The following is a 144,179-nucleotide window of genomic DNA, read 5'->3' as shown; positions in this document are numbered from 1 at the left end:
GTTTTCCTTTTAAAAATATTATATTCAGATTTTTCTATTGAGGTAATTCTGGGCTTTTTCCAGATCCTATACTGTTCCTTACTAAGAGATTGAATCTGGAGGAATACATTTGAAACTATTTTGGTTTTGTTATTATAGGCCAGTTCTTAATTATTAATGGGGATGAAAATTTTCTGCCTCTGGAACATAGGATTTATGTAGCCTGAAATTTTTAATGTGAAGGTCCAAGACATTTCACAGTGGCACATAGTTGTCTGAAAGTTAGGTTCCTCTGATTATTTGGAAGATTGACAGATTAATTAGGCTTACAGTAGTTCAAAAAGTGGAAACATCCTACAAAGAGCTGTTACTCAGATGGTACTGTTCTAAAAAAAATAATCTTTGATTTGAATATGAAGATTAATTGTAAAGTTTATTCTTATTATATATTCTGACAAGACCAAATTGTCTATTTTGAAATTTGTTAAAAGGAAGCTGAGCTGGAGAGAAATTAAATGTTTTGGAAGAAGTTCTTACCTGTCTATAAATCTTTGCAACTACTTACAACTTTGAAGTATGGTTAAAAAATTATTTGTTTGTTTTCCTGTTGCTTGCAGGCATCATGAATTAAACTGAGAGACCAAGAGGTCTCTTCTCTATGTAATTCCAGAAAAATGAGGGAGCTTTGATTTGCCCTGAAAATGGTAACATAAATGCTGATTTAGAAAGATAATGTTATATAGTTAAAATGTATCAGTGAACTGTATCAGAGAATTGATTGACTATACTTCAGTTAATTATATTCAAGAATAATACTAGTCACTTACCAATATTGAAAACCAATGTGTAATTCCAAATATATGGCAAGTTCTAGCTGTTTGTATGCATAATTTATTCAAATTTATAAGAGAGCGTGTCTTTCTTACCATTTAGGAAGAAAAATTTTAAGCTAAAGACAGGAAATGGTAAAAAAAAATAAAGCTTTCTCAAATAAGCATGGTAAAAATATTCCTCATGAATAATAAAATTTTAAAACATTATCAAATCAGATTAACATTTCCAACAAAGAAGAAAAGTTTTAAATACATACTTTACATCAATTACAAATAAGTATTCTTCTTAACTACTTTCCTTTCAGTTTTCACTTTCAGAGATGATCAGAAAATTTCTTCATAAATTTTTTTCTCAATTTTACATTATTTTTCAAATATTGGTGTGCTAGGCATGAATAAAATTATTACTAAAATTTTTCTTAACCTGAAAAACAATTCCTGTCAATATTTATATGAAATTATTTTTACCTTACTTCAGTTTTTAACATTTTCTTTGGCATCATTTATGTGAATGTATCTAACACTTTCCTTCTATAAAATGATCTATGAAGGAAGAAAAAGTAAAGAGCACCACTCAGGACAAAAATATGAAATTCAAATGCTCATTATTTACATCATATAATCATTAAACCTTGGGGATTCAGCTTTAAATCAGGGAATAAAGTACATAAATTCTCAGTCAGCTCAGCACTATATACTCTACAGGCTACAAAATTGTTGATAGATAACTAAACGTCTGGCTGACTTCTTTACTATAGTAATTAAAAATTCTAACTCTATTTTGCGTATCTGGCAAGTTGTATATTATGGTTGTTAATCATTTTTCAAGGACTGATAAACATCTCTTCAGTTTAAATCTCACAAATCTTACCTGGACTTACTTGTAAGAAAGTATTCTGAATTATTCATCTAAGTGTATGATAAAATCAGGCAATGAAGAAGCATTGGTTAAAATAAAATCATACCAAATATTAAAAAAAAAATATTTTAGACTGATTGCATTAATAACTTCAAATAATCACCTCTGTCAGTATTCATACACTTTGTTGTAGGACTTTGAAATTCCTCACATTGAAGTGTTGGTGCCTTGTTCCCTATGTCTTGAACTTGTGTTGACCCTGTGATTTGCTTCAGCCCATAGATTTATTTTATTTTATTATTATTTTTTTTTTGCGGTACGCGGACCTCTCAGTGTTGTGGCCTCTCCTGTTGTGGAGCACAGGCTCCAGACGCGCAGGCTCAGTGGCCATGGCTCACGGGCCCAGCCGCTCCGTGGCATGTGGGATCTTCCCTGACCGGGGCACGAACCCGTGTCCCCTGCATCGGCAGGCGGACTCTCAACAACTGCGCCACCAGGGAAGCCCACTTCATCCCATAGATTGTGGCAGAAATTATGTCATGCCAGTTCTGAGCCTATAGCTGAAGAAGTTTTGCCTATTTTCTCTTTTGTTCCTAAGCCTCTGCTAGTCCCATGTGTGGTGATTAATTTTATGTGCCAACATGTCTGTGACATCAGGCACCCAGACATTTTGTCAAATATTACTTTGTGTCTTTCTGTGAGGGTGTATTTGGATGGGATTAACATTTAAATTGGTGGACTTTTGAGTAAAGCAGATTTCCCTCCATAATGTGAGTAGGCTTCATCCAATCAGTTAAAAGCCTAATAGAACAAAAAGACCAGCCTCCTCAAATAAGAGAGAATTTTCCAGCAGACTGCCTTTAAACTTCACCTGCAGCATTGACTCTTCTTTCTTCTACAGTCAACTGTCTTTAGACTTGAATTGGAACATAGGTTCTCCTGTATACACACACACACACACACACACACACACACGCACACACACACACACAAATCCTATAGGTTCTGTTTCTCTGGAGAACGTTGATTAAGACAGCATGAGAACCTATTGAAAGATGAAACACAAATTGAGGGGAAAGAAAATATAGGTCAGCTAAAGAAAATATAGGTCAATCCCTAGCCAGTCAATCCAAAAAAGGCAGTCAGTATCTCCTAACTAACCCCAGCTGATTTCAGATGCATAAATGATAAACATTTACTTAAGCCACTGGGATTTTTCATTGTTATGTAGTAACACCATAACAATGAATTATTTACATAGGAACTATAGTTTATCAATGCCTTAGATACTTTGCAATTAGTAAGCACTTTTTGAAACTTAAAAAAATTTTGAATTTAAACCGGGCATTGCTTACCAAGTGAGTATACAGAACAGTATTTTGTTCAAATTTTTAACAAAAGAATATTCCTGATGTTTTCCAACTCATTATTCATCAAAACCCCTAAATCTTTAAAATTATAATATTTTATAATGTAAATATGATTACTACTATGTGGAAACATTATAGAAGTAAAATTGCTTATATTTAGTTATATCCATTTGAAAACTACACAAATAATTTGGAGGGGAATTCAAACACTTTTGACTACAGGTCTCAATAGGGACGGTTACATAATTTTTTCTTTTTATTTAGTTATTCATTTTTAAATTTAGATATAGCTGATGTACAATATTATATGCTACAGATGTACAACTTATGATTCATAATTTTTGAAGGTTATACTCCATTTACAGTTATTATAAAACTTTGGCTGTATTCTTTATGTTATGTTGTACAATTTACCCTTGTAGCTTATTTATTTTATAGGGTTGGGAAAGAATTTTTGATAAACAGAGTTGATGCTCTGAACACTTGTTTTATTTGTTGCCATGCTTTTATTAGTACACCTAGTACTAAATTTTCAAGAAAGTAGAAGGGCATTTAGATACTCCAAGTTTTTATAATAAAATTCAAATTGTAAATCTGATTCTTCTGTTTAATATAATAAATCACTTTCTCCCTTCCTAACGTGTAGAGAGTAAATTAGAGCATAACCAAAAATATATATGAAGAATATTTCCAATTAAACCTAAAAGGTCCCTGAATATCAGAGGCCAACATTACAAAAGCAAATTTATTTAAGATAAAAATCAATTTAAAGTTTGTCTTCAGCTGCTATATATGTATATATCTACACAAAATCTGATATATATGTCCCAAATTATTATATATGACATATAAATTATAATAGCACACATAAATATAAATTGTTTATAATAAATATACACATTATATATGTACATATACATATTATTTGTCACTTACTCTAGTATTTAGTATTTCAGGAGGCTAAGTCTTTATCTAACTCCTAACTCTTCAAGTCTTCATTCTTACCTTTGGACCTCAATGGCATTTTGAGTCTCTCAGAGTCAATGTAAGCTCAGCGTTGGTAACTAATAATCCTAAAGGTATAGCTATTTATCTTTCCCATGTTTACACTCACCTGGAAAACAAGCAAAACTTAAGGAAGATTCATGGAATACACATGTGACTATGAAACAGTATCTTTCCTCAAAATGATACTTTCTCCACCTCAGTCAAAGGATTCCAGGTCTGAGAACTAACTTAGTTCTAGAAACTGAAAAAAAAGAGCATGAATTCCCATCACTGTGAATTGAATTATAATGTTTAAATTTTTTCTCCAACATATATTAAGCAGCAACTTAATAGTGTGCCTATTTCATTTCTAGAGACTTTGTGATTAATTAACCATCACTAGAGGTTGCTTAAACAATACTTTGTGTTACTATTCCTATGCCTTGGTTTATTGTGGCAACTGTGCTCATCTACTCTCAGATAGTTAACAAAACTTGGCCTCTGTTCCTCCAGGATCACATTATTTCTATTGTAAGAATGACATTCACATATTATCTCTAACCTACAAAAGTGAGCCCTCACAAACATCTTCAAAGATGCTAGATTCCCCTTAGCCTGAAGAATTTATCTAGTTTTTCCTAGTTGTCCAATTTGTTGGCATACAATTGTTCATAGTAGTCTCTTATGAGCCTTTGTATTTCTACTGTATCAATTGTAATGTTTTGTTTTGTTTATGATTTTATTTACTTGAGCTCTCTTTTTTTTTCTTGATTAGTCCAGCTAAAGTTTTGTCATTTTTGTTTATCTTTTCAAAAACTACTCTAGTTTCATCGATCTTTTCTGTTGTTTTCCTAGTATTTATTTTATTTATTTCACTTTAATCTTTATTTTTTCCTTCCTTCTGCCAAATTTGGATTAATTTGTTTCTCTTTTTCTAGTTCCTTGAGGTGTAATGTTAGGTTGTTTATTTGAGATCATACTTTTTTTTTCTTAATGTGGGCATTTATAGCTATAAACTTTCCTCTTAACTGCTTTTGCTACATCCCATGCATTTTGGTATATTGTATTTCCATTTTTGTATTTCCATTTTCGTTTGTTTCAAGATATTTTTGATTTCCTTTTTGATTTCTTTGTTGGTTCATTAGCTGTTCCGGACTATGTTGTTTAATTTCCAAAATTTTCCAAGTTTTTTCCTTTTATTAATTTCTAATTCATACCATTATGGTCAAAAATGTACTTGATATAATTTCAAAATTCTTGAATTTGTTAAGACTGTTGTGTTGCCTAACATATGGTCTATCTTGAACAATGTTTCTTGCATGCTTGAGAGAATGTGTTTGGTGTTATTAGATGGAATGTTATATATATATATAATCAGTTAAGTCCATTAGTTCAATAGTGTTTTTGAAATCTACTCTTTCATAATAGATTTTCTGCCTGGATGATTTATCCATTGTTGAGATTCAGGTATTAAATAATTACCATCATTGAAATGCTGTTTATTTCCCTTTTCAGTTTGTTAGTATTTGTTTACTTGGAATATCTTTTCCATCCTTTAATTTTCACTCTTCTGTGTCCTTAAAGCAAAAGTTTTCCTATAACAATTTTAGCTCAATAGCATGCAGAAATTTTATACCTCTTCCCCTCTCACATTTTAGATTATTGATGTTACAGTTTACATTTTTATTGCATTGGAATACAGTTACAAATTATTGTAGTTATAGTTATTTTTAATATATTCATTTTTTAACTTTTAAACTGGAGTTGAAAGTTATTGAGGCACAACTATTACAATATTAGGGACTCATTTTATATATTTACATATAGCATTGAGTTTTACATATTCATATATATATATGTATATATATATATATATATATACATATATATATATGGTTATTTAGTGTCCTTTCATGTCAATTTGAAAAACTCTCATTAGAATTTCTTGTAAGACAGGTTAATGGTGATAAACTCCCTAAGCTTTTTTGTCTGAGAAAGGATTTATTACTTCTTTATTTATGTAAGAAATCTCTGCCAGGCTAGCATTCTTCATTGACAGATTTTTTTCCCAATATTCTGAATATATCATTCCACTCTTTCCTGGACTTCCAAGTTTCTGCTGAGAAATCTACTATCTTATGTGATTTCACTTGTATGAGGCAAGTCTCTTTTCTCTTGTTGCTTTGTTTTTGACTTTTGAAAATTCTCTTTGTCTTTGATTTTTGAAAATTTAGCTCTATGTACCCCATTCTATCCCTTTGGGGATTCAATATATTTGGGGTCCTTGCAGTCTCATGAATCTGGTTGTCTGTTTTTCTCCCCATGTTTAGAAGTTTTCAGACATTATTTCTTGAAATAGACTTCCTGTCCCTTTCTCTCTTTCTTCTCTTTATGGGATTCCTAATTCATATAAGTCATATGTTGTTTTACTTCATGTTTTCCTATAAGTCCCATTAGCTTTTTTCCCTCTTTTTCATTCTTCTTCTTTTTTTTCTCACTGCCCTGACTGGACAATTTCAAATTACTTGTCTGCAATTTCACGGATTCTTTCTTCTGCATGGATGAGTCTGTTGAAGCTCTCTATTGAATTCTTTAGTTCAATCATTCTTCAGCTCTAGGATTTCTGGGGCTTTTTTGGTTTTTATCTCTTTGCCATACTTTTTATTTTGTTCATGCATTTTTCCCCCTAATTTTCTTTAGGTGTCTCTGCATTTTCTTGTGGCTTATTGAACTTAAGAGGATTATTCTGAATTCTTTGTCAGTTCATAGATCTCCATTTCTTTAGGGTCAGGTTTATTAGTTGTAGCTTTATTAGTTTCCTTTGGAAATGTCATGTTTACTTGATTCTTCGTGGACTTTGTATACTTGCTTTGTTATCCACACATTTGAGGAAGCAACCTCCTCTTTTAGTATTTACAGGTTTGTTTCAGCAAAGAAAGACTTTCATCCATTAACATAGCTTGGGATTCTGGATGGGTCAACTGATAGCATCTGCAGCAAGTCATGTTCTGTTGTGATCTCTTGTTCAGTGTGATCTGATTGGGGACTGCTGGCTGGGTTCCATATTTGAGTTGGCTTGCTGGCTATGGTCCTTATCCAATTTGGCCTGCTAGCTGTACTTCATGATTAGATGGGGCTTTTGGTTGAGGTCCACAGTCTTGTGGCATCACTTGCCAGGCTTCATAATCACCTCTGGTATGCAGTATCACAGTCTGTGTTCCTAGGCAAGGCAGTGTCTGTAGTTGGACTCTGCAATTGGGCAGGGCTACAGACTGGGCTCTGCAATCACCCTTACTTTGGTGGCTCCCAAGCTTTTGACCCTATCTTGATGGTAGTGATGGATGGAATCTGCATTCATGCAGCATGAAGGCAAGACTTTGTGACTGGATGGATTATCAGGCTATGCTCTGTGATCAGGTAGGAACAGGGGTTGTGCCTTGAAGTTGGCCAAGACCATGGGATGGGCTCAAATAGTGGATAGATCACTGGCCAGACAGCCTGTTCAGGAACAGCCAACAGCTTTTTCTGCTATTTGGTTGGGGCTGAAGGCTATGCTCTCCTCTTGCTATTTGGGCTCCTTCGTTTGGGGGACTGCAGGCTACTATCTGTGATTGAGTAGAGTCTCTGACAGGGATCCCTGCCTAGGCAAGGTCATAGACTGTGTTCAGCAATTAAGCAGGACCAGCAACCATGCTCTGTACCTGGAAAGTACAGTATGCTGTGCTCTGAGACTGTCCAGCTTCACTGGAGGTCACTGTTTAGGATCCCTGGTAAGGTGGGGACAGAAGTTATGCTACAAATTTGGGTGGGGCTGCTGGCTTGGCTCTCTGCCTGTACAGGTTTATAGAATGGACTCTGGGATTGTGCCATGGTCACTGATGGGATCCCTGCTCACGACGGGCTAGAGGCTATGCTCAGCAATTTGTACATGGCTGTTGACTTGCTTCCCTGTCTAGCAGGCAGTAGGATTTGTTCCACAGTTGGAAGATCTCAATGACTAGGGTCCAAAATTAGGTAGAGCTGTCAACCATACTACTTGGCCACATGGGGCCACTGGCTCAGCTCTTAAGATCAGTAGAGTCATTGGCTAGGCTTTCTACTTGGGAACTGCTGTAAGCAGAAATGTAGTCCAGTGAGATATGCATGCTGGTTGCTGTGAGCTGCCCCTCTTCATCAGTAGCTGATCCCTAGTGATCTAGCTCCACTGATTTCCCCAGTGATCCCTGTTAGGCAAGACGTAAGTGAACCTCACAGGAAGTATTTGGTAATGATAGGGAGCTGGAAGTCCACTTTTTTCTCTATTTTCCCCCTGGAAAAACTATAGGCACAGGGGATCCTTTCAGTGTAGCAGTGTGTCAGCCTTGGGGAGGGGAAATTTGATCAAAGTGAAACTGCTCCTCTTAGCCCTCTAATGTGGTTTTCTCATTTTTGTGGTCCAAGGGTGTACTTAAGCTTCACTCTTGGTTTCTGGGATTTTCACATAGGCATCCTGTCTATGGATAGTTGCTAGTTGGTCTGACTGTGACCCCTCAGACTATAGTTGAAAACTGCTTATTCTGTCATCTTGCTGACATCACTCTCATCAGGAACTTTAGTTGCTGAATTTGTCTAGTTCTCAAAATTTTTGGTCTCAGAGTCACATTACACTCTAAAAAATTATTGAGGACCCCAAAGAACTTTTCTTTATATGTGTAAAATCTATAGGTATATATTGCATTAGATATTAAAACCAAGAAATTTGTTGAATGTGCATTTATCAATTCATTTAAATTCAAGTAATAAAACATTGAAGGAAAGGATAAGTTGTCACTTATCATACATAATTTTATGAAAAATTTTCCCCACAGTATTTTCAAAAATATAGTGAGAAGAGTGGCTTTGTTTTAGAATACTGTAAACCACTTTAATATGTGGATTAGTAGAACAAAGTTGAATTCTCATAATCAATTTTTGTATGCAATTTCCTTTAAAATATGTGAAGAATACACAGTCTTACAAAGACATGTAGCTAGAAAAAAAGAGGCATATTTTAATAGCATTCCAGACAATTATGATACTCCAACAAAACTTGAAAAATGTTTTTTTCAATGAAATCTGCAGCATCTAATAAACTTTTTAAAATTGAAATATAGTTGACTTACAAGTTTACATTACTCTCAGATGTGCAATATATTAATTTGATATTTTTATAGACTATACTTCATAAAAAGTTATTATAAAATGCTGACTATTTTCCCTGTGCTGTACATTACATCTTGTAACACTTATTCTATACCTAGTAGTTTGTACTTCTTAATCTCCTTCATCTATTTTGCCCCTTCCCCCACCGCTCTTCCTTCTGGCAACCACTAGTTTATTCTCTATATCTGTGAGTCTGTTTAAATTTTGTTATATTTGTTTGTCTTATTTTTTAGATTCAACATATAGGTAATAACATACAGCATTTGTCTTTCTCTTTCTTATTTCTCTAAGCATAATACCCTCGAGGTCAATCCATGTTGTTGCAAATGGCAGAATTTCATTCTTTCCATTCGAAAGCTAGAATTTTGTCACTGGCAAAAAGTGCTCTCAAATTTTTCAACTCACTTTATGTATTTTCAAAGAAATATCAGACAAATGCCTAAGCCTTTATTACTATAATTTTTCTACCAACCATTCTTTTAAATGAAAACCTTGTCTAAAATAAGAAACTTGTTCAACATGTAACTGAAACAAGTGCATAAGTGCTTTTACTTTAGACAATCATGCAACATTGACTTGAAACAGAAGTACTTTTGCAGACTTATCATTTTGCCAAATGTAGTCAAATGTAAATAAGGTGAATAATTTTTACAGCTTCATTAGGTTATTCTTAAGTCAAATTGTCCTCTGTTTGTGGATGTGAGGGTGTTGCAAATGCATAGCAGAAAAGAATACAGTGAATATTAGTACCATCCTTGGCACTGTCTTAAAATGTGCTTAAGTGCTAGCATATTACATGTGTATATATATATATATATATATATATATATATATATATATATATATATATCCCTTTCCCCATATATTCTGTCCTCAGAAATAATCTTGAGTACCTTTGGCAAATGGTAGAAGGGAAACTTACAGTGTATCCTTGTAACACTGTCATTAAAACTTTTTTGAGAATCCTAGGTCTCTTCTTCTAGATCAAGTGAACTATCTAGCTATTTGTGGGAGAAATTTTTATTCCCTCTATTATATAGCTTATATATAGACTTATGCACTAATTTAGAGTTATTATATATCTATATATCTATATCTATATCTATATCTATCTATCTATCTATCTATCTATCTATATATATATCTCAAATAGGATTTGGGGATGTTGGCTGTGTTTTGCTTTCTGGAATCCCATGACTAATTCAATAGAAATCTTGTATAAAACCATTCTGGTAACTATTCAGCACTGCTGATTATTACAGTAAAGTGTCTGGTAATTATATGCTGTCTTCTAGCTTCTACTGCTTCAGGAGCCCATCTGACCTCTAGCATCTTTCACAGACTGCAAGTATAGGTAATGCAAAACTTTTTAAAAAAGCTTTTATTTTATATTGGAGTATAGTTGATTAACATTGTTGTGCTAGTTTCAGATGTACAGCAAAATGTATATGTATAGTTATACATATACATGTATCTATTGTTTTTCAACTTCTTTTCCCATTCAGGTTGTTACATAATATTGGGGAGAGTTCCCTGGGCTATACAGTAGGTCCTTGTTGGTTACACATTTTAAATATAGCAGTGTGTACATGTCAGTCCCAAACTCCCAAAATATCCCCCTCATCATATGTTTGTTCTCTAAGTTGTGAGTCTGTTTCTGTTTTGTAAGTAAGTTCATTTGCATTATTTCATTTTAGATTTCTTATATAAGCAATATCATACAATATTTCTCTTTCTCTGACACTTCACTCAGTATGAAAATCTCTAGGTCCATCCATGTTGCTGCAAATGGCATTATTTCATTCTTTTTAATGGCTAAGTAATGTTCCATTGTATATATGTACCACATCTTCTTTATCCATTGCTCTGTTGCTTCCATGTCTTGGCTATTGTAAACAGCACTGCAATGAATGTTGGGTGCCTGTATTCTTTTGGACCATATTTTTCTCTGGATATATGCCCAGGAGTGGGATTGCAGGATCATATGGTAAGTCTATTTTTAGTTTTAAAGGAACCTCCATACTGTTCTCCATAGTGTATGTGCTAGTTTACATTCCCATCGACTCTGTATGAGGGCTCCCTTCTCTTCACACCCTCTCCAGCATTTATTGTTTGTGAGTTTATTTTTATGATAGGCATTCTGACCAGTGTGAGGTGGTACTTCATTGTACTTTTGATTTACACTTCTCTAATAATTAGTGATGTTGAACATCTTTTCTTGTGCCTCTTGGCCAACTGTATGTCTTCTTTGGAGAAATATCTATTTAGGTCTTCTGCCCAGTTTTTGATTATGTTGTTTGTTTTGACAGTATTAAGATGCAGGAGCTGTTTGTAAATTTTGGAGACTAATCCCTTGCAGGTCACATAATTTGCAAATATTTTCTCCCAATATGTGGGTTGTCTTTTCATTGTGTTTATGGTCTCCTTTGCTGTGCAAAAGGTTTTGAGCTTCATTAGTTATCATTTGTTTATTATTGTTTTTATTTCCATTAATCTGGGAGATGGATTGGAAAAGGTATTGCTGAGATTTATGTCAGAGAGTGTTCTGCCTATGTTTTCCTCTAAGAGTTTTATAGTGTCTGGTATCACATTTAGGCCTTTAATAAATTTTGAGCTTATTTTTGTGTATGGTGTTAAAGAAGTTTCTATTTTCACTTTTTTAAATGTAGCTGTCCAGTTTTCCCAGCACCATTTATTGAAGAGATTGTCTTCCGCCATTGTATAGTCTTGCCTCCTTCATCATAGATTAATTGACCATAGGATTGTGGGTTTCTTTCTGGGCTTTCTATACTGTTTCATTGATCTATATTTCTATTTTTGTGCCAGTACCATACTACTTTGATGACTGTAGCTTTGTAATATAGTCTGAAGTCAGGGATCCTGATTCCCCCAGCTCTGTTTTTTTTTCCTCAAGATTGCTTTGGCTATTCGGGATCTTTTGTGTCTCCATACAAATTTTAAGATTTATTTTTGGTTCTAATGCTGTGAAAAATGCCATTGGTAATTTGATAAGGATTGCATTGAATCTGTAGATTGCCTTGGGTAGTATACTTATTTTGACTATATTGATTCTTCCAGTCCCAGAACATGGTATATCTTTCCATCTGTTTTTGTCATCTTTGATTTCTTTCTTCAGCATCTTATAGTTACTGGAGTACAGGTGTTTGTCTTGTTAGGTAGGTTTATTCTTAGGTATCATATTCTTTTTGAGGTGATGATAAATAGGATAGTTTCTTGAATTTCTGTTTCCAACCTTTCATTGTTAGTGTATAGGAATGCAAGATATTTCTGTGCATTACTTTTGTAACCTGCAACATTATCAAATTCATTGATGAGCTCTAATAGTTTTCTGGTAGTGTCTTTAGGATTTTCTATGTATAATGTCATAGTAAATGTCAACAGTGATAGATTTACTTCATTTTTTCCAATTTGGATTCTTTAATTTCTTTTTCTTCTCTGATTGCCATAACTAGGACTTCCAACACTATGTTGAATAAAAGTGCTGAGAGTGAACATCCTTGTCTTGTTCCTGATCATACAGGAAATGCTTTCAGCTTTTCACCATTGAGTATGATGTCACCTGTAGGTTTGTCATATATGACCTGTATTATGTTGAGGTATGTTCCTTCTATGTCCACTATATGGAGAGTTTCTATTGTAAATCCATGCTGAATTTTGTCAAAAACTTTTTCTGCATCTATTGAGATGATCATATGTTTTTTTATTATTCAGTTTATTGATGTGGATTTTCACACTGATTGATTTGCAGATATTGAAAAATCCTTGCATCCCTGGGATAAATCCCACTTGATCATGGTGTATGATCCTTTTAATGTATTGTTGGATTCGGATTGCTAGTGTTTTGTTGAGGATTTTTGCATCTATGTTCATCAGTGATATTGGCCTGCATTTTCTTTTTTGTGGTATCTTTGCCTGGTTCTTTATCAGGGTGATGATTGCCTCATAGAGTGAGTTTAGGAGTTTTCCTTCTTCTGCCTTTTGTTGAAACAGTTTCAGACTGTTAGGTGTTAGCTCTTCTCTAAATGTTTGATAGAATTTGCCTGTGAAGCCATCAGGTCCTGGACGTTTGTTTGTTGGGAGTTTTTTAATCACAGTTTTAATTTCAGTACTTGTAATTCATTTGTTCATATTTTCTATTTCTCCCTGGTTCAGTCTTTGGAGATTGTCCCTTTCTAAGAATTTGTCCATTTCTTCCAGGTTGTTCATTTTATTGACATATAGTTCCTTGTAGTAGTCACTTATAATCCTTTATATTTCTGTGGTGTCAGTTGTAAGTTTTCCTTTTTCATTTCTAATTTTGATTTGAGTCTTCCCTTTTTTTTTTTTCTTGATGAGTCTGGCTAAAGGTTTATCAATTTTATCTTTTCAAAGAACCAGCTTTTAATTTCATTGATCTTTGCTATTGTTTTCTTTGTCTCTATTTCATTTATTGCTGCTCTGATCTTTATGATTTCTTTTCTTCTATTAACTTTGGATTTTCTTTGTTCTTCTTTCTCTAATTGCTTTAAGTGTAAGGTTAGGTTTTTTATTTGAGATTTTTCTTATTTCCTGAGGTAAGATTGTATTGTTATAAAATTCACTCTTAGTACTGCTTTTGCTGAATCCCATAAGTTTTGAATCATTGTACTTTAATTTTCATTTGTCTCTAGTTATTTTTTGATTCCCTCTTTGATTTCTTCAGTGATCCATTGGTTATTTAGTAGCATATTGTTTAGCCTCATGTTTTTACAGTTTTTTTTCCTGTAGTTTATTTCTAATCTCATAGTGTTGTGGCAGAAAAGATGCTTGATATGATTTCAATTTTCGTAAATTTACTGAGGCTTGCTTTGTGTCCCAGAATGTGATCTATCCTGGAGAATGTTTGCTTTGTGGCCCAGCATCTGATCTATCCTGGAGAATGTCCTGTGTGCATTTGAGAAGAAAGTGTATTCTGCTGTTTTGGGATGGAATGCTCTATACGCATCAGCTAAGTCCATCTGGTCTAATGTGTCACTTAAGGACTGTGTTTCCTTATAGATTTTCTTTCTGTATGATATGTCCATTGATGAAAGTGGGATGTTAAAGTCTCCCACTATTACTGTGTTACTATTGATTTCTCCTGTTATGGCTGTTAGTGTTTGCCTTATATATTGGGTGCTCCTACGTTGGGTGCCTATATATTTACAAATGTTGTATCTTCTTCTTGTATTGATCCCTTGATTATTATGTAGTGTCCTTCCTTGTCTACTGTAATAGTCTTTATTTTAAAATTTATTTTGTCTGATATGAGTACTGCTACTCCAGCTTTCTTTTGATTTCCATTTGCATGCAGTACCTACTTCTATCCCCTCTCTTTCAGTCTGTACGTGTCCCTAGGTCTGAAGTCTGTCTTTTGTAGACAGCATATATTTGGGTATTGTTTTTGTATCCATTCAGCCAGTCTGCCTCTTTTGGTTGGAGCATTTCATCAAGTTACATTTAAGGTATTTTTTGATATGTATGTTCCTATTACCATTTTCTTAATTGTTTTCGTTTTGTTTTAGTAGGTCTTTTTTCTTCCCTTCCTCTTTTGTTCTCTTCTCTTGTGGTTTGATGCCCATCTCTAGTGTGTTTGGGTTGCTTTTTCTTTTTTGTATTTTTATCTATTTTGGGTTTTGGGTTTGCTGTTCCCATGAGGTTTTGATATTACAGTCTACTTATGTACAAGGTTGTTTTAAGTTGTTGTTCTTTTTCCTGCCTAGAGAAGTTCCTTCAGCATTTGTTGCAAAGCTGGTCTGCTGCTGCTGAATTATCTTAGCTTTTGCTTGTTTGTAAAGCTTTTGATTTCTCTGTCAAATCTGAATGAAAAGCCTTGATGTGTAGAGTATTCTTGGTTGTAGGTTTTTCTTCGTTGTAGGCTTTTCCCTTTAATCACTTTTTATCATGTCACTCCCTTCTGGCCTGCAGAGTTTCTGCTGAAAACTCAGCTGATAACCTTATGGGAGTTCCTGTGTATGTTATTTTTCCCTTGTTGCTTTTTGTATTTTTTCTTTGTCTTTAATTTTTGTCAGTTTGATTACTATGTGTCTTGGCATGCTCCTCCTTGGGTTTATCCTGCCTGGGACTCCCTGAACTTCCTGGACTTGGGTGACTGTTTCCTCTCCCATGTTAGGGAAGTTTTCAGCTGTTATCTCTTCAAATGTTTTCTCAAGTCCTCTCTCTCTTCTCCTTCTGGGACCCCTATATTGTGAATGTTGGTGCATTTAATCTTCTCCCAGAGGTCTCTTTGACTATCTTCATTTTTTTAAATTATTTTTTCTTTATTCTGTTCCACAGAAATGATTTCTACCATTCTGTCTTCCAGGTCACTTACCTGTTCTTCTGCCTCAGTTATTCTCCTATTCATTCGTTCTAGTGTATTTTTTCATTTCAGTTATTGTATTCATCTCCATTTGTTTGTTCTTTAGTTCTTCATGGTCTTTGTTAAACATTTCTTGTATCTTCTTCTTCTTTGCCTCCATTCTATTTGAGATCCTGGATCATCTTCACTATTATTATACTGAATTCTTTTTATGGTAGGTTGCCTGTCTCCACTTCACTTTGTTGTTTTTTGAAGTTTTGTCTTTCTCCTTCATCTGGAACATTATCCTCTGTCATTTCATTTTGCATAACTGTGACCGTGAATTTTGTTCTGCAGGCTGCAGGACTGTAGTTCTTCTTGCTTCTGCTGTCTGCCCTCTGGTGGATGAGGCTATGTAAGAGGCTTGGGCAAGCTTTCTGATGGGAGTGACTGGTGGTGGGTAGATCTGGTCTTGGCCCTCTAGTGGGCAGGGCCATGCTCTGTAAAACTTTAATCTGCTTGTCTGTTGATGGGTGGGGTTTTGTTCCTGCCCTATTGGTTTTTGGCCTGAGGCAACCCAGCACTGGAGCCTACAGGCTGTTTGGTGGGACTAATGGTGTCCTCTGGGAGGGCTCACACCAATGAGTACTTCCCAGAACTGCTGCTGTCAGTGTCTGTCTCTGCAGTGAGCCACACCAGCCCCCCACCTCTGCAGGACCTGTTCCATTATTAGCAGGTAGGTCTGTCCCAGTCTCTTATGAGGGTCATTGCTTTCTTCCCCTGGGTCCTAGTGCACACAAGATATTGTGTGTGCCCTCCAACAGTGGACTTTTTGTTTTCCTCAGTCCTATGGAAGTCCTGCAATCAAATCTCCCTGGCCTTCAAAGCCAGATTCTCTGGGGATTCCTCCTCCCAGTGCTGGACCCCCAGACTGGGAAGTGTGACCTGTGGCTCAGATCTTTCACTCCTGTGGGAGAACTCCTAGGATATAATTGTGTTCCAGTCTGTGGGTCACCCACCTGGTGGGTATTGGATTTGATTTTATCAATCCAATTGATTCCAAAAGCCACAATACATTTGTGGCTTTTCCTTTGTCTTTGGATGTAGGCTATCTTTTTTTGGTAAGTTCCAGAGTTTTTTGGTCAATCGTTGTTCAGCATTTAGTTGTGATTCTAGTGTGTTCATAAGAAGGAGTGAGTGCATGTCCTTTACTCCACCATCTTGAACTAATCTGTCTAGCATTACTCTTATAGTGTGCTTTTTGGCTATGTCTTCTTTGTTAGACATCTAGTTAGTGGCTAATGGTATGGAATCTACATGGTCTGATTCTCATGTCTGCAATATGGTAAGCTTCAGTAGGTTCACCTGAGACTGGTTTCACTGGGTATTCTGAGGCTCTGAGGGTCATGTCCTCCAAGGACCATGTAACCTAAACAGTAAGATGTTTGCCTGAGTTGTTTTTCAGAGACTTGGAGTCAGCAGCATCCAGTTCCAGCTCCAGCCAGCTAAGACTGGCTATGACCACTGACCTTCCAACTGGGCATTGCAAAGCTTTTTAAGGATGCTGGTCTTTTCCTCTTCAATTTATTTTTCATCACCTGACTGAATTAAATGTTTAGGATTTCTTGTGAGATATATTTAGGACGAAGGGGATCAGGTCTTATATGATAATCTACTTGAATATTTCTATTTTGTTCATCATCTGTACTCCTCTTATTATAAGATAGAAGGGGTATCTGATATTCCAACCCCAGTGAGTCCAGATTTCAGTCAACCACCTGAACAAACTTCAAAACCACTTGCAGATGCTCAAGTTAGTCTTTTGAGTCCACAATATCTGTTCAGTATACCCTTTAGATATTTTTGACCTTATTTAAATATGTATTTCTTCTTTTTACTTCTAACAAACAGATAATAAATTTCCACAAATATCACCCAGATTTCTACTGGTATTTTAGAATAATGCTACAATATTTTTGTCATGTAAGCCTTCTCATTTCAGGTTGAAATTTGCACTTATCTTCCTGATTGTATGTTAGGCCCAATTATGGATGTGACAGTGATTGAATTAGCTGAGATGCCACATAAGGTCCTTTGTCATACTCTTGCAAGGGAACTCTCTTAGGATCAGTCACTACAGTATTCCTAAATAAGCCAAGTCTAGACCATCAGATAAGCCCATCATATAGTTATATTCACAATTATTCAAATTCATCCATAAATTATTATTTCAATCCTCACCATACAACTTTATGCCATATATTTCCTAATTTTAAATAATACATATGGCAAGAATGTGAAGAAAGAAATTTACATGGTAATCCAGCAACTCACATTATCAGACCCTGAATTGATATTATGTGAAAACAGCCTTGTAATTACAAGAAATAATATATATTTTTGGATATTTGAATTGCTCCAGTTCTCTTTTTGTGTTTTGAGCCACTAATTTAAAATCCTGCACTTGTTATTTTCTTTCTTTAGTCTTTCTAGTAAAGAAAGAAGGAGACAGTCCATGCATGATTTTTATTACTGTCAAAGTTTTATTGCAGTAGACATTTGAGATGTGTTCTTTCAAAGAGTTACCTTAATTGAGTCTTCATTTCAGATGATCATCTGAGTAAAATTTAAGTAACTATTTTGGCATCATTTGCTATAATCTACTAGTGTCTCACTTTTTAATAACCAGATAGTGACTGCCTTCAATGATAACTCATTCAAATAATCAAGTTGATTCCTTTCCTTAACTGCCTGGAATCATTTCTGTCTTCAATACTGTGTCATTCAAAATTGAGATTGAAAAAGAAAAAATAATCTCAGTATTTTAGGAAAACATATTAATACAAGGATATAGTTGCTTATAGATTCTTTGAGGCTCTGGGGTATGGAATGTAATAAGCTACTCTTATAACTAATAATTTCAAGGACCCTCCTCCCCCCAACACACACACACAAACAAAAAAAACCCTGCCATTACTACAATTCAAGAAATGAAAAATGAAATAGGCAGTGCCTCTCTTTCTCTTGATGTCCAGGAATAGAAAAACTAGATATGAAATACTGAGAATAGTCTTCACCACCAATGTTGCCACAAGAAATTCACACATCTACATTTTTTTTTGCTCACTAGCAGAAAATTTTATTTTTTTAATCTTTAAATTTTTAGCCAAAAATTTTAAAACAACAAAAAGAAATCTGTCTTTCCCCAAATATTTAATGAACACATTAAATTAACAGGGTCTAATTTACATCAAGAATCCTCACTAAAGACTGTATATGAAATACAGTTTATATTTTCTAATTTCCATATTAAAAAAAGCACAGAAATTGGGAATGAATAGTGAGTGTCAACCTTCTATATTTAACCTGCATATTATATCTCTATATTGCTTGTAACTTTCAGCAGCTTCCTATAGTCTTCAATTCAATTTCTAAAATATTTATTGAGCATAAATGATGTTCTAGACACTGTGATAGTTATAAAGAAACTGTAGGAAGTATGCTCACAACACACACACACAGGGCCCTTTGGCAAATATCAGGAGATTTATTGGTTCCAGACACTTAAGAAGATCTCTGTCCAATTATTAGATGACCACTAAGCTAACTAAGTAGAAACTGCAATGACTACACATAACAAAGAAAACAGACTTTACAGAATTAGATGAGAAAAGTTTCTAAACAAAAAAAACAAAAATTATTACAAGTAGAAAAAGAAAACCTTCAAGAGGGTAGAGATCTGATTTCCAAAATTACCACATTATATGATTTTAAATGGCCAGTTTTTAACCAAAAAAATTACAAAACTACAAACAAATAAGAAAGTAGGGCCCAGTTGCAGGAAAAAAAAAATAACAGAAACTGTTCTTGAGGAAATGCAGCCTAGACAAAGATTTTAAATAAGTTCTTTTAAATATGTTCAAAGAACCAAAGGAAACCATGTCCAAAGAGCTAAAAGAAAGCATGAGCATCATGTCTTACCAAGTAGAGAAAATCAATAAAGAGATAGAAAGTATAAAAGGGAATCAAGTAGATATTATGGAGTTGAAAATTATAACTGAAATGGGAGATTCACTAGAGGAGCTCAACAACAGTTTTCAACAAGTAAAATAAAGAATCAGAAAACATTAAGACTGGGCAATTTATATTATCTAATATGAGAAATAGGAAAAAATGAAGAAAAATGAACAGAGGCTCAGAGACCTATGGGACACCATCAAGTCTACCAACAAAAGAATAATGGAACAGAAGGACAGAGGAAAGGGGTAGAAATAATATTTAAAGAAGTAATGGCCAAAAGTTTTCCATATTTGATCCAAAACTTTAATCTGTATATCCAAGAAGCTCAATGAACTCCACATAGGATGAATTCAATGAGATCCACACCCAGACATATCATAATACAACAGTCAAAAGACAAAAGATAATCTTGAAATCCTCAAGAGAATACTGACTCATCATGTACAAGGGATCTTCAGTAAGATTAACAGCTGATTTCTTATCAGAAAGCAGGAAGATCAGGATACAATGGAAAAACATATCCAAAGAGCTAAAGGTGGGAAAAGATCTCTCAACCAAGAATTCCATATCTGGCAAAACTATTCTTCAAAAATGAAAAATAAAATAATCATTCCCAGAAAAACAAAAACTGAGAAAATTTTTACTGGCAGACCTCCTCTAGAGGAAATAAGAAAGAGAAAAATAAAATGTCACTAAACTGTAATTCAAATGCACACAAGAAATACAGAGCACTGATAAAGGTAACTACAGGTGTAAATATAAAAGACAGTATAAATTTATTTTTGTAAGTCCTTTTTTCTCATATATGATTTAAAAGACAACTGAAAAAAATAAATTATAAATGTTTCTATAAATTATGAAAGTATATTAAAAGTTTATCTAAAATGATTATAAATGTACTATGTTGATGAACACAGAGGGCATACTGTTTCCAATGGCAAGACTGTTCCTATCCTATAGAGACTGCTATAAAAATATTGAAAGATCCCTCTTCTGGTGTAGGAGAATTCTTTCTTTACTTTCTCTGTTGGTGAATTGTTAAGAGCTATAGCAAATCAACACTGGCCTGCTTCAGAAGACAGGATGCTCATAACTGTGACATCACCCAGGGGCCTTGGGATTTATCCACATGGCAATGCAAGGTCAAGGTCAACTGTGCTATAGAGAACTGTGGGATACCAGTTCTCACCTGACTACAAATGTCAGGAACCATTACCTGTTGGACCTCTGAATGGGTTACTTATTTTCTGAGTTTGGGATGATAATGCAATGAAATGAAATGATGTAGGTAAAACAGACTCATGCCTAGCATAGAGAAGGTGCTGAGGAAAATAAATACGTATTGATTAGTAAATTAAAAAAATAATAATAATAAATGTCAATGAGAAAAAAAGTTGAAGGCATCATACTTCCAGATTTTAAAATATATTTATTTTATAAATCTGCAATATTTAAAGCAGTATGGTACTGGTATTCAGAAAATCATATAGATCAGAAGGCAGCCATTTCCACTGATATGAAAATAACTATATGTCTTCAAGCAGATGTATTTTTTCCCAACACATTACCTTACCCAAAGCTTCTTTTTGGGGAAGAAGGAAACAATTGCAACATTATTTTAAAAATAAACCTAATATGCATGGACAAGAGCAGAAACATTTTAGAGACTGTATCACCTAACCAATTCCTTCCCATCAGACTCAAAACAGCTGAGAGGAGAAAATATTACGAATTTTATTCTATCATTTATTTTTCTATGTAAATTATCCTATGACAGATACCATTTCTAGTGGCCCAAATATCTAATTCTGCTCAGATAATCAGCTTCTTGCTTGATACTGAGTGACTGCCCAGAGGAAGTTGTTACACTGCTGTGTAAAGCTTCACTGTATCAACAACCTGATTTTCTCTCTTCCTGTTTTTATCCCTTACAAAACACTTATAAACACGTAAATGAATTCTAATAATAAATGTTGTATTTCACACTACTTTATTTAGGTCATTTTAAACAAGGTTTTGGAATTTATTCAGAAATAACCAGTCTGGAAGTCCATCTAAATGGCAAGACACAAACCAGTGCCTAAGGTTTCTTCCTCTTTGACATGACCAAGAGTGTTATTGCCACACCTACCTTAAGATTTCTAAATCTCCAGTTACAGTTTTGGGAAAAGAATGTCACCTGCCATTTCAGTTGTTACCATCAATCCTTGAGCCACTGCAGCCCCTGCCAAGAGTGCACCCTGAGGGGAATTCAGGATGAAGAAAAACAGGGTACTGGCCCTAGATAGTTAAGATTCATATCAAAGGAATAACTTCAAGGATCCCAGACTCTTGAATCTCCCCATACATAGAAAAGCACTAAAATCATTAACTTGAGATGTCTGTTTCTGTGATTAGCAGTAATCTTTTGATGTTTCACTATATACATTGTTAGCAAAAATTCTTATATATCCTGCCTCCTCCCTTACCTCTTTGGAACAGTTTCTCAGAACCATCCTAGAGGCTGTCACCCAGGCTATAACCCTCAGTAAATTTTCCTAATAAAACATAATTCACAACTTTTAGATTGTATATTTTTATTCAGTCAATAGTTTTGGTGACCAACTAAAATCAGACTTCTCTTCTTCACCTGAATTCCACAAGAACTCAGAGCTTTGGTAGCAGCAGAAGCCTCTCGGGTCCATCTGCCTCCTTGGTGAGTCCAGATGAATTTGAGTGAATCTCTCCTGGGTCTTGGATCTTCCCTATGGTGTTAAACTCTTCTCTGGAGGAGTAGGTTTCCTTGAACTTAGGTTCAAGAAGAGGTACCTGGTTTGTCTTCCATTGAAAAACACTGGGGAGATTTTCTCAGTTGAAAGTCACTGAGTATGGTTGAATTGGGTAATTAAGTAGGAGACTGATCTGCCATTTTTCCTTGAATTGACAACTTTAAAAGAGTTTGTCAGGATAAAAGGGAAGATATCTCATGAGAGCTTTCAGCTCGGAAGAAAGAACATCTCTCAGCCAGCATTCACTTTCTCAGGCCACTGAGAAACTTTTGGGAGTGGAGGAGGCAAGTCCTCATACTGTGTATCAGTCTCATATAGAAACCCACTCATCTAACTAAAAATTTGCTTGTCCAGGGACAATATACAAGAGCTGGCTACTCAGTGATCCAAGCACCCAGGGTGGTTTTAGACTGCTGAGGTAGAAACTGAGACACATGAGAGCTGAAATGACTCTTGGGTGACACCTAGAGGAGTTAAGTTCCCAAATAGCACGTTGGCACACCACACAATCATCACTAGTGTTTTTATCTTGACAAACCAACCCTGGAAAGGAGAACAAAGATTACAAAGCAAAAGAAAAGAGAACTACAGATTGCCAGTCTCCAACTAACACCTCAGCCAGATTTATGCACCATACATATGGAATTCATACTTACAAATACTTCATTGGAGAAACTATACTAAAGGAGATCTCAACCTAAAATGGCCAAATTGGAATTATTTGGACATCCCCAAATTTTTGTGCATCCTGGCCATAAGATCAAAGAGACTGAATGGAATGCTTATTTCAACTGGTATTTAGAATGTTCCAGAAAGGTAATGATAAAGAAACTTTGTTTCAGGAACCAAAAAAAAAAATATTGCTTGAAAAAATATCACAACAGAAAAAAGTCACTAACGTTAACTTTGTCTCTACCTTTGCTCCTCCTTCATATCCTTTTTTTTTTCTGAACCACCTAACCTAGACAATATCTTCCTCTTTTCCATCACCCACCTCCTGCTGCTTCCTCTCCCCAGGTAAAGGGTGACATAAAATCAGAAAAATATATAGCTTCCTTTTAGGAGAAACTTATTACAGGAAGTGGAAGACAGTCATTTGTGCTTACATACAAACTCTGGACCTGAGCAGAACTTAGACCTTTCCTGATTCTATTTGGGGTTTCCTACAGAATTTGAGTTAACTGTTCAAACCTATGACCCCAGGTTTTCAGATCTATATCAATTAATAGAGCCATTGGTTTCAGAAAGTCAGACAAATGAATAGATAGAGAAAACAAGATGAAAACACCCATTAAGAGAGACCTTCAAGATGGCAGAGGAGTAAGATGTGGAGATCAACTTCCTCCTTACAAATACGTCAGAAATACATCTACATGAGGAACAACTCCTACAGAACACCTACTGAATGCTGACAGAAGACCTCAGACTTCCCAAAAGGAAAGAAAGTCCACATACCTGGGCAGGACAAAAGAAAAAACAGAGGCAAAAGGATTAATTTCCAAAATTTACAAGCAGCTCATGCAGCTCAATAACAAAAAACAAAAAACCCAATCCAAAAATGGGCAGAAGACCTAAATAGACATTTCTCCAAACAAGATATACAGATTGCCAACAAACACATGAAAGAATGCTCAACATCATTAATCATTAGAGAAATGCAAATCAAAACTACAATGAGATATCGTCTCACACCAGTCAGAATGGCCATCATCAAAAAATCTAGAAACAATAAATGCTGGAGAGGGTGTGGAGAAAAGGGAACCCTCTTGCACTGTTGGTGGGAATGTAAATTGATACAGCCACTATGGAGAACAGTATGGAGTTGCCTTAAAAATCTACAAACAGAACTACCATACGACCCAGCAATCCCTCTACTGTGCATATACCCTGAGAAAACCATAATTCAAAAATAGTCATGTACCAAAATATTCATTGCAGCTCTATTTACAATTGCCAGGACATGGAAGCAACCTAAGTGTCCATCATTGGATGAATGGATAAAGAAGATGTGGTACATATATACAATGGAATATCGCTCAGCCATAAAAAGAAATGAAACTGAGTTATTTGTAGTGAGGTGGATGGACATAGAGTCTGTCATACAGAGTGAAGTAAGTCAGAAAGAGAAAAACAAATACCATATGCTAACACATATATAAGAAAGAAAAAAAAAGGTCATGAAGAAGCTAGGGGTAAGACTGGAATAAAGACACAGACCTACTAGAGAATGGACTTGAGGATATGGGGAGGGGGAAGGATAAGCTGTGACAAAGTGAGAGAGTGGCATGGACATATATACACTACCAAACGTAAAATAGATAACTAGTGAGAAGCAGCCACATAGCAGAGGGAGATCAGCTCGGTGCTTTGTGACCACCTAGAGGGATTGGATAGGGAGGGTGGGAGGGAGGGAGATGCAAGAGGGAAGAGATATGGGAACATATGTATATGTATAACTGATTCACTTTGTTATAAAGCAGAAACTAACACACCATTGTAAAGTAATTATACTCCAATAAAGATATTAAAAAATAAAGAAAGAAAGAATGGGGATGAGACCTTCACCTCAGGGAGGGAGGTGTGAAGGAGGAAAAATTTTCCACACACTAGGAAACCCCTTCACTGGTGGAGGCGGTGTGTGGCAGGGGAGAAGCTTCAGAGCCACAGAGGAGACTGCAGTAATAGGGGTGCAGAGGGCAAAGCAGCGAGATTCCTACACAGAAGATCAGTGCTGACCAGCACTCACCAGTCTCAGAGACTTGTCGGCTCACTCGCTGGGGCGTGTGGGGGCTGGGAGCTGAGGCTCGGGCTTCAGAGGTCAGATCTCAGAGAGAGGATTGGGGTTGGCTGCGTGAACACAAACTGAAGGGAGCTGGTGTGTCACACCTAGATAGGAGGGAGTCTGGGAAAAAGTCTGGAACTGCCTAAGAGGAAAGAGACGATAGTTTCAGGGTGTGCGAGGAGAGGGGAACAGAGAACTGACTAAATGAGCTCCAGAGATGTGCCTGAGCCCGTGGCTATCAGCGTGGACACCAGAGACAGGCATGAAATGCTAAGGCTGCTGCTGCAGCAACCTAGAAGCCTGTGTGCAAGCACAGGTCACTATCCAGACCACCCCTCCCGGGAGTCTGCAGCACGCCACTTCCAGGGTCCCGTGATCAGGGACAACTTCCCCGGAAGAACACATAGCATGCCTCAGGCTGTTGCAACGTCACGCCAGCCTAATCAGCTGCCAATTTAACCCCGTCCTGTCTGTCCAAAGAACAGACACCCTCAGGTGACCTACATGCAGAGGCAGGGCCAAATCCAAAGCTGAAAGCCAGGAGCTGTGTGAAAAAAGAAGAGAAAGGGAAAATTCTCCCAGAAGCCTCAGGAGAAGTGGATTAAATCTCCACAATCAACTTGATGTACCCTGCATCACTGGAGTACCTGAATAGACAATGAATCATCCCAAAATTTAGGTGGTGGACTCTGGGAGCAACTGTATACTTGGGGTTTGCTTTCTGAATCTAATTTGTTTCTAGTTTTAGGTTTACAATTGTTTAGTATTTAGACTTTATTATCATTGGTAGGTTTGTTTATTGATTTGGTTGATCTCTTCCTTTTTTTCTTTTATATATACATATATTTTTTTTCCTTTTTCTCTTTTTATGATTGTCTATGTGTAGACTTCTTTGTGTGATTTTGTCTGTATAGATTTGCATTTACCATTTGTCCCAGTGTTCTGTCTGTTCCTTTTTATTTTATTTATTTCTTTTTTCTTTTTTTCTTTTGTATAGTTTTTAGCACTTGTTATAATTGGTGGATTTGTTTTTTTGGTTTGGTTGATCTTTTTCTTTTAATTACATTTTAATGTTTTTTATTTTTAATAATTTTTATTATTTTTAATTTTAATAGCTTTATTTCATTTTACTTTTTTTTCTTTATTTATTTCTCTTTTTGTACCTTCTCTTCTGATCCGTGTGGTTTACAGAATCTTGGTGCTCTGGCCAGATGTCAGGCCTGTGCCCCTAAGGTGGGAGAGCTGAATTCAGGACATTGGCCCACCAGAGACCTCCCAGCGCCATGTAATATCAAATGATGAAAGATCTCCCAGAGATATCCGTCTCAACACTAAGACCCATTTCCACTCAACGGCGAGCAAGCTACTAGATATCCTATGCCAAACAGCTAGCAAGACAGCAACACAAACCCACCCATTAGCAGAGAGGCTGCCTAAAATCATAAAAAAGTCACAGACACCCCAAAACACACCACTGGACGTGGTCCTGCCTATCAAAAGACAAGATCCAGCCTCATCCACCAGAACACTGACACCACTCCCCTCCACCAGGAAGCCTGCACAAGGAACTGAACAAACATTAGCCACTGGGGGCAAACACCAAAAACAACAGAACTACGAATGTGCAGCCTGCAAAAAGGAGACCCAAAACACAGTAAGTTAAGTAAAATGAAAGACAGAGAAACACACAGCAGATGAAAGAGCAAGGTAAAAACCCAGGAGACCAAACAAATGAAGAGGAAATAGACAGTCTACTGAAAGAGAATTCAGAGTAATGATAGTAAAGATGATCCAAAATCTTGGAACTAGAATGGAGAAAATACAAGAACCATTTAACAAGGACCTAGAAGAACTAAAGAGCAAACAATGATGAACAACACAATAAATGAAATTAAAAATTCTCTAGAGGAATGAATAGCAGAATTACTGAGGCAGAAGAATGGATAAGTGACCTGGAAGATAAAATAGTGGAAATAACTACCTCAGAGCAGAATAAAGGAAAAAGATTGAAAAGAATTGAGGACAGTGTCAGAGACCTCTGGGACAACACTAAACACCCCAACATTTGAATTATATGAGTCCCAGAAGAAGAAGACAAAAATAAAGGAACTGAAAAAATATTTGAAGAGATTACAGTTGAAAACTTCCCTAATATGGAAAAGGAAATAGTTAATCAAGTCCAGGAAGCACAGAGAGTCCAATACAGGATAATCCCAAAGAGAAACACACTAAAACACATATTAATCAAAGTATCAAAAATTAAATACAAAAAAAAAAATTCTAAAAGGAGCAAGGGAAAAACAACAAATAACACACAAGGGAATCCCCATAAGGTTAACAGCTGAGCTTTCAGCAGAATCTCTGCACACCAGAAGGGACTGGCAGGACATATTTAAAGTGATGAAGGAGATAAACCTACAACTAAGATTACTCTACCCAGCAAGGATCTCATTCAGACTTGATAGAGAAATTTAAAAACTTTAAGACAAGCAAAAGCTAAGAGAATTCAGCACCACCAAACCAGCTTTACAACAAATGCTAAAGGAACTTCTCTAGGCAGGAAACACAAGAGAAGGAAAGGACCTACAATAAAAAAGCAAAAACAATTAAGAAAATGGTCATAGGAACATAAATATCAATAATGGCCTTAAATGTAAAAGGATTAAATGCTCCAAACAAAAGACATAAGCTGGCTGAATGGATACAAAAGCAAAACCCATATATTGCTGTCTACATGAGGCCCACTTAGGACTTAGGGACACCTACAGACTGAAAGTGAGGGGATAGAAAAAGATATTCCATGCAAATGGAAATCAAAAGAAAGCTGGAATAGCAATTATCATATCAGACAAAATAGACTTTAAAATAAAGACTATTACAAGAGACAAAGAAGGACCGTATATAATGATCAACAGATCAATCCAAGAAGAAGATATAACAATTGTAAATATTTATGCATGCTGCATAGGAGCACCTCAATACATAAAGCAAATGCTAACAGCCATAAAAAGGGAAATTGACAGTAACACAATCATAGTAGGGGACTTTGACACCCCACTTTCACCAAAGGACAGATCATCCAAAATAAAAATAAATAATGAAACACGAGCTTTAAATGATACATTAAACAAGATGGACTTAATTGAAATTTATAGGACAATGCATACAAAAACAACAGAATACTTTTTTCTCAAGTGCTCATGGAACATTATCCAATATAGATCCTATTGGGGTCACAAATCAAGTCTTGTTAAATTTAAGAAAATTGAAATTGTATCAAGTATCTTTTCTGACCACAACATGATGAGACTAGCTATCAATTACACAAAAAAACAGTAAAAAATACAAACACTGGAAACTAAACAATACACTACTAAATAACCAAGACATCACTGAAGAAATCAGAGAGGAAATCAGAAAATACCTAGAAACAAATGACAATGAAGACAAGGTGACTAAAACCTATGGGATGCAGCAAAAACAGTTCTAAGGGGGAAGTTTACAGCAATACAATCCTACCTTAAGAAACAGGAAACATCTCGAATAAACAACCTAACCTGGCACCTAAAACAATTAGAGAAAAAAGAACAAAAAACCTCCAAATTTAGCAGAAGGAAAGAAATCACAAAGATCAAATCAGAAATAAATGAAAAAGAAATGAAGGAAACAATAGCAAAGATCAATAAAACTAAAACCTGGTTCTTTGAGAAGATAAACAAAATTGGTAAACCATTAGCCAGACTCATCAAGAAAATAAGGGAGAAGACTCAAATCAATAGAATCAGAAATGAAAAAGGAGAAGTAACAACTGACACTACAGAAATACAAAAGATCATGAGAGATTACTACAAGCAACTCTATGCCAATAAAATGGACAATCTGGAAGAAATGGACAAATATTTAGAAAAGCACAACGTTCTGAGACTGAACCAGGTGAAATAGAAAATTTAAACAGACCAATCACAAGCACTGAAATTGAGACTGTGATTAAAAATCTGTCAACAAACAAAAGCCCAGGACCCGATGGTTTCACAGGTGAATTCTATCAAACATTTAGAGAAGGGCTAACACCTATCCTTCTCAAACTCTTCCAAAACATAGCGGAGGGAGGAATACTCCCAAACTCCTTCTATGAGGTCACCATCACCCTGATACCAAATCCAGAGAAAGATGTCACAAAGAAAGAAAATGACAGACCAGTATCATTGATGAGTATAGATACAAAAATCCCCAACAAAATACTAGCAAACAGTATTCAACAACACATTAAAAGGATCACACAACATGATCAAGTAGGATCTAACCCAGGAATGCAAGTATTCTACAATATAAGCCAATCAATCAATGTGATAAACCATATTAACAAATTGAAGGAGGAAAACCACATGATCAACTCAATAGATGTAGAGAAACCTTTCAAGAAATTTCAAAACCCAGTTATGATAAAAACTCTCCAGAAAGTAGGCATACAGGGAACCTACCTCAAAATAATAAAGGCCATTTATGACAAATCCACAGCCAGAAAAATAAAAACCATTTCCTCTAAGATCAGGAGCAAGACAAGGTTGTGCACTCTCACCACTATTATTCAACATACTTTTCGAAGTTTTAGCCACAGCAATCAGAGAAGAAAAAGAAATAAAAGGAATCCAAATCAGAAAACAAGAAGTAAAGCTGTCACTGTTTGAAAATGACATGATACCATACATAGAGAATCCTAAAGATGCTACCCGAAAACTACAAGAGCTAATCAATGAAATTGATAAAGTAGCAGGATACAAAATTAATGCACAGAAATCTGTTGTGTTCCTATACAGTAATGATGAAAAATGTGAAAGAGAAATTATGGAAATGCTCATATTTACCATCGCAACAAAAAGAATAAAATACCTAGGAATAAACCTACTTAAGGAGACAAAAGACCTGTAGGCACAAAATTATAACACACTGATGAAAGTAATTAAACATGATACAAACATATATAGAGAGAAAGCATGATCTTGGATTGGAAGAATCAACATTGTGGAAATGACTATACAATCCAAAGCAATCTACAGATTCAATGCAATCCTTATCAAACTATCAATGGCATTTTTCACAGAACTAGAACAAAAAATTTCACAATTTGTATGGAAACACAAAATACCCCGAATAGCCAAAGCAATCTTGAGAAAGAAAAATGGAGCTGGATGAAACAGGCTTCTTGACTTCAGAGTATACTGTAAAGCTACAGTAATCAAGACAGTGTGGTACTAGCACAAAAACAGAAATATAGATTAATGGAGCAGGATACAAAGCCCATAAATAAACCCACACACCTATGGTCACTGTATTTTTGATAAAGGAGGCAACAATATACAATGGAGAAAAGACAGCCTCTTCAATAAGGGGTGCCAGGAAAACTGGACAGCTACATGTAAAAGAATGAAATTAGAACACTCCCCAATCCATACACAAAAATAAACTCAAAATGGATTAAAGACCTAAATGTAAGGTCAGACACTATAAAACTCTTAGAGGAAAACATAGGCCGAACATTCTATGACATAAATCACAGCAAGATCCTTTTTGACCCACATCTGAGAGAAATGGAAATAAAAACAAATATAAACAAATGGGACCTAATGAAATGTAAAAGCTTTTGCACAGCAAAGGAAACCATAAACAAGACCGGAAGACAACCCTCAGAATTGGAGAAAATATTTTGAAATGAAGCAACTGACAAAGGATTAATCTCCAAAATTTACAAGCAGCTCATGCAGCTCAGTTTCAAAAAAACAAACACCCCAATCCAGAAATGGGCAGAAGACCTAAACAGACATTTCCCCAAAAAAGATATACAGATTGCCAACAAACACATGAAAGGATGTTCCATATCCATAATCATTAGAGAAATGCAAATCAAAACTGCAGTGAGGTATCACCTCACACTAGTCAGAATGGCCATCGTCAAAAAATTACACACAATAAATAATGGAGAGGGTGTGTGGAAAAGGGAATACTTCACATGCTTCATGGGAATGTAAATTGATACAGCCACTATGGAGAACCATAGGGAGGTTCCTTAAAAAACTGAAAATAGAACTACCATACGACCCAGCAATCCCACTACTGGGCATATACCCTGAGAAAACCATAATTCAAAAAGAGTCATGTACCATAATGTTCATTGCAGCTCTATTTACAAGAGCCAGGGCATGGAAGCAACATGTGTCCATCGACAGATGAATGGATAAAGAAGATGTGGCTCATATATGAAATGGAATATTACTCAGCCATAAAAAGAAATGAAATTGAGTTATTTGTAGTGAGGTGGATCTTCCTAGAGTCAGTCATACAGAGTGAAGTACGTCAGAAAGAGTAAAACAAATACTGTATTCTAACACATATATATGGAATCCAAAAAAAAAAAAAATGGTTCTAACAAACCAGGGGCAGGACAGCAATAATGATGCAGACATAGAGAATGGACTTGAGGACACAGGGAGGGGGAAGGCTAAACCTGGACGAAGTGAGAGAGTAACATGGTCATATATACACTACCAAATGTAAAATAGATAACTAGTGGGAAGCAGCTGCATAGCACAGCGAGATCAGCTTGGTGCTTTGTGACCACCTAGAGAGGTGGGTTAGGGAGGGTGGGAGGGAGATGCAAGTGAGAGGAGATATGGGGATTTATGTATATGTATAGCTGTTCATTTTGTTGTAAAACAGAAACTAACACACAATTGTAAAGCAATTATACTCCAATAAAGATGTTAAAAAAAAAAAAGAAAAGAAAACACCCATTAAGAGATTTTGATTTGCCTAGTCCACAGGCTTAAGTTGAATGCAAAGTATTAGCTCATAAATTAATAAACTTTATCTCAGAGCTTTTTCTGAAAATTGTAGACTGGACAAAGATTGAGCAGTGTAAAAGCTTTAGCAGATGATTCAATTCCACATTATTATGAGAAGCTTGAGAAAACTTTTAAACAATATTCTGACATGACATCTGAATCATTCACTAAGCACCAAAATGATCCTTTGCTTAACTCAACGTTTTTAGAAGGCATGGAAGAGGCATTGCCTAGTCTAACTAAAATACACAAATTAAGTTGATTTGTATTACATACAATCACCCTTGTTACTGGTCAACCAAGTTTCCAAAACCATCAAAGAGAAGGAGAGAAATACATCTATTGACAGTATGAATTTTCAGTTGTACGAGTTAAGTAATCAAGTTCGGTCTATCTTTAACAAATCCTGTTCAGTCTACATCTGACATGAACCTAGTATTTTTCTTTACTGTAAAAAGTCAGGTCATTGGAGAAGGGACTGTAGAAAAATAAAGATTCAAGGGAAAACTGGATTTCAGACTAGAATACCAAGCTAAACAAGAATAAGACTGCTCAGAGGGAACTTGGAGAGTCTTTCCTCTTCTCTAATGCCCAGGGAAAATTATCCATGATAATAAAATGAGAAACAATTAAAGCCCTAATATATATGGGGTCACCTTTTCAGTCTTAAACTCTACCAAAATCAAAGGCTCCCTCTCTTTGAACAATACTTCAGTGCAGATGGTAGTGGGTTCTAATGTGTCTATGAAGTCTCTTAAGTCATTACCTTTAAAATTTTACTTAGGAGAACTTAAAGGAAAGCACTCCTTTTTCCTAGTAGAAAGTGCCCCTATTCACCTGAAACATGGAGATTTATTAGAAACTTATGAAGTTCATATTTCTTTTACTCCTAAGAGAGAAATGTTTCTAGACCTGAAGGCTCAATCAGATTTCTTTCATCATGTACTCTTTGTGAGCCATAATGAGGGTGATACAGAGTAAGAAAAATTGCTAAGCTTAGTCCTTGAAGAATTATGGGCACTTGATCCTACTGACATAGGGAAAATCCATTTGGCATCACCCATTAAAATTACCATAAACTAAATTAAACCCCTGCCAAATATTGATCAATAATCACTGACACAGGAAGCCATAGAAGGAATAAAACTTTTGATATCAGCTTACATTGAGAAAAGACTTATTGTGCCTTGCACCAACCCTTGAAATTCGCCCATTGTGCCAGAAAAAAAAAAAAAAAAAAAAACTAATGTCAAGGGTTGGAAAAGTGTATAAGATTTGAGATCTATCAATGTTATTATTATTCCTCACCCTTCTGTAGTGCCGAATCCCCGTAACTTAGTGTACCATATTCCTAAATATAGTGACCTCTCTTTTCTGGGATAAATCTCTGCAGAGCATTCTTTAATATTTCTGTACATCCTGATGACCAATATCTTTTTGCTTTCACTTGGAATAAACAGCAATATATGTGGACTGTCATGCCACAGGGCTATACTGGAAGCTCCACATACTCTACCCAGATATTAAGAGCAGACTTAGATTATCTAGATTTTCCTCATAAGTCAGCTTTGATACAGTGTGTAGATGATTTGCTGTTTTGTTTATCAAAATTCTTTGATAAATATTCATCAAGACACTGTACTTACTTTAAAGGGACATAAAGTGTCCAAAAATAAAAGATCAGAATTCTGTAAGGCTAATGTGAAATATTTAAGATATATTGTATCTAAAGACGGGCTTTTAATTGATCTAGGTAGAGTGAAAGGCATTTTGGTTTTCCCTACCTAAAAGACAAAAGAAAATTAAGAGGATTTTTAGGCCTTGCAAGCTACTGCAGGAATTAGATTCCATTTTTTTTTCTTTAGTGGCTCAACCATTTTATCATTTGCTTAAACAAGACCAACCTTGGGAATTCCCTGGTGGTCCAGTGGTTAGGACTCAGTGTTTTCACTGCAGAGCCCCATGTTCAATCCCTGGTCAGGGAACTAAGATTCCACAGGTAGAGCAGTGTGGCCAAAAAAAAACCAAAAACAAAAACAAAAGACCAACCTTAAACTCTTTGCTAGGAAACAGACATTATGAAACCATGGATTCCCTAAAAAATAGTCCTGTCAACGGCCTCAGTCTTGGGGCATCCAAATTATGATTTACCTTTTTTTCTCTTTGTACATGAAAACAAGGGTGTCTCATCAGGAGTATTAACCCAGAAACATGGTGGTTATTACTGACCAATAGGATATTGGTCAACAGCTAACAGCTAGATTCAATACATAAGGGCCTTCCCTCTTGTCTTTAAGCTGTCACAGCAACAGCTGTGCTGTGTCAGACCACAAGAAAGAGAGTCATGAGTCATCCTCTCACTTTTTTTGTGCCCCATTCTGTATGTCTCCTCACACACAACATTATTCAGCAAGCTGATTAACTTCTCATAAAACTGACTTGCTCTCACCAAACATAACTCCCCACAGACGTAACAAACTTAATCTGGCCACCTTTCTCCCAGAAGGTAGAGACATCATTAATGGAAAATATGATGGTATTGTTTTAACTAACAATCTTTTATCTCCTAGAATTGACCTTCAGAATAGGTCTACAGATAATCCTGATTTTATATTATTCACTGATGGCTTATATCTGTGAGGACCTCATGAAACCAGGCTGGCTTTGCCATTGCTTCTCCAGTGTTCATTTTTGAAAATGCTACCTTGCCTAATGTCTTTTCCATCCAACAGTCTGAATTAATAGCACTAATAAAACCTACCATTTGGAAAAGGAAAATTTGCTAATACTTACACAGATAACTGCTACACTTTTGGAGTGGCACATGATTTTGGTATGCTTTGGAAACAAAGAAGATTTTTAACATCCTCAGGATAGCCTATTGAAAATGGGAAACCAGTAGCAAAATTATTAGATGCAATTGTGCTGCTGAGTGGGCTTGATATTATTAAGGTATCAGTTCTTTCAAAGTCTGATGCTGCAAAAGCAATAGGAAATTATGGCTGATCACTTTGACAAAACAGTGACTTTACAAGCCAACAACCAACTAACCATTGCTTTCTTTTTTAGTCTCCCAGTAACCTTACTGACATATTGTTAAAGTTTCAGGGAATAGAGCCAGAAAAAGAAAATGATATCTGGACCCAAAAGGGAGGAATATTCAGATCTAGCAACTATGAATAGGCTCAAATTGGAAGCTTCTCCTTCCATTTGGAGCTCAATATCTTATTTTACAATATATTCATGAGTTAACTCATTGTTAAATGTGTAAGATTTGGCCAATTATGCAACATTTCCATTGTGCTTATCACCCTCAGTCTTCTGGGTTAGTAGGAAGAACAATAGAACAATTAAAACTTAATTGCCTAAGATTATGATTGCTTATTTCTTTCCCTGGTCTAAAGCCCTTCCATTGGTCCTCCTCAAACTCACAGTCCACCTCTTTTGGCTAACATCATTTTTTTTCCTTTTGAGATTATCACAGGGAGACCAATCATATTGAATAAAGGATTAAATGAACCTATATTACTGAAAGGGGATATAGTACATTATTGCAAGTCTTTAATTGAATTTTCAACAGGACATTCTAAACTTGTTTCTGAAGGTTAACACAATAATCTATCCTCAAATGAAGATCAGATGCCCCATGACCTACAACCAGGAAATTATGTATACTGAAAAATGTATCTTTCAAAGATATCTCTCCAACCTAGATGGAAGGGCCATTATCAGGTTCTTTTAATTAGCTTACACACAGCAAAACTGAAGGTAATTCATTCTGGGATTTATATTTCCCACCTAAAAAGGGCCCCTGAACTAGACTCGTCTATAGAGAAAACTGCTGATCTCAAACTCACCTTAAAATAACTAACAGAAAGAAAAACCCATGCCAGAACAAGAAGAAAATGACATCAGAAGAAGACAGGTATCTCAAAATGCCAAACCTGACCTGTTTGATTATTTATGTTATCTTAACTTCTTGGACCTTTGCACATGAGTCAAATGTTTTTCTATCATGGGCACAATCCTATGAAAATTTAAAAAAATAGTTGTTGAGTTTGTGGTCACTTACCTATGTCCAATATATCTGGTTTACCTTGGTGGGTTTCTCCTCAACAAGGCTCTGATTGGATGGCCCCTAGAAAATTTATTTTAGAAGAAATAAATTGTAGTTCTGTTTGAGCCCCTGTTGATATTACTAGATGGAACAGCCTCACTTGGCCAATCAAGGACACTTGATCTGACCCTGGCCATAGGTATGAGGTTTCCTTTAAAGTTACTCAAGCTCAAACAGAAAAAATGAACTAACTTCAGTCAAAAGTATAAATTCCCAATTATTAGGAGGAGCCATCCCTCAGTTATGGGATAAATTTATACTGCTAACACCAGGTTATGGACATTTAAGTGTAAGGGCCACCCATGTTAAGAACAATTAAGTCATCTTAAAGATAATCAGCCTAGTAACACTAGAAAATTAGGTTGGGCACATTAGCAAATATGCCAATATATCATTTCCCTTAAAGATAGCAATTGGTATGGAACAGATTGAGTCAGGCAACAAGAAATATACTGGGTCTCATCTAATGAAACTCAATGGATTTCTGGCACTAATCTATGGCCCTGGCTTTCACCAGGATGGATAGGAAGATGTACTTTAGGATTTCCTTGAACTCAAGGCCACTAGCATGCCAATTTAGATATGACTCCTGCAAATTTGCCATTAATAGGAGCCTAATGGACCAAGAGATCTGTATTCCACCAGTATGATTATTTAGCAGTTATTTTTGTGCCTTCAATAGAATTGAGAGATGTAATCATCCACATTGAAGGCTTAACAGGCTGTACCCAAAGGCCTTAACTGATAGTAACCAGGATATTATGGCTATTAGCCTACTGAATTCTGAGATCTCTGTGATGAGGAAACCTGTGTTACAAAATCACACGGCCCTTGACATCATAGCAACATTTCAAGGAGGCACCTGGACTATAATTCAAACTGAACTTTGTATTTTCAAATCAGATGTATTCTCTAATATAACGCATTTAATAACCCACATGAAAAATCAGATTTCTGCTTTATCTGATCCACTTCCTACTCATGGTGATCTTTTAGGGAGCTGGTTTTGTTCCAGAAACTCATGGCTTACTTAAGTCCTTATTTATGACTTTATTAATGTTACTAGCTGTATTACTTATATCATGTCTGTTTCATAAGATTGTTATCTCTTGCATTATCCAATGTGTAGCCATTCTTTGACAAAATTAATGATGGCTAGGTGGCTTGAGACAATGAATCATGTGTGTGTGTGTGTGTGTGTGTGTGTAACTCCACATAGAATAATTGTAGTAGTGCAACTCTAGACTTGGGAAGAAACAACAAGAGAAAACACTTCCTGGATCATAATAGAGGAGTAAGACAGGTGATCCAGAGAATTTAAGGTTATCAACAATGGCTAATCCAAAAATTAACTCATTGAGTGGCTTATCACTAGAATTCTCGCCTGATCTAGGAATGAGCTCTCCTACCACTGTGGGAAAAATTGGTCATGAAATTCCTCCCAAACCTTGGTCAAATTATGACAAAGAGGAGGTACTGTGAACACAGAATGTTGCCTACCATTTTAGTTGCCACTATCAAGCAATCAGCCACTGCATCCACCCCCCAACAGTACACCCTGAAGGGAATTCAGGATGAAGAAAAACAGGATACTGGCCCTAGGTAGTTAAGATGCATATCAAAGGAATAATTTCAATGAACCCAGATTCTTGCATCTTCCCATACGTAGAAAAACATTAAAATCATTAACTTGAGATGTCTGTTTTTTGTGATTATCATCTTTTGGTGATAGACTACATATTTTTTTTACAAAATGCATATCTTATAAAATCATATATTATTTAACCAATTAAATGTTGCTTTTGAACTTTATCAGTTCAAGGGTCTAGACTGAGAGCTGTCTTTTAGCCCCAATGAATTGTTTAATCTTTTTCTCTTTTATTCCACAAAAGATCTTAGATTTTTTTAAGTAACTGAATACATATGACTTCATGTCACAAGCCCTGTCAAATATTTATGAATTTATGATACATTCAATATAGTTACACTCACTTGGATGACATATTACACCCATTTATCACATGAGGAAACCAAGAATACAAATTGCATAATAAGACTAAATCTGGATATTCTAATTTCTACCCAACATTTTTCAATCACTTATGCTACCTTTTGGTAATATCCAGATAAATGGATGGCAGAAGGCATTTAAAATGCCTTCTAATCAATCAGAGAATTCTAGAGAAATAGTTTTCCTCTAATATTTCCAGGTAACTTATTTGATTCTGTAAACAGAAATAGTTGAGAACTATTGATTTGTAGGCTAGAGATCACTAAACCATTCCTAAATGCAATTAAAATTCAAACAGAATTGAAAAAAAGAAGAAAAAAAAAGGTAGAGGAAATTTTGAATCCTCCCATGCTTCACACTTGGATATTTTCTTTTCACATCACAAAAGTCATGAACACACAGGAGATTTTTATGTTGTTCTGATATTTTATCATCCAAACTAATTGCTTTAGATTACCAAACAATTGCTCACATACTTCTTGTATGTAACAGTACATGTACCTGTAACAATAACATGTATCATTTAGCTAATGTGTTATACTCAATTTAAAATGCTGAATTTATTGCTGATGATGTAAGTCAAAAAATATCAAGAGAAAATTATCCTGAAGAGATAAAGACTTCTGGTCATCTCTGTTACATGTACAGCTATAGAAATGTAAGATACTAGAACTTGACATATTCTAAGGAAATTATAATATGGAGGCTTATAAATTTTTCTTTATTCTGCCAGAATTACCTGTATTCTATAGTGTAATGGAATCTGTGTGGACAATAAAATTTTGAAAGACTGTGTATTAGTTATGGTACTTTGGACACAAGTAACAGAATCTGATTCTGACCACTTATATTAAAGGGTAAAATTAAATATGTGGAATAGTCTAGAAAACTAAGCTTTAAAATAATCATAATAGGAAAAAACTGTGGTGCTGTTATAAAGGAGATTTGATGCCAGTTGGCTAAAAGTTCATCACGCACTGTAAGGCAAAATGATCTATCTCATAATTTACCTTAATTTGAAATTCTAATAGGTTGCACTCACACATATATATACCCTAGTGGGTATTTTACTTTTAAAGATTTTGAAAATTGAATGATTTAGAGAAAAGTAGATTACGGTTTAGTTTGTATATTATTAATTTTTTGTCTGAAGAATTCATGAACAATTTAATATATCACTAGATACTTAGAACAGTAGTTGTGGCAATAAGTTAGTCTTTCTCCTCAGAAAAGGGCAAATGCCCTGACCAGGCTTGGTTTTAATATCTGAAAAATAATTTATTCTTAACAAAGCATAAATAATGATAAGAAATTTCATTATACACATATTTGACTGATTTAGAGAGGCTTGATTAGAATATCTTTTTCACTATCTGATGTTTTGAATGCTTATTCATTATGGATTTATTACCATTTCCATGAGACATTTGCCCTCTAAAGAGGTCAACTGTATGTAATTGCTATCCTAGGTTAATATTCAGTTAATATGATATGAAAACTGTGCATAAGAAATGTGTGGTTCCAAAACTCTTACCACTCTGCAAAATCTAGACTATGTCTGATAGATATAATCTCTCTTTTCAAGCAAAACAAACTGCAAATGATTGATTGTTATTATTATTTAATCAAAGAACTATATCCCAGGAGTAGATGAATGTATTTTTATGAAAAATCAGTTACTGATTGAGAAATGTCATACTGGTTATTTATTCCAGAAAAAATGAGTATCAGTTTAGGCTCTGAGGTCCTTACCCAGAGTTCCCCAAGATCTACAGGGTTCCATTGTAAACCCAAGTAATGGTGCCTTTTTCACAGCCCTTCCTTAAGGGACAAACATATAAATACTTCTGTGCTATGGGTTAACTACTTCCCTTTAAGTGAAGTAACTTCTGTTTTGTTGTTGTTGTTTTTGTTGTTATTGTTCCCAGGTAATGTTGCTACTAATTCCCAGGAGAGGATGAATAATAATAGATGTTTCAAGCCATGTGGGAGGAAAACTTAGAAGTTGTAGTAATACTAAATTTTTAATAAATTGTATATATTGAATACTTACTGAAAGTAAGACACTATTTTTATACTTCACATATATAACCTTATTTTATACTTACAACTATATTAACTCTACTATACCTATTTGACAGATAAGGGAACTGTACCACAGAGATGCAAAGTCAACCTCCAATGTTAGACAGCTAATAAAAGATTTTAAGTCAGATATTCTAAGTCTATCACTTTCACTCTTAAACATGCAACATTATATAGGAAGAAGTTAGTCAATAAACATCTGGTTTGGAAAATACCACTTAATATTGTCGATAAAACATTAATCAGTTGATTTAAGAAAGAAATGTAAAATTTTATTTGAGCCAAATTTGAGGATTATAACCTGGGAAGAGCATCTCAGAAAGGTCTGAGAACTGTTCCAACTGTTAGAAGTCAAGGCACAGTTATATAAGTTTTTTGAGACAGAGGGCTGCATGTTAAATGGTGTGTTATTGACAGTTTACACAATCCAGATGTAAGCAACATGGTTGTCCCTTACAAGATCAAGAAGAAACGTTGTCTTTTAAGGAGTTGTCTTGTTGATGATAGGAGAATGTTGCTCTTTAGTGATAAGCAGATATTTCTGCCAATGGGGGAGCTTTGGTTGATGCCTAATTCAAATACACAGTGCACAGTAGGGGGGGGGAGAGAGGAGAACAAAGGCAGAGAAAAATTTTTATCTTTAAATTTTTCTTGTCTTGCCATAAAATATGAATTTTATTTCACAGTATAAATGCGAATCCTTGGGGAGCCAACTAACTCCTTCTGCTTCTCTCTCAGAACCCTTGAAGTGGCCCAAATTCAGGCCACAAGTGTGTGATTGTGGGAGATATAAATGTAAGTAAAACTTGCCTACTGATCAGTTACACAACCAATTCATTCCCTGGAGAATAAATCTCCACTGTTTTTGACAACTTTTCTGCCAATTTATGGTAAATGGAAAATCAGTGAATCTGGGTTTATGAAATTCTTAAAGACTTATTTTTCAGTAACCACTATTCTTGCTTAGATTGAGTTGTCAAAATATCCTCTGCAGTAAGTTGTCTTGTGTGCTACAAACACTAAGCACTAAATTGTTTTACAGACTTTGTCTTTAAGAAGACTGTAGCTTCTGATATTAGGAAATTCAGACACTTCTACTAGTTTTCAGATATGTAAAGAAAAAAAACCCTCCTTAATGAAATGTTGCATTTTAATAGTAATTTGTCAGCCAATGTTTATTAAATAATATCATACTCTATATCATCATGGAATGAGTGTAACAACTCAATTCTTTGGATCAATCTTTTAAATTCTGTAGTCAATTAAAAAAATTAGCTTTTGCTGAGATTTTGAACAGAAATCTTACATATTTTCTCTAATGAAGTATGCTGCTCTTAGTTGTAGGTGTATTGGGGTAGAGAGTGTGAAACATTTGCCATGATGAAAAGGTAAAGATAATATTTTGACAAAATAAGAATAGCATAGTTTAAAAAAGCCTCTACTATACACAGAATAATTAAGCTGAATTATTCTGGGTAATTATTCATGGGTAAAATTTTTATAAAAATTTAATTTCTGTCAAATGCATTAGATGATGAAGACAAACCATTATTATCAGTAAGTGTTAAGCCTTCTCTTTTTCTTATACCTGCCATCTCTCCCCATATTGGGCATCTAATTCATCTTTGAACTGGTCTTCCCTAGAGTTGATAACTTAGTAAGTGCTTTTCTGTAGAATCCCTCTTTAATGATCAATATGTCTCTGTATATTTTAAAATCTTTCTAATAATGTAGTAAACCTTTTGTTTTTGTAGATTAGTAAAAATACATTCCTACTACAATGAGGTATCACCTCACACTGGGTAGAATGGGCATCATCAGAAAATCTACAAGCAACAAATGCTGAAGTTGGTGGGGAGAAAAGACAACCCTCTTGCACTGTTGGTGGGAATGTAAATTGATACAGCCACTATGGAGAATGGTATGGAAGTTCCTTAAAAAACTAAAAATATAATTACCATATGACCCAGCAATCCCACTACTGGGCATATACCCAGAGAAAATCATAATTCAAAAAGACACATGCATGCCAATGTTCATTGCAGCACTATTTACAATAGCCAGGTCATGGAAGCAACCTAAATACCCATTGACAGATGAATGGATAAAGAAGATGTGGCACATATATACCATGGAATATTACTCAGCCATAAAAAAGAACAAAATTACATCATCTGTAGAGACATGGATGGACCTAGAGACTGTCATACAGAGTGAACTAAGTCAGAAAGAGAAAAACAAATATCATATATTAACGCATATATGTGGAATCTAGAAAAATGGTACAGATGAACCAGTTTAAAAGGCAGAAATAAAGACACAGATATAGAGAACAAACATATGGATACCAAGGGAAGAAAGCAGGGTGGTGGTGGTGGGATGAATTGGGAGATTGGGATTGACATATATACACTAATATGTATAAAATAGATAACTAATAAGAACCTGCTGTATAATTTTTTTTAAATACATTCCTATTTTCATGTTAGTTTATTCAAAGTTAATATGCATTTCCTTAGTTTTCTAGTAAGTAGGTATAAAAATCATACATTGCAGAATTACAGTTTGTAAAATATTTTATTCTTAAGATGTAAATCTTCTTAACATCACTGTTTTGCCAGATTACCAACACTGTAACTTGACTATTACTGACTCTACTCTTTACCTCACCTACATGAACAGAAACTTCTACAGCTGCTTTGACTAAAAATGTTACTTTGATTCTGTGAAGCGCTGAAAATTCAATGTTAATGCTAGGAAAGTTGAGTACAACTTATACGCTGGAAGAATACAATATTTGACCTTTCAACAATTTTCAATAAAATTTTCTAAATTGATAGTTGCAGAATTGTGGAGTGTGTTTTCCTATGCAATTAACAATATGTTCTCCATTGTATGACAATAGATCTTTATCAATTATATTAACTCTTTTTATAAATTTGATAACTTAGATAAAATGGACCAATTTCTTGAATGGCACAAACAACCAAAACCCACAAAGGGAAAACACATAATCTGAATAGCTTATATCTATTAAGGAAATTGAATCAACAATTAATAATCTTCCCCAAAAGAAGCATCAGGCCAAGACAGTATCACTGGTGAATTTTGCTAAACATTTAAGGAGGAAATGATATCAATTTGCAGTAAAGTATTCCATAAAATAGAAGCAGAGAGAACATATCTTAACTCTTTCTATGTGGCTAGCATTACTGTAGTATTAAAACCAGTTAAAGACATTAAAGGAAAGGAAAACTATAAACCAATATCTCTCATGAACAAAAATACAAGGATTTTCACAAAATGTTAGCAAGTTGAATCCAATAGTGTGTAAAAAAATATGCACTGTGACCATGGATTAACTCATATGTAGCTTAATATGGATGTAAATGCTTATGTATGAAATAATTAAAGATATTTAGGTTACGGCACACAAATATGTATCCTTAATTTGTCAGCTAAGAGGAACAATAAACAATGAAAACATTAGCAATGAACATATCTAGTGCCTAGGTCTTAGTTTCTAATACTTTTTTCAGTATAAAGAACTAGGGCTCCTTGGAAAATGGCTGATCCTACGATGTAGGCAGGAAATATACAAGATGAGTCTGGAGCATCTTAAAGTACAGGAAAGTAAAGAAATTGATCAATAACAAACAACAACAATAACAAATAGCAACAAGAACAACAAAACCATATTGATGAGGGTATGTCAAAGAGATACAGGAGCTGACTGAAAGAATTCTTGATGGCCAAAGTTGGAACAATTTAAGCAGTCAAAAAAATTAAATTACCATTGAATTATAACTCAAAGTATAAAATAAATATCCCTTAGTCCACACTGATATAAACTATTGATTGAATAAATGGAGAAAAGTGTTAAATCCCCATATAGAAAAATTCCAAATCATTTATGTGTACATTCTTTTTTAAAGGAAGGAGAGCATAAGTCCTCATTTCCTAAATATGGGCACATGTATTGACCCCTCCCAAAATTAAACTATTGAAAGGTGGAGATAATCTTACAGTGGTAAAACCTGATAAATACTACTATCTCAAGCAGGTCATCAAGATCAACATGAACAGTGACAAATTATGTAGGTAGTACATATCCTTGATATGATGTGACAAAAATGGTATTTTAGCTCTCTAATTTTTCACCAAAAAACACGTAACAGTAGTCTAATCGTGAGAAAATTATCAGCAGACTCCAATAGAGGGGCATCCTACATAAATACCTCATCAGTGCTCCTCAAAATTTTTCAAGGTTAACAAAAATAAGAAAAATTTGAAAAACTCTTTCAGCCAAGAGGATGCTAAGGAGACATAATAATCAAATGAAAATGCTATCCTGGATAGGGTTCTGTAACTTAAAAAATGACATTAGGGAAAAGTGGATGAAAAGAGATAAGAAAGGAAAGGCTAGATTCTCTCCAGATAAAAAGAGAATTCAGGACTTCCCTGGTGGTGCAGTGGCTAAGAATTGCCTGCCAAAGCACCGGACATGGGTTCGAGCCCTGGTCCAGGAGGTTCCCACATGCCACGGAGCAACTAAGCTTGTGTGCCACAACTACTGAGCCTATGTGCCACACTTACTGAACCTTGTGGTCCTAGAGCCTGTAGTCTGCAATAAGAGAGGCCACTGCAATGAGAAGCCTAACACCACAACAAAGAGCAGCCCCTGCTTGCCACAACTGGAGAAAGCCCGCATGCAGCAACAAAGACCCAACACAGCTAGGAATAAAGAAAGAAAGAAAGAAAGAAAGAATAAAGGGGGGGAATTCATTCTTGGGCAGCAACCCCTGTGTGTATCAATAAGGATCTCAGATAATATAGAGTCAGCTGAGGGGAGGTATTTCTTGAAAGTGCTCATAAAAAAATGACATTATATTCAGCATCATACCAGCATTTTCTTCTTTTAAAAATAAATAGTATATGTCATTACATTTTCTTGGATTTGGAAAAAAGAATATGCCACTGACGTGTGTTATAATCATCAATAGTTCATTAAATAGAAAGAATACAAACTACTGATATTTTTCTTCTCCTACCACGAATTGTAAGAACGACCCAGGATTAAAAACAAAACACAATAAAAATTAAAATTCATTAATAAATAATTTTTTAAAGATTGGTAAATAAATCATTTAAAGAGGATTCTCACTTCCAACTTAATGCCCAATTAATGACTCGAAGGAAGGAAAGTAATCATAATTTTTTAGAATACTAGGGACCAAAAGCTTAATTCTACATTCTTTAATCTCAAAATGTTCCTGCTAATCAGTACAAAATCATCATTTTGTTAATTATGCTTCTATTTTTCTTCCAAGTTATATGTCTGTTTAAGACACATAAATTACATGATCTCAGGTGCTCACATATGAATGTATGAATGAGCACCTGAGTTATTCTTAAAATTTTATTGTGAAGATAGGCAATTTCAGACTCCTAATAATGTGGGGAAGCATCAAGATATGAGTTGACATAAACATTCCATTCAGTTCTGGAAAATTTTGAGCTACTGTAATCTAATTCAACTATAAAAAAATAAGTTTGGGGGATTTCAAAATTTCCCCTTAATGGCCATTTATATTCTAAATTGCCTTTGGGTATTACTGAGTGTCCTAATTTCTCATAAATCCTGAAGGCTGATCTGGATGACATAAAGTTCCCTAGAGATTCTACTTTGTTGCAATGTTGGATGATTTGCTTCTTTGCTTTCCTTCTCAAGCCTCTTCACAAGAAGACTGCATCCACTTGCTAAAATATTTAGGCTAAAAGGGAATAAGGTCATGAAAGAAAACTGCAGTTTTCTCAAACTTAGTTTCAATATGAAACTGAGCAGAATTCTACAAACCCCCCCCCACCAGATACAAAGGCCCTTCCATGTCCCCTTCCTGTTCTTTGTAGAAAAGTTGAGGTTTCCCATGCCTCCATGAGTCACAAAAGAACAGGCTCAAGCAGTTGATGATTAAGACAATAGAGTCCCAGAATCTGTCAGTGTCTGATGCACACTTCTGAGTTGTTTTACAGATACTATAATATAAATGCCACCAGAGGAAAAAAGCTAGCTGCATGATGACCAGACTGCAGTCATGACATAACCTGCCCCATCTTGAGCAATCACAATTCCAAGAACTGGTCTTAAGAGGATGGGTTTAAATTGTTCATAATAATCTGTATCTTTGTGGGCGTCAAAATAACTGTGGCTTGTTCTGCCTGTATATGTAAGCAGGCAACTAAAAGTGTCAGCAAAGAGATGCTACAGACCCATGTCGACATCTTCCATTCTAAGAAAGCACCCTATGTCAGCTTGAAGAAGTTACAGAAGACGCACCATCACCCATAATCCCATAGAAATGGAGCGATGTCTGACAATGGGGATTTGTAAGCAGCATTTGACAGGCAGCTCATTGCAGGAAACAGCTCTCTGCAGGAGACCCCTTTTGTCTTGTCACTTTAGCAAAGCTATATTGTAACTAACCTTTAAACTAGGCACCCCTATGCTGTACTCATCTCCAGCCCAAGCTCACATTTCAAATCTTTTGATTATACAATACCTCACCTAACTTGTTGGTTCTCTCCTTAGATCAAAGAAATAGAAATGAAGAATAAGAAATTAATGGGTAACTAGATCTTTTCCCCAGCTTCCCATTTAGTAATATCATGAGCAAACTGTGTGACTGTGATAGCATCTAAAGAAAAATCACAAGGGGTCAACAAGTCTGCAAGCAATGGGAGATGGGTGAAAAATCTGACCTCCTGTTTCAATGGTTAATTTAGATTACTTCCCCTTCTTCCCTTTAAAAACTTTCATGACCAAGCATAATCTTTGGAGTTGGTTCTGGGACACAAGTCCACTTTCTCCCCAGGTTTCCAGCTTCCTGAATAAAATAACCTTTCCATTCTTACCAGCCCTTGTCTCTCGAGTATTGATTTTTGAGCTGCAAGCAGTGGAACCTAAGTTAGGTAACAAATATTTAGGGTATCTTACATCAGAAAAAGAGCTACACTAAGATCCAGATAGATTTCATGTTGTCCTAAATTTACCAAAACCCAAAATTAAGTGCCCCCAGTGGGGGAGGGCCTTCAAAATATTTAGACAACAGGAATCACATTTCTCAAAATTTTTCCTCTAACATAATAGACATGATAGAACAACTTTCATACAGTTCAACAGCTTAAGGCTCAAACAGCTCAACTCAAACAGCCTGAAAGCTAATAACAGCCTGTTCTAAGGAAACAGTTTGGTCACAGAGGAGCCAGGAAAAAGGCTTTTCAGTCAGTTTCAAGTACACAGCCCCTATTTCAATGAATGGGTTGATGGCTGAACTGGCACAGTTTCAGTGAAACAGAACCTGTTCCTGAAGGAATGGGCTGATGCTTCTCATCCAGCTTCAGGTGAAAAAGACTGATTTCAAAATCACACCAAAGTGCCAAATGAATACTCACAAACAGAACAAGGCCTTAATCAGAAAGAATGAAACCTTAAAATAGATCCTAAATAAAACCTGGAGAGTTTCAAACACAAAGAGGGAGTGAACTCTGATCTAGGAAGAAGATGTACATTCAAACACAAGAGTTGGCAAGAAGAGCAGTAAGCACAAAGGGTTCGACTGTGGGTACTGCACCAGTTTACTCACCAGCCCAGGCCCTTCATGGGTCTTCTCTGGTCCTTGTACTTGACACCAAAATACTAACCTAAAACAAATAGACTTCCAGATATTTCTCCAACAAAGATAGGTTTATTCAGGATTAGCAGAAAATTGAAATTTGAAGTCTGTAACCATGGCAAGCCACATGCAATTCCCCACAAGACCAGGGAAAGAGAAGCCTTTTATAGAGGGAAGAAGGAAGTTGGGAGAGGTAAACAAAAAGTAAAAACACACAAACAGTCTCTGGCTTTTCATTGGCTAAGTCCTTGCCATGAAAGTAGAAGAGTTTTTTTTTTTTTTCTTCTTCTTCTTTCTATTGTCCTCTACTATCATCACAGGGTGTGAGAACTCATTTCTGTTCTCTGACTCTATTTAACTGAGATTTCTGTTTATTAATTTTTATAGTGGAGGTAATAGGTGAGCTAGAGGGCATGCAGAATCCAGGAATCTAGATTATTAAGTAAAATTTTGGCTCATGTTTTGGTTTGTTTGTTCATTTGGTAACGTTTTACTAGACAAATACATCTCTCCTTAGGCTAAATACATTGTCACCATTTTGAAACTTGTAAAGATTTTCAAATTATACAATAATTTAACCCCTTGCTACTCCTTGAGTCTTTACAAGAACAGGGATTGATAAAGATACATTGATAAAATTGATAAGATAATAATAAAACCTTATTCTTTTGTCATATAAAAGTTTTAAAGACAAATTTTATATATTTACTTTGATAACCTTATTCATTGTCTTTATTTTTAAAAGGGAATATATCCTTGGGTATATTTTGTCCCAAATGTATTTCTATAAATATAAGATAAAACAATCCAATTAAGTCTCATATAACTGAGAATTTGATGATTCTTAATGTAAATGTATTACATTTTCTAATTAGTAAAATTATACCAAATGCACAAGTATTATTTGACAGTCCACAGGCTCATAGACAATTATTACTCTTCTGATATTTTTCATAAGGAATAGAATATAATAGCTTCTTAGAATTCCTACATTCAGCAAATCAAAGAGCATCTGTGTCCCTAAGTTGAGTTGCACCTCCTAAGGTTAATCTAAAAGATTTTCTTTCTCCATAACAAAGAGATGATTGATTCAGCTTCAGTTTGAGAAATGATTAAGAGTTCACAGCACCAATATATGGCTTGATTGTTAAATAATTTTTCTTGCTTGCTTGCTTTCTTGCTTTCTCACTTTCTCTTTCTTGTAATGAAAAAGAAAAAGGAAAGTTAAAATATTATTTAGCTGCTCAAGGATTTCACATTTCAAAAGTAATTTGTTCTTTCAGGGTTATCAGCAATATGGCTTTTTCATATCTAGCTTTACCTTTGACTCAGCAGTCTTGTTTTATAACATGTTCACACAAATTCTACCTGGGAGGACAAAGTGTTTCTAGATTTCTAGTAGGAAGTCATTCATTTTCTTAGTTGTTGAGTATTATCCTGAATCATTTCCCAAACACCATTTACAGAGACTATACTGATGTTTTTGTTCATTTTATTTAAATTTTTATACCTTTCTAATAACATCTTACATTTTTCAAAATGGTAGAATTTTTTTAATGCTGCAGTTTATAAATGGCCTCCGTTTTTTAAAAAAAAGTCTGATTTGTGACTCTACTTTTTGTAAATAATAAAAGATTGCAGATATTAAATTATGAGCCCATACAATTTAGAATTTATTAAGCATTCTTTTAAAAATACACCCTCTTATTATAGTGTAAATTTAATCATTATATTTACTTAGTCCTTTTTCTTAACCATCTAGAAAGCCATGAAGAAACAATCACTTCTCCAATGTTTTCTTTTCTGTTTGGATATTTTCCTATTTCTTGACAGTCCATAATTCATTATGAACTGTGGAATTTTTAAATATTTTATTCCCTAGTAAGTTGTTTTCTCACCCTATATTTGTGCATGTTTTTATTCTTTTTGTCAGTTATAATGCTGTTCTTGAGTATTGTGTCACTTCTTCTGGGTGCTATTCAACATTTATCATCCCCTCTGTTAGCCTCAAGGTAGTATTCCTTGGAGACATGTAAAATAACAAAAAGCTACTGGTTTGCATCGATATTTGACAAAGAAAGCCTTATTTTGCCAAGCATTTTTGCCCAGAGACAGATAAAATGGATTTGTTGAATATTTATTTTAAGTCTATGGGGACTGAAAATAAAATGTAAATTCATTGTAAAGTAGGCAAAATAGAACTGCATTTCCAGTGTGCTTCGATTTAACAAATAGTATATCAAGTACAGTGGAATTGACATTTTTACGTGTGAAAATATAGTGCTTAAAATTGTTTTTGAAAATTTAGCATTGTTATTACAAATGCAAAAAATAGAACCAAGCAGTGTACTACTAACAGTGGATTTCAAAATTATCTAGAATCAGATTTCTCATGTAAAAATGACATAAATCTCAATTCATAAATATATAATGTTCATTTAAATTATGCCTCAGGCAACCCTAATATTATTTAAAGATTCAACAGTTTAGTTTTAAATCACTATAATTAAAAAGAGTCATTTTAACTGAAATTAACTTTTCTTCTCTTACTATATACTAAATAGTTATACTGTTTCAGCTTTTTACAACCACCAGGTAGTATTAGCAATTCTGCTCATGTGGATAAAGCAATTTTATGCTGGTTTATGAACATCGACTTTTTAATAGTTAAATCCCTACTTTTAACTAAAAATATGTCCTTGCTTATCATCAGATATATAAACTCAAAGTATGTGTGTGTGTGCATGTGTGTTGCTCTAAAAATAAGACATCTGAATGTAGGTTTCTGGTAAGTTGTATAATCAAAGTTTGCTGGACACTTCTACCAAGATAGTAAAGCGGAATGTTAAACTCTTTTTGCTTGAAACAGTGTGTCTCTTCTTATATATCAACAAGGCTCCCACCATTCTAGTTTTACTCTTAGAGCACAATATAATTATCTACATATATTTAAGCCAAACTCATAAGTAGTCAAAACACCTCCTTCTTATTTATTCTTACTTCTTACCTATTCACCTTCACTCATTCATCATCACCAGGCTACATCAACTAGCTTAACCATCAATATTCTACCACTTGAAATGTACAAAATTGTTTTAGTCTCCACTCAATTGGTTTATTTGTTGTTTCATCAGTCTCTTTAATATTTGCTATCAGTTTAGAGTCTTGGTTGAAACTCCTATTTTAGCATCACCTTATACATATTACATGGATGTGTATGTGCATTCATGAATGTGTGAAATGCACAAATATTAATATTACAATTTTGATTAATAGATGAACTTTTTTCCACACCCCATAAAGTTTTCAATCCAGGAAATTCCATCATGTAATTTCCTTCATCCTTTCAGAGGCTATGGTTAAATATATGTGTGTAACAGGTATATATGTATATATGTATGTATGATCTATCTATCACTTATGTATCTACTTATCTTTTGCCTGCTCTAGAAATTTATATACATAGAATCATATAATATATCTTCAATGTCTGGCTTCTTTTTTTTTTTGTTTGTTTTGTTTTGCGGTACGCGGGCCTCTTACTGTTGTGGCCTCTCCCATTGCGGAGCACAGGCTCCGGACGTGCAGGCTCAGCGGCCATAGCTCACAGGCCCAGCCGCTCCGCGGCATGTGGGATCTTCCCGGACCGGGGTACGAACCCGTGTCCCCTGCATCAGCAGGCGGACTCTCAACCACTGCGCCACCAAGGAAGCCCCAATGTCTGGCTTCTTTAGTTCAGTATATTTGTAAAATTTCCCACGTTTTTTCACGTAGCAGTCTTTTAATTTTTTTTCATGTAGCAGTCTTTTTTGTTTGTTTTCATCCCTGAGTGTGTATCATTGTGTGAATATGGCAGAGTCTATTTTCTTATAGATGGACTTTTTGGTTGTTTCTAGTATTAGCCATTATAAGTAAAGTGGTTATTTTCATTTCTCTCAGGTACATACCAACACATGGTGTCATTGATTAAAGTATAGGGATGTATTTCAGTTTCTCAGGGACTGACAAAATATGTTCCTAAGAATTTGTAAAATTTTACATTCTCACTAGCAATATATAAGAGTTCTGGTTACTCTACACATTCACTAGCATTTAGTGTTATGTGTATTTTTAATTTTTGTATTTCTAAAGGATGTATAATAATATAATATTGCTTGAATTTTTATTTCCCTAATGACTAATGATTTTAGCATTTTTATATATCTTTACTTGCCATTGATATATCTTTTTAAAGTGCTTATTAAGGTCTTTGGGTCACCACACTGAAGCCAAACAGAACCCTGCAGCCCACTACCCCCCAAAACACACCTAAGTATAAAGGCCCCTCCATGTCTCCTGCCTCTTGTTTGTAGAAAAGCTGAAGTCTCCCAAGCCTCTCAGAGTCACAAAAGAGCAGGCTCAAGCAGTTAATGATTAACACAACATAGTCACAGAATCTTTCAGTATCTGATGCACGTTCCTGAGTCATTTTACAGATACTATAATATAAATGCCACCAGAGGCAAAAAGCTAACTGCATGATGACCAGACTGCAGCCATGACATAACCTGCTCCATCTTGAGCAGTACTGAATCTATGGCTAGCACATTTCTTAGAACTGGCCTTAAGAAAATGGGATTAACACTATTGTTCATGAAAATCTATATCTTTGTGGGAATGAAAATAATCATAGCTTGTTCTGCCTGTACGTAAATGAAAAATTAAAATTGTCAGCAAAGAGATGCTACAGACCCATGTCGACATCTTCCACTCTGAGAATATGGCACTGTAGGTCAGCATGAAGAAGTTACAGAAAATGGACATTTGCCCATAATCCCATAGAAACGGAATGATGTTCTCTTAAGTAGGGATTTGTAAGCAGCTTTTGGCAAGAAAGAGCTCCCTGCAGGAGACCCCAGTTATCTTCTTACTTTAGCAAAGCTATACTGTAACTAACTTTAAACCAGCCACCCCCATGCTCTACTCATCTCTTGCCCAAGCACAATTTTCAAATTTTTTGATCACAAAATACCTTGCCTAATCTGTTGGTTCTTTCCTTAGATCAAAGAAATAGAAATGAAGAATAAATAATTAACAGATAACCAGATCTATTCCCTAGCTTCCCCTTCAGTAATCTTGTGAACAAACTGTGTGAACAAGATAGCATCTACAGAAGGATCACAATGAGTCTACAAGCCTGCATGCAGTGGGATATGGCGATGAATCTGACTCCGTATCTCAATAATTAATTGAGATTACTTCCCCCTTTTCTCTTTAAAAACATTCATGGCCAAGCAGAATCTTCAGAGTTGGTTTTAGGACACGAGTCTGCCTTGTCCCCAGATTGCTGGCTTTCTGATTAAAGCAAACTTTTCTGTTTCTACCAATAGTTGTCTCATATTGACATTTGAGCTCTGTGCAGTGGGACCTGAGTTTGGTAACAATACTTCTAAAAATCTTTTGTCTTTTTGTTAACAGCTCATAGACTCTGATACAAGACGTTGCCAGACATAAGTTTTACAAGTATGTTCCTTCAGCCTGAGGCATGCCTCTTAATTTTCTTAAGTGTATTTTGATGAGCACAATCTTTCAGTCTCTCTCTCTCTCTCTCTCTCTCTCTCTTAGTCTTCTAAAGACATTATCAAATTTAATAATATTTTCAAAAAATATAATTATATTCTATTTCATTTATTTTTCTCTCTTCCATATTATTTATTTCATTGTAAAAACTTGGGATTTTATTTGAACGTCCTTCCAGAATTTTAAAACATAAACTTAAATAATTTATATTAAGCCTTTACTTAAGGATGCAATTTTTGTTTAATTAGAACATCAGTTTCATCCCACAAATTTAAAAGTATATTTTCTTTATAATTTAGTTTACCTTTTGATTTCTTCTTTAATATAAGGGTTATTTAGAAGTGTATACATATATATATATGCACATATATATTTATACACACACTTTTCGAGTCAATTAAAAAAAGAAAATTTTAAAAATATAGTCAAAGACTTGAATAGGCAAAAATATATAAAAGTTCTAAAATCATTAATCATTAATTTTAAACAATCCAAACACCAATGTTACACTACTATGCATCCTTTATAACTGCAAAAATTAAACATAACACCAATGTTAACAAATATGTAAAGCAACAATAACTACCATATATTGCTAGTAAAAATGTAAATATATATATAATTGTCTAAATATTTAAAAATTTCCAGAGTTCCATTTTTAGTTTTCACTAAGTACAATATAGTCAAGGGACATAATTTATATTATTTGAGAGTTTTAAATGTATTCAGATATTAGGACCATAATACAGTTTACTTGGTGTATGTTCATATAAAAATTCTATTCTCCTCTTATTGCATTTAATGTTCTATAGAGAGAAGTTAATTAGGTCAGCTGGTTGATCAAGTTTTCTATGATCTTACTGGTTTTCTACTTTTTCTAACAGTTGTTGGGAGAAGAATTTTGAAATTTCTAGCTATAATTATGGATTTCTCAATTTCTTCTTGTAGTTTAATTTATTTAATGTATTTTGAAGTTCTGTAATTAGTCCTCAAAATATTTTGAATTGTTATGACCTGTTGATGAATTGATCCCTTTATCATTATGAAATGATACTCTTTATTGCAGGAAATAATTTTTGCTATGAAATAAACTATTATTAATACACATTCCAACTTTCCTTCAATTAGTATTATCATGCTATATCATTTTTTTAATCCTTTTACTTCTAGATATTTGGATCTTTTATTTAAAGTGTTTTATTTTGTGTTTTATTTAAAGTGTTTATTTTGTATTTATAAACCAAATTTATAAATTTGGTTCTTTGTTTTCAACTAATTTTAAACTATTTGCCTTTTAATAGGGAGTTTTTTCCATTTTAAAGTTAATAAAATTTTTTTTTACGTCTTTATTGGAGTATAATTGCTTTACAATGGTGTGCTAGTTTCTGCTTTATAACAAAGTGAATCAGTTATACATATACATATGTTCCCATATCTCTTCCCTCTTGCATCTCCCTCCCTCCCACCCTCCCAATCACACCCCTCTAGGTGGTCACAAAGGACTGAGTTGATCTCCCTGTGCTATGCGGCTGCTTCCCACTAGCTATCTACTTTACGTTTGGTAGTGGATATATGTCCTTGCCACTCTCTCACTTTGTCACAGCTTCCCCTTCCCCTTCCACATATCCTCAAGTCCATTCTCTAGTAGGTCTGTGCCTTTATTCCTGTCTTACCCCTAGGCTCTTCATGACATTTTTTTTCTTAAATTCCATATATATGTGTTAGCATATGGTATTTGTCTTGCTCTTTCTGACTTACGTCACTCTGTATAACATAATCTAGGTCCATGCACCTCAATAAAAATATCTCAATTTGGTTTCTTTTATGGCTGAGTATTATTCCATTGTATATATGTGCCACATCTTCTTTATCCATTCACCTGATGATGGACACTTCGGTTGTTTCCATCTCCAGGCTATTGTAAATAGAGCTGCAATGAACATTTTGGTACATGACTCTTTTTGAATTATGGTTTTCTCAGGGTATATGCCCAGTAGTGGGATAGCTGTGTCATATGGTAGTTATATTTGTAGATTTTTAAGGAACCTCCATACTGTTTTCCATAGTGGCTGTACCAATTCACATTCTCACCAGCAGTGCAAGAGTGTTCCCTTTCTTCCACACCCTCTCCAGCATTTATTGTTTCTAGATTTTTTGATGATGGCTATTCCGACTGGTGTGAGATGATATATCATTGTAGTTTTGATTTACATTTCTCTAATGATTAATGATGTTGAGCAATCCTTCAGGTGTTTGTTGACAATCTGTTTATCTTCTTTGGAGAAATGTCTATTTAGATCTTCTGCCCATTTTTGGATTGGGCTGTTTGTTTTTTTGTTATTGAGCTGCATGAGCTGCTTGTAAATTTTGGAGATTATTCCTTTGTCAGTTGCTTCTTTTGAAAATATTTTCTCCCATTCTGAGGGTTGTCTTTTGGTCTGGTTTATGGTTTCCTTTGCTGTGCAAAAGCTTTGAAGTTTCATTAGGTCCCGCTTGTTTATTTTTGTTTTTATTTCCATTTCTCTAGGAGGTGGGTCAAAAAGGATCTTGCTGTGATTTATGTCATAGAGTGTTCTGCCTATGTTTTCCTCTAAGAGTTTGATAGTTTCTGCCCTTACGTTTAGGTCTTTAATCCATTTTGAGCTTATTTTTGTGTATGATGTTAGGGAGTGATCTAATCTCATACTTTTACATGTACCTGTCCAGTTTCCCAGCACTACTTAGTGAAGAGGCTGTCTTTTCTCCACTGTACATTCCTGCCTCCTTTACCAAAGATAAGGTGACCATGTGTATGTGTGTTTACCTCTGGGCTTTCTATCCTGTTCCACTGATCTATCTTTCTGTTTTTGTGCCAGTACCATACTGTCTTGATAACTGTAGCTTTGTAGTATAGTCTGAAGTCAGGGAGCCTGATTCCTCCAGCTCCGTTTTCTGTTCTCAAGGTTGCTTTGGCTATTTGGGCTCTTTTGTGTTTCCATACAAATTGTGAAAGTTTTTGTTCTAGTTCTGTGAAAACTGACAGTGCCAGTTTGATAGGGATTTCATTGAATCAGTAGATTGCTTTTGGTAGTAGAGTTATTTTCACAATGTTGATTCTTCCAATCCAAGGACATGATATATTTCTCCATTTATTTGTATCATCTTTAATTTCTTTCATCAGTGTCATAATTTTCTGCATACAGGTCTTTTTTCTCCTTAGGTAGGTTTATTCCTAGATATTTTATTCTTTTTTGTTGCAGTGGTAAATGGGAGTGTTTCCTTGATTTCACTTTCAGATTTTTCATCATTAGTGTATAGGGATGCCAGAGATTTCTGTGTATTAATTTTGTATCCTGCTACTTTACCAAATTCATTGATTAGCTCTAGTAGTTTTCTGGTAGCATCTTTAGGATTCTCTATGCATAGTATCATGTCATCTGCAAACAGTGACAGCTTTACTTCTTCTTTTCCAATTTGGATCCCTTTTATTTCCTTTCCTTCTCTGATTGCTGTGGCTAAAACTTCCAAAACTATGTTGAATAAGAGTGGTGAGAGTGGGCAACCTTGTCTTGTTCCTGATCTTAGTGGAAATGCTTTCAGTTTTTCACCATTGAGGATGATGTTGGCTGTGGGTTTGTCATGTATGGCCTTTATTATGTTGAGGAAAGTTCCCTCTGTGCCTACTTTCTGCAGGGTTTTTATCATAAATGGGTGTTGAATTTTGTCCAAAACTTTCTCTGCATGTATTGAGATGATCATATGTTTTTTCTCCTTCAGTTTGGTAATATGGTTTATCACATAGATTGATTTGCATATATTGAAGAATACTTGCATTCCTGGAATGAACCCCACTTGATTATGGTGTATGATCCTTTTAATGTGCTGTTGGATTCTGTTTGCTAATATTTTGTTGAGAATTTTTGCATCTATGTTCATCAGTGATATTGACCTCTAGTTTTCTTTCTTTGTGACATCCTTGTCTGGTTTTGGTATCAGGGTGATGGTGGCCTCATAGAAGGAATTTGGGAGTGTTCCTCCCTCTGCTATATTTTGGAAAAGTTTAAGAAGGATACGTGTTAGCTCTTCTCTAAATGTTTCATAGAATTTGCTTGTGAAGCCATCTGGTCCTGGGCTTTGTTTCTTGGAAGATTTTTAAACACAGTTTCCATTTCAGTGCTTGTGATTGGTCTGTTCATATTTTCTATTTCTTCCTGGTTCCATCTTGGCAGTTGTGCATTTCTAAGAATTTGTCCATTTCTTCCAGGTTGTCCATTTTATTGTCATAGTGTTGCTTGTAGTAATCTCTCCTGATCTTTTGTATTTCTACAGTGTCATTTGTTACTTCTTTTTCATTTCTAATTCTATTGATTTGAGTCTTCTCCCTTTTTTTCTTGATGAGTCTGGCTAATTGTTTATCAATTTTGTTTAACTTCTCAAAGAAACAGCTTTTAGTTTTATTGCTCTTTGCTATCATTTCCTTCATTTCTTTTTCATTTATTTCTGATCTGATCTTTGTGATTTCATTCCTTCTGCGAAATGTGGGGGTTTTTTTCTTCTTCTTTCTCAAATTGCCTTAGGTGCAAGTTTACTTTGTTTATTCGAGATGTTTCCTGTTCCTTAAGGTAGGATTGTATTGCTATAAACTTTCCTCTTAGAACTGCTTTTTCTGCATCCCATAGGTTTTGGGTCATTGTGTTTCCCTTGTCATTTGTTTCTAGGTATTTTTTGATTTCCACTTTGATTTCTTCATTGATGACTTCGTTGTTAAGTAGTGTATTGTTTAGTCCCCATGTGTTTGTATTTTTTACAGATCTTTTCCTGTAATTGATATATAGTTTCATAGCATTGTGGTTGGAAAAGATACTTGATACAATTTAAATTTTCTTATATTTAACAAGGCTTGATTTGTGACCCAAGGTATAATCTATCCTAGGGAATGTTCCATGAGCACTTGAGAAAAATATGTATTCTGTTGTTTTTGGATGGAATGTCCTATAAATATCAATTAAGTCCATCTTGTTTAATGTATCATTTACAGCTTGTGTTTCCTTATTGATTTTCATTTTGGATGATCTGTCCATTGGTGAAAGTGGGGTGTTAAAGTCCCCTACTATGACTGTGTTATTGTTGATTTCCCCTTTTATGGCTGTTAGTATTTGCCTTATGTAATGAGGTGCTCCTATGTTGGGTGCAGAAATATTTATAATTGTTATATCTTCTTATATCGATCCCTTGATCATTATGTAGTGTCCTTCTTTGTCTCTTCTAATAGTCTTTATTTTAAAGTCTATTTTGTCTCATATGAGAATTGCTACTCCAACTTTCTTTTGGTTTCCATTTGCATGAAATATCTTTTCCCATCCCCTCACTTTCAGTCTGTATGTGTCTCTAGGTCTGAAGTGGGTCTTTTGTAGACAGCGTATATATGGGTCTTGTTTTTGTATCTATTCAGCCAGTCTGTGTCTTTTGGTGGGAGCATTTAATCCATTTACATTTAAGGTAATTATCGATATGTATGTTCGTATTCCCATTTTCTTAATTGTTTTGAGTTTGTTATTGTAGATCTTTTCCTTCTCTTGTGTTTCTTGCCTAGAGAATTTCCTTTAGCATTTGTCATAAAACTGGTTTTGTGGTGCTGAACTCTCTCAGCTTTTGCTTGTCTGTAAAGGTTTTAATTTCTCTATCAAATCTGAATGAGATCCTTGCTGGGTAGAGTAATCTTGGTTGTAGGTTTTTCTCCTTCATCACTTTAAATATGTCCTGCCTGACCCTTCTGGCTTGCAGAGTTTCTGCTGAAAAATCAGCTATTAATCTTTTGGGTATTCCCTTGTGTGTTATTTGTTGTTTTTCCCTTGCTGCTTTTAATATTTTTTCTTTGTATTTAACTTTTGATGGTTTGTTTAATATGTGTCTTGGTGTGTTTCTCCTTGGATTTATCCTGTATGGGACTCTCTGTGCTTCCTGGACTTGATTAACTATTTCCTTTCCCATATTAGGGAAGTTTTCAACTATAATCTCTGCAAATATTTTCTCAGTCCCTTTCTTTTTCTCTTCTTCTTCTGGAACCCCTGTAATTCGAATGTTGGTGCATTTAATGTTGTCCCAGAGGTCTCTGAGACTGTCCTCAGTTCTTTTCATTCTTTTTTCTTTATTCTCCTCTGCAGTAGTTATTTCCACTATTTTATCTTCCAGATCCCTTATCTGTTCTTCTGCCTCTGTTATTCTGCTATTGATCCATCTAGCAAATTTTTAGTTTCATTTATTGTGTTGTTCATCTTTGCTTGTTTGCTCTTTAGTTCTTCTAGGTCCTTGTTAAATGTTTCTTGCATTTTCTCTATTCTATTTTCAATATTTTGGAACATCTTTACTATCATTATTCTGAATTCTTTTTCAGGTAGACTGCGTATTTCCTCTTCATTTGTTAGGTCTGGTGGGTTTTTACCTTGTCCATTCATCTGCTGTGTGTTTTTCTGTCTTCTCATTTTGCTTATCTTACTGTGTTTGGGGTCTCCTTTTTGCAGGCTGCAGGTTCGTAGTCCCCATTGTTTTTGGTGTCTGTTCCCCATGGCTAAAGTTGGTTCAGTGGGTTGTATAGGCTTCCTGATGGAGGGAACTAGTGCCTGTGTTCTGGTGGATGAGGCCGGATCTTGTCTTTCTGGTGGACAGGTCCACGTCTGGTGGTGTGTTTTGGGGTGTCTGTAAACTTGTTATGATTTTATGCAGCCTCTGTTCTAATGGGTGGGATTGTGTTCTTGTCTTGCTAGTTGTTTGGCATAGGGTGTCCAGCACTGTAGCTTGCTGGTCGTTTAGTGAAGCTGGGTGCTGGTGTTGAGATGTAGATCTCTGGGAGATTTTCACCATTTGATATTATGTGGAGCTGGGAGATCTCTTGTGGACCAGTGTCCTGAAGTTGGCTCTCCCATCTCAGAGGCACAGCACTGACTCCTGGCTGCAACACTAAGAGCCTTTCATCCACTTGGCTCAGAATAAAAGAGAGAAAAAGTAGATAGAAAGAAAGAAAGAAGGAAAGAAAGAGAGAGGGAGAAACAAAGAAAGAAAGGAAGAGAGATAGAGAGAGAGAGAGGGTGAAAGAAAGAAAGAAAGAAAGAAAGAAAGAAAGAAAGAAAGAAAGAAAGAAAGAAAGAAAGAAAGAAACAGGATAAAATAAAGTAAGATAAAATAAAATGAAGTTATTAAAATAAAAAATTATTATTAAGAAAAAATTTTTTATTAATGAATAAAAGAAAATGATGGATAGAACCCTAAGACAAATTGTGAAAGCAAAGCTATACAGACAAAATCTCACACAGAAGCATACACATGCACATTCACAAAAATAGGAGAAGGGGAAAAAATAATAAATCTTGCTGTCAAAGTCCACCTCCTCAATTTGGGATGATTCGTTGTCTATTCATGTATTCCACAGATGCAGGGTATATCAAGTTGATTGTGGAGCTTTAATCAACTGCTTCTGAGGCTCCTCGGAGAGATTTACCTTTCTCTTCTTTTTTCGCACATCTCCCAGTGCTCAGCTTTGGATTTGGCCCTGCCTGTGCGTGTAGGTCACCTAAGCGCGTCTTCTCTTCGCTCAGACAGGACGGGGTTAAAGGAGCAGCTGCTTCAGGGGCTCTGGCTCACTCAGGCCAGGGGGAGGGAGGGGTGCGGATGCGGGGCAAGCCTGCAGTGACAGAGGCTGGCAGGACGTTGCACCAGCCTTAGGCGCGCCATGCATTTTCCCAGGGAAGTTGTCCTTGGATCCTGAGACCCTGGCAGAGGCGGGCTGCACAGGCTCCCCAGAAGGGAGGTGTGGATAGTGACCTGTGCTCGCACACAGGCTTCTTGGTGGTGGCAGCAGCAGCCTTAGCATCTCATGCCCGTCTCTGGGGTCCGCGCTGTTAGTCGCGGCTCGCACCCGTCTCTGGAGCTCCTTTAAGCATCGCTCTTAATCTCCTCTCCTTGCGCACCAAGAAACAAAGAGGGAAGAAAAAGTCTCTTGCCTCTTCGGCAGGTCCAGCCTTTTCCACGGACTCCCTCCAGGCTAGCCGTGGTGCACTAACCCCTTGCAGAGTGTGTTCACACAGCCAACCCCAGTCCTCTCCATGAGCTCTGACTGAAGCCCGAGCCTCCGCTCCCAGCCCCGCGGGTGAGCAGACAAGCCTCTCGGGCTGGTGAGTGCTGGTCGGCACTGATCCTGCGTGCGGGAATCTCTCCACTTTGCCCTCCTCACCCCTGTTGCTGCGCTCTCCTCCACGTCTCCAAAGCTTCCCCCCTCCACCACCTGCAGTCTCCACCTGTGAAGGGGCTTCCTAGTTTGTGGAACCTTTTCTTCCTTCACAGCTCCCTCCCACTGGTGCAGGTCCCGTCCCTATTCTTTTGTCTCTGTTTATTCTTTTTTCTTTTGCCCTACCCAGGTACGTGGGGAGTTTCTTGCCTTTTGGGAGGTCTGAGGTCTTCTGCCAGCATTCAGTAGGGGCTCTGTAGGAGTTGTTCCACGTGTAGATGTATTACTGTTGTATCTGTGGGGAGGAAGGTGATCTCCACGTTTTACTCTTCCACCATCTTCCCAGATTTCCTAAAGTTAATATAATTTTTATATGGTTGTGGTTGTTTGTCTTTTTCCCTCTTTTTCTGCCTTATTTTGAGTTATTTGAGGTGGTTCTTTTGGGGTTTTTTTTTGCGGTACGCAGACCTCTCACTGTTTTGGCATCTCCCATTGTGGAGCACAGGCTCTGGACGCACAGGCTCAGCGGCCATGGCTCACGGGCCCAGCTGCTCCATGGCATGTGGGGTCTTCCTGGACCGGTGCACAAACCCATGTCCCCTGCATCAGTAGGCAGACTGTCAACCACTGCACCACCAGGGAAGCCCCTGAGATTTTAAAATTATTTTTTTATTTCAAGTTTCATTGTGAAAACTTACTTATTAAAAGGGTTAATTTATGAAACTTTACTAATTTATTTTTTTCTACTTTGTTTGTTGTCTTATTTAATAAAGCTATTTGTTGTGTTCTTTTGGTGGTAGCTTTAGGGTTTCTAGTCTGTAGTTTTAATGTATCACAGTCTATCTTCAGGTAACATTACACTATTTTATCTGGGGTATAATAATTTTGCATATTATGGGTATATTTCTTTTCCCTATCTCCTAGTCTTTGTGCTAGTGTTTCTCATGTATTTTATTTTTACATGTTATAAGCCTATATATGTTTACCAGGTATAAAAGTCTAGTTTGAAGTTTTTGTTTTCTTTCCAGGACTTTAAGTGTATTTCTTTGATTTCTTCTAATTTTTGTTGGCACCAATGAGAAGTCTGCTGTAATTCTTACCTATTTCTTCTGTACAAAATTCTTTAATTTCCTGACTGTTGTTACGGTTTTCTCCTTATAAGAGGTCTTGAGCAATTTGATTATGTTTTCATATTATTACTTTTGCTTGGGTTGATTGATCTTCCTGAATTTATTCCTTTTTTAAATCAAATTTTTAATCTTTTGGACCATTATTTCATCAAATACTATTTATTTCTCCTCTCTCTTCTCCTGTTGGAATGCTAAGTACATGAATCTATTTGACTGCTTGAAGTTGTTCCGCAACTCATTGGTCTCTGTTCTTTGTTGTTATTGTCCTACCCCCTTTTTTTCTGTCTCTGTTTCATTTAGATATTTTCTATCTATGAATCAAGTTCACTCATATTTTACCTGCCATGTCTTATCTTCTGTTAATTCAATATAGTGTATATTTTGTCTGGAAAATTATATATTTTTCCTTCTAGAATTCAAGTTGAATATTATCGATCTATACCTTATATGCTCTAATGAATAGGGTATTGATCTATACCTATACCTCTAATGAATAGGGTTCTGATTTCCTCTATCTTCTTGAACATATGAATATAGTTATAAAAACTATTTTAATGTCTTTGTCTATGAATTTCCACCTGTGTTATTTCTAAGTCTGTTTACATTTATGTTTTTTCTTAATGATAGATTATAGTTTTTTGTTTCTTTCTGTGCCTTGTAATTTTTGAGTGAATACCAGACTTTTCTTCTGTGGACTAGATATTTCTGTAATTCTTTCAATATTCTGGTAGTTTATCTTGGAGATAATTAAGCTACTAGGAAGCAATTTGATTGTTCTGAGGTATGCTTTAAGTTTTGTCACTCAGGACTTAAGCAGTCTTTACTGGAAAAAAAAAAGTCCTTCTGTTTATACTACCTGATTCTTCATGTTGTGTGAGGTTTTCTCCCATGTTGCAGATGAAAAGATGAAATTTATTCACGTGTGAGAAGCAAAAAAATTTTCTTCTCTTTTAATCTTGTGTGTGTGTGTGTGTGTGCGTGTGTGTGTGTGCCTGTGGGTCCTTATCTTTGGTTAATTTCTCACACACATGAGATGGTCAATAATCAACTGAACATTTTACAGAAATTATTTGCAGTTCTTCTGAGATCTCTTTTGGTGCAATTTTTTTCATCAATTTCCTTTTTTTCTGAGTCTCTTATCCATATATTTTAGCTATGTGGCCTCCAAGAAATTTTATTTCTGTTGTTTCAACTTAAGGGGACTCCTAGGATTTTTTTGGGCTTTCCAGTCTATGTTTAAGCCTCCCTCCAGGCAATAATATGGAGCAATTGTAGGACTTACCTAATTTGTTTTCCTTCCTTAGGAGACACTGTCCTTCTCTGTCTGTTTTCCAATGCCTGAAAGCTGTTTTTGCTTATTTGTTTCTCTGTTGTCGTATGTTTTGTTTTTGTTGTTTACAGCCGGAGGAGAAATCTGGTTTCCAGTCTACCATCATAGGCGTAATAGCGCTCTCATCTTTAATTTTAAAGGACTGTTTTGACAGATATAGACTCTGCTTTGGCATATGTTTAAATTTCTCCATTATTTAAAACTGCACTTTCATTATCTTCTTGCCCTCATTCTTTCTGATATATAATCAGATGTCAAGCATATTTTAGTTTTTCTGAATGTAACGTGTGAATTTTCTCTGAGTACTTTCAAGGTTTATCTCCACGTTTAGATTTTTCTCAGTGTGATTATATTTGCTTAGGTAGATTTTATTTGTATTTGTGTCTTTTTGGGAGATTCATCTCATTGACTTTGCTGAATATCTAAGTTTAAAGTTTTTACTAATTTGGGGATGTTTTGAACAATTGATTATGAAAATATTTTATTCTGCTCATTTATTCTATCCCCTTTTTCTGGAACTCCAGTTACATGTATGTTTGATGTCTTGATATTTTCCCACTTGTCACTGAGTCTTTTTTTTTTCTTGAATCATTTTTTTTCTCTCTAATTTTTTTATTGGATTATTTCCAATAATTTATTTAAAAGTCTAATGACTATTATCTGCCATCTTCAATCTGTTGTTAAATACACAAGTGACTTTTTTTTTTTAGTTCTTTTCTTCTAATGGCAACATCTTGGTGCTTGGGCTCATTCCCTTTTGACTCTTCTTTAATCTCAACAATGATCACATTTTTCTGTTTATTTACAGGTTTAGTAAGTTTATAATTCTTAATTGGATATTGTGGATGGCATCAAATGAAAAAAAATACACAACCTAAAAGTTTAGAATTATGTTTCATTTGGCGGGCTAAACTGAGGACTTGAGCCTGGGACACAGCCTCTCAGATAATTCTAAGGGACTGCTCCCAAAGGGTAAGGGAGTACACCAGTAAATACAGGAGTTTTTGCAACAAAAACCAGACAGTCAGATCACAAAAAGACTACTATTAATTAAGGAAAACCAGATATCTCAAGTTAAGGAATTTACCATTTTTCTATGTATGGGAAGATGAAAGAGTCTGGGCTCAATGAAATCATTCCCTTCATGTGCACCTCAGCTATCTGGGTCCAGTATGCTGTGCTTTCTCATACTGAGTCTCCTCAGGGGGTAACATTGGAAGTGGCTGCAGTGGTTGACTGCTAGATGGTGGGCATCCTGTTTCTACCCTGAGTTTCCTCAGGGCTTACCACTGAGGCAGTTATAATATGATGGCTTAAAGACTGCAACATCCTTCATTTACTGATATGGCAGGCAACATCTTTTCATTGATAATGGCATATTGCAGAGGTTCTGAATTATATTATATTCTTCTGAAGAGTATTTATTTTTGTTCTATTAGATCATTAACTGGCTAAAATCAAATGTGAGACCATGCCTCCCTCAGGTGTTTAGCAGCTGAAATATCCACACAGTGATTTCAGCTTTCTGTTTTTGTTCTTTTTATAGTCCTACTTGTATCTCCCCTACACATTTATACTTTAGTAATCAGCCCAATATTTGGTGTTTATATGCATAACCACTTTCCCACAGCTGTGACTATCTTTCATTACCTCTGTTGATTTGCTCTGCTTGTCCTGACAAGTGTCTCTGACCATTCAAGTCAGTAGGGCTGCAGTTCGCCACTGCCTCTAGCAAGTTTTCTGTGTTGAGAAATGACCTAAATCAAAAAGTGCAAACTGGCAAATCTCACTTGTTGCAGTTCGGTGTTTTCAGGGCTAAACTTTTGTTATAGAATGAATACTTTGTCCTCTCCCCCCACTTCACCCCTGCAAATTCATATGTTGAAACCTAATCCCCAACGTGATGGTATTTGAGGGTGGGGCTTTTGGGAGGAGATGAGATTAGAGGCTTATTAAAGAGAGCTCCTTCAACTCTTCCCCCATGTGAGAACAGAGAGAAAAGGCAGCCACCTATGAACCACATTCTCACCACAGAGTAAATCTGCCAACACGTAGACCTTTGACTTCCCAGCCTCCAGAGCAGCATGAAATAAATTTCTGTTGTTTATAAGCCACCCTGTCTATGGTATTTTTATTATAGCAAGCCCAAATGGACATCTTTCAAGACTAACTCTTTTTTTAGCTCTTGCCTTATATTTGTCACTCCATAGGGTCATCAAATATTTGGTTTTTTATCTATCTTTCTATGTATTTATCATCTATCTCAAATTCTATAGTTGTTATCTGTGAGAATGTTAGTACAAACAAATCAATGTGCCATAACTAGAAATCAGAATGCCAAACTGAAAAGTGCCTCACTTCCTCAAGTTTGCTTCTCTCATGTGAATCTTTCATTCAAGTTCCCAAAATAACTAAAATGCAAATTATTGCTTCACTTTTCACAGTATTTTAATTAGGTCCCATATTGATTTTATGAACCATCATATGCTTTAGATTATTATCATATGCTTTAGATTATTATCATATAATTATTATCATATGCTTTAGATTATTATCATATAACAATCATAAGATTATTCATGATTTGTTTACTGTTAATTCTATCCTCTCAAATTGTACCATTCCTTTCATTTATACCCTACATTGTAATTGCACTGAAATACTTACAATTTCTTATTCATGTGATGGAGTGATACTCTTCCATACTTTTGCAGATTCTTTGCTCTATTTTAAAAGTCTTTCCTCATTAACCAACTACATTATGACTACCTGTTTTTAAAAATAGAACTTAGACCTCACCTTTTTTGGAAACTTTCCTAGGTCATCCCTTCTATTGCCTTTTCTTGGAGGTGCTCTTTTGATCTCAGTCATAGCATATTTCAGAACATTTAAAACTGTACTCTATTTGTTGATTTACTTGCCCATCTACTCTTTCACGTTTAAGCTTTATTAAGGCATTATCTGCAGTATCTAATAAATAGGTATTGAGATAATAGATAAATGAGAGAGTATAGATAAGTGTCTTTGCATTCATGTCTGATATCCAAAATATTTGCTGAGAATTTTAAATTTACCTCTGAGAAACTTTATTAAGTAACATGTTAGCCAAGGACATGCTTCTTTACTTATTAAGTTTATTCCATAGTGAAGTTAAAGTGCTCAGGACACTGTAAAACTCTTGTGTCATACTCTCTCCCTTAACTCAAATCACAGTCCCTTTTTAGTTGAAGGAATCGCATTCTGAATTGTAAGTGCTGGTTCCTATACATTTTCAGAAATATCACACAGTATTTCCTTTACATTTTCTAAAAAAGAAATATAAAAACAAACATATATCAAACAAATAAAAATACTATTAAGGCTATATTTACTATGATTTAAGGAATACCCTTAATCATCTATGCAGATGTAGAAAAAAAATCAAATAGTATGTCAGAAAGGTTTTAATATTCTCATTGTATGACAGAGAAATATTTTCACCATTAATGTCACCGGGTGGATGTGCATTGTAACAAAATAGCTTCAAATGAGGAGATGAATGGAAGACCCAGACCAGCAATCTTGGTTCACAATACCAAAGAAAGATTGCAAACTACCACGTTAAGCTTAAGCACAAAGCAAAGTTTATTAAAGCATAGGTATACTCTCAGGGAGGGAGAGAGAGAAAGAGAGAGAGAGCGGGCTGTTTCTGAGAGTGCGCTGTTTCAGCTAAGTGAAGCAAGCCCAAATCAAAGTTCATCAAAACAAAGGTACACTCCCAGAGAGAGAGAGAGACAGGGCTGTTTCTGTGAATTGAAAACAGCATTCCCATACAGGCTTAAGGGCACTTTTAAGGAGCGTTTTGCAGGGAGGCGGGGGTGAGTGACAGGGGATCATTATTTGACAGTCCTGAGCTATGGAACAAGTTTACTGTTGCACATGCTCTCACCCTTGAATCACTAAGAAATGCCCACTCGGGGGTGCAAAACCACATGTAGATTTTATTATAATTATGGTATAATGAGTTTGGGTTTACTATAGGTTATATGCCTGTCTGGTCTGGGCATGTGCAGCCCAGGTAAGTCCCCTAGTGTAACTGTGCCCCTATTTATCAAGATAAGCTGCCCACCACATGATCATAGTTTTGCCCGTTCTGGGTGGGGTCAAGAGTCCACAGATGGCTGGTGTGTGATTCGATTTCTTCTTGTCTTTCTCACCACTGTCACCTCCTTGCTGCTAATTTCTAACTACCTAACATTAATACCATTTAATGTTTAATTTACTTCTAATAGTTTGAGCTTCTGCTTATATTTGATATGCAACTATATTTATACACAGTCCAACACACACACACACACACACACACACACACACACACAATATCTTCCTTATTGTTTTACATGGAGGAGTTCCCTCTCTTTCTGGTGGGTTTGGAGATGCATGAAGATGAGGATAATAAATATCATGTTAACTCAGGCGTGGGAAGCAAACAGTCATTATATTGTAGTGTTTATTCATTTACAAAAGGAGAGTTGCTGTTTTGGCATTCAAGAACACATGCTGCTCTCATTCTGGATTGCACCCTGTTTTCTAGAATAAAAACTTGGTTTCAAGCAGTTCTTTAATTGAAGAGATGCAATTATTTAATACTGAGCTGTTACAAGAAGTTGAGAAATTAACTTATTGACAAAAGCTAACTTTTCAACAAATATTTTAAATTACTAATAATATGTTAATTTTGTTTTGTTAAATTACCAGCTTTTACTGGAAAAATAATGAAATACATAGAAAAATATAGAAGAATTAAGCAACCATCTTTATAAAGCAGACAATATCTTAGTATCAAAAATGTTTAATTTCTGTTTTTACAATCAGAGAAAAATAATAATTTCTGGCATAATTTCCATTCTTTTTTACAATTGAGGAAATTGAATGATTTAATTTTTATAGCTTAAAAAAATCTATGACTCTAGGGTATTAAATCTCAAGAGGGGCAATGTAACTCTAAAAGGGAAGGAAATAGGTTCTGGGGAAGAAGCAAAAGAACACCTATACATGGTTATAGCCTCCAAAGGTTTACTGCACCAACAAAATCATATTCCTTAAAACTTACTCTCGTTTGGTTTTCTTGAGTTTGACATGGGCATCATTGGCACTGAGTTATGAAAGATACATTAGTACATATATATGACTGTGATCAGATGGACAATTGTGACAGGTGGTCTGCACATGCTATGGACTACTATTGGATGCTTTGTGGACATTATTTATGTTTGAGCTTCAGTGTTTTTGTGGGTGACTTGGATTTTGAGAATTAAATAGATATAATTTATATGTTATTGTTTGATTCTATAAAATTTATTTAATCCATAATTCATTATGCCACGTGTTGAAAACAAAAATACGTCAACAGTATCTGAATGAATATGTTGTAGTTAGTTAAGGAATACATTTGTTTCTCATTCTGAGCAAAATTAAAAGCTAAGTGCATTAAAAATATTTTTTTGGAAATTTACTTACTATTTAATTTTTTTTTAGTTTTGCTTGGGAAAATAATTTTGGAACATTTTAAAACTTGATTACACTGTTATGTATTTATATATTAGCATAATTTTCATAAGTAATTTCATACATTCCAATTTGTGTATGCATATAAATTACATTAAAATTACTCAGCAAATACATTTGTAAAGTTAAGTTTAATGTTGCCACCTTTTAAATTTTAAGTTTACTTTTAACTTGAAAATTTGATTTTGTCATTCTTAATATTATTCTAGTAACTCTTAACCATGTGTTGAATTAAAAAATGTAATCTTTTTACTGTGTTTTTTGCATACAAAGCATAGATATACATGAAGTTTTTCATAAACAGATATTCAGTATACCTATTTTAAAATTTCATGGAAGGATATTAGGAAAAAATAGAGCTCAAGAAGCTCTATATACAGCTACCCTAAAAAAAAATTAAAAATTGCTACTAAGGCAAAAACAAAAAACACTCATGATTTTTACCAACTTTCTTCATATTAAATTCTCAGAAGGGAACAAACATGAAGTGTAATTATTCACAAAGTTCTAAATAATGGAGGTTTTTTTTTAATGGAATTGAATTTGGATTACATGATGAATAGTGAAAACAAAAAACACTTCTGATATGACAATTTGGATTTGTAATAATTTTTCTTAATTAAATTATTAAAAATTAATAATTTATTTTTTTGAGATTTTCAAGTCTATTTTTCCCCTGAGATACCATCTTAGTCTCTTTGGGCTTTTATAACAAAATGCCATAGACAGGGTGGCTTAAACAGTTCTGGAAGCTGGGAAGTCCAAGATTGAGGTGCCAGCAGATTTAGTGTCTGGTGAAAGCCTGACCATCTTCTCACTGTGTCTTCCATGGTGGAAGGGGCAAGAAAACGTACTGAGGTCTCCTTTATAAGGGCACTAATCTCATTCATGAGAGCTTTGCCCTTATGACTTAATCACCTTCCAAAAGCCTCACCTCCTAATACTATTATACTAGGGGTTAAGATTTCAAAACACGAATTTTGGGGGGACAGACATCAATCTATAGCAAATACTATGCTTAAAATTTGGAACATTGCCCTCAGATGGACTGTGATACCTAAGTTATATAGGTAGGACAGAAAGAAACCTTCTATTCATAATTAACTAAGTCTTAGTATATTAACCACTCTTCCAGGTAGTCACGTCTTTCCTAGAAAATGAATGATAGTAAAATAGTTAATCATTAGTATTAATTGTTAATATTGTCTAATCTAACCTCTAGGAAGAATTCAAGACTGACTTGCTATAGCTTCTTCTGCCCATTTCAATCCTGTCATTCTAAATCCCTAGGAAAAAGGAGTCTCAGCAAAAATCAAGGAAACAATATCTCCACAGTCCTCAGAAGTGAAGCTTTAGTTTTTGTCAAGAGGAGAACAACACTGGTTTATATTTAATATTATTTATATTATATATTATATATATATTATATATATTATATATATATAATATATAGATAAGTGTCTTTGCATTCATGTCTGATATCCAAAATATTTTGGATATCATGTCTGATATCCAAAATATAATATATATATATAATATATATATATAAATATATATTATATATTTATATATTATATTTAATATATAATGCCCACCCCTCTCCCTTCCTTTTCATTCCCTTCCCTTTCCTTTACTCCTTTCCCTTCCTTTTTCTTCCTTCTTTTCCTTTCCCTTCCCTTTCCTCCCTTCCCCTTCCCTTCCCTTCCTTCTCTATCCTGCCTTGCTCTAGCCCTTCTCTCTCTCTCTCCCCACTAATTTTCCTACATCTTTTCCTTCATTACTTTGCATTCTTTCTAAAGATATCATGTTTTTAAATTCTTTTCTCAAAGAATTTCTTTTCATAACTGGTGAAGTAACATACTCAAGGAGCTCTATTCACTTAAGCTGAGAAACCCTCGTCTTCTTACCAATTTCTTTCTATAATTTTCCCTTATTTATTTGGAAATACAAGTATAAACTATAGGGTGATGCCAGGGTAAGTATTAGAGCTGACTAATTCTAAAAGTTGATTTTAAGTTTTAGGCCTTAAGCTAGAAAATCAAAGGAATATTAAAGGCATGTTTCAACTGAATTCACTAGGAAGCTGATGACAGAGGAGTTGGTGGCCAAGTTTCCCCCTAGGGATGAAGTATCACATATTCTGTAGTGCCTTCTGTACACTTATCCACCAATAGAGTGACAAGAGTGGCTATAGCCACAGAGTACAGCTAACTGGCATTTCAGAGATTTAAGAAACTGCCCAAATCTTCTCAAGGGATGCCTCTGACATCTGGTGTAGCTTGGCAAACTTAGGTGAGGATATGTGAGACAGACTCACTCAGGACCTTCAAACTTCACAAACAGCTGCATCTCTTAAATAAGCAGCTCCTTACATAGGAGAAAGTGCCTAAATTGCTAGATACTATGTATCACTATATCTTTTTATGATCTCCTATTATTCAAGAGCCAGGGAAAACTCATCTGAGACTCTCAAAATATAAATTAGGGAAGATTTTATAGTAATTTCATGTACACAGAAAGTGAGACATGTGTAAAGCTATATCGGGATTAATTTATACTTAAATAGCAAGAATATATGCATTTTTGATCATACATGATATTCAGCAAGCAGAATATAATATAAGCAGAGAAATAAAGCTATGATGTATTCTGTTTAAAATAGGCAAAACTTCATGGTATAAGCATTGCTTCATACTGTAAGCAATCAAACCCAACTTGATTTTGATGAGCTCTGGTGGTTCTAGTTCCCTTTTTGCCCCTCTAATTCAGCCAAGGCTCAAAGCCTTGCATTATAAAGAATAAAAGTCTTTAATTTCTGTTGGAATATTTATGTTAAACATGTGAGTTCACGTGTTCACTATATTTCAGAGGATTAAGGTAACAAATGGGCAGAAAAGAGAGCAAGGGAACTTTTGGGCAAATGAGGTATCTACTATTGCATATTTCTAAATCTTAAAGGAATTTACTTTTTTTTTTCCAAGACAGGCACTAAAAGTTCACCAGGTTCTTATTGCATGTAAGTGGGCCATTCATTAGTGGATTAGATTATATTTGATATGTTTCCCTCTTAGGCACATTTTAATATTTGAATTGCTTCTTATTTTCGAATATATATAATATAATAGATACATTAAGATTTATCAGGACCTCTGTCTTTTAGGTGATTCCCTGTCACTTATACTTTTTGAATAAGAGAGTCAAGATATTATTTTTCTTACTTAATATTTGGGCCTGAAGCTCACAACATAAACACATAGCGTATAGATTGACCTAAGTAGTGTACCAGTGTAGAAATTTAACCTAGAACACATAGACCAGTTCTTGCAAAATAATAAACTTTGCCCTTTTAAGGCAATATAAATGGTATTATTACCCTCTTTAGAATGCAATTGGATGGGAGAAAAGAAGAGAAGTTTTATTTTATGGCATTGTACGCTATCATGGGAGCACATGATATTTGTTATTCTCTAACTCACCTTACAAATGTGAATGGAAATGTTGGAACACACTGAAGTTGGAAGAGTCGAAATGTGTAGAGCAATAGACTCTTGATCATTGAGTCAATAAATCAACATCAGAAGGCCTCCAGATCTTATTGAGTAAATAAATTACTTCATTGTTTACTCTGACTTGGTTTGTGTAAAAATAATCTTGATACACCTAGAAAAAAATATGTTTCAAGACAAAGAGAGTGTTCTACCATATTAAATAATATTGAGAAGTCATTTAAGTAGATACTCAAGAAGTAAAAAACTGTTTTTAGAAAGATTATCATACCAGGAAAGGGGCTAGAGCTCCCCGAACACATGAATTCAGAGCTGGCAAAATAGGCCTGGAATCACGACACTGCTATATCGTGACGATATTGTGACTTGGTCCCTGGTTATGCTACAGAATGAGTCGATGCTTCCCTAATCTTGCAACTTAAAAGCCACAGAACAAGCATAATAATCCTTCTCCTAGAGTTAATGTCACCCTCTGTTAGATCTCCATTAATTGCCATAAAAGAAAAGGATGTCCCCATACCTGCTGACTCACATACCAACTGATCCTGTCACAAGGAAATTTACCTATATATATATGTATATGTATGTATATATGTATTATACACATATATATTCATATATATATTATTATTCCGAAAAAATTTTATTGGAGTATAGTTGATTTACAATGTTTCTGCTATACAGCAAAGTGAATCAGTTATACATATAAATATATCCACTCTTTTTTAGGTTATTTTCCCAGATAAGCCATTACAGAGTATTCAGTAGACTTCCCTGTGCTATACAGTAGGTCCTTGTTATCTATTTTATATATAGTAGGGTATATATGTCAATCACAATATCCCAATTTATCCCTGCCCGCATTTCCCCCTGGTAACCATAAGGTTCTTTTCTACATCTATAACTATATGCTGTTTTGTAAATAGTTCATTTGTACTATTCTTTAGATTCCATGTATAAGCAATATCATACAATATTTGTCCTTCTATCTGATTTACTTCACTCAGTATGACAATCTCTAGGTCCATCCATGTTACTGCAAATTACAGTATTTAATTTTTTTATGGCTGACTAATATTCCATTGTATATATGTACTACATCTTCTTTACCTATTCCTCTCTCAATGGGCATTTAGGTTGCTTCTATGTCCTGGCTATTGTAAATAGTGCTACAATGAACATGTGTCTTTTCAAATTATGGTTTCCTCCAGATGTATGCCCAGGAGTGGGATTGCTGGATCATATGGTAGCTCTATTTTTAGTTTTCAAAGGACCTCCATACTTTTCTCCATAGTAGCTGTACCAACTTACATTCCCACCAACAATGTAGAAGGGTTCCCTTTTCTCCACACTTCCTCCAGGATTTACCATTTGTAGATATTTTTTAATAGATCTTTATTGGAGTATAATTGCTTCACAATACTGTGTTAGCTTCTGTTGTACAACAAAGCGAATCAGTCATATGCATACATATGTCCCCATATCCCCTCCCTCTTAAGCCTCCTTCCTATCCTCACTCTCCCACCCCTCTAAGTCATCACAAGGCACCAACTGATCTCCCTGTGTTATGCTGCTGCTTCCCACTAGCTATTTGGTAGTGTATATATGTTGATACTACTCTCACTTTGCCCCAGCTTCCCCCTCCCCAACTTTGTCCTCAAGTCCATCCTCTATGTCTACATCTTTATACCTGCCCTGCAACTAGTTTCATCAGTACCAATTTTTTTTTTTTTTTTAGATTCCATATATATGTGTTAGCATACGGTGTTTGTTTTTCTCTTTCTAACTTACTTCATTCTATATGACACATTCTGGGTCTATCCACCTCACTACAAATAACTCAATTTCATTTCTTTTTATGGCTGAGTAATATTCCATTGTATATATGTGCCACATCTTTATCCATTCATCTGTCGATGCACATTTAGGGTACTTCCATGTCCTGGCTGTTGTAAATAGTGCTGCAATGAATATAGTGGTACATGATTCTTTTTGAATTATGTTTTTCTCAGGGTATATGCCCAGTAGTGGGATTGCTGCATCATATGGTAGTTCTATTTTTAGTTTTTTAAGGAACCTCCATACTGTTTTCCATAGCTGTTGTATCAGTTTACATTCCCACCAAGAGTGTAGTAGGGTTTCCTTTTCACAACACCTTTTCCAGCATTTATTGTTTCTAGATTTTTTGATAATGGCCATTCTGACCAGCATAGGTGATATCTCATTGTAGTTTTGACTTGTACTTCTCTAAAAATTAGTGATGTTGAGTGTATTTTCATGTGTCTCTTCGCCAACTGTATATCTTCCTTGGTGAAATTTATATTTAGGTCTTCCACCTATTTTTGGATTGGGTTGTTTTGCTTTTTTTTGATATTGAGTTACATGAACTGCTTGTACAATTTGGAGATTAATCCTTTGTCCATTGATTCATTTTCAAATATTTTCTCCCATTCTGAAGGGTGTCTTTTCATCTTTATGGTTTCCTTTGCTGTACAAAAGCTTCTAAGTTTCATTAAGTCCCGTTTATTTATATTTCCATTACTCTAGGAGGTGAGTCAAAAAAAGATCTTGCAGTGGTGTATGTCAAAGAGTGTTTTTCCTATGTTTTCCTCTAAGAGTTTTATAGTGTCTGGTCTTACATTTAAGTCTTTAATCTATTGAGTTTATTTTTGTGTATTGTGTTAGGTAGGGTTCTAATTTCATTCTTTTACATGTAGCTGTCCAATTTGCCCAGCACCACTTATTGAAGAGGCTGTCTTTCCTCCATTGTATATTCTTGCCTCCTTTGTCATAAATTAGGTGCCCATATGTGTGTGGGTTTACCTCTGGACATTCTATCCTGTACTATTGATCTATATTTCTGTTTTTGTGCCAGTACCATACTCTCTTGATTACTGTAGCTTTGTGGTATAATTTGAAGTTGGGGAACCTGATCCCTCCAACTCTGTTTTTCTTTCTCAAAATTGCTTTGGCTAGGGCTTCCCTGGTGGCGCAGTGGTTGAGAGTCCACCTGACGATTCAGGGAACACGGGTTAGTGCCCCGGTCCGGGAAGATCCCACATGCCATGGAGCGGCTGGGCCCGTGAGCCATGGCCTCTGAGTCTGTGCGTCCAGAGCCTGTGCTCTGCAACGGGAGAGGCCACAACAGTGAGAGGCCCGCGTACCGCAAAAAATAAAAATAAAAAAATTGCTTTGGCTATTCAGGCTCTTTTTTGCTTCCACATGAATTGTAAAATATTTTGTTCTAATTCTGTGAAGAATGTCATTGGTAGTTTGATAGGGATTACATTGAATCTGTAGATTGCTTTGGGTAGTATAGTCATTTTCACAATATTGATTCTTCTAATCCAAGAACATGGTATATTTCTCCACTGTTTATGCCATCTTTGATTTCTTTCATCAGTGTTTTATAGTCTTCTGAGTACAAGCATTTTACCTCCTTAGGCAGGTTTATTCTTAGGTATTTTATTCTTTTTGTTGCAATGGTAAATGAGAGTGTTTCCTTAATTTCTCTTTCTGATTTTTCATTGTTGGTGTATAAGGATGCCAGAGATTTCTGTGCATTAATTTTGTATCCTGCAACCCTACCAAATTAATTGATTAGTTCTAGTAGTTTTCTGGTGGCATCTTTAGGATTTTCTATGTATAGTATCATGTCATCTACAAACAGTGAGAGTTTTACTTCTTCTTTTCCATTTTGTATTCCTTTTATTTATTTTTCTTCTCTGATTGCCATAGCTAGGACCTCCAAAACTATGTTGAATAAGAGTTGTGAGAGGGGATATCCTTGTCTTGTTCCTGATCTTAGCGGAAATGCTTTCAGTTTTTCACCATTGAATATGATGCTTGCTGTGGGTTTGTCATCTATGGTCTTTATTATTTTGAGGTAGGTTCACTCTGTGCCCATTTTCTGGAAAGTTTTTACCATAAATGGGTGTTGAATTTTGGCAAAATCTTTTTCTGCATCTATTGAGATGATCATATGGTTTTTATTCCTTAATTTTGTTGTTGTTGTTGTTTTTCATTTTTTTTAATTTATTTATTTTGGCTGCGTTGGGTCTCCATTGCTGCATGTGGGTTTTCTCTAGTTGCAGTGAGCAGGGGCTACTCTTCGTTGTGATGCATGGGCTTCTCATTGCAGTGGCCTCTCTTGTTGCAGAGCTCAGTCTCTAGGTGCACAGGTTTCAGTAGCCATGGCATACGGGCTCAGTAGTTGTGGCTCGTGGGCTCTAGAGCACAGGCTCAGGAGTGTGGCACATGGGCTTAGTTGCTCCGCAGCATGTGGGATCTTCCCGGACCAGGGCTCAAACCCGTGTCCCCTGCATTGGCAGGTGGATTCTTAACCACTGCACCACCTTAATTTGTTAATGTGGCATATCCATTGATTGATTTGCATATATTGAAGAATCTTTGCATCCCTGGAATAAATTGATTTGCATATATTGAAGAATCTTTGCATCCCTGGAATAAATTGATTTGCATATATTGAAGAATCTTTGCATCCCTGGAATAAATCTCACTTGATCATCGTGTATGATCCTTTTAATGTGCTTTTGGATTCTGTTTGCTAGTATTTTGTCCAGGATTTTTGCATCTATATTCAACAGTGATATTGGTCTATAAGTTTCCTTCTCTGTGATCTTTTTCTGGTTTTGGTATCAGAGTGATGGTGTCTTTGTAGAATGAATTTGGGGGTGTTTCTCCTTCTGCAATTTTTTGAAAGATTTTGAGAAGGATCAGTGTTAACTGTTCTCTAAATGTTTGAGAGAATTCACCTGTGAAGCCATCTGGTCTTGGACTTTTGTTTGTTGGAAGATTTTTTTTTTTTTTTGGTGGTATGCGGGCCTCCCACTGTCGCAGCCTTTCCTGTTGCGGAGCACAGGCTCTGGATGCGCAGGCCCAGTGGCCATTGCCCATGAGCCCAGCCGCTCCGAAGCACGTGGGATCCTCCTGGACTGGGGCATGAACACGTGTCCTCTACATAGGCAGGTGGACTCCCAACCACTGTGCCACCAGGGAAGCCCCTGTTGGAAGATTTTAATTATGGTTTCAATTACATTATTTGTGATAGGTATGTTTATATTTTGTAATTCTTCCTGGTTTAGTCTTGGAAAATTGTACCTTTCCAAGAATCTGTCTATTTCTTCGTGGTTGTCTATTTTATTGACATATAGTTGTTTGTAGTAGTGTCTTATAATCCCTTGTATTTCTGCAGTGTCAGTTGTGATTTCTTCTTTTTCATTTCTAATTTTTTTTATCTGTGTCCTCTCCCTGTTTTCTTGAGTCTGGCTAATGGTTTATCAATTTAGTTTATCTTCTCAAAGAACCAGCTTTTAGTTTTATTGATCTTTGTTATTGTTTCCTTCATTTCTTTTTCATTTATTTCTGCTCAGATGTTTACAATTGCTTTCCTTCCACTGACTTTGGGTTTTCTTTGTTCTTCCTTCTCTAGTTGTTTTCAGAGTAGGGTTACATTGTTTATTTGAGATTTTTCTTGTTTCTTGAGGTGAGATTGAATTGCTATAAACTTTCCTCCTAGAACTGCTTTTGCTGCATCCCATAGGTTTTGTGTCATCCTCTTTTTGTTGTCATTTGTTTCTATGTATTTTTTTATTTCTTCTTTAATTTATTCAGTGATCTCTTGGTTATTTATTAATGCACTGTTTAACCTCCATGTATTTGTATTTTTTACAGTTTTTTTCCTATAATTGGTTTCCAATCTCATAGTGTTGTGGTCAGAATGATGTTTGATATGATTTCAATTTTCTTAAGTTTTCCAAGGCTTCATTTGTGACCCAAGATGTGTTCTATCTTGGAGAATGTTCTGTGTGCACTTGAAAGATAGTGTATTCTTCCACTTTTGGGTAGAATGTTCTATAAATATCAATCAAATCTCTCTGGTCTATTGTGTCATTTAAAGCTTGTGTTTCATTATTTACTTTCTGTTTGGATGATCTGTCCATTGGTGTAAGTGAGGTGTTATAGTCTGCTACTATTATTGTGTTCCTGTCAATTTCTCCTTTCATGGTTGTTAGCATTTGCCTTATGTATTGAGGTGCTCCTATGTTGAGTGCATAAACATTTATAATTGTTATATCTTCTTCTTGGATTGATCCATTGATCATTATGTAGTGTCCCTCCTTATCTCTTGTAACAGTCTTAATTATAAAGTCTATTTTTTGTGATACAAGTATTGCAGATCCAGCTTTCTTTTGATTTCCATTTGCATGGAATACTCTTTCCATCCCTTCACTTTCAGTCTGTTTGTGTTCCTAGGTCTGAAGTGGGTCTCTTGTATACAACATATCTCTTGTTTTGTATCCATTCATCCAGTCTGTGTCTTTTAGTTGGGGCATTTAATCCATTTACATTCAAGGTTATTATTGATATGTCTGTTCCTATTACCATTTTCTTAATTGTTTTGGGTTTGTTTTCGCAGGTCTTTTTCTTCTCTTGTGTTTCCCACCTAGAGAAGTTTCTTTACCATTTATTGTAAAGTGGTTTGGTGGTGCTGAATTCTCTTAGCTTTTGCTTGTCTGAAAAGTTTTTGATTTCTCCATCGAATCTGAGTGAGATCCTTGCTGGGTCGAGTAATCTTGGTTTTAAGTTTTCTTCTTTCATCACTTTAAGTATATCCTGCCACTCCACTCTGGCCTGCAGAGTTTCTGCTGAAAAATCTGCTGATAACCTTATGGGGATTCCTTTGTATGTCATTTTTTGTTTTTCCCTTGCTGCTTTTAATATTTTTTTCTTTGAATTTAATTTTTGATAGTTTGATTAATATGTGTCTTGGTGTGTTTTTCCTGGGGTTTATCTTGTATGGGACTCTGTGCTTCCTGGACATGGGTGAATATTTCCTTTCCCATGTTAGGGAAGTTTTCCACTATAATCTCTTCAAATATTTTCTCAGACACTTTATTTTTCTCTTCTTCTGCTACCCCTATAATTTGAATATTGGTGCATTTAGTGTTCTCCCAGAGGTCTCTGAGATTGTCTTCAATTCTTTTCATTCTTTTTTCTTTCTTCTGCTACTTGGCAGATACTTCCAGCATTTTGTCTTACAGATCACTTATTCATTCTTCTGCCTCAGTTATTCTGTTATTGAATCCTTCTAGTGTATTTTTCATTTCAGTTATTGTGTTGTTCATCTGTTTGTTTATTCTTGAGTTCTTCTAGGTCTTTGTTAAACATTTCTTGTATTTTCTCAATCTGTGCCTCCATTCTATTTCTGAGATTCTGGATCATCTTTTCTATCATTACTCTGAATTGTTTTTCAGATAGATTGCCTATTTCCTCTTCATTTATTTGGTCTTGTAGGTTTTTATCTTGCTCCTTCTGTTACATATTTTCTTGCCATCTCATTTTTTTTTAAGTGGGATTGTGTTCCTGTCTTTTGTTTGTTTGGCCTGAGTTTTCCAAAACTGGAGTTTGTAAGCTGTTGGGTAGAGCTGGGTCTTGGTGCTGAGAAAAGGACCTCCGTGAGACTTCACTCCGTTGAATATTCCCTGAGGTCTGAGTTTCTCTGTTAGTCCAGTGGTTCAGACTTGGAGGTCCCACTGCAGGAGCTACAGCCTGAGGCCTGGTTCATGAACCATGGTCCTGCAAACCATGTGGGGTGGCAAAAAATAAGAAAAGAGAAAAAGAGTACAATAACAAAGTAAAAAATAAAATTAGACTAGGAAACTAACAGATATGTTAGAAAGAATATAAACATAAAAATATAGAAGAATCAACAACTGGAATGTACAACAGTACCACAATAGTAAAAAAAAGAGGAGAGAAAAGGAAAAAAAAGAAAGAAAGAAAGAAAAAAATGTGGGGAAAATCCTTGGCTGTGGAGGGCGGGCCTAAACAAGGGTGAGGTTAGGGTGGTGGGCTGTGCCTATGCTTAGGACCCACATGGCTAGAAAAGGCCCTGGGTGCTGTGAGACGTGAGGCTTAGGCTCAAGGAACAGAAGGGGCCCAAGCATGCCCTCCACCCCTCTTCACAGTGGGTGGGGGACCTCCCCTGGTACCCCAGCATGCTTCCTGGTCCTAAGTAGGCAGGACAATCACCCTCCACTCCTCTCCTGCTCCTCCTGGATGACTCCTCCCACCTGCACCTCCTGATCTCCCTGGCCTCCCTCTTATGCCCCCAAGGACCCATGTGGCCTGTTTTGGGCTTTCGAGGGCAGGGAACTGGCCTGGGAGTTCAACAGGCTCTCTGGCCTGAGTGGCCAGCCAATCGTCCTCTGCTCCTCTCTCACTCTTCCTGGAGGGTCACTTCTGCCTGCCTCTCCTGATCTCCCTGCCTCAGGGGCACCAATCCTGTCTGGCCTCTACTTCTCCTCCCCCATAAGTCCCCCCAAATCCTACAGGTTCACTTGAGGGTTCCTCCCATCTCCTTGAACATCAGGGTCCTCCACCAGCAGCAAGCAGGTGCCCTAATTGTGGGGAGATGTTAACTCGGTGTCTTCCCACACAGTCATCTTGACTCCACCCCTCTGTAGAATTTTTGATGATGGCTATTGTGACTGGTGTGAGGTGACACCTCACTGTAGCTCTGATTGACATATCTTTAATAATTAGTTATGTTGATTGTTTTTTGTGTTTTTTTTAATTGACCTGCATGAGCTGTTTTTATATTTGGACAATAATCCCTTGTCTGTTGCTTCTTTTACAAATATTTTCTCCTATTCTGTGGGTGTTTTTCATTTTGTTTATGGTTTCTTTTCCTATGCAAAAGCTTTTAAGTTTCATTAGGTCCCATTTGTCTATTTCTGTTTTCATTTTCATTACTCTAGAAAGTGGGTCAAAAAAAGATCTTACTGTGATTTACATCAGAATATGCTCTGCCTATGTTTTCCTCTAAGAGTTTTAGAGTATCCGGCCTTACATTTAGGTCTTTAATACATTTTGAATTTATTTTTGTGTATGGTGTTAGGGAGTGTTCTACTTTCATTCTTTTACATGTAGCTGTCTGAATTTCCCAGCAACACTTGTTGAGGAGACTGTATTTTCTCTATTGTATATGCTTGCCTCCTTTGTCATAGATTAAGTGACCTTAGGGCTTGGGTTTGTTCCTGGACTTTCTATCCTGTTCCATTGATCTATATTTCTTTTTCTCTGCCAGTACCATATTATTTTGATCACTGTAATTTTGTAGTATAGTCTGAAGTCAGGGGGACTAGTTCCTCCAGATCTGTTTTTCTTGGTCAAGCCTACTTTGGCTATTTAGGGGCTTTTGTTTTTTCATACAAATTGTAAAATATTTTGTTCTAATTCTGTAAAAAATGCTATTGGCAATTTGATAGAGAGTGCATTGAATATGTACATTGCTTTGGGTAGTATAGTTATTTTGATAATATTGATTCTTCCAATCTAGGAACATGGCATATCTTTCCATCTGTGTCATCTATGATTTCTTTCATCAGTATCATAATATTCTGAGTACAGGTCTTTTGTCTTCTTAGGTAGGTTTATTCCTAGGTATTTTCTTCTTTTTGATGCAATGGTAAATGGGATTGCTTCCTTAATTTCTCTTTCTGATCTTTTATTGTTAGTTCATATGAATGCAAGACATTTTTCGTTATTAATCTTGTACGCTACAACTTTACCAAAAGCATTGATGAGCTCTAGTAGTTTTCTGGTAGCAACTTTAGGATTTTCTATGTAGAGTACCATATCATCTGAAAACAGTGACAGTTTTACTTCTTCTTTTCCAATTTGGATTTCTTTTATTTGTTTTTGGTATTATTTAAGGCCTGTGTTTCCTTACTGATTTTTAGTCCTGATGATATATCCATTGGTGTAAGTGGGGTGTTAAAGTCCCCCATTATTATTATGTTACTGTCGATTTCTCCTTTTATTGTTGTTAGCATTTGGCTTATATATTGAGGTGCTCCTATGTTGGGCGCATATATATTTATAGTTATTATATATTCTTCTGGATTGATCCCTTGATAATTACACAGTGGCCTTCATTGTCTCATGTAACAGTCTTTATTTCAGTCTATTTTGTCTTATGTGAATATTGCTACTCCAGGTTTCTTTTGGTTTCCATTTGCATGGAATATCTTTTTCCATTCTCACATTTTCAGTCTGTATGTGTCCCTAAATCTGAAGTGGGTCTCTTGTGGACAGCACATATATTGATCTTGTTTTTATCTTTCAGCTAGTCTATTTCTTTTGGTTGGAGCATTTAATCCATTTACATTTAAGATAATTATCAATAAGTATGTTCCTATTGTCATTCTCTTAATTTGTTTGAGTTTGTTTTTGTAGGTGTTTTTGTAGGTGTTTTTTCTTTGAGTTTGTTTTTGTAGGTGTTTTTTCTTCCCTTCCTCTTTTGTTGTCTTCTCTTGTGGTTAGATAACCATCTTTATTATTGTGTTTGGGTTGCTTTTTCTTTTTTGTGTGTGTATTTATTGTACTTTTGGGGTTTGCTGTTCTTATGAGGTTTTGATATAGCAGTCTATACATGTACAATGTTGTTTTAGGTTGCTGGTTTCTTTCCTGCCTAGAGAAGTTCCTTTAGCATTTGTTGTAGAGCTAGTTTGTTGGTGCTGAATTAGCTTTGCTTTTGCTTGTCTGTAAAGCTTTTTATTTCTCCATTGAATCTGAATGAAAGCCTTGCTGGGTAGAGTATTCTTTCTATATTTTAATTAATTAATTAATATTTTAATTTAATTTAATTAACTATTAATTAGTTAATTATTTTTGGCTGCATTGCGTCTTTGTTGCTGCACGCAGGCTTTCTCTATTTGCGGCGAGCAGGCGCTACTCTTCGTTGCAGTTCACAGGCTTCTCATTGTGGTGGTTTCCCTTGTTGTGGAGCATCAGCTCTAGGAGCACAGGCTTCAGTACTTGTGGCTCGCAGGCTCTAGAGCACAGGCTCAATAGTTGTGGCACACAGAATTAGTTGCTCTGTGGCATGTGGGATCTTCCTGGACCAGGGCTCAAACCCATGTCCCCTGCATTGTCAGACGGATTCTTAACCACTGCACCACAGGGGATGTCCCAAGGGTAGAGTATTATTGGTTGTAGGTTTTCCCTTTCATCACTTGAAATATATCATTCTACTCCCTTCTGACCTGCAGAATTTCTGCTGAAAAATCAGCTGATAACGTTATGGACATTCCCTTATATGTTATTTGTTGATTTTCCCTTGTTACTTTTAATATTTTTCTTTGTCTTTAACTTTTATCAGTTTGATTAATATGTATCTCAGCATGTTCCTCCTTGTTTTCATCCTGTCTGGGACCCTCTGAGCTTCCAGGACATGAGGGAGTGTTCCCTTCCCCACATAAGGGAAGTCTTTGTCTATAATATCTTCAAATGTTTTCTCAGGCCCTTTCTATTTCTCTTTTCCTTCTGGGACCCCTATAACGTGTATGTTGGTACGTTTAATGTTGTCCCAGTTGTTTCTGAGATTGTTCTAATTTCTTTTCTTTTTTTTTTTCTTTATTCTGTTCTGTTGCAGTGATTTCCATCAGTCTGTCTTCTAGGTCACTCATTTCTTCTTCTGCCTCAGTTATTCTGCTATTGAGTCCTTCTAGTGAATTTTTTATTTCAGTTATTGTATAGTTCAACTCTGTTTGTTTGTTCTTTAAATCTTCAAGCTCCTTGTTAAATATTTCCTGTGTCTTCTCAATCTGTGCTTCCAGTCTTTTTCCGAGTTTGTAGATCATCTTTACTATCATTATTCTGAATGTTTTTCAGGTAGATTGCCTATGTCCTCTTCATTTAGCTCTTCTTGTAGGTGTTTATATAGTTCCATTTTTTGCAACATATTTCTCTATTATCTCACTTTGTCTAAATTTCTGTCTTTGTGGTCTCCTTTCCACAGGCTGCAGTACAGTAGTTCCTCTTGCTTCTAGTGTCTGCCCCCTGGTTGGTGCAGTTGATCCAGGGGCTTGTACAGGCTTCATTTTGGGAAGGACTGGAGCCTGCCTTCTGGGGGGTGGGGCTGGGTCTTTTTCCTCTGATGGGCAATGCCATGTCAATGGGTTTTGAGGTGGCTGTAGGCTCAGGATGACTTTAGGCATCCTGTCTACTGATAGGTGGGGCTGTTTTCCTGTCTTTCTGCTTGTTTGGCCTGAGGTGTTCCAGCTCTGGAACCTGTAGGCTGTTGGATGGGGCCAGCTCTTGTGCTGAAATGCTCACCTCTGGGAGAGCTCACACCAAACAGTATTTTCTGGGACCTCTGCCATCAGTGTCCTTGCCCCCACAGTGAGCTACAGCCAACCCCTGCTTCCCCATGACACCCTCCCAGACACCTACTTAGGTCTAGGCCCAGTTCCTATGAAGGTATTGCTTTGTGCTCAGCCCAGTGCATGTGAGTTCTTGTGTGCATACTCCAAGAGTGGAGCTCTTACACTCAGGCCCATCTGGCCTTCAAGGCCAAGTGCTCTGGGGCTTATTCCTCCCAATGCCTGACCTTCAGAATGTCTTGCAGGTCTATTTTTACATGAGAACATCCCTGTGTAGTCTCTGTGGGTTTAATATTTTTTGCTGTGAGGGCTGTTTTTAGTATGGATGTCTGCCATCTCTTTCCTCAGTGTATGCTTGCCATTATCCCCTCTATAGAAGGTATGACTTATGTTGTGGTGACCTGAACCTGCACTGGTTATTGAGCAGGGCCTCCCTTTTGCTCTGTGGTTGTTACTGCCCTATCATGGACAAGGTTTTCTCTCTAGTGTGTGGAGTAGAGGACCCCAGATCTGTTCCTGAGCTGTGTTTCTTATATGAAATGCCAGGTAGGTGGGATTGGAGCACTCTCACTGGGAGAAAAGCTACTGAGTATTCATTCCTTCTACGTAGGTGTTCACCTGTAGGTGTCCTCTGTTGTGTCACTTTTCACTCATTGTGCTGGCTCACAAATTACACTCTAGTTAGATCTACTCTCAGCCCCTCCTTAACCATGATTATGCCAGCAATAGGCCCTGGTGTCACTCAGGTGATTTTTTCACCAGGTCACCAGCATAGATCCACTGAAGTCAAGTCCTAGGACTGCAGTAATTGTGTACCTGGACCCACCATGGGAGCTATGGAAGCAGCTCAGATTCTGGCCTGGTCCAATCCCCATGTATATGTGCCCACAAAGTCCACAACTATTAAAATTAGACCTGTCTCAGCTGCTGGAACACTCATCCTTTTGGACATTCCTCAGGCACTGAGTTCAAATCCATAGTTCCCACAGATGTGAGGAGAGGTTTCAGCTCTTCTTCCTTAGTTGCACAGCTGCTGGTGCTCGGCTGTGGTTTAAGCCCCACCTCCACATAAGTTTTTCCCATGGTCATCTGCTCCCATGGCTGCCCCAGAGCACACATGCCCACTCAGGTGTGTGGCAGCAGAGGTGGTGTTTGGAGGGGCACACAAGACTACCAGAGTCAGTGGGGTCAGAGGAGGTGTTGGTGGGTGGGGAGCCTGAGTCCACTTTCACCAGAGGGACCAGAGGAGGCACTGGCAGGAGGGGTGGCAAGCCTACTCAGGTGGGTGTCCCTCCTTGTGCTCACAGAGGCAGGGGTCAGCCCACAGAGGCAGGGGTCGGCTTTTGTGCCATACAACAATGGTGCCCTGTTTATATGCTGGCCCAAGCTTCTTCCAGGAACATTCCCAGTTGTGGAGCTCCTTACTTCTGTCCCTTCAGGCTATCTCTTCTCAGCCAACAGATGTCCCCAAACCCTCTCTCCAAAGCTGTCTCCAAACCCTACATTCCAGCACTCAGACCCCCTCCTTACCAGCAGACACATGACTCTGGCTGGGGTGCACAGGGCTGTGGTACAGACAAGTCGTGTTGGTCTTACTCTGTGCTTCCTGTCATGGACTGATTGCTGTGCTCTTCTCCAAGCCCCCATAGCTCCCTCTCTGTCCCAGCTGCTCTCTCCACCAGTGAGGGGGCTTCACTGAGTGCAAGCACCTCTCCTTTGCTTCAGCTCCCCACCAGGGATTCAGGTCCTGTTCCTTTTCCTCTTGTTTTCTTGTTCTTTCTTTCATCCTACCCTGTTTGTGTGGGGATTTTTCTTGTCCTTTTAGGAGTCCAAGGTCCTCTGTTAGTGCTCAGCAGGTGCTCTGTGAGACTTGTTCTATTTGTAGATGTATTCTTGATGTACTTGTGAGGAGAGGAGAACTCTATGTCCTCCTCTACTGCCATCTTGACCCTGTCCCCTATATACATTATTCTTAATAATACTCTAATAGATTAGTTTTGAGAACACACCAAGATAAAATATTTGTAAAATAAATATTTGGAAACTAGCTTAACTGACCCATTGATATATTTCAATATATGACAAATAATACCTGGAAAATATTTACTGGAAAATATTTTGTGTGTTTTTTTTTTTTGAAGAGGTTGATTTTAAGACTTTTTTTCTGACAGTGATTAGAGAGATGGGCCCAGTTTTCTGTTAGAGCCACTCTATATTTACAATTAAAATGACTATTTTTTAATTTCAGTTTTATTGGGATATAATTAAACATACAACATTGTATAATTTTAAAGCGTACAACATAATGATTTTTGACTTACAAAAATCATGGAAGGATTAACACAATAAGTTTAGTGAACGTCTATTTTTATTTTTTTTAAGATATACATTTTTCCTCTTTATTTTGTAATTGGGTAGAGGGTTAAAATATAACCTACTCATTCAGAAATTTTTCAATTCATTAAAATATAAAGAAGGAGCCCCAAAATATATCTGCTTATACACCATTTGCATAGTTCAAATCCAATCTCTCAAAAATTATCAGAGAATCAAAAACACTCAAAAGTTCAATAAAAATTCAACTAAAAGCATAGTTTTCCCCTCATAATCTTCTCAATACTTATGATTGGTAAACACAATTGTGAACAGAAATAGACACATTCTCTTATCATATGTAATATTTAGAGTAGAAATTCTTCATTGAAATGTTTCACACACATAAATTAAGTGCATTGGTATACAATTGAAGACTTCAATTATTAAATGAATAACTCAAGGAAACATCAATGGCATAGGGAAAATGAAAAGTAACATATAAGTACTTAAGTTTCAGTGAAAATATTCTAATTTTATAAATTTATCCTTTTCTTTTCTAACTCTACTCAAAGATTATCTCCTCCCTGAAATCCTTTCAATGTCCCAAGTACAGATAACTATTTCACTCATAGGACTTTTTCAACATTTATCTTAATACACTGCATTAACTGTGAAGGAGACAAGTATTATTAATCTGTTCATCCATAGATTCTCTATGCAAGTTTCTTCAGTGTGTTAGTTTGATGAATACATAGCAGATGGATGTATACATATTATGGGGAATGTTTAAGAACTTTAAAATCTCAGCCTCACTAAGGAAGCTTCCAAACACCCACATAAAATAAGGAAAGAGATAGCAATTTTGATGTGACATTTCACAAAGATATCTGCCACAGTCAACAGATACCATTACTTTAACTGAAATACAGTCACATTATTTAAATACATAATTTTTCTCAGTTCCAGTAAATGATGACTCACAGGCAAGTCACATGTATGCAAAGAAGTAAAACACAAAGTGTCTATAATTCTCTTTGCCAGAAATCTGACAGAATAGAGTTAGGAATTTAAGCTCTACTATAATTAATTAAATAGAGTTCAGGTAATACATTTTTTTTTTTGAGGACTTTTATGGAAAGTCAGAAATGTCTGGACCCAAAAGAAGATCCATGCTGAGATCTATGAAAATTGGCCTAGAAATTGATATTTTCCTCTCACTCAGCTTCAGGCCTTTGTACACGACTATTTTTTTGTGTTTCTGGCTTTTTCATGGTTATCTACAGTTAGAACTACTTTGTCTAAGAATGCAACTATCCTGCTTTTAGCATAATTTAACTCCTTATTCTCATTTTAATATCTTATTAACAAACTGTATGTGATTGTGAATATATGTCTTAAAGTCAGAATTATGCTATAATCTATTTTCTCTGTGCAAAAATTCCTCAATTTTTAAATTAATTCTTACTACATGTTTTGGTAACTTGTAAACATTATAACAAATATTTCTTGAATTCATAATTTATGAAACAATTACACCAAGTTTTATTGGGGTTACATGAGCAAGTAAACAGAAAATAAATTAGAGTTTCATATAAATGATTATGGGTATATATGAACTTTAAAAATGATTTTCAGTTCACATATTAATTTCTTCTCTTTTTCTAGACTTTGACTTAAATGTTAAATTATTTTAATGTGATAATTTTCCCTTTTAGGAGATATTAGTCAAAATTGTTTCTCATTTGAAATTTATATCATCAACAAATAACAATACTCATTTTTATCTCTAGATGTGGTTTCAGGGCAATGTTAATTGTATCCCAACTCCAAATAAATACAATATAATCAATGATGCTCAAAATACCACTCTCAAAGCCTAACAATGAGGTTTTTGATTCATGTTTAAATACAACTACACATAATAGTACTTTTTTTAAGGTACACAGAGACACTTTAGTACTTAAAATCTTGAAGTATTTAAAAGTAGATTCAACTATGATATGGGATTAGTAATGATTAGAAATACTGAATATAAGAAAAGGAATATTAGAGAATATATAAATTAGAGGGTCTGTCCAATATTACAAGGACGTGGGCTTTATACTTGCAATCTAGCTATTACTGTGAATTCATGACTATGTATTCTGCTGAATACTTCAGAGGCTATTATCCTACTACTCATCATAATCACATATTTGACTGACAGTCTGTTTTCACTATTTATCTGTGACCTCTTTGGTGCACCTGGGAACAAAAAGAAATATTTTGAATCTAAGACATAGTTGATTTTGAGTAAATAGTTATAAAATATTTCACTTTGTTATTGTTCATGGTAAGATTTATAGTATTTAAATGTATATACTGCCCTTGCATTTGTGGTCATTGTTCTTGGTACTCAATTTATCTCTTTCATGGACTATATCCTCAATGAAAGGTGTTGTCCTTGGAACTTTTGTGTACCCCTAAAAATCTAGCAAAGTTTTGGTCATATGGTTAATATCCATAAGTATTGCCTGATTGATATATTTATTTAATAGGATACTTTTATAGTTAAAGATGCATCTGTTTGTATACCTTATAGGTATGTCAAAAACCCCATGATAAACTCCTACCCATATTCACTTAACCATAAATAGTCATCAGTTTTTCTTTAGTAGTCATGTAAAACTGAACCATTTTTTAATATTACATTATAATTAAGCTTAAATACTGATAATCCACAGGAAATTGTGTAAAAAGAAGGTTTTAAAAATAACTATTATAGAATCAAAGATTAAATGTGAATGATATTTCATAGTAATATAGCAAATACATCAGTGGAACCAAGAATATGCAATCAGGAAAGAATAGTCTCTTCAATAATTGGTGTTGAGAAAATTGCATATCAACATGCTAAGAAATGAAACTGGACTCTTATATTACTCCACTCACAAAAATCACCTCAAAATGGACTAACGACCTGAATGTAAGTCCTGAAATCACAAAACTCCTAGAAGAAAACACAGGTGAAAGTGAAAGCAACAAAAGCAAAGATAAACAAGTGAGACTATATCCAACTAAAAAGCTTCTGCACAACAAAGCTAACAATCAACAAAATGAAGAGCAACATATGAAATGGTAGAAAATATTTGTAAACAACAAAAACAATAAGAAGTTCATATCCAAAATACAGAAGAAACTTATACAACTCAATAGCCAAAACAAAAATAAAAACCTGATTAAAAAATGGCCAGTGGGTAAATGAAAAAGTCCTCAATATCACTAATCATCATGAAAAGGTCAATCAAAACCACAATGACATCACCTCACACCTTGTTAGGATGTCTGTTATCAAAAAGACCAAAAAAGACAAGATGTAACAAGTGTTGATGAGGATATGGAGATGGGAACCCTTTCTCCAGTGTTTTTTTTTTTTTATACACTATTGGTAGTGATGTAACTTGATACAGCCACTATAGAAAACAGGGTGCAGGTTTTTAAAGAAATTAAAAATATAACTAACATAATGATCCAGCAATCCTACTACTGATAATATATCAAAAGGAAATGAATTCACTATTTCTAAGAGATATTTTAGAAACAACTTAAGTGTCCACTGATAGATAAATGGATACAGAAAATATGGGATATATAAATACACAATGAAAAGTTTTCCAGCCTTAAAAAGCAAAGAAGTCCTGCCACTTAGTAAAACATAGATAAATTGTAAGGCATTATGCTAAGTGAAAAAAACAGACAGAGAAAAACAAATACTATAAGTTATCACTTATATGTGAATCTAAAAAAAAAATAAATTCATAAAAACAGAGAGTAGAACTGTTTTTTTTAGGGACTGGGGGGAAGTAGGGAGTGGCTGGTGAAAGAGTATACATTTTCAGTTATAAGATGATTAAAGTCTGAGGATCTAATGAGTAGCATGGTGACTATGGTTGATAATACTATACTGTATACTTGAAAGTTGACAACAGAGTATATTTTAAGCTTTTTCATGCACACAAAAAACTAAATATGAGAAGTGACAGATATGTTAAATAACTCATTTTGGGGAGTCCTTTTCACAATGAACATGTACATCAAATTATCACCTTGTACACTCAAACTCTATTTAATTTTGTATGCGAATTATACCTTTATACCTCAATAGAGCTAAAAAAACAAAAGAAAAAACTTCCTTCTTTGAATTTTAGCCCTACTTCCTCTGTACAGATAATGATTGCTTTTGGTTGTGTCCATCTTGTCATTTCATAAATGGGCTTTGTTTCAATGACTTGGAACTACACTAAACAGTTCTAGGTGGGGTAAGGTTCCTCAAACTCAGCACTATTGACATTTTAGGCTTGATAACTTTTTGTTCTGGGAGGTTTCCTGTGTATTGTAGATGTTTAGTAGCATCCTTGGCTTCTACACACTTGTAGAACGTGTATCCTAGTCCCATCCCAGTTTTGATAATCAAAAATGTTTCTAAACATTGTGAAATGCCTCCTGGGGGCCAAAATCATCTACAGTTGAGAGTCATTCAGGTAATAGAACAGAAATATCCCCATTGGCTTTGTTTTGTTTTGTTTTGTTTTAGGATTAAAGAGATAATGAACTTAGAATTTAACACAAAGCTTAATACATAGTACGTTCAATAAGAGCTAATGTCATTCTTAATTAACAACTTACAGGTAGTAATTATGGCTTAATGTCAGTTGCTCAACTGAACTTATTTTTAAAAGTATTTCCCTAGATACAACAAAAACTGTTTAAATTAGCAATTACACCAACTGTAATTTATTGTGAATTAGAACTCTGAGTAAAGCTGAGAGCAGTCATCTAAAGTCATAGAATATCTCCACTTATCCTTAACTTATGGTAACCATCTGAATTTGAGGCAAAATAGCAAAACATACAGACCTCTATAGTTCAGGCCTTATCAATTAAAACTTATAGTAATGGCAAATAGAATTTGAATGATTAATATTTATGGTTTATGGCTTGGGATGTTTAAATTTATATAGCACATTCCTTCAAAATCCCTTCAGACCATCGATATATGATATGCTCTATTTATACATCCCTATTAGATACTACAGGTCTATAAATTAAAATACATATCTGAAAATAGTCTATATTTACTAATCAACTTTACAGTCTTGATTGATTGATCCCTCCACAGTTCTACAATAAATAGGTTATTTTGTCTTGAAAAAAATACTTATGTTAATATATTTATTATTATTATTAATTAATAAGCACTAAATGAGATCTTGACATCATCATCCAAATAACACAAGGTGGCTTGAATGATAATCTCAGTTCAAACAGAAGCATTTGTGAATGTTTAAGGGAGTAAGTGGGGGCTAACAATAAGAGGAAAAACTGAGGAGAAATCTGGCATCATCCTATTTAGAAGAGGTAAGAATTGTAAATGTCTTCAGGTTTAAATTTCTTAATCCTAATACAATGAATGCTGATTTTGCATTTGGAATAGATGTTACTATGACTCAGAGGTTTTCACAGGATATTATATTTTAGCCACTTTATAATAATTAGAAAAGTTTTTATCAGTAACAGCATAAATATGTTTTGGTAACCTGTCTAGATGGCAACAATTTGCATATTAAAACAACTCCATACATTTTGTTGGTAAATTTAATTCAACTAAATTTAAGAAAATAATGGGAGGTTTAAAGTAATATCTCAGAAGAAAACAATAATGCATTTCTCCATTTCTTTTTAAAGTTAAATCTTGAAACAGAAGTTGAAAATTTATAGTTTCATTATTTAGGAAAAAGACAACCTTGGGACTCATAGTAGGAAAAAAAAAAGCTTGTGCTTTATGTTTTTAAATTAAAAATCTACTTAAATATAACATAATTGGTGTATCACAAATAGTAGCAATGTATCACCTTAATGAATTTAATGCAAATAAATGCAGTTACATATAATCATCTTGTAAACAAAATAATTACATTTTTAAAAGATCTCACAACTTTTATATACTGTATAAGGTGTTGAAAATACCTGTAATTATTTTTTACGTGCTGGAGAACTTCAAAATATTTTCAGTCTTCATTGAGTTGAGAAAAAAAAAACCCATAGGCCTTCAATCAGATTAATGGCCCTAGAGACTAGATAATAACAGAAGAAATGTTTAATAAAGTCAAATATGGAAAAATCTCCGTCAAGCACCATGCTCTTAAAGTAACCAAGGCAGCCCCAGAAATTAGGACTACAAATAAGCCAGGAAGTAGATAATTAAATAGATCTGAGAAAATGTTGACACCTCATGCAATACCTGGAAAATTATGTGTGCTAAATAAATGAATAATCCTAAATATCTCAGGAGATTGGTTGGATCTGAAGCTATGGATATTAAGATAAAGGTAAGCAATGGGCAATGGGTGTTGAAACTCCTTGGATGAACAGGTTTTTTCCAGATTATACCAAAAGAGGAAATGAGATTTCATTTGCTTCCTTCAATTATATCTAGAGACAATTTTACTAAACTGGAAAACAAATGATGTGTACATTAACTGCTGAAATATTCTGATTTCATAAAAACCAGAATTATGATAGCAGGCCCTATGACACCAGATAGCTAGTTGCATGTGTTATATCCTTTTAAAAACTACTTTTGTTTTAAGGTTAGTGAAAAAATTCATGACTTTTGACTTTGGTGATAATGGGCTCAGAGTTTAGAAGATAACCTGGTATAGTGATAAAATATAGGTGTTGCTGTCAGAAAACTTTGGAAGGAGGGAAATTCTGGTTCATTCATTAATCTATTCATTATTTAAGGCTAAGCATCCTTTATATAATAGTGAAAAATGTTGATAGTCTTTGATCTCAAGAAGTATATAATTTTATGGGAAATCCAGATAATCCACAGGTAGATGAAAATAGAGATATTAACTATACATTGTAATGAAAGAAATGAATGGATTTCTATGATGAAAATAATAGAATGCAGCTTTAGACTGGATGGTTTGGAAAGTCCTTGCTGGGGAGGAAGATTTAAAATGAGAAAAGAAAAATGAGAGTTAGCCATGGGATGAGTTGAGAGTTTACAATTTCAGGAAGAAAGACATTATGCAAAGCCTGAGTGACCTGCTCATAATAATCAAGAAAAAATGATGTGTGAGTGTTGAAGAGGTGGGGAGTGTATTTTACTGTAAGTTTTAAAGTAAAATGATTTCAAATCTATGGGAATAAATCTGATAATTGAGAGAATGCAGGTAAATCACAAGGCGTAGGAATTCCAGTATTTAGAATTGGAATCAAAGGAAGGATACAGTCGATATCTTAGGAAAATCAAGCTTTAGTAGTATCAGAAAGCAAGAGAAATAAGCATTTTTAAATGATAACATTTGTAACATTTTGGAATAGCAATAAAAGGTCAAGAATGATGACAAATGAAAGGGGTTCAGGATTTCAAGACATTTTTGGTAACATTGGTAAAACTAGAATGAAATAGTAAGAGGGGAAGTTATGTTAGAATAAATTAGATAAATAACAGCATAAGGGAAAATTAAATAAAGGCAATGTCTTCTAAGTTTTATTTATGAATAGAAGAGGAAGGTTGTGGTAGCTGAAAGAGAATTTGAGATAACAATAGGAAATTTTAAATGCAGGAGGTATTAGACACTGACCGTAGGTTTATGGAAAGGAAAGAATAGAGATTAAAATGATGATGATTGAGGAGAGAAGTAATAACCAACTAAGCCCCAGAGAAAGGTGAGATAATTAAAAGCAAGGAGAGTCTTTGATAGAAAGTGAAGTTCTTCTTCTACATAAAGAAAAAAAAAAAAGGAAGGTGGGTTCAGAAATATGGAAAATTGCAGATTTTGTTTGATAGGAAAATGAAGATGCTTTAATTAGATTGCTTCTATCTTTTCAACCAAGTACAATGAAGATTGTCTGCTAAAAGATGTCTCATGAGCCCATATATATGTTGCCTACAAGAGACTCACTTCAGATCTAGAGACATGTAGATTGAAAACAAGGAGATAGAAAAAGGTAGTCTACACCAATGGAAATCAAAAGAAAGCCAGAGTAGCAATACCTTTATGAGACATAATAGACCTTAAAATAAAGACTGTTATAGAAGACAAAGAAGGACACTACATAATGATGAAGAGATCAATCCAAGAAGAAGATATAGCAACTGTAACTATATATGCACCCAATGTAGGAACACCTCAGTATATAAGGCAATGCTAATAGCCATAAAAGGAGAAATCAACAGAAACACAATAAGTGTATTTAACACACCACTTACATCAATGGACAGATCATCTGGAGAGAAAATCAATAAGAAAACACAGGCCTTAAAAAACACATTAGAAAAAAAAAAAAACACATTAGACCAAATGGACTTAATTGATATTTATAGAGCATTCCACTTGAAAGCAGCAGAATACATATTCTTTTCAAGTGTATATGGAATATTCTTCGGGATAGATCATGTGTTAGGTCACAAAACAAGCCTCTGTTAATTGAGGAAAATTGAAATCGTATCAAGCACCTTTCTGACTACAAAGTTATGAGATTAGAAATCAACTACAAGAAAAAAACTGCAAAAAGCACAGAAAGGATGGAGACTAAGCAGTATGCTACTAAACAACAAGTGGATCACTAAAGAAATTAAAGAGGAAATTTAAAAATACCTAGAGACAAATGAAAATGGAAACATGAAGATCCAAAACCTATGGGACAAGACAAAAGCAGTTCTAAGAGGGAAGCTTATAGTGACACAAGCTTACCTCAGGAAACAAGAAAAATCTCAACAAAACACCTAAACTTATACCTAAACCAACAAGAGAAAGAAGAACAAATGAAACCCAAAGTTAGTAGAAGGAAAGAAATCATAAAGATCAGAGCAGAAATAAATGAAATAGAGACAAAGAAAACAATAGAAAAAATCAATGAAATGAAAAGCTGGTTCTTTGAAAAGATAAACAAAATTGATAAACCTTTAGTCATACTCATCAAGAAAAAAAGGTAAAGGGTCCAAATCAATAAAATCAGAAGTGAAAAAAAAAAAGAAGTTACAAATACCACTTAAATACAAAGGATCATAAGAGACTACTATGAGCAACTATACACCAGTAAAATAATCAATCTAGAAGAACTGGACAAATACTTAGAAAGATATAAACTCCCAAGACTGAACCAGGAAAAGATAGAAAATATGAGCAGAGCAATTACAAGTACAGAAATTAAATTAGCAAATAAAAAACTCCAACAAACTAAAGTCCAGGACCAGATGGCATCAGAGATAGATTCTACCAAACATTTAGAGAAGGGTTAACATCTATTCTTCTGAAACTCTTACAAAAAATTGCAGATGAAGGAACACTCCAGCACTCAATCTACAAGGCTACTATCACCCTGATACCATAACCAGACCAAGATATCACAAAAAAAGGTAATTACAGGCCAATATCACTGATGAACATAGACACAAAAATCCTCAACAAAATACTAGAAAACAGCATCCAACCATACATTAAAAAGATCATACACCATGACCAAGTGGCATTTGCCCCAGGGATGCAAGGATATTTCAATATCTGCAAATCAATCAATGTGATACACCACAATAACAAATTGAAGCAGAAAAACCATATGTTCATCTCAATAGATGCAGAAAAAGCTTTTGATGAAATTCAACAACACTTATGATAAAAACTCTCCAGGCAGGCATAGAGGGAACAAACCTCAACATAATAAATGTTGTATATGACAAACCCACAGATAATATCATACTTAATGGTGAAAAGCTGAAAGCATTCTCTCTAAAAATAGGAACAAGACAGGGATGTCCTCTGTCACCACTTTTATTCAGCATAGTTTTGGAAGTCCTACCAACAGCAATCAGAGAAGAAAAACAAATAAAAGGAATCCAAATTGGAAAGGAAGAAGTAAAGCTAACACTGTTTGCAGATGCCATGATACTATACATAAAATACCCTAATGACATCACCAGAAAACTACTAGAGCTCATCAATAAATTCAATAAAGTTGCAGTATACAAAATTAATATACAGAAATCCGTTGCATTTCTATACACTAACAATGGAATATTAGAAAGAGAAATTAAGGAAATAATCCCAATTACCATCATGTCAAAAAGAATAAAATATCTAAGAATAAACCTACATAAGGAGACAAGTGATCTGCACTTCAAAAACTATAAGATGCTGACATAAAAAATCAAAGACAGCACAAACAATTGGAAAGATATACCAAGTTCTTGGATTGGAAAAACAATATTGTTTAAATGACCATACTATCCAAGGCAATCTATAGAGTCAGTGCAATCCTTATCAAATTATCAATGGTATTTTTCACAGATCTGGAACAAAAAACTTTTAAAAACTTATATGGAAACAACAGACCCCAAATAGCCAAAACAGTCTTGAGAAAGAACAGAGCTGGAGGAATCATACTCCCTGACTTCTGATTATACTATAAAGCTACAGTCATCAAGCCAGTATGGTACTGGCACAAAAACACATAGATCAATGAAATAGGATGGAAAGCCCAGAAATAAACTCACACACTTATGGTCAATTAATCTATGACAAAAGAGGCAAGGATATACGATGGAGAAAAGACAGTCTCTTCAATAAGTGATGCTGAGAAAACTGGACTGCTACATGTAAAAGAATGAAGTTAGATCATTCTCTAACACCATATACAAAAATAAGCTCAAAATGGATTAAAGACCTAAATGTAATTCCTGATACTATAAAACTTCAAAAAAAATAGGCAGAACACTTTTTGACATAAATCTCAGCAATAGCCTTTTGGATCTTCCTCCTGGAGTAATGGAAACAAAAGCAAAAGTAAACAAATGGACCTAATGAAACTTAAAATCTTTTGCACAACAAAGGAAACCATAAATAAAAAGACAACCCACAGAATGGGAGAAATATTTGCAAGCAATGCAACTGACAAGGAATTAATCTCTAAAATATACAAAGAATTCATACAGCTCAATATAAATAAAATAAAATAAAATAAAAAAGGGCAGAAGTCCTGAATAAACATTTCTCCAAAGAAGACATACAGATGCCCAATAGGTCAGGGGTCCCCAAGCCCTGGGAACAAGGCCATACAGCAAGAGGTGAGCAGCAGGCAAGTGAGCAAAGCTTCATCAGCATTTACAGCTGCTCCCCATCACTCTCATTACCACCTTAGCCCCTCCTCCTGTCAGATCAGTGGTAGCATTAGATTCTCATAGGAGCATGAAGCCTACTGTGAACTGTGCATGTGAGGGATATAGGTTACATGATCCTTATGAGAATCTAATGCCTGATCATCTGAGGCAGAGCTGAGGCAGTGATGCTAACACTGGGGAGCAGCTGCAAATACAGATTATCATTAGTAGAGAGGTTTGACTGCACAGAGACCATAATAAATCAATTGCTTGCAGATTCATAGCAAAACCCTATCAGTGAGTGGCAAGTGACAATTAAGCGCATCTCGTGGCAGGCTTTATAGTAGCAAGTGAGTTGATATAATTCAATTGTACAGCTGCATCTGGTGACAGGCTTTAACTCAGAATCTGAGGACTATTGTAGTCCATGCATGGCCTGCCCATTTTCTTATTTACCACTTCTGTCTGTTCCTCTTTCCCTCACTGTTCACTTGCCCCAGTCACAGTCTTGGTAAGCTCACAGGCTAACCCTAGCCAAAATGAGTAAAAACCAAATGTCACTGGAGAGCTTCTTTGGAAATGGGGAAGACCCAATCAAGAGACAGCAGAAGACTCTAAGACTGCAACAAAAAGAAAGCTGCACTTAAAAGAAAATACCAAGAGTACCACTTAAATTATGGGTTCATTGCAACAGGTGATTCACATTCTCCAAGCTCGCTTTGTATAATATGTGGTGACTGGCTATCCAACAAAGCCATGAAACCTTCAAAGTTACTTTGCCACATGGAGACAAAGCAGACTGCATTAAAAGATAAGCCTTTGGAGTTTTCCAAAAGAAAAAAACGTGAACAGGAAGAACAGAAGCAATTATTGAAGGCCACAACTTCACCAAATGTGTCTGCACTGAGAGCATCATTCTTAGTGGCTAACCACATTGCTAAAGCTAAGCAGCCCTTTACTATTGGTGAAGAGTTGATCCTGCCAGCTACTAAGGAAATTTGTTGTGAAATTTTAGAAGAGGTTGCAGTTCAAAAGGTGGCACATATTCCTCTTTCGGCTAACACCATAACTAGATGAATTAATGAAATAGCAGAGCACATTGAGGCACAATTGTTAGAGAGGATTAATGAGTCACTATGGTAGGCAATCCAGGTTGACGAGTCTATTAATGTTGATACCAAGGCAACAATGCTTGTTTTTGTGTGATATATTTTTCAGGAGGATGTGCATGAGGATATGTTATGTGCACTTTTGTTGCCAACGAACACTACAGCTGCAGAACTATTCAAGTCTTTGAATGATTACATATCAGGAAAACTGAATTGGTCATTTTGTGTCAGTATATGCACGGACAGAGTGGTGGCCATGACAGGATGGCTTTCTGGTTTCACTATTCAGGTCAAAGAGATAGCTTTTGAATGTGAGTTTATGCAATGTGTCATCCATAGAGAAATGCTGGCTAGCCGAAAAAAGTCATCTGAACTTAACAACTTTTTGCAGGATTGATTAAAATTATCAACCACATTAAAGTACATGCCCTTGACTTAGGTCTGTTCACGCAGCTCTGTGAAGAGATGGACGTGGAGCCCATCCACGTCTTGTATAAGAGAAACACTTCTGTGTCTTCTCTTATATACAGAAGTCAGATGGCTTTCTAAAGGTAGATCACTGGCCAGAGTTTTTGAGTTATGAGAGCTGCTCCCAAGACTTCTTTTAGAAAAACAGTCACCACTGGCGGCATATTTCAGTGACATAGAATGGGTCTCAAAACTTATTACTCGTGTGATATATTTAACCTGCTCAATGAACTCAATCTGTCACTTCAGGGGAGAATGACAATTATGTCCAAGTAGGAAGATAAAGTGGCTGTATTCAAAGCCAAACTGTAATTATGAGGGGGATGAGTGAACATTGGGAGTTTTGACATGTTTCAAACATTAGCAGAGATTTTGAAAGAGACTGAACCAGGGTCTTCTTTCTCCCGGCTGTTGCATGATCACCTATCTTAGCTTTCAAAAGAGTTTGAGCATTACTTCCCAACCACAAAAGGCCCCCAAATTGGGAAGGAATGTATCTGAGATCCATTTGGGAGTAAGCCAGGTAAATTGACTTTGTCTGTGCTAGAAGAGGATCAACTGCTTGAGAACGGAAATGACAGTGGCCTTAAATGTTTGTTTGAGACAACCTCAAATCTCCATATGTTCTGGATTAAAGTCAAGGCAGAATATCCTGAGATTGCCACAAAAGCACTGAAAAGCCTGCCTCCATTTCCAATATCCCATCTTTGTGAAGCAGGGTTTTCTGCAGTGACAGCAACGAAAATGAGATTACGGAGTAGACTGGACATAAGCAACACACTTTGGGTGTCACTGTCTCCCAGCACCCCAAGATGGGACCAACTAGTTGCAAGGAAACAAATTCAGGGCTCCCACTGATTCTGTATTATGGTGAGTTATATAGTTATTTCTTTATATATTACAGTGTAATAATAATAGAAATAAAGTGCACAATAAATGTAATGTGCTTGAATCATCCCAAAACCATACCACACCCCGGTCTGTGGAAAATTTTCTTCCACGAAACCTGTTCCTGGTGCCAAAAACATCATGGACCACTGCAATAGGCATATGAAAACATGCTCAACACCACTAATTATTAGAGAAATGCAAATCAAACCAAAAGTTATCACCTCATGCAAGTCAGAATGACCATCACCAAAAAGTTTACAACTAATAAATGTTGGAGAGCGTGTGGAGAAAAGGGAACCCTTCTACACTGTTGGTGGTAGTATAAATTGGTGCATCCACTATGGAGATCAGTATTGAGTTTCCTTTAAAAAACAAAAAATTGAGTTACCATATGATTCAGCAACTCCATTCCTGGGCATATATCTGGAAAATATAAAAACTTCAATTCAAAAAGATACACCCCTTGGGGCTTCCCTGGTGGTGCAGTGGTTAAGAATTTGCCTGCCAATGCAGGGGACACAGGTTTGAGCCCTGGTCTGGGAAGATCCCACATGCTGTGGAGCAACTAAGCCTGTGCACCACAACTACTGAGCCTGCACTCTAAAGCCTGTGAGCCACAACTACAGAGCCTGCATACCACAACTACTGAAGCCCATGTGCCTAGAGTCCATGCTCCACAACAAGAGAAGCCACCACAATGAGAAGCCAGCACTGCAACAAAGAGTAGCCCCTGCTTGCCCCAACTAGAGAAAGCCTGTGCAGCAATGAACACCCAAAACAGTCAAAAATAAATAAATAAATAAGTTTATTTAAAAAAAAACAAAAAGATACACTCCAATATTCATAGCTGCACTATTTACAGTAATGAAGACATGGAAGCAACCTAAATGTCCACCAACAGATGAATAGATAAAGATGAGGTAAATACATACAATGGAATATTACTCAGACAAAAAAAAAGAATTAAATACTGCCAGTTGCAGCAACATGGATGGGCCTAGAGATTATCATATGAAGTGAAGTAAGTCAGACAGAGAAAGAAATATCATATGATATAACTTGTATGTGGAATCTAAAAGAATGATACAAAGGAACTTATTTACAAAACAGAAACAGATGGACAGACATAGAAAACAGACTTATGGTTATCAAAGGGGAAAGGGAAGGGAGGAATAAACTCAGAATTTGGGATTAACAGATACACACTACTATATATAAAATAGATAATCTATACCTACTGTATAACATAGGGAACTATATTCAATATCTTTTAATAACCCATAATGGAAAATAATCTGAAAAAGAATATATATGTATATATGTAACTGAATATACATATATAAGTATAACTGAATCATTTTGCTGTACACCTGAAACATTGTAAATGAACTATACTTCAATTAAAAAAAAAGAAAAAAGATTAGGGAGTTCCTTGGTGGACTAGTGGTTAACATTCTGGGCTTTCACTGCCAGGGCCGGGGTTCAATCCCTGGTTAGGGACTGAAATTCTGCAACCTACACGGTGCGGCCAAGAAAAAAATGATTGCTCATGAGAAGATGTGAAGATGTGGAATAGATTCAATGTTCATTAGCCTTAATTATTTGTTAAACATTGAGCTAATACTAATTACCAGTCAAAAATTGTGGGCTGTAAAATGAGACATCATATAAATTCACGCCAAGTAAACTATCCGTCACATAAATAAATATTAATTTTACTTCCCAGTTCTCCCAAGCTTCAGGCAGTACAACTGGGTTTCCATTGAGCTCTCTTAAAATCCATAGATTTTTTATATCATTCTAACACCTCAATTTTATTAGTGGGGAAGTTATGAAACAGGCTAAATTATTTACCCTAAGAATTTACAGTAAACTTCGGATGAACTAGAAAATCATTGAACATTTTGGCTATTATTTAATCATTTTATTTCTCTATGGATAATGACGATAACAAAGGTTAACTCAGAACAAATTTACAGTAGATAATGGAAAATTAGACAATGTATTTAAATACACTTGGTGTCACCATATTTCATGTAGACTCTATGTTTTAGACATAAATAAATATAGAAAAGATTTGTCTTTTTTCTTAAAGTCTTCAGGTAGTGAAAAGAAACGATGCAACTAGAATTTAAGGCTTCTGATCTCCAATGCAATTTTTTCATTACCAAACATTAACTTCTAGTTTTAAGTTATGTGTTGAGAACTTAAAAGAGATGTAATGTTTCAATATATTTTTTGCCTTTGGAAACAATTACCAGGTAATTAGTCTATCTGACATATAACCATAAAATAATTGGTACTATTGCCTTGGTTATTTAGTTGATTTTACCTACTAATTCAACAATTGTCAGCACATTAATTAATATTTATTAATGATAGTAAGAAATAGAAAAAGTTGCTTAATGAAATTTATAATACTTTTATGTTTAAAATTAAAATACTAATATACTGAAAATCTTTTAAAAATACATTTTATGCCTTCAATGATGAGATGGTTTAGGTATAATTTTCTGGATCTTCTTGAACATGTACAAAAAATAGTCATTCTTTTTCTCAAAATAAAATGAGAATGAAATTTACCACCTATACTTGCAATCAAGGGTCAATTTATAAATTGTCACATTGACCTTCAAAAAGCTATTTCAGTCATAAATATGATCAAAAGAAGTTTATAGGCCAGAAGGTCAAATTGGTTCAGATGTCAGGGTATATAAAGACTAATAAAAGCAAGAGTACCAAAAATGTATAGGATTGTATTTTTAGTGCTGATGGAATACACTCTACCCACAGTAGAATTATATTAAATTTAATCAAAGTTAATTTTAAGAAACATATTTAAATAATATGTTAAATAATATGCTGTAAGATGTATAAGAAGCCAGGAGATCAACAAAGTGATTGTGCTTGAAGTTATGAAGGTAACACTTCCGTAGGTTAACACTTTAAATTTTCTACAAGTAATTTCTATGCAAAGAACAGAGTTTAAGCTAACAATCAATCCAAAAAATCCATTAATAGTAACCTCAATAACCAGAACATTTTAGATTTTACAGATTAGGTTTTTTAAATTTTGCTACCTACAGTATTTTAATTTTTCCAGATGTATATATAGCACAAGCATTTACAGATATTTTGTGTGTATGTGCATATGCATATATACTTATTCACATTCATATACCCATACATGGATCTGGTGATTGTGAAACATCAGTTCTTGATTTAATTTTTACCTATGTTCCATTTTTACAGGCAGTTCTAGTAACCTTATTTAAGTTATATCTACAATTTTTGTGACAAAAAAATGAAATATATGAACAATAAATTCATCTGGCAAAATGGTATGGAACTTGAGGTACTCTACTGATTTCCTTGAATTAACATTCTACGTAACTGCAACTCTATATCCCCAAATCTGCTAAATGAAATTCCAGTCCTATTCACAGTGCAGCACATTAACTTACTGCAAAATATGAAGCAAATATTAGGAAGAACATACCTTACTCTCATTGGATTTATAATATCACACTTTTTCTAGGATAAACAGATACTGCAAGGAGAACATGAGCTTTGGGGATGTATAGAACTATGTTTGATTAAGGTTCTTCTACTAACACACTATGTGAAACACACCAGGTGAAATAGTAATTCTTAAATGATAAAATGAAAATATTAAGAAACCTGAGTATAGAATCCATGTGAGTAGTAAGATAGAGTGTATATTGCATTTAATCAAGTGTCTATTCCATGATTTAGAATTCCCATCTTTTAAAATAAAAACTTGGTTTCATTTTTCTCATATTCAGCTGCACACATGGGTGAGTTAATGAGAACATATAAAATAAAGGATTGATCTACTTTCTTTGGAACTTGAATTCATTAGAATCTATACCTTTTTGTCCACTCATCAAAAGGTTTTGGTGTGTTTGTTTTTGTTTTTACCCTCTGAGTATTTAGTAAAAGAAATTGATTTATATACCCTGCATCTGGCATTCAGTCAAACAGAAAATGACGTTTGGAAATGCATGAAGATTATGACCAAGCAAACTGGTCCAAATGAAATGAGAAAGTGCCAAAAATGTTCTTTATTCCTGGGATGGGTTTTTCTGCCAGTGAATGTCACAGATTAATGCAGCTATTGAATAGCCCAGCGGCTTCTGCGGGACCATTAAGGATCTCAGTAAGTTCTAAAACCTATGAATCCTTAAAGCTAACGTGGGAAATATTCTAATGGTCCGAAAATCAGCAAATCCAAAAACTGAACACTAAACTAAAGAAAATACCTCTTGTTATACTCTCAGTTCACAGAATTTAGAACCTGAAAGTGCCTTAGAGTATTCTAGCATTCTAGAGAAGAAAACCATAAGGCTAAAGACTAATGGCTTGGATGAAAACTGTGAAGCCAACTTGATAAAAAAATGTTTTTAACATCTTTATTGGAGCATAATTGCTTTACAATGCCATGTTAGTTTAGGTTGTATAACAAAGTGAATCAGCTATGTATATACATACATCTCCATATCTCCTCCCTCTTGCATCTCCCTCCCACCCTCCCTATCCCACCCCTCTATGTGGACACAAAGCACCGATCTGAGCTCCCTGTGCTATGCAGCTGTTTCCAACTAGCTATCTATTTTGAATTTAGTAGTGTATATATGTCCATGCCCCTCTCTCACTTCATCACAGCTTACCCTTCCCCCTCCCCACGTTCTGAAGTCCATTCTCTACGTCTATGTCTTTATGCCTGAACTGCCCCTAGGTTCTTCAGAACCTTTTTTTTTATTACTATTATTTTTTTAGATTCCATATATCTGTGTTAACATATGGTATTTATTTTTCTCTTTCTGACTCACTTCACTCTGTATGACAGTCTCTAGATCCACCTACCTCACTACAAATAACTCAAATTCATTTCCTTTTATGGCTGAGTAATATTCTATTGTATATATGTGCCACATGATTTTTATCCATTCATCTGTTGATGGACACATAGATTGGTTCCATGTCCTGGTTATTGTAAATAGAGTTGCAATGAACAATGTGGTCCATGACTCTTTTGGAATTATGGTTTTCTCAGGGTATGTACCGAGTACCAGGATTTCTGGGTCGTATGGTAGTTCTATTTTTAGTTTTTTGAAGAAACTCCATACTGTCCTCCATAGTGGCTGTATCAATTTAAATTCCCACCAACAGTGGAAAGGGTTCCCTTTTCTCCACATCCACTCCAGGATTTATTGTTTGTAGAATTTTTAATGATAGCCATTCTGACTGGTGTGCGGTGATACCTCATTGTAGTTTTGATTTGCATTTCTCTAATGATTAGTGATGTTGAGCATCCTTTCATGTGTTTCTTGGCAATCTGTATTTCTTTTTTGGAGAAATGTCATAGGTCTTCTGCCCATTTTTGGATTGTTTTCTTTGATTTTTTGATACTGAGCTGCTTGTAAATTTTGGAGATTAATCCTTTGTCAGTTGCTTCATTTGCAAATAGTGTCACCCATTCTGAGGGCTGTCTTTTCATCTTGTTTATGGATTCCTTTGCTGTGCAAAAGCTTTTAAGTTTCATTAGGTCCCACTTTTTTATTTTTGTCTTTATTTCCATTTCTCTAGGAGGTGGGTCAAAAAGGATCTTGCTGTGATTTATGTCATGGAGTGTTCTGCCTATGTTTTCCTCCAGAGGTTTATACTGTCTGCCCTTACATTTAGGTCTTTAATCCATTCTGAGTTTATTTTTGTGTGGTGTTAGGGAGTGTTCTAATTTCATTCATTTACATGTACCTGTCCAGTTTTCCCAGCACCACTTATTGAATAGGCTGTCTTTTCTCCATTGTATATTCTTGCCTCCTTTATCAAATAGAAGTTGACCATATGTGTGTGGGTTTACCTCTGGGCTTTCTATGTGTTCCATTGACTTAAATTTCTCTTTTTGTGCAAGTTTCATACTGTCTTGATTACTATAGCTTTCTAGTATAGTCTGAAGTCAGGGAGTCTGATTCCTCCAGCTCCATTTTTCTTTCTCAAGATTGCTTTTGCTATTTGGGGTCTTTTGTGTTTCCATACAAATTGTGAAATTTTTTCTTCTACTTCTGTGAAAAATGCCATTGGTAGTTTGATAGGGATTGTACTGAATCTGTCGAAAGCTTTGGGCAGTTTAATCATTTTCACAGTGTTGTTTCTTTCAATCCAAGAACATGGTATCTCTCCATCTGTTTGTATCATCTTTAATTACTTTCATCAGTATCTTATAGTTTTCTGCATACAGGTCTTTTGTCTCCTTAGGTAGGGTTATTCCTAAGCATTTTATTCTTTTTGTGGCCATGGTAAATGGGAGTATTTCTTTAATTTTTCTTTCAGATTTCTCATCATTAGTGTATAGGAATGCAAGAGATTTCTGTGCATTAATTTTGTATCCTGCCACTTTACCAAATTCATTGATTAGCTCTAGTAGTTTTCTGGTAACATATTTAGGATGCTTTATGTATAGTACCATGTCATGTGTAAATGGTGACAGTTTTACTTCTCCTTTTCCAATTTGTATTCTTTTATTTATTTTTCTTCTCTGATTGCCACGGCTAAAACTTCCAAAATGATGTTGAATAATAGTGGTGAGAGTGGACAACCTTGTCTTGTTCCTGATCCCAGTGGAAATGCTTTCAGTTTTTCACCATTGAGAACAATGTTGGCTGTGGGTGTTTCATATATGGCCTTTATTATGTTGAAGAAAGTTTGCTCTATGCCTACTTTCTGGAAGGTTTTTATCATACATGGGGGCTGAATTTTGTTGCAAGCTTTTTCTGCATCTACTGAGATGATCATATGATTTTTATCCTTCAATTTGTTAATATGGTTTATCACATTGATTTGCTTATAGTGAAGAATCTGTGCATTCCTGGGATAAACTCCACTTGATCATGGTGTATGATCTTTTTAATGTACTGTTGGATTCTTTTCGCTAATATTTTGTTGAGGATTTTTACATCTATGTTCATCAGTGATACTGGCCTGTAGTTTTCTTTTTAGGTGGCATCTTTGTCTAGTTTTGATACCAGGGTGATAGTGGCCTCATAGAATGAGTCTGGGAGTGCTCCTCCCTCTGCTATATTTTGGAAGAGTTTGAGAAGAATAGGTGTTAGCTCTTCTCCAAATGTTTGATAGAATTTGCCTGTGAAGCCATGTGGTCTTGAGCAATTTTTTTTTTGGAAGATTTTTAATCATAGTCTCAATTTCAGTGCTTGTGATTGGTCTGTTTATTTTTTCTATTTCTTCCTGGTTCAGGCTCAGAAGGTTGTGCTTTTCTAAGAATTTGTCCATTTCTTCCAGGTTGTCCATCTTATTGGCATATAGTTGCTTGTAGTAATCTCATGATCCTTTGTATTTCTGCAGTATCAGTTGTTACTTCTCCTTTTTCATTTCTAATTCTGTTGATTTGTGCCTTTTCCCTTTTATTCGTGTTGAGTCTGGCTAATAGTTTATCAGTTTTGTTTATCTTCTCAACTAGCTTTTAGTTTTATTGATCTTTCCTATCATTTCCTTCATTTCTTTTTCATTTATTTCTGGTCTGATTGTTACAATTTCTTTCCTTCTGCTAAATTTTGGGTTGTTTTGTTCTTCCCTCTCTAATTTCTTTAGGTTTAAGGTTAGGTTGTTTATTTGAGATGTTTCTTGTTTCTTGAGGTAAGAATTTGTTGCTATAAACTCCCCTCTTAAGACTGCTTTTGCTTCATCACATAGATTTTGTGTCATTGTGCTTTCATTGTTATTTGCTTCTAGGTGTTTTTTGATTTCCTCTCTGATTTCTTCAGTGAGCTCTTGGTTTTTTTGTAGTGTATTGTTTAGCCTCCTTGTGTTTGTATTTTTTACAGATTTTTTCCTTTAATTGATATCTAGTCTCAAAACATTGTGGTCAGAACAGATACTTGATATGATTTCAATTTTCTTAAATTTACCAAGGCTTGATTTGTGACCCAAGATATGATCTATCCTGGAGAATATTCCACGTACACTGGAGAAGTGTGTGTAATCTGCTCTTTTGGGATGGAATGTCCTATGAATATCAATTAAATCCATCATGTTTAATGTATCATTTAAAGCTTCTGTTTCCTTATTTATATTCCCTTGTATGGTCTGTCCATTGGTGAAAGTGAGTTGTTAAAGTCCCCTACTATGATTGTGTCACTGTTGATTTCCCCTTTTATGGCTGTTAGCATTTGCTTTGTGTATTGAGGTGCTCCTATGTTGGGTGCATAAATATTTACAATTGTTTTTTCTTCTTCTTGGATTTATCCCTTGATCATTATGTAGTGTCCTTCTTTGTCTCTTGTAATATTCTTTATTTTAAAGTCTATTTTTTCTGATATGAGTATTGCTATGCCAGCTTTCTTTTGATTTCCATTGCATGGAATATCTTTTTCCATCCCCTCACTTTCAGGCTGTATGTATCCCTAGGTCTGAAGTGGGTCTCTTGTAGACAGCACACGTAAGGGTCTTGTTTTTCTTTCCATTCAGACAGTCTATGTCTTTAGATTGGGGCATTTAATCCATTTACATTTAAGGTAGTTGTCAACAGATATGTTTCTATTACCATTTTCATAATTGTTTTGGGTTTGTTTTTGTAGGTCTTTCCCTTCTCTTGTGTTCCTACCTAGAGAATTTTCTTTAGCATTTGTTGTAAAACTGGTTTGGTGGTGCTGAATTCCCTTAACTTTTGCTTATCTGTAAAGGTTTTAATTTCTCCATTGAATCTGAATGACATCCTTACTGGGTAGAGCAATCTTGTTTGAAGGTTTTTCCCTTTCATCACTTTAAATATGTCCTGCCACTCCCTTCTGGCTAGCAGTTTCTGCTGAAAGATCAGCTGTTAACCTTATGGGTATTCCCTTGTATGTTATTTGTTGCTTTTCCCTTGCTGCTTTTAGAATTTTTTTTGTATTTAATTTTTGATATTTTCATTATTATGTGTCTTGGCATCTTTATCCTTGGATTGATCCTCTATGGGTGTCTCTGCACTTCCTGGTCTTGATCGACTATTTCCTTTCCATATTAGGGTAGTTTTCAACTATAATTTCTTCAAGTATTTTCTCAGTCCCTTTCTTTTTATCTTCTTCTGGGACCCCTATAATTCAAGTGTTAGTGTGTTTAATGTTGTCCCAGAGGTCTCTGACACTGTCCTCAATTCTTTTCAATCACTTTTTCTCTATTCTGCTCTGAAGTAGTTATTTCCACTATTTTATGTTCCAGGTCCCTTACCCATGCTTCTGCCTCAGTTATTCTGCTCTTAATTCCTTCCAGAAATTTTTAAATTTCATTTATTGTGTTGTTCATCATTGTTTGCTTGCTCTTTATTTCTTCTAGGTCCTTGTTAAACGTTTCTTGTGTTTTATCCATTCTATTTCCAGGATTTTGTTGTTTTTGTTTTTTTTCTTTGTGGTACACAGGCCTCTCACTGTTGTGGCCGCTCCTGTTGCAGAGCACAGGCTCCGGACACGCAGGCTCAGCAGCCATGGCTCATGGGCCCAGCCGCTCCGTGTCATGTGGGCTCTTCCCAGACCGGGGCATGAACCTGTGTCCCCTGCATCAGCAGGTGGACTCTCAACCCCTGCGCCACCAGGGAAGCCCCTATTTTCAGGATTTTGAATCATCTTTACTATCATTACTCTGAATTCTTTTTCAAGTACACTGCCTAATTCCTCTTCATTTGTTTGGTCTGGTGTGTATTTACCTTGCTCCTTCATCTTCTGTCTATTTCTCTGTCTTCTCATTTTCCTTTACTTACTGTGTTTATGGTCCATTTTGCCAGCTGCAGGTTTTTAGTTCCCTTTGTTTTTTTGGTGTCTGCTCCCAGTGGGTAAGGTTGGTTCAGTGCATTGTGTAGGCTTCCTTTTTGAGGGGACTGGTGCCTGTGTTCCGGTGGATGAGGCTGGATCTTTTCTTTCTGATGGGCAGGACCACATCTGGTGTTGCGTTTTGGGATGTCTGTGAATTTATTATTGTTTTAGGCAGCCTGTCTCTTAATTGATGGGTTTGTGGCCTGTCTTGCTAGTTGTTGGGCATAGGGTGTCCAGCCCTGTAGCTTGCTGGTCGTTGAGTGGAGTTGGGTCTTAGCGTCGAGATGGAGATCTCTAAAAGAACTTTCACTGTTTGATATTATGTGGAGCCAGGTCTCTGGTGGACCAATGTCCTGAACTCAGCTCTCACACCTCAAAGGCTCAGAACTGACACCCAGCCAGAGCACCAAGAACCATCAGCCACATGGCTCAGAAGAAAATGGAAAAAGAAGGAAAGGAAGGAAGGAAGGAAGGAAGGAAGAAAGAAAGAAAGAAAGAAAGAAAGAAAGAATAAAATAAAGTTATTAAAATAGAAAAAAATTATTAAAAATAAAAATATAAAAGTGTAATAAAAATGAAAGAGAAAGAAGAGAGCAAGCAAACCAAAAAACCTATCCACCAATGATAGCAAGTGCTAAAAACTATACTAAAAAAAAAATCATAAAACCACAAATGGACAGTCAGAACCTTGGACAAATGGCAAAAGCAAGCTATAGAGACAAAATCACACAAAGACACACACACATACACACAAAAAGAGAAAAAGGAAAAAATATATGTACATATAAAATATATATAAAGGAAGAGAGCAACACATCAATAAACAAATATACCAATGATATTAAGCTCTAAATACTAAACTAAGATAAACATAAAACCTGAAGCAAATTAGATGTGGAAAGCAAACCCAAAGTCTACAGTTGCTCCCAAAGTTCTTCACCTCAATTTTGGGATGATTTGTTGTCTATTCAGGTATTCCACAGTTGCATGGTACATCAAGTTGATTGTGGAGATTTATTCCGCTGCTCCTGAGGCTGCTGGGAGAAATTTCCCTTTCTCTTCTTTGTCCACAGAGCTCCTGGGGTTCAGGTTGGATTTGACCCTGCCTCTGTGTGTAGGTCACCTGAGGGCATCTTTTGGGAAGTCTGAGGACTTCTGTCAGCATTCAGTAGGTGTTCTGTAGGAGCTGTTCCACATGTAGATGTAGTTTTGATGTATTTGTGGAGAGGAAGGTGAACTCCACGTCTTACTCCTCCACCATCTTGAAGACACCTGGACTTGATTATATTTTAACAGTTGGCAGGGGTCCTGACATCCAAGTGAACAAGTTTAATTTCCCTGATAACTAATTGTCTTTCCTCAACTTTAGTTATGGGTAAAACCTCATACTTTTGCCATTTTGGGGGATTTACTTTCTCAAGAAAGAATACTAGGGTATGATTACTAGGTATGATTACATGATTTACTAACTCTTTAATTTAAGAGACCAGAGTACAGTAGATGTCAGTTAAGCCTTGATCCTGATTGCAGAAGGACTCACAAAAAATTTGTTTTCAAATCTGTTTCTTCTCTCTCTCTTCCCCCATTGTGCTCTGATGCAATATTAACCTCATTCTTAACTCTAGGGGCGCTTTTTGGAAGCTTTAAGGATAAAGTTCATAGCTTCATAATTTTATATTTCTAAGGCAATTGGAGAGAGCTAATGTATTTTATCATATCTCTAGTAAATAACAGTAAATAATTAAACATACCTTCTGTTTGAAAAAGCTTATGTCATTTGTCCAACTCAATAAATCACTGTGGCAAATATATTCAGAACACACTCTGGAATTGGGAGGAAGAAAGTGAATTCTGCTTGAACCTTATAGTTCATGAATTTAGTACTATTAAGAGGGGGAACAAGAAAATGCATGTTAAAAAAAAAATCAAGAGATGATCTTTAAACTACCACACAAACTGTGTCCTCTTAGTTTCTCAGGCAAATATCCAATATGCCAATTTAAAATATTTAAATGTTTAAAATTTAAACATTTTACTAAGCATAACATTTAATGAAACAGATAAATAATAAATATATATATAATTTCACAGTATCCACCAAAAAATAATACTTTCACAGTATCAACCTTTATAATCAAAGAATATGACACTGATAATGTTAGTCATTATTTAATCAGTATTGGCTGAAAAGAAAAATGCTTTATCAACTCTGTTTGCAGACCTATAGACAGATGTAGTGGTTTTTTATTTTGAAATGATAACTGTCTGCAACATTATACTTAATATTTTCTTTTCTTGATGTACTTGCTAGAAAACAATTCTTACAACAGAGAACTTTTCTAAAGAGTAGTGATTTTTCAAAACCTTTATGAGAAACATTTTGAATTTTTGTTTCAAAAAGATCCTTGAATAATTTTTGACAGAGAGCCAAATGATTGTGCATAACTATATGTGTTTCCATTACCCAGAGTTATTAGAAATGCCATGTTTTTAATTAGCCAGACAAGTGAAATCATTTGAAAGCACTTGAGCTATAAGGATATCTTGAAATGTTAATGAAAGAAGGATAATAAAAATATGTACTAAGTTAATTATGGGAATCATCAGTTCAGCATTTTTTTTTAAATTTGTGCTAGCAGTGAAATCAAAGACAAAATATAATAATCATAACATAAGGCACATATGTACTTTACTAATCTACTAATCTATATCTTGATATACATAGATATAAGAATCCTTCCAATACTCCCAAAACATAACCATTATTGCCCTATTTTATAGGTCAAAAAACAAAAATGATAAAAAAATTAAAACAACTTACTTAAAATATGCTATGGTCTGAATATTTGTGTCTTCCAAAATTCATATGTTGAAATCCTAACCTCCATGTAATCCAGGAAGCCTCATGCTTAATGTCTGTTAAAACTGTCCTCAGAAACAGTGATTCATATCTCTTAGAAAGTAAAAAAAATTATACAATTTTGATTTTGAGGGTTTTTTTACATTGAGTTGCTGTTTTCAGATGTGGCTTTATATTGCTACTAATTTTGAAGCATGAACAATATTTAGGGAATAGATTTGAAAACCTAGTACAAGCACCTATTTTTGGCCATCTTAAGCTGCTCCGAATGACCAGTTTGGCTGTCAGTGAGAGATATAGCAGTAGCATCCATGCCACATTTTGGAAAAATTTTTGTTTAAATTGACTATACATTTAGAAACCCCATCGCATAGCACTTTTTGCTATTTATTTATCTTGACATATTTTTGTTTGATTGTTTTTGTCCTGAAGAGAGGAAATCACATTCTATAGGCTTGACCTTATAATATACTGGCCTGGTAAGAAATGGAAGTATTTATGAATAGAGTATTAATGTTATAAAATTCAAATAGGAGTTCAGCAGCTTCTTTGAAATTAATTTTCTTATTAAAGTACTGTCACAATATATTTCTCTTATTAATTTTTATTTATTTGTCCTTTTTAAAAAACATTGACTTGGCGACACAGATGGCTGAAAAGCAGATTATTCCACTAATAATCTTGTGGAAGAGGTAACAAGAAGCAGGTTTTGGAAAAAAGAAAAAAAACTTGCAAAGATCTTGTCAGGTCTTCTAAGTTGATTAAAAGAACACAAAAAAAAACAAGCATGTTTAATTGTATCCAAAAATACTGTGACAATTCTTCATTTCTTGTGACCCAGTTTAGGAACTTAGCAATTTCACATCATTACTCATAATCCACATAGTATAAATAAAATTGTAACCAAAAACCCCCCCAAATTAACCGTAAGTACATTGATTTTTGCCTGACTCATTATTTCATAGCATACTATTAAAAAATATTTTCTGGGGCTTCCCTGGTGGCACAGTGGTTGTGACTCCTCCTGCCAATGCAGGGGACACGGGTTCGTGCCCAGGTCCAGAGAGATCCCACATGCAGCGGAGTGGCTGGGCCCGTGAGCCATGGCTGCTGAGCCTGCACGTCCAGAGCCTGTGCTCCACAATGGGAGAGGCCACACAGTGAGAGGCCCGTGTACCGCAAAAAACAAAAAACAAAACAACAACAAAAAATTATTTTCTGATGGCAATGATATAAAATGGTGAAAATATATTTCTATATAAAAGTACTAATATTATGCATTTATAGAAATATCTGGCAATTGGGCAAGTAAAAAGAATAACTTCATGCTATGTCATTATATCATAAATCATTCACAGATATTGAAAATAGATATAATCTAATAATATTTTTAAAAAGATCATTTCATTTGGAAAAAATATTTATTTATTCATATTTAAGTACTTTAATTTTTTAGAGAAGTTTTAGGTTTACAGCAAAATTGAAAGGAAGTTACAAAGAATTCTCATATACCCCTTTCCCCCACACATGCATAGCCTCTGTCATTTTCAACATTCCTCGCCAGAGTGGTAGACTTTTTACAATCGATGAACCTACATTGATACATCATAATCACCCAAAGTTCATAATTTACAGTTCACTCTTGGTGTTGTATTTACATTCTTTGGGTTTAGACAAATGTATAGTGACATATATCCATCATTAGAGTATTGTCACTGCCATAAAAATGCTCTACACTTCACCTATTCATCCTCGCTTTCAGCAAGCACTGTAATTTTTATTGTCCCCATAGTTTTGCCTTTTCAATAATGTCATATAGTTGGAATCATGTAGTTGGAATCATAACTTTTTCAGATTGGCTTCTTTCACTTAGTAATATGTTTTTAAGTTTCCTCCATATCTTTCCTTATTATTGTGTTTTAAGAGTTCTTTGTATATTTTGGGTAATAATCCTTTATCAGATGTGTCTTTTGCAAATACTTTCTCCCAGACTGTGGCTTGTTCTCTTATTCTCTTGACATTGTCTTTAACAGAGCAAACTTTTAAATTATAATGAAGTCCAGTTTATCAATTTTTTTTCATGGATTGGGCCTTTAGTGTTCTGTCCAAAAAGTCACTTCCATACCCAAGGTAATCTAGGGTTTTTTTTTTCTATGTTATCTTTCAGAAATTTTATAGTTTTGCATTTTACATTTAAGTCTGTGATCCATTTTAAGTTAATCTTTGTTAAGGGTGTCATGTCTATATCTAGATTGATATTTTTTGCATGCAGCTCTCTAATTGTTCCAGCACCATTTATTGAAGAGGCTATCTTTGCTTCCTTGTACTGCCTTTGCTACTCTGTCAAATATCAATTTATATGGGTCAATTTGGGCTCTTATTCTGTTCCATTTACCTTTTTTATCATTCTTTTACAACACTGTCTTGATTACTGTAGCTCTATAGTATGTATTGAAGTTGGATAGCATCAGTTCTCCAACTTTTTTCCTCTCGTTCAATATTGTGTTGGCTATTCTTGGTCTTTGGCCTCTCCATATAAATTTTTAAAATCAGTTTTTTAATATTCACAAAATATCTTGCTGGGATTTTTATTGTGATTATGTTGAATCTATAAATCATGTAGGGAAGAACTGACGTCTTGACAATATTGAGTTTTCCTGTCCATGATTATGGACTATCTCTCCATTTATTAAGTTCTTCTTTGATTTCATTCATCAGAGTTTTGTCATTTTCCACATGATGTTCTTGTACATGTTTTGTTAGATTTATACCTATTTCATTTTCTTTGGGTGCTAATGTAAATGGTATTGTGTTTCTAATTTCAAATTTCACCTACTCATTGCTAGTATACAGTAAAATGATTGACTTTTTATTCTAACTTTGTTATATTTGCTTATTAGTTTCAAGAGGAAAATTTATTTTTTCAAAACAGCATAATCCACAAAGGGGTAAATTCAGATATCCAGCAAACTTTTGAAAAAGTTCTTGACATCAAAATGCATTAGATAATTAAAACTGCAAATACCAACTCATACATACCAGAATGGTAAATAGAAAAGAATGTACCAAAATTGGCAAGGGGGAGGAATGACTGGAATACTCTTCAAAAGTTAAATTAATTAAATTTAATATATGCTTAAAGTTAGAATGAATAATATTGTCTTTGTTCAGGAGATTGGTGGTAACTGAAAAAGGGCTTGAAATGTTTTGGGGTAGTGCAGTGATCCGTTTCCTGATCTGGGCTGTGGTTACATATTTGTGTTCACTCTGAAAAGACATTTAGTTACACATATATGATTTTTATACTTATCTCTTAGGCATGGGCTATTATAAAAGAATTGTTTTCTCATAAAAAATAAAAGAACATATGATTTAAATATAAAATATGGACCTCAGGAGAGGATTCTTAAATCTAGCCAGATATTAAGGGTCCTGAGCACATACACAGGAATTGAAGACTTGGAAGAAAATTTAATTCTCAAGGAGAATAGATAGAATGAAGAGATAAAAGCCAGAACTCTGAGATAAGTCAGGCTTCAAAGAGCAGAACATAAAGCCAGCAAGTAGAATAAGGAGGAATTGTCAGATTTAAGAAAAAATTAGGAGGAAGTTATCACAGTGTCAGATACACAAAGATGTACAATTATTTAGAGAATTAATCTTTGAATTTAATTACAAATATGCCACTAGTGATCTTCCTGAGAAATGTCATTGTAAGTTAGAGATAAAAACCTTATTGCAACAGATTGGAGAAAGTAGACTCATTATTCACAATGTTTGTCCACAAAAGAGATGTTGGAAATAGGACAGTATCAACAGAAGATGTGTCTTTGAGGAACAGATGAATAGCTGTTTTACAAGCTATACAATATTGAGCAAATTACTCAACTTCTCTGAGGTTTGAAATCCATATAAGCAAAAAAGCATAATAAAACCTAAGTAAAGTTGTGAAATATATGTGAAAGTGACTTATAATTCTATAAAACATTTCTCAAATTCCACTTAAATGCTACATTCAATAATAGAAAATATAGTAAGATAGAGCTATGTTTTATCATATGGAATATTTTTTCAGGTAAAAGAGTACATTTGAAAATAACTGTATATTTGAGTAGTTTTTGAGGAGCTATATGAATGTGGGTTCCATTCAGCTTGTGTTTTAGTTTTTTCTTCTACTATTTACATCTAGAATTTGTACTAAATTTATTTTAAAAAGTAGATTTATGCCAAATGGTAGCAGAATTGTAAATTAAGGGCAGTGAAATTTGAATTATGTTAAGGGGTCAAGGAAGTAAAATAGTGAAGTAAGCTGTTGTTATTATAAACATAGAGCTCTCTAGAGAAAGCCTAAGATGATACTGCAGCAGAAATATCATGACCTAAGAAAAACACAGGCCATGCTACTTTAGATATCAACAATAAACTTTGTAGTTTATTTCTCATGTTTTAAGAGAATAAACTGTACAATAAATTCATGCAACTGTTCATCACACAGCTGAGATTAATGAAACAATCTGCACTGACTTCTTCATAAACAAATATAATCACCAATATTAATCCCTTCTGGCTTTTACCTTAACCACGTTTTTAATGCAAGTTGAATTGCTTGCCAACATATATATATATATATTTGTTGTTGTTGTTTTGTTTTGTTTTTTGGGTTTTTTTGCGGTACGCGGGCCTCTCACTGTTGTGGCGTCTCCCGTTGCAGAGCACAGGCTCCGGACGCGCAGGCTCAGCGGCCATGGCTCACAGGCCCAGCCACTCCGTGGCATGTGGGATCTTCCCAGACCGGGGCACGAACCCGTGTCCCCTGCAACAGCAGGCGGACTCTCAACCACTGCACCACCAGGGAAGCCCTACCAATATTTTTTTGTTTTACTTCAATGCAGAGAAGATTATATAATCCCTGATGTAAAAAAATATATACATATGCACATCCCAAAGTCTGTATAAAAGTTGGATTTTTATCCAGTAGTCCAGCAACTGCTGATTCTGATTCCCCTTATTATTTTATCATTCTTTATAATGCTGGTGGATGTCTCAGAAAAATTTGGGACCTTTAATTTACATATCAAAGTTTTTAGCCTTTTTCCTATGTAGTATATGCTACTGGCCATTTTAAATTAAGGAGATTTGCTGAAAATGTGCTTCTTCTCCAAAATCCTATTAGAGGGCTTCCCTGGTGGCACAGTGGTTAAGAATCCACCTGCCAATGCAGGCGACATGGGTTCGAGCCCTGGTCTAGGAAGATCCCACAAGCCATAGAGCAACAAAGCCCGTGCGCCACAACTACTGAAGCCCACACATCTAGAGCCCATGCTCCACAACAAGAGAAGCCACAGCAATGAGAAGCCCTCCCACCACAACAAAGAGTAGCCCCCGCTCGCCGCAACTAGAGAAAGGCTGCATGAAGCAATGAAGACCCAGTGCAGCCAAAAATAAATATATTAATTTTAAAAATCCTATTAGAGGTTTCACAATGAATTGATAAGTGTTAACATGGTAGTAAGATCACTAACTTTATATCTCTTTAATGATATTATCTGCTTCAGTTTTACTGATAAATTTGGTACATATATATTTTAAAATCACTAGAGATTTTAAAGGGGGCATGGAATTATTTAGAACAGGTCCTTATATAGACACAGCCTCCAGCATCTGGGATGCCAGTCATTCTTGGTGTTTTGTGTGTTTACTTTGGAAATGACCTTAGGTATCAATATGAGCTACACAACATAGATCTCAGTTAGAGTTAGAAAATCTGACAACAGTGACACCAGCCTGCAAAGAGGAATAAAAACTGAGTACAAAATCATGTTCTTCTAGCCTCCAGAACTGTGAGACAATAAATGTGTATTACTTAAGCTACCCAATCTGTGTTACTTTGTCAGGGCTATCTAAGTAAGCAAATTTAAGCATCAGCTGCAGTAATAGATCCTACATAGACGTTTGCAAAATATGTACTAAAGAGATATTGGAACTATAATTCAAAACATGAGTCTGAATCTATGAATTCAATTGCTCCCTTCTGGACAAATCAATTAAAATAATCAATAAGGCAGAACATAAAAAAAATCCTATATCCATTATGGAAAATAGAAAAAGTCACAACAGATATTCCAGCAATATTAAGAAAGTTTCCTGATACATAATTCAAGAGAGATCAATCTACTGGAAAGGCCAACCAACCCACAATTCTTGACTAATAAAAATGTCTGGCTGGATGAGAACTGAAATGAACACTCAGAAGAATGAAACTAATGGGGCTCAGTGTAAATGCAAGTCTTGAGCCCGTTGATGAAGCTTGGGTGGGAGATACATTTCTTTTAAATTGTACTTTATTTAGTTTAACAAATTTAATAAATATAATTTACATACCATAATATTCACCTGTTTTTCAGGTAAAATTCAAGATTCTTTAGTAAACTTAAAGAGTTAACCAGCATATAATCGAGGTAGAACATTTCCATCACCCCTGAAAGATCTCTAGTGATCTATTAGGTCTGACCTCACAAATGACTTTGGAAAGTGCAGTGGGTCCCAGAATGCAGAGGGTAAGACTGAGTATTTGTTCTCATAGGCTACTTGGTGGTGTCACCTAGCTTACACTTTCTCCTTAATTAGAACCACTGCCATTACGTGCTTCTAATGAAGAGAGAGATTTGAATACTTTCTATTTTATTTTTTCTCCTGCCCATGATATGTGTTTTTTGTTTGTTTGTTTTGTTTTGTTTAGGGGAGCTGGTGTGGCTGTCAATTACATGACTTTGCCTTCATATATGACATACACGCCACAGATCAATCATAATACCCCATTCTCCTGGATAGAGTCATTGTCCAAAAATAGGTATTTGCCAAAATAAGGGCTGATTAAAATCTTTTAGAGGGAACTGGTATGCCCATCTACCAGCAAATTTTTGGTATCCAAGAAAGAGCTTTGTTAAGAACAAGTCACCTAGGAAAATGAAGCATACCGGCTGAAAGATACAGAATCCCTTGCCTGAAAGAAGTCAATTTCTTAAAATTTCAAGTCATGTGAGTCAATAAATAACTCCCTTTTCATTCCATTGATTCTTGATTCAAATTTACACTATCTATGAGTTCCAGGACATCCCAACCAGAGAAATTAATGTATAAAGTAATCCAGGGTACTTGGCAGAAGCAAGTATAAATCTCTTTGGAAAGATATATGCTCAACACTAGATGCAGACCTATATCAAGCATGGACCACAGGAACTCACTAACAAAACAACAAATACAAGGAAACGAGCTATCTTGAATGCCATTCAAAGTCAACAACAAACACAGACCTAAAACCCTTTAGGTCTATGGTAATGGAGATATGAGGTAGAAAATATAAAATAACTATTTTTAAGTAAAATAAATAAAAACACAAGACTGTCAGAGATGACAATGCTCCTCTTTCATTCTCATTTGAAGACTTTTTTTAATCACAAGAAATTATGCTCATTCAGAGACCAGTCTTAACCAAAAGGGAGCCTACACAATCACATATGGTTCAGGAAAGAAAATACATTTTTCTATGAAGAGAATATGTGCACGAGTTGTCCTAGGTAGGATGAAATGCCTTGATAATTGTGTTATTATTTTATTTTTATTATGGTCTTTATAGTATAGCCCACAAAATAGTAATATTTCTATTTGATAAATGGGCTCATTTAGTTAAAATTATTAATTTGTTGTGGCTCATATACAAGAAACAAGACAAAGCTAACTTGCCTGCAGCTTCTACCTCTGATCTTTATCCTGGGATCTAGGTGTCATTCAACATGACATCTGTTCTTGGATATATGGTATGCAGTGAGCATCACTGATTTCTTAATAATATAAAAATTTCCAGTTGTTATGAAGAAGAAAGAAGTATACTTTACAATATAAGATAAAGATGGAAGTGAAGTGATGTTGTATACAAAGTAGAAGGTTAAGAACAGACAGAGTTTTGCTTGGCTGTGAGCAATGAGAAGCACTCTGTATATAACTCTTTAAATTCTATGATGTGTCCCTTACTGTGAGTCCTCCAAAAATTTCAAAAATTTCAAAATTATGTGCTCTAGTGTACTGACATAGGTGACATACTCAAATTTTATATAGTAATTTAGTTTTTACATCAAGGTTTATATGAATCAAAACAGAGTCAAGCCAAAAGTTCAAAGGCAATAGCTGATATAGATGTTAGAAAAACCACAAAGAAACTGCATTAAAAAACAACCAAACAATTAACTAAAATAAAAATGAAATTATGAGAGAAATTAAAATAGTGGTAGTAAATATGACAGGCACATGGCTAATATATATATAGTTTTTTTTTTTTTTAATTAGTTTGGGCTGTGTTGGGTCTTCGTTGCTGTGTGCAGGCTTTCTCTAGTTGTAGTGAGTGGGGGCTACTCTTCATTGCAGTTGCACGGGTTTCTCATTGCGGTGGCTTCTCCTGTTGAGGAACATGGACTTTAGGTACATGGGCTTCAGTAGTTGTGGCTTGCATGCTCTAGAGTGCAGGCCCAGTAGTTGTGGTGCATGGGCTTAGTTGCTCCGCAGCATGTAGGATCTTCCCGGAACAGGGATCGAAACCATGTCTCCTGCATTGGCAGGGGGATTCTTAACCACTGTGCCACCAGGGAAGATGGTTAATATATTTGTTGTATAAATATTTTGTATCATATTCCCATTGGTAGATATGTATGGAAAGATATCTTGAAATATTAATCTTTGTGAATTTTCTCTTCTGTACTTTCTTTTATGTTTTACTTCTCAATGAGAGTCAAAGTCATTCAGATTACCCAGTGTAACTGGAATAATTTACAGCAGAAATTCAAATGGGAGAACTGTCTATATTTAGTGTTTGGCTTCAAAAGCAAAATTTTGGTGCTCCAAAGGGTAAAAAGACTTTCAAAATTCTGTTTTTAATATTCAAGTCCTGGGTTTTCTTGAATCAGGCTAGCAATTGGAGTGGAAAAAGACTCTTGAAAAATTAGTAGTAAGACTTTTACAGAGGTAGTAGATAAAACTAGCACAATGACAATGGATTGGAAGGAGGAAGGAGAAAGGTACAGACTACTTCTTTTCACAAGAAAAGGAGTCAATGGCATGGGGAAGGAAAAGAAGGTGGGGATGGTATTATTTGGGCGCATACAATTATACCAGAATGAAGGGTACCATATGGACAAAAATAAAAGTATATACCGGGCTTCCCTGGTGGCGCAGTGGTTGGGAGTCCACCTGCTAATGCGGGGACACATGTTTGCGCCCCGGTCCAGGAAGATCCCACATGCCGCGGAGCGGCTGGGCCCGTGAGCCATGGCCACTGGGCCTGCGCATCCAGAGGACCCTGTGCTCCGCAACGGGAGAGACCACAATAGTGAGAGGTCTGCGTACTGCACACACAGACACAAAAAATAGTATATACCTTACGGGGTTGGAAGAATTAAATTAGGTATTATTTGTGGGTAGAGCAGTGCCTGGTCCTCAGTAAGTGCTTAAATATATGTTAGTAGACATAATATTTTCTTTTTTATTATTATTTTGTTTTTTGCGGTACACGGACCTCTCACTGCTGTGGCCTCTCCCATTGTGGAGCACAGGCTCCAGATGTGCAAGCTCAGCGGCCATGGCTCACGGGCCCAGCTGCTCCGCGGCATGTGGGATCTTCCCCGACCGGGGCACAAACCCGTGTCCCCTGCATCAGCATGCGGACTCTCAACCACTGCACCACCAGGGAAGCCCTAGTAGACATAATTTTATAAATTAATTTGTATTTGTATGCTCACCTAATAAAATGTTTAAAAAAATTGAAAAACATATGGGTAAAGCTGTTGATAAGGATCTTTCTGAACTATTGCTAGGGACTTTCATGGTTTTTATTACATATTTTTGTGATGGTTGATGAACAAGCTATGAATTTTTAATTAGAAAAAAATGTTAATAAAACACCCACAAAATATATACACATTCAATAGGAAACCAAGCAACCACTATGAGCAGAAAATTTAAAAACAAATGTCATGCCTGAAGTTTACAAACTTACAAGTAGAAAATAAACCATCTAAGTAACAAAAGAGAATGCAAGCACAGTGACTGGTATATGGCAGGTGCTCAATAGTGAATTGTAAATAAATAATGAATGAAACACAAACCAACAGCTTAGAGTAATTTGTCTGTAAGAATGTTAATAATTCTGAAAGCATAATGTGTTTATTTTCATTTGGAAACTAAATTGCAATATACAGTATACATTTTAATATATTCACATATTTCTTCCATCAATTCCATATCTGCTAAACTATTTGGAAGAGATAACATTAAATATAAAGAAAAATATACTATTTCACAAACTTTCAAATATTTTATTCTAATTTGTGCTATAAAATAAGCAAATTAAAAAGGAATAAATAAGAATTTATATAGTTGCAGTATAAAATGTCTTCAATAGCATTTCTATTGCATTTTTTATTATATTCAACTGCTTAAATGAAATAAGATGAATATAAAATCTGGAATTCTTTAGTCCATCAACTTTTAATGAATACAGATATTGCAGAAACAGATTGAAGAAGGGGCTGGTCGTTGTTCTTGAGCTCACATAAGTGGAAGTCTCAGACGGGGTAGGCCTGACCAGTGGAAAGTGGAAGTCCTGATGATACACTATATTTCAGAATAGCTCTATCATTGGCCTTAGGTTCATGATTAGACAAGTAATCTCTTTCGTATTATCTGGGGATGATGTTTAGTAAAACTGAATCAAAGATTTGTCAAGCAAAGAAGAATATAGGGTTTTTTTTTTTAACATCTTTACTGGAGTATAATTGCTTTACAATGTTGTGTTAGTTTCTGCTTTATAAAAAAGTAAATCAGCTATACGTATACATATATCCCCATATCTACTCCCCCTTGCGTCTCCCTCCCAACCCCCCATCCTACCCCTCTACATGGTCACGAAGCACTGAGCTGATCTCCCTGTGCTATCCGGCTGCTTCCCACTAGCTACCTATTTTACATTTGGTAGTGTATATATGTCCATGCCACTCTTTCACTTCATCCCGGTTTACCCTTCCCCCTCCTGATGTCCTCAAGTCCATTCTCTACATCTGTGTCTTTACTCCTGTCCTGCACCTAGGTTCTTCAGAACCTCTTTTTTTTTTTTTTTTTTTTAGATTCCATATATATGTCTTAGCATAAGGTATTTGTTTTTCTCTTTCTGACTTACTTCACCCTGTATGACAGATTCTAGGTCCATCCTCCTCACTACAAATAACTCAATCTCATTTATTTTTATGGCTGAGTAATATTCCATTGTATATATGTGCCACATCTTCTTTATCCATTCATCTGTCGATGAACACTTAGGTTGCTTCCATGTCCTCGTTATTGTAAACAGAGCTGCAATGAACATTGTGGTACATGACTCTTTTTGAATTATGGTTTTCTCAGTGTGTATTCATAGTAGTGTGATTGCTGGGTCATATGGTAGTTCTATTATTAGTTTTTTAAGGAACCTCCATACAGTTCTCCATAGTGGCTGTATCAATTTACATTCTCACCAGCAGTGCAAGAGGGTTCCCTTTTCTCCACACCCTCTCCAGTATTTATTGTTTATAGATTTTTTAATGATGGCCATTCTGACTGGTGTGAGGTGATACCTCATTGTAGTTTTGACTTGCACTTCTGTATTGATTACTGATGTTGAATATCCTTTCATATGTTTGTTGGCAATCTGTATATCTTATTTGGAGAAATGTCTGTTTAGGTCTTCTGCCCATTTATGGATTGCATTGTTTGTTTTTTTTGATACTGAGCTGCATGAGCTGCTTATAAATTTTGGAGATTAGTCCTTTGTCAGTTGCTTCATTTGCAAATATTTTGTCCCTATCTGAGGTTGTCTTTTCATCTTGTTTATGGTTTCCATTGCTATGCAACAGATTTTAAGTTTCATTAGGTGCCATTTGTTTTTTTTGTTTGTTTGTTTTTATTGTCATTTCTGTACAAGGTGAGTCAAAAAAGATCTTGCTGTGATTTATGTAATGGAGTGTTCTGCCTATGGTTTCCTCTTAGAGTTTTACTGTCTGACCTTATACTTAGATCTTTAATCCATCTTGAGTTTATTTTCTTGTACAATGTTAGGGAGTATTCTAATTTCAATTTTTTACATATAGCTGTATTTTCCCAGCACCACTTATTGAAGAGGCTGTCTTTTCTCCATTGTATATTCTTGCATCCTTTATCAAAAATAAGTTGACCATAAGTGCATGGGTTTATCTCTGCACTTTCTATCCTGTTCATTGATGTATATTTCTGTTTTTGTGACAGTACCATACTGTCCTGATTACTGTAGCTTTGTACTATAGTCTGAAGTCAGGGAGCCTGATTCCTCCAGCTCATTTTTCTTCCTCAAGATTGCTTTGGCTACTCGGAATATTTTGTGTTTCCATACAAATTGTGAAAGTTTTTGTCTAGTTTTATGAAAAAGGCTATTGGTAGTTTGATAGAGATTGCATTGAATCTGTAGATTGCTTTGGGTAGTAGAGTCAATTTCACAATGTTGATTCTTCCAGTCCAAGGACATGGTATATCTCTCCATCTATTTGTATCATCTTTAATTTCTTTCATCAGTGTCTTATAGTTTTCTGCATACAGGTCTTTTGTCTCCTTAGGTAGGTTTATTCCTAGGTATTTTATTCTTTTTGTTATAGTAGTAAATGGGAGTGTTTTCTTATTTCTCTTTCAGATTTTTCATCATTAGTATATAGGAATGTAAGAGATTTCTATGTATTCACTTTGTATCCTGCTACTTTACCAAATTCATTGATTAGCTCTAATGGTTTTCTGGTAGCATTTTTCGGATGCTCTATGTATAGTATCATGTCATGTTAAAATGGTGACAGTTTTTCTTCTTCTTTTCTGATTTAGATTACTTTTATTTCTTTTTCTTTTCTTATTGCTGTGGCTAAAAATTCCAAAACTATATTGAATAATAGTGGTGACCATGGGCAACCTTGTCTTGTTCTTGATCTTTATGGGAATGGTTTCATGTTTTCACCATTCAGAATGATGTTGGCTGTGGGTTTGTCTTATATGGCCTTTATTATGTTGAGGTAAGTTCCCTCTCTGCCTACTTTCTGGAGGGATTTTATCATAAATTGGTGTTGAATTTTGTCAAAGGCTTTTTCTGCATCTATTAGATGATCATATGGTTTTTATCCTTCAGTTGGTTAATATCTTTTATCACATTGATTGATTTGCATATATTGCAGAATTGTAGCATTCCTGGGATAAACCCTACTTGATCATGGTGTATGATCCTTTTAATATGCTGTTGGATTCTGTTTGCTAATATTTTACTGAGGATTTTTGCATCTATGTTCATCAGTGATATTGTCCTGTAGTTTTCTTTTTTTTTTTTTTTTGACATCTTTGTCTGGTTTTGTTTTCAGGGTGATGGTGGCCTCGTAGAATGAGTTTGGGTGTATTCCTCCCTCTGCTATATTTTGGAAGAGTTTGAGAAGGATAGGTGTTAGCTCTTCTCTAAATGTCTGATAGAATTCGCCTGTGAAGCCATCTGGCCCTGGGTTTTCGTTTGTTGGAAGATTTTTACTCACAGTCTCAATTTCAGTGCTTGTGATTTGTCTGTTTATATTTTCTATTTCTACTTAGTTCAGTCTTGGAATGTTGTGCTTTTCTAAGAATTTGTCCATTTCTTCCAGGTTGTCCATTTTATTGACATTTAGTTTCTTGTAGTAATCTCTCATGATCCTTTGTATTTCTGCAGGGTCAGTTGTTACTTCTCCTTTTTCATTTCTAATTCTATTGATTTGTGTCTTCTCCCTTTTTTTCTTGATGGGTCTGGCTAATGGTTTATCAATTTTGTATATACTCTCAAAGAACCAGCTTTTAGTCTAATTGGTCTTTGCTATTGTTTCCTTCATTTCTTTTTCATTTATTTCTGATCTGATCTTTATGATTTCTTTCCTTCTGTTAATTTTGGGGTTTTTTTTTTCTTCTTTCTGTAATTGCTTTAGGTGTAAGATTAGGTTGTTTATTTGAGATGTTTCTTGTTTCTTGAGGTAGGATTGTATTGCTATAAACTTCCTTCTTAAAACTGCTTTGGCTGCATCCTATAGGTTTTGGGTCATTGTGTTTTCATTGTCATTTGTTTCTGGATATTCTTTGATTCCCTCTTTGATTTTTTCAGTGATCACTTTGTTATTTTAGTAGTGTATTGTTTAGCCTCCTTGTATTTGTATTTTTTACAGATTTTTCCTGTAATTGATATCTAGTCTCATAGCATTGTGATTGGAAAAGATTCTTGATATGATTTCAATTTTCTTAAATTTACCAAGGCTCGATTTTTGACCCAAGATATGATCTATCCTGGAAAATTTCCATGAGCACTTTAGAAGAAAGTTTATTCTGTTGCTTTTGGATGTAATGTCCTATAAATATCTATTAAGTCCATCTTGTTTAATGTATCACTTAAAGGTTTTGTTTTCTTATCTATTTTCATTATGGATGATCTGTCCATTGGTGTAATTGTGGTGTCAATGTCCCCTACTATGATTGTGTTACTGTCAATTTCTCCTTTTATGGCTGTTTGCATTTGCCTTGTGTATTGAGGTGCTCCTATGTTGGGTGTTTAAATATGTACAATTGGTATATCTTCTTCTTGATTGATCACTTGATCATTAGATAATGTCCTTCTTTGTCTCTTGTGATAGTCTTTATTTTAAATCTCTTTTGTCTGATATGGGAATTGCTACTCCAGCTTTCTTTTGATTTCCATTTGCATGGAATATCTTTTTCTATCCCCTCACTTTCAGTCTGTATGTGTTCCTAGGTCTGAGTTTGGTTCCTTGTAGTCAGCCTATATAGAGGTCTTGTTTTTGTATCCATTCATCCAGTCTATGTCTTTTTGTTGGAGCATTTAGTCCACTTACATTTAAGGTAGTTATTGATATACATGTTCCTATTACCATTTTGTTAATTGTTTTAGATTTGTTATTGTAGGCCCTTTCCTTCTCTTGTGTTTCTCGCCTAGAGAAGTTCCCTTAGCATTTGCTGTATAGTTGGTTTAGTGGTGCTGAATTCTCTTAGTTTTTGCTTGTCTTTAAATGTTCTTATTTCTCTGCCGAATCTGCATGAGATCCTTGTTGGGTAGAGTTATCTTGGTTGTAGATTTTTCCCTTTCATCACTTTATATATGTCCTGCCACTTCCTTCTGGCTTGCAGAGTTTCTGCTGAAAGATCAGCTGTTAACCTTATAGAGATTCCCTTGTATGTTATTTTTTTTCCCTTGCTGCTTTTAATATTTTTTATTTACATTTAATTTTTGATAGTTTGATTCATAAGTGTCTTGGTGTGTTTCTCCTGGATTTATTCTGTATGGGATTCTTCACTTCGTGGGCTTGATTGACTGTTTCCTTTCCCCTATTAGGGAAGTTTTCAACTATAATCTCTTCAAATATTTTCTCAGTCCCTTCCTTTTTCTCTTCTTCTTCTGAGACCCCTATAATTTGAATGTTGGTACATTTAATGTTTTCCTAGAAGTCTGAGAGTGTCCTCAATTCTTTTCATTGCTTTTTCTTTCTTCTGCTCTATGGTAGTCATTTCCACTATTTTGTCTTCCAGGTCACTTATTCGTTCTTCTGCCTCAGTTTTTCTGCTATTGATTCCTTCTAGAGAATTTTTAATTTCATTTATTATGTTGTACATCATTGTTTGCTTGTTCTTTAGTTCTAAGCTTTTGTTAAACGTTTTTTGCATTTTCTTCATTCTCTTTCCAAGATTTTGTACCATCTCTACTATCATTACTCTGAATTCTTTTTCAGGTAGACTGCCTACTTCCTCTTCATTTGTTTGGTCTGGTGGGTTTTTACCTTGCTCCTTCATCTGCCATGTCTTTCTCTGTTTTTTCAGTTTGCTTAACTTACTATGTTTGGGATCTCTTTTTTGTAGGCTTCAGGTTTGTTGTTTTTGGTTTCTGCCCCCAGTGGCTAAGTTTGGTTCAGTGGCTTGTGTAGGCTTCCTGGTGGAGGGGACTGGTGCCTGTGTTCTGGTGGATGAGGCTGGATCTTGTCTTTCTTGTGGACAGGACAATGTCGGTGGTGTGTTTTTGGGTGTCTGTGACCTTATTATGATTTTAGACAGCCTGTCTGCTAATGTATGGGGTTGTGTTCCAGTCTTGATAGTTGTTTGGCATAGAGTGTCCAGCACTGTAGCTTCCTGGTTGTTGAGTGGAGCTGCATCTTAGCGTTGAGATGGAGATCTCTGGTAGAGCTTTTGCCATTTGATGTTACATGGAGCTTGGAAGTATCTGGTGGACCAATGTCCTGATCTTGGCTCTCTCACCTTAGAAGTACAAGCCTGACACCCAGCCGGTGCACCAAGACCCTGCCAGCCACACGGCTTGGAATGATTCTTTACACCAGCCACTAAGAATCTGTTTTTGTGAAGATCTGTTTCCCTTTTTTTTTTTTTCTTTGTGCTTCATCTGGTTTTACTGGCTCACAAAGTGCTCTGTGTTCAGGGACCTCACCCTTAGACCTTCAGCCCAGTGTTCCTGGTACAAAAATGGAATATAAGTTTTAAGGAACTCATTTTATATTAAGTATTTTCAGAAAAATTAGAGAATTTGAATATTGAACATTCTGTTCTTTCTTTGTTGAATAAAGATTGCTTTCTTTCTTGTGTTTTTGTAAAACACTTCTTGAGAATAAAAAAAATATGAAGTTCATAAACAGACTTTAGGTTTTAAAAATGTAAATTTTCTATAACATGAAAATAACAATGCTCATGGAACACAGAAAACATTTTTAAAAATATGGCAATGGAATAGCTCTTTGGCTTTATGGCAAAGCGTATGCATTTAAATTTACACATAAAAGCATTCATCAAATGTGCTTCAGTTATATATATATGCACATTTATGTTTTATATATATAATGAAATGAGATAAAAATGAGAGATGTTACTAATCAAATTACTACTTAATAAATAAATAATAACCATCTTTGCATAAGCCTTGGAGTGTGTTTTAATTTGCTGTTCTGTGATTTTGGCAATATGCAAGAAATCCATCCATGGCTTTTTAAAAAACAGAAAAAAATATGTAAACAATTTTTAAAAATTTGTTCTGAATGATTTTTTAGTCACTGTAAACTACTTTATTTCCTTTGAAGAATTATCTTTGTTATTAATTACTCTACAGTTATAATTTCTTAGCAGAATTTTTAATTTATTCCAAATCACCTGATGTGTAGTCTTCACTAGGTTTATTAACTATCTGTACCTTGTTTTCCAAACTTTTAATTTCCATGTAAAATATTTGTTGCACTTTTCTTGTTCACTAGGATAATAATTTTTACATATGGTAACAGGTACATAGTGTTTGTCTTTTAGGTGATTGTCAGAAATAAATTACATAGAGCTACTACTCTGCTTGTCTTGTGTTAAACCCACAATAAATGCTATTACTCAATGTGGCCTATGGGATTAAATGAGATAACACACTTAAAACACCATATATAATGCACAGCACAAGATCCATTAAGTAATAGCTTTATTATCATTATTATTATAAGGATTTAAAAATCACAAATATAATATAAGGATAAATTATGTTTTAATCTTCGTTTACTCTAGTTGCAGAAACCATGTAAATAATACTCCACACAATAGTGGAAGAACTTGTAAATTTTGCCTAAAACTTCTTCTAGACATATGGTAAACCTCAGAGATGAGATCAAGCAACTGGAATAAAGGTGTTTGTCAAAAATATCTGAGTGGCAGTAGAGAGTTCAGTGGGAGCATATGAAGAAACAAAAGTATCACAGTTGCAATTATCTAATGAAAACTTTAAAAAATATTTAACTTAAATACTTAGCATAATTCAGTATTTGCATAATTGACTCATTAAATTATGCTATCTATAACCTCACTATAGCACTTGCTAAACACATATTCTTTTTATTCTTTAGAAGTCACTGAATTTGTAATTCACCAAAACACCTAAAAATTAATGAGCTATAATCACTATGTCACTTTCCAAGAAGTTTGAAAATGGAGTTCTGGGGAAAACTAATAAATTTCCATGTTCAATAACATGAGAACATTAAAAGAGCTAATGTGTATTCAGTGCTTACTATGTTCCAGACTATGGGTTAAGCATATTCAAGTCTTGCCTCATTTATTTATCTACAATCTTATAAGTTAAGTATTAGTGTATTTGTTTACCTATAAACTGTTAAGTAATCATATCCCTGGAATCATAGAGTTACCACTGGGATGTAGAATTGAGTCTAAATATTTTTCCAACCCTAAAAACTTCATTATACTGCCCTTCATTATAGTATTTGTAAATGTATATATAATGTATATTTTCTGAAATAATACTGAGTACAAATTCAGAACTTTAAATTCCAATGTACTTATAGGATTATATTTCCTTAATCAAAACTTAAGCATTATATAAACTGATCATGGATAAAGATGATTGAACTCAAAAGGAGCTAAATTTGTAAATTTCCAGGTGCAGATCACAGCTACTATTTTAGTTTTGTTCCATGAGGTGGGCTAGAATTCTACTATAGTGATGCATCATTATCAATTAAGTCATGCACCAGAATCATATAATATAAAAATAATTTCTTGTTTCTTATATTCCATTTTACAGAATATTAAAACAAATAAGAGCCTAGTAACAGTAAATAAAGTCAGAATGGCAATATTCCTTCTTTTCTACCTTTCTTCAATGAGGAATATTTGCTATATTGGTGTTTTCAGTTCAATCACATTTTCCTTTGATTTATTTCCTTATCACCTCTCTACAAATTTTCACATATAGAAAATAAGGAAATATAATAAATAAATTTAAGAAAGAAATCATGTTTCTACCAGACATAATTATTTGTATATCCTAAATTTATTGTTTTGGATATAGAAAATAAACTTAAATATTATATATGCTCATTTCTTATCTCAAAGTAATGATGTATCTGAATGCTTATATTTCTAAACACATATGAGATATTAACATGAGAAAAAATGTTCACAAAACAAATGAATTATTGATTATACATTGAGTTCTTTTGATTTCTTAACTAGGAAACATTCTTTCACAATATTCTTGAAATTAAATCAAGCTATTCAACATTTGGAGAAACATTGCCATGTGGGTAAAACTTTTTCTATATATTTGTATTGCCCTCATTAAAGACCCATTTGTAAATGTTTTTACGTCATGAAGAAATAAGCTCAATGTTTATTTGTTAATGTAGGTCAAAATGCATATGGGGTCTTCCCTGGTGGAGCAGTGGTTGAGAGTCCACCTGTCAATGCAGGGGACGCAGGTATGTGTCCCAGTCTGGGAGGATCCCACATACCATAGAGCAGCTGGGCCCGTAAGCCATGGCCACTAAGCCTGAGGGTCTGGAGCCTGTGCTCTGCAAAGGGAGAGGCCACAACCGTGAGAGGCCCACGTACTGCAAAAAATAAATAAATAAATAAAGCATAAGTGATTCTACCAGGCAAGAATGGAAGGAAGAAAATTTTTGAATGAGTCATTTGAAGATCAACTTGCCCTACTTTGTTGCCTTAGGAAAGTCATGCTATTCTTCTGAAGCATTAACTTGTATTTAGTCTTGATTCTGTTCTCAAAGTATATCAATTGGTAAAATTCAATTAAAAACTTGCATTTCCCTTGATTCCTAGAGGTCATAGTAAGAAAAAATAAAGCTATTTAACTTATTTTCTACTTTAGAGGTATAAATCATTTTCAGATATTACTATCTACAATGGCTTATTTCAGTGTAATTTTTATCCAAAAGCAAGCAGTGCCCAAGGCTTACTACATAGTTTTCAGTAATTTTAGCAAACCTTTATCATTTTAAAAGATATGCTTTGCTATACTATAAAGACATGTTTTAACAGCACATTCTAGAACTGTCATAATTATGAGGTATGTGGGATTCTAATACAAATCATGCTTGGCAGCCTCTCATTTTTTAAGAAATGGAAATGAGTTTCTGGGTAAAATATACATGGAATAAAGCATAATATTTAAAAATCTTTCCATGTAAAATAGAAATTTGATTAGTTGATGTTATGTTTAATGTTTGTTGCTATGCAAATTGGCAAAACATAGTCTGCTAATTAAGAAAACGATTTTAAATAAGGTAACCAAGTTGTCAGTTGTCTCAGAGTGAGAATAATTTGGCAAAATTTTTAGCAAACCGTAAACTTCACTTTATCTAGTAAACTTGTAGCTGTCTAGGGAATGAGCCTGGTGGATACACAGTAGATCCAATTAACATCAGATAGCAAGTCTATAATATAAGCAAGAATTGTGCCATAAAATTTACATTTATGAGTCTTGCTAGGAGTGGAAAGTGTTAAGAATGAAAACACGAAGCCAAATAGCAGAGATGGAATTAGGACTCAGAGTTACACTCACAGATATTGTGGTCTGAAGGAAACAGTGCTAAGAAACTTAAAATAGGTAATGCTTTGGCCATGGCTCACTGTTTTAAATTGGTGTTTTGTTTAATTCTGATTTTCACTGCCTGTGTCTGAGGCAAGTAACTTTGTTTCTTGAAAATATTTAATGTTTATTTTAATAATGCAGGTAACTTTCTAACATAATATAGAACAAAGTCTTGGATTTGGTGTTTTGGGGAACTGAAATATTGGTTTTCTTCCTGACCTCTAAATTAGTCAAGCTGTGAAAATAATCCAGAACAACATGATCATGAGACATGGTAGATACATGGAAACAGTAGTCTAATAATTTACATTGAGAAATATGGACTAGAATATTCCTATTGATTAATTAAGGTACCCCACGCCCTACATTGATTTTTGTGTGAAGTTACAGTTATAGTGAGGTGACAGATGTCCAGTAGCTCTAGAGCACATCCTATGACCCATCCAAGCAGGGGAGCAAATTCACAGTCCCACCCAACTGTTGAGTATAGGCTCCAGTCCCACTCCATTGAGAAGCATGGACATAGATGCCTAGCAGTAACATAACACATTCTTTTTTTTTTTCCTTTTTTTTTTTTTTGTGGTAAACGGGCCTCTCACTGTTGTGGCCTCTCCTGTTGTGGAGCAGAGGCTCCGGACGTGCAGGTCCAGCGGCCATGGTTCACGGGCCCAGCCGCTCCACGGCATGCAGGATCCTCCCAGACCAGGGCAAGAACCCACATCCCCTGCATCAGCAGGCAGACCCCCAACCACTGCACCACCAGGGAAGCCCAACATAACACATTCTATGGTTCACAGAGGCAGGGAGCCAAGCAAGCATCCCTGCCCAACAGTTGAGCATGTCCTTTGGCTCCACAAAAACATGAAACCTGAATAGTGACACTGAGCAGCTGTGGAACCCAAACTACAAACCTGCCTATCAGCAGACCCCAACTTATGGCCCTGACAAATTGCTGAATACAACCTGCAGCCTCACCCAGCTAGGGAGCCCATCCAGTGACCCAACTCAATCTTGCATCATAGTCTGTGGTCCCACCTGATCATGAAACCTGAAAAGTCACCTGGCCAAATGTGGAACACACTCAGCATAGCCTGAGGCCCCACCTGACCAGAAAAAATTTCAGATCACAGTCTGCAAGTCTGCCCAATGGCAATATTCAACCAGTGGCCCTGCCCTTTCAGGAAACACAGCCTGTGATCCCTCCTGACCATAAGTGATTTTAGAGCCATGTTAGTGGCCCCACCTGAACTTAGAACACAGCCAGCAGCCTCACTTGAGTAGGGAGACCAACCAGTGGCCCCACATGAATGCAGAGCCAAGTAGCAAATGCACCTAACTGTGGAGTCCAACAAGAACAACCCCCCAACTTCAGAGCACAGCAGCAGTCTCACCCAACTAGAGACATAAATAGAAATGCCTGCCTGCCTACACTACTAGCTGACCTGTCCAATATCCCAAGATGAGCTGACGTTGAAGGTCTTTCCCTGCCAAAGCACACTAGCAATATCTGGAAGAGAGACCACTTACTTTATACATAGATACACAGATACAAGGAGACAAAGGTCATGAAGAGTCAGGTAAAAATAACACCAACAAAGGAAGCTAATTAAAGCTCCAATAATTGAGTTTTTAAAAATGTAGATCTATGAATTATTTGCCAAAACATTCAGAATAATCCTCTTAAAGTAGTTCAGTGAACACACAGAAAACTAATGAAATTAGGGAAAAAAGTCTGGGAAGGAAACAAGAATTTTACAACAGAAATGAAACTATCAAAAATACCAAACAGAAAACCTAGAACTTAAGAATACAATGATTATATTGAATTATTCAAGAAAGCTTCAAGAGCAGACTTAAGCCAGGAAGAAAAAAATATACATGATTTTTAGGACAGGTCACTTGAAATTAACCAGTCAGAGGATCAAAAGAAAATAAAGATGAAGAGCGAAGAAAGCCTAAGTGAAGAAAGCCTATAGAACTTATGGGACACTAACAAGACAAACCATATATGCATTATGGGAATCCTGGAATAAGAAAAGAAAGTAACATATTTTTTTAAAAAATAAATAATGGCTAAAAACTTTCCAAATATGGGGTGAAGGTGGTCAAAAGTTACACACTTCCATTTATAAGATAACTAAATTCTGGTGATGTAATGTATAGAACGGTAATGATAGTTACAAATACTGAATAGTATATTTGAAAGTTGCTAAGAGTTCTTATCACAAGAAAAAAATTAACACTGTGAGGTAATTTATGTTAATTAAAATTACTTTTATAATCATTTTGCAATGTGTATATATATATATATCAAATAATTATGTTTTGACCTTAAACTAGCAAATGTTATATGTTAATTACATCCCAATAAAACTAGAAAAAAAAAGAATAGAGTTGGAGGCATCACATTTTCTGATTTCAAACAATATTACAAAATAGTATCAAAATCAGTAGTAATCAAAACAGTATGTAAAATACTGGCATAAAAAAACTGGCACAGAGATCAACAGAACAGAATCAAGAGCTCAGAAATAAACCTACACATGTCAACTAATATTTGGCGAGGGCGCCATGAATAACAAATACGGAAGAGATAGTCTTCCATAAATGGTGCTTAGAAAACAGCCTATTCTTATACAAAAGAATTAAACTGAACAACTGTCTAACTAAAATTAACTTGAAGTGGATTACAGTTAAAAGTTTAAATTTGAAACCATAAAATTCCTACAATAAAACATCAGGAAAAGCACCTTGATATGGGTCTTGGTAATGATATTTTGGATATGATACCTAAAGCACAAGCAACAAAAGCAAAAATAAGCAATTGGGACTACAGCAAACTAAAAAGCTTCTGCCAAGCAAAAGAAATAATAAAAAAAATTAAAAGAAATCTACTTGATGGAAGAAAATATTCACAAATTATATATCTGGTAAGGAATAATTATTCAAAATATATTGGAACTCACAACTCAATAGCAATAAACAAATAATCCAATTAAAAGTGGGCAGAGGACTTAAATATACATTTTCCCAAAAAATATGTACAAGATACTAACAGGTACATGAAAGAATGCTCAACATCTCTAATTATCAGGGAAATGCAAATCAAAACCATAATGAGATATCACCTCCCACTTGTTAGAATGGCTGTTATCAAAAAGGCAGTAAATAACAAGTGCTAAAAAGGATGTGGATAAAAGTGAACACTTGTGCACTCTTAATGGGAAAGTAATTTGGTACAACCACCTTGTAAAACAATATAGAGGTTCTTCAAAAAATAAAAAATAAACTATTATTTGTTCCAGCAATACTACTTCTGGTTATATGCACAAAGGAAATAAAATAAAAGAGGTATATGCTCTCTCATGTTTTTGCAGCATTATTTATAATAGCTAAGACATGAAAACAACTTAAGCATCCATCAATGCATAGATGGATAAAGAAAATGTGACATATATGTATATATATATATATGTGAGTATATATATGTATATATATCAGTACATACACACACACACACACACACACACACACACATATATATATATAATGGAATATTATTCAACCATAAAAATAGAAGTAGCTAGGGGGAAGATGGCGGAAGAGTGAGACGCGGAGATCACCTTCCTCCCCACAGATACACCAGAAATACATCTACACGTGGAACAACTCCTACAGAACACCTACTGAAGGCTGGCAGAAGACCTCAGACCTCCCAAAAGGCAAGAAACTCCCCACGTACCTGGGTAGGGCAAAAGAAAAAACAGAGACAAAAGAATAGGGACGGCACCTGCACCAGTGGGAGGGAGCTGTGAAGGAGGAAAAGTTTCCACACTCTAGGAAGCCCCTTCGCGGGCGGAGACTGCGGGAGGCGGAGGGGGGAGCTTCGAAGCTGCGGAGGAGTGCACAGCAACGGGTGCGGAGGGCAAAGCGGGGAGATTCCCGCACAGAGGATCGGTGCCGACCGGCACTCACCAGCCCGAGAGGCTTGTCTGCTCACCCGCCGGGGCGGGCGGGGCTGCGAGCTGAGGCTCTGAGGCCCGGGTTTAGGTTTCGGACGGAATGCAGGGAGAGGACTGGGGTTGGCGGCTTGAACATAGCCTGAAGGGGTTAGTGCACCACAGCTAGCCGGGAGGGAGTCCGGGGAAAAGCCTGTACCTGCAGAAGAGGCAGGAGACTTTTCCTTCCCTCTTTGTTTCCTGGGGCGTGAGGAGAGGGGTTTAAGAACGCTGCTTAAAGGAACTCCAGAGACGGGCGCGAGCCGCGGCTGAAAGCGCGGAATCCAGAGATGGGCGCGAGCCACGGCTGAAAGCGCGGAATCCAGAGACGGGCGCGAGCCGCGGCTGAAAGCGCGGAATCCAGAGACGGGCGCAAGCCGCAGCTAAAAGCGCGGACCCCAGAGGCGGGCGGGAGACGTTAAGGCTGCTGCTGCCGCCACCGAGGGGCCTGTGTGCGAGCACAGGTCACTCTCCACACCCCTCTTCCGCGGAGCCTGTGCAGCCCGCCACTGCCGGGTTCCCGGGATCCAGGGACAACTTCCCCGGGAGAGCGCACAGCGCGCCTCAGGCTGGTGCAAAGTCACGCCGGCCTTTGCCACCGCAGGCCCGCCCCGCACTCTGTGCCCCTCCGTCCCCGCCGGCCTGAGTGCGCCAGAGCCCCCAATCAGCGGCTCTTTTAACCCCGCCCTGTCTGAGCAAAAAACAGACGCCCTCCAGCGATCTACACGCAGTGGCAGGGCCAAATCCAAAGCTTAGCCCTGGGAGCTGTGAGAACAAAGAAGAGAAAGGGAAATCTCTCCCAGCAGCCTCAGAAGCAGCGGATTAAAGCTCCACAATCAACTTGATGTACCCTGCATCTGTGGAATACCTGAATAGACAACCAATCATCCCAAATTAAGGAAGTGGACTTTAGGAGCAAGATCTATGATTTTTTCCCCTTTCCTCTTTTTGTGAATGTGTATGTGTATGCTTCTGTGTGAGATCTTGTCTGTATAGTCTTGCTTCCACCATTTGTCCTAGGGTTCTATCCGTCCATGTTTTTTTTTTAATATTTTTTAATAATTAATTTTAATAACCTTATTATACTTTACCTTCGTTCTTTCTTTCTTTCTTTCCATCCTTCCTTCCCTCCTTTAGACAACGAATCATCCCAAATTGAGGAGGTGGTCTCTGACAGCAAGATTTAGGATTTTTCCCCATTTACCTCTTTTAGTGAGGGTGTACGTGTATGCTTCTGTGTAAGATTTTGTCTGTATAGCTTTGCTTCCAACATTTGTCCTAAGGGTTTTCCGTCCCTTTTTTTTTTTTTCTAAATAAGAAGTTTTTAATTTAATAACTTTATTATACTTTATTTTATTTTTACTGTATTTTCTTTCTGTCTTTTTTCCTTCTTTCCCTCCTTCCTTCCTTCCTCCCTCCCTCCCTCCTTTCTTTCCTTCTTGCCTTCTTTCCTTCTTTGCTTCTTTCTTTCTTTCTTCCTTCCTTCCTACCCTCCTTTCCTTCTTTCTTTCCTCATACTTCTACTAATTCCCTCTACTTTTTCTCCCTTTTATCCTGAGCCTGTGGATGAAAAGCTTTTGGTGCTCCAGGCAGGAGGCAGGGCTCTGCCTCTGAGGTAGGACAGCCAACTTCAGGACACTGATCAACAAGAGACCTCCCAGCTCCACATAATATCAAACGGCGAAAATCTCCCAGAGACCTCCATCTTAACACCAGCACCCAGCTTCACTCAACGACCAGCAAGCCACAGTGCTGGAAAACCTATGCCAAACAACTAGCAAAACAGGAACACAACCCCACCCATTAGCAGAGAGGCTGCCTAAAATCATAATAAGGCCACAGACACCCCCAAACACACCACCAGACGTGAACCTGCCCGCTAGAGAGACAAGATCCAGCCTCATCCACCACAACACAGGCACTAGCCCCCTCCACCAGGAAGCCTACACAACCCACTGAACCAACCTTAGCCACTGGAGACAGACATCAAAAACAGGAGGAACTACAAACCTGCAGCCTGCAAAAAGGAGACCCCAAACACAGTAAGATAAGCAAAATGAGAAGACAGAAAAACACACAGCAGATAAAGGAGCAAGATAAAAATGCACCAGACCTAACAAATGAAGAGGAAATAGACAGTCTACCTGAAAGAGAATTCAGAATAATGATAGTAAGGTTGATCCGAAATCTTGGAGATAGAATGGACAATAGATTGGACAAAATGCAAGAATCAGTTAACAAGGACCTAGAAGAACTAAAGATGAAACAAGCAACGATGAACAACACAATAAATGAAATTAAAAGTACTCTAGATGGGATCAATAGCAGAATAACTGAGGCAGAAGAACGGATAAGTGACCTGGAAGATAAAATAGTGGAAATAACTACTGCAGAGCAGAATAAAGAAAAAAGAATGAAAAGAACTGAGGACAGTCTCAGAGACCTCTGGGACAACATTAAACGCACCAACATTCGAATTATAGGGGTTCCAGAAGAAGAAGAGAAAAAGAAAGGGACTGAGAAAATATTTGAAGAGATTATAGTTGAAAACTTCCCTAATATGGGAAAGGAAATAGTTAATCAAGTCCGGGAAGCACAGTGAGTCCCATACAAGATAAATACAAGGAGAAATACGCCAAGACACATATTAATCAAACTGTCAAAAATTAAATACAAAGAAAGCATATTAAAAGCAGCAAGGGAAAAACAACAAATAACACATAAGGGAATCCCCATAAGGTTAACAGCTGATCTCTCAGCAGAAACCCTACAAGCCAGAAGGGAGTGGCAGGACATACTGAAAGTGATGAAGGAGAAAAACATGCAGCCAAGACTACTCTACCCAGCAAGGATCTCATTCAGATTTGATGGAGAAATTAAAAACTTTACAGACAAGCAAAAGCTGAGAGAGTTCAGCACCACCAAACCAGCTTTACAACAAATGCTAAAGGATCTTCTCTAGGCAAGAAACATAAGAGAAGGAAAAGACCTATAATAACGAACCCAAAACAATTTAGAAAATGGGAATGGGAACATACATATCGATAATTACCTTAAATGTAAATGGACTAAATGCTCCCACCAAAAGACACAGATTAGCTGAATGGATACAAAAACAAGACCCTTATATATGCTGTCTACAAGAGACCCACTTCAGACCTAGAGACACATACAGACTGAAAGTAAGGGGATGGAAAAAGATATTCCATGCAAATGGAAACCAAAAGAAAGCTGGAGTAGCAATTCTCATATCAGACAAAATAGACTTTAAAATAAGGACTATTAAAAGAGACAAAGAAGGACACTACATAATGATCAAGGGATCGATCCAAGAAGAAGATATAACAATTGTAAATATTTATGCACCCAACATAGGAGCACCTCAATACATAAGGCAAATACTAACAGCCATAAAAGGGGAAATCGACAGTAACACATTCATAGTAGGGGACTTAAACACCCCACTTTCACCCATGGACAGATCATCCAAAATGAAAATAAATAAGGAAACACAAGCTTTAAATGATACATTAAACAAGATGGACTTAATTGATATTTATAGGACACTCCATCCAAAAACAACAGAATACACATTTTTCTCAAGTGCTCATGAAACATTCTCCAGGATAGATCATATCTTAGGTCACAAATCAAGTCTTGGTAAATTTAAGAAAATTGAAATTGTATCAAGTATCTTTTCTGACCACAATGCCATGAGACTAGATATCAATTACAGGAAAAGATCTGTAAAAAATACAAACACATGGAGGCTAAACAATACACTACTTAATAATGAAGAGATCACTGAAGAAATCAAAGAGGAAATCAAAAAATACCTAGAAACAAATGACAATGGAGACACAACGACCCAAAACCTGTGGGATGCAGCAAAAGCAGTTCTAAGGGGGAAGTTTATAGCAATACAAGCCCACCTTAAGAAGCAGGAAACATCTCTAATAAACAACCTAACCTTACACCTCAAGCAATTAGAGAAAGAAGAACAAAAAAACCCCAAAGCTAGCAGAAGGAAAGAAATCATAAAAATCAGATCAGAAATAAATGAAAAAGAAATGAAGGAAACAATAGCAAAGATCAATAAAACTAAAAGCTGGTTCTTTGAGAAGATAAACAAAATAGATAAACCACTAGCCAGACTCATCAAGAAAAAAAGGGAGAAGACTCAAATCAATAGAGTTAGAAATGAAAAAGGAGAGGTAACAACTGACACTGCAGAGATAAAAGAGATCATGAGAGATTACTACAAGCAACTCTATGCCAATAAAATGGACAATCTGGAAGAAATGGACAAATTCTTAGAAATGCACAACCTGCCAAGACTGAATCAGGAAGAAATAGAAAATATGAACAGACCAATCACAAGCACTGAAATTGAAACTGTGATTAAAAATCTTCCAACAAAGAAAAGCCCAGGACCAGATGGCTTCACAGGCGAATTCTATCAAACATTTAGAGAAGAGCTAACACCTATCCTTCTCAAACTCTTCCAAAATATAGCAGAGGGAGGACCACTCCCTAACTCCTTCTACGAGGCCACCATCACCTTGATACCAAAACCAGACAAGGATGTCACAAAGAAAGAAAACTACAGGCCAATATCACTGATGAACATAGATGCAAAAATCCTCAACAAAATACTAGCAAACAGAATCCAACAGCACATTAAAAGGATCATACACCATGATCAAGTGGGGTTTATTCCAGGAATGCAAGGATTCTTCAATATACGCAAATCTATCAATGTGATAAACCATATTAACAAATTGAAGGAGAAAAACCATATGATCATCTCAATAGATGCAGAGAAAGCTTTTGACAAAATTCAACACCCATTTATGATAAAAACCCTGCAGAAAGTAGGCATAGAGGGAACTTTCCTCAACATAATAAAGGCCATATATGACAAACCCACAGCCAACATCGTCCTCAATGGTGAAAAACTGAAAGCATTTCCACTAAGATCAGGAACAAGACAAGGTTGCCCACACTCACCACTCTTATTCAACATCGTTTTGGAAGTTTTAGCCACAGCAATCAGAGAAGAAAAGGAAATAAAAGGAATCCAAATTGGAAAAGAAGAAGTAAAGCTGTCACTGTTTGCAGATGACATGATCCTATACATAGAGAACCCTAAAGATGCTACCAGAAAACTACTAGAGCTAATCAATGAATTTGGTAAAGTGGCAGGATACAAAATTAATGCACAGAAATCTCTGGCATTCCTATATACTAATGATGAAAAATCCGAAAGTGAAATCAAGAAAACACTCCCATTTACCATTGCAACAAAAAGAATAAAATATCTAGGAATAAACCTACCTAAGGAGACAAAAGACCTGTATGCAGAAAATTATAAGACACTGATGAAAGAAATTAAAGATGATATAAATAGATGGAGAGATATACCATGTTCTTGGATTGGAAGAATCAACATTGTGAAAATGACTCTACTACCCAAAGTAATCTATAGATTCAATGCAATCCCTATCAAACTACCACTGGCATTTTTCACAGAACTAGAACAAAAAATTTCACAATTTGTATGGAAACACAAAAGACCCCGAATAGCCAAAGCAATCTTGAGAACGAAAGAAGGAACTGGAGGAATCAGGCTCCCTGACTTCAGACTATACTACAAAGCTACAGTCATCAAGACGGTATGGTACTGGCACAAAAACAGAAAGATAGATCAATGGAACAGGATAGAAAACCCAGAGATAAACCCATGCACATATGGACACCTTATCTTTGATAAAGGTGGCAGTAATG

This window comes from Orcinus orca, chromosome 18 (genome assembly GCF_937001465.1).
Source record: "Orcinus orca chromosome 18, mOrcOrc1.1, whole genome shotgun sequence".
Taxonomy (NCBI): Eukaryota; Metazoa; Chordata; class Mammalia; order Artiodactyla; family Delphinidae; genus Orcinus; species Orcinus orca.
Note: the sequence above shows the minus strand (reverse complement) of the source record.